General features: G+C 32.6%; 4 protein-coding genes across 13 annotated transcripts in view; 3 read left to right on the forward strand and 1 right to left on the reverse strand.

The window, feature by feature from the left end:
• Positions 1-9,028, forward strand: part of bisc (TM2 domain-containing protein 1 biscotti) — a 21,968-nt gene extending 12,940 nt beyond the window's left edge. For 5 of the 6 annotated variants that reach the window (XM_076466058.1, XM_076466069.1, XM_076466063.1 and 2 more), the window contains exons 5-6: positions 7,047-7,120; positions 8,117-9,028. In XM_076466058.1, coding sequence (XP_076322173.1) covers positions 7,047-7,120; positions 8,117-8,236 — 194 coding nt within the window. In that variant the 3' untranslated portion in view covers positions 8,237-9,028. Of the gene's footprint in view, positions 1-7,046; positions 7,121-7,460; positions 7,502-8,116 lie in introns of all 6 variants that reach the window. The other variant, XM_076466044.1, reaches the window with a different exon arrangement.
• A 10,384-nt stretch (positions 9,029-19,412) lies between these two features.
• okr (DNA repair and recombination protein RAD54-like okr) lies at positions 19,413-22,215 on the forward strand. The gene has a single exon (XM_076465830.1). It carries the CDS (start codon positions 19,621-19,623, stop codon positions 21,868-21,870), a length of 2,250 nt encoding a protein of 749 aa, XP_076321945.1. The 5' UTR covers positions 19,413-19,620; the 3' UTR covers positions 21,871-22,215.
• A 5,659-nt stretch (positions 22,216-27,874) lies between these two features.
• On the forward strand, positions 27,875-80,880 carry LOC143231200 (zinc finger CCCH-type with G patch domain-containing protein-like). Its single transcript, XM_076465831.1, has 14 exons — positions 27,875-28,072; positions 33,743-33,845; positions 40,059-40,177; positions 46,045-46,284; positions 52,952-53,046; positions 58,099-58,161; positions 60,481-60,638; positions 63,099-63,259; positions 70,923-70,966; positions 74,317-74,381; positions 75,798-75,974; positions 78,695-78,765; positions 80,225-80,307; positions 80,680-80,880. The coding sequence occupies exons 1-14, from the start codon at positions 28,022-28,024 to the stop codon at positions 80,816-80,818; spliced, it is 1,569 nt and encodes a 522-aa protein (XP_076321946.1). The 5' UTR covers positions 27,875-28,021; the 3' UTR covers positions 80,819-80,880.
• On the reverse strand, positions 75,781-119,845 carry LOC143231216 (cyclic GMP-AMP synthase-like receptor). 5 transcript variants are annotated; one of them, XR_013016871.1, is made up of 8 exons: positions 119,688-119,844; positions 118,445-118,756; positions 114,403-114,621; positions 104,999-105,154; positions 97,286-97,457; positions 83,414-83,545; positions 81,399-81,557; positions 75,781-75,917 (listed from the first exon to the last, which is right to left on the reverse strand). XR_013016871.1 is itself a non-coding variant. In XM_076465834.1 (5 exons), exons 2-5 carry the CDS (start codon positions 118,691-118,693, stop codon positions 97,440-97,442), a joined length of 657 nt encoding a protein of 218 aa, XP_076321949.1. In that variant the 5' UTR covers positions 118,694-118,756; positions 119,688-119,845; the 3' UTR covers positions 97,327-97,439. The 5 variants fall into 5 exon arrangements, 3 of the variants coding, with proteins under 3 accessions (XP_076321949.1, XP_076321948.1, XP_076321947.1); XR_013016872.1 differs by lacking the exon at positions 81,399-81,557 and having other exon boundaries at positions 75,789-75,917; XM_076465834.1 differs by lacking the exons at positions 75,781-75,917; positions 81,399-81,557; positions 83,414-83,545 and having other exon boundaries at positions 97,327-97,457; positions 104,984-105,154; positions 119,688-119,845.
• Between the last annotated feature and the right edge of the window lie 2,051 nt (positions 119,846-121,896).

The raw sequence follows: 121,896 nt of genomic DNA on the forward strand, positions 1-121,896 counted from the left end.
AATAGTCTACCTGCAAAATGATTTTTATATGAAAATGTTATTTATCATCTTTCAGTTTTCACATTTCACTTGCTTAATTTCTTGAACCTCATAAATTAATATGAAGATTTTTAAGGTAAATGTTTATAGTTTGCTTGCTATATCACTAGTGCTGCCTATTTTAATCACTATACAGGACAATGAAGTGTTTAAAAATAACAAATGGAAGTATGGGCTAATCTTTTAGCTCTTGGTAGAAGTCTTTTGAAACTTATTTTTTAATGTGTAGTTTTACATCATATATCTCACATACTGTTTACTTTGTCTTGTGAAACTTGTTTTTTAATGTGTTATTTCACATCCAATATCTCACTTACACTTTACTTTGTAGAAGGCTTGTGAAACTTATTTTTTAATATATGCAATTTCACATCCTATATCTCACTAACAGTTTACTTTGTAGAAGGCTTCTGAAACTTATTTTTAATGTGTAGTTTCACATCCTATATCGCACTTGCAGTTTACTTTGCAGAAGTCTTGTGAAACTTATTTTTTAGTGTGTAATTTCACATCCTATATCTCACTTACAGTTTACTTTGTAGAAGGCTTCTGAAACTTATTTTTAATATGTGTAGTTTCACATCCTATATTGCACTTGCAGTTTACTTTGCAGAAGTCTTGTGAAACTTTTTTTTTGATGTGTAATTTCACATCCTATATCTTACAATTTACTTTGTAGAAGGCTCATGAAACTTATTTTTTAATGTGTAATTTCACATTCTATATCTCCCTTACAGTTTACTTTGTAGAAGTCTTGTGAAACTTATTTTTTAATGTGTAATTTCACATCCTATATCTTACAATTTACTTTGTAGAAGGCTCATGAAACTTATTTTTTAATGTGTAGTTTCACATCCTATATCGCACTTGCAGTTTACTTTGCAGAAGTCTTGTGAAACTTTTTTTGATGTGTAATTTCACATCCTATATCTTACAATTTACTTTGTAGAAGGCTCATGAAACTTATTTTTTAATGTGTAATTTCACATCCTATATCTCACTTACAGTTTACTTTGTAGAAGGCTTGTGAAACTTATTTTTTAATGTGTAATTTCACATCCTATATCTCACTTGTAGATTATTTTTAACTTTTCCAATTCTTTGTCTTATATTAATTATGCTGATACATCAACAGATGTTTCCCTAGGGCTTTATTATTATTTTATACAGTGGCTCCTGTACAGAGATTTGTTTGAATAACATTTTTCACATGTGAGATATGCTAGCTTGTTTATATTCACAATCTAGGCAGCAACAAGTTAAACTTATTAAAATCATTAAATGTTTCAAGTATGATTTTAGGAACACGAACAATTTATAATTAAATAAAATATAAAAGTAAGGACTAAATACAATTCAAGTGCTACAGTCTATCAAGCAGAAAACAAAACTATAGACAGTTACATCTGTTTCAGTACAAAATCTGTGTACCAGTCTCAACCAGTCATGCAGCATATTGTAAGTTGATCTCTTTCTAAAGAATACGTTTAACCAACTAACTATGTGACTTGTACTTCTCAAGGGAAAGTTTTGAATGTGGTTGTGTCTCCTGTCAAGGGCCAGAAAATGTATTTCTCTTTTCCAGTGAATACATGTCAGTAGGCAACATAAACCATTGACAAGCCACTCACTTAGTAGTGGCTAAGAGTGAACTCTTAGTGAAGTCCAGGTTTTTCATAGCATGTAATTAATAGATAATATAAAAATTCAAATTGTAATATATGTTGTAATGTTAATTTCATTGGCATATATTAATAGTAAATTGGTGTAATTAAATTATGAATGTAACACAATACATACATAGAAAGGAATTTAAAAGTGGCAGCAACAGCTATAGGGTGAATATATTATGAGGTTTATAATACTAGCTGCCTAGTCCTTACAGTACTTCATGTAACACAATACATACATAGAAAGGAATTTAAAAGTGGCAGCAACAGCTATAGGGTGAATATATTATGAGGTTTATAATACTAGCTGCCTAGTCCTTACAGTACTTCGTGTAACACAATACATACATAGAAAGGAATTTAAAAGTGGCAGCAACAGCTATAGGGTGAATATATTATGAGGTTTATAATACTAGCTGCCTAGTCCTTACAGTACTTCGTGTAACACAATACATACATAGAAATGAATTTAAAAGTGGCAGCAACAGCTATAGGGTGAATATATTATGAGGATTATAATACTAGCTGCCTAGTCCTTACAGTACTTCATGTAACACAATACATATATAGAAATGAATTTAAAAGTGGCAGCAACAGCTATAGGGTGAATATATTATGAGGTTTATAATACTAGCTGCCTAGTCCTTACAGTACTTCATGGTGTTATCTAGGAATGTTTTTTTAAAGTTTAATGATGTCTTAAGTAAGTACCATACACCTCAAATTTTTATAACACATTACTGGACTACTTTCAACCCACGTTAAGTGGTAGTGTTAACATTAGATAATCAGTGAGAATTTAGATTACAGTTAAAGATATCACTGGAAGAGGGAAGTTATGTGTAGCAAAGCAGAAGAAAGGTATTTCTGGAGATGGTGTTACTGAAACCTATAAGCTTTATTTCATTCTTTATCCCTAAAGCTACAGCTGTCATCAGTTAATGATACAAGCTAAAAACATTAGTTGGCAACTTCCTCACACCGTAGTGACCTTATGCACTCAAAGCATTGCATCTGAATCATTTTTTCAATGAAAACCATGGAGGAGAAAAGAAAGGGTGCATCAGCCAAAGAAATGAAGCAAAAACAATTTTCATCAAAAGACAAAATTGAAGTATTAACACTTGGTAATTACTCCAATAAAGAAGAAATCTTTCAGATTGTGAATCAATATCTATAAGTGAATTAGAATCCATCAGTTCCCAGTGGGTAAGGTGACACAATTTTGATCCATTTATTCATTCTTTTGACAGTATAAACTCTAGACTCGCAAATAAATTTAGGCTCACAGATAAAGATTATGGATATGTTACTGCTATATTTGATAAAAGTATGACAGGTCATATTGTGTGAGAAATGAATATTATGAGTTTTATAAATCTTTGAATTCCAAATAAAGTGAAAGTAACATTCCCTCTACTTCATAAAGTAAGAAATGGGAAGATAGAACTATTGAAGAAATGTACACTTTTGTTGTTCTGATGACACTTATACCACATGTAAAAAAAAAAAAAAAAAGTAGGCTGATTATGGGATGAATTAATCCACTTAGAAGTCCAGTTTTTCCAAAATACATTACTAGAGATTGATTCAGGGAGATTCTTAGACATTTGCACTTTGCAAATAATGAAGAACCAAATGCAAACAATCAATTATGTAAAGTTTGAAAAGTGTTTACAGTGGTAAATCTCCATTTCAAAAAGTAGTTATTGACAAATCATTTATTCTTTTCCAGGGTCATGTTGTTTTCAAGCAATACATTCCAAACAAGTGCAATAGATTTAGAATAAATATCTTTGTATTATGTGATAATGAGACAGGAAGAGATAAGATTATCTATTCTGCAAGTGATATAGATGTCTTCAAATATCCCCAATTAGGATTTTCACAATAAGTTGTCAAGCAGTTGATGAAAGACTACCTTGGAAAAGGCCATGTATACTGATAATTATTATACAGGTTTGGAATTATGCAGCTTTCTCTTTGAAAATAAGACTGGTTTTTGTGGAACAGTTAGAACTAATTGGAAGAACATTTCTACATTTGCACCTCTTGAGAAAGGAGATGTTAAGACCAAGAAGCAAGGGAATATTTTGGCACTTCAGTAGATAGACAAACATCCTGTTACTTCACTTAGTACAGTACATATAGACAAACATCATGTTACTTTACTTAGTACAGTACATAAAGACAAACATCCTGTTACTTTACTTAATACAGTACATATAGACAAACATCCTGTTACACTTTACTTAGTACAGTACGTGAAACAAACATCCTGTTACTTTACTTAATACAGTACATAAAGACAAACATCATGTTACACTTTACTTAGTACAGTACATAAAGACAAACATCATGTTACTTCACTTAGTACAGTACATAAAGACAAACATCATGTTACTTTATTTAGTACAGTACATATAGACAAACATCCTGTTACTTTACTTAGTACAGTACATAAAGACAAACATCCTGTTACTTTACTTAGTACAGTACATAAAGACAAACATCCTGTTACTTTACTTAGTACAGTACATAAAGACAAACATACTGTTACTTTACTTAGTACAGTACATAAAGACAAACATACTGTTACTTTACTTAGTACAGTACATAAAGACAAACATACTGTTACTTTACTTAGTACAGTACATAAAAACAAATATACTGTTACTTTACTTAGTACAGTACATAAAGACAAACATACTGTTACTTTACTTAGTACAGTACACGTGAAACAAACATCCTGTTACTTTACTTAGTACAGTACGTGAAACAAACATACTGTTACTTTACTTAGTACAGTACATAAAGACAAACATACTGTTACTTTACTTAGTACAGTACATAAAGACAAACATACTGTTACTTTACTTAGTACAGTACATAAAGACAAACATACTGTTACTTTACTTAGTACAGTACGTGAAACAAACATCCTGTTACTTTACTTAGTACAGTACGTGAAACAAACATACTGTTACTTTACTTAGTACAGTACATAAAGACAAACATACTGTTACTTTACTTAGTACAGTACATAAAGACAAACATACTGTTACTTTACTTAGTACAGTACATAAAGACAAACATACTGTTACTTTACTTAGTACAGTACATAAAGACAAACATCCTGTTACATTTTACTTAGTACAGTACATAAAGACAAACATCCTGTTACATTTTACTTAGTACAGTACGTGAAACAAACATCATGTTACACTTTACTTTGTACAGTACGTGAAACAAACATCATGTTACACTTTACTTTGTACAGTACGTGAAACAAACATCCTGTTACTTTACTTAGTACAGTACATAAAGACAAACATCCTGTTACACTTTACTTAGTATAGTACATAAAGACAAACATCCTGTTACACTTTACTTAGTACAGTACATGAGACAAACATTCTGTTACTCAATACAGTACATGAAACAAATGTCCTGTTACTTTACTTAGTACAGTACATAAAGACAAACATCCTGTTACTTTACTTAGTACAGTAAATAAAGACAAACATCCTGTTACTTTACTTAGTACAATACATAAAGCTGAAATAAAGTACAGTGGAATGAATGATAGCAAAACTAAATAACCAAAAGCCAAACTTGATATGGTTTCAGATTATACTTTTAACACGAGGCTAGTTGATAAGAGTGACATGGAATTTGACAAATTATTATGTGTTAAGGGCTACCAGAAGCTCTTTACTCACCTAATTGATATTTCAGTTTTGAATTCTTATAACAATATCTAGTAAAAACTGGTAAGAAGCCATCATTAAGGCAGTTTAGTTACAATGTAATTTACCAATTATTGGAAAGGTATGGAAAAGTGGAAGATGTAGAATTACTGTTCCTGATAGATTTTTTGGAAAAGAAGTATTTTCTCAGCACTTTTTATAAAGCATTCCATCTTCAGAAGCTAGTAAAAAGTGTACTAAGACAATGCCACAAATGTATGTATACAACAAGAACAGAAATGAAACTTAGTAACTACCTGGTGTAGAGTGCAGAGTAACACTGGAGCATGTTTTCATCACCTAAAAAATTATTTAAACTTCTAACAAACAACTTTTTATTATGCTTTTCTTTACATTTACTTTCATATTTTATTCAAAATTCATGATGAAAACGCCAAAGATTACATTTTAAGAAATTTTTTTCCAAATTTTTTTACGTCTCTGGTAAGCTGCTATCTACAACATTCCTGCTGTTTAAAAGTTAACAAACATTTGGTTTTATAGAACATTCTGGTGTATTGTAGAAATGTATTAAAGGTGGATTAACTTTTGGAATAATACAACATTCTGGTGTTGTATGGTAGGAATGTGTTAAAGGTGGATTAACTTTTGGTATAATACAACATTCTGGTGTTGTATTGTAGGAATGTGTTAAAGGTGGATTAACCTTTGGTATAATACAACATTCTGGTGTTGTATGGTAGGAATGTGTTAAAGGTGGATTAACTTTTGGAATAATACAACATTCTGGTGTTGTATGGTAGGAATGTGTTAAAGGTGGATTAACTTTTGGTATAATACAACATTCTGGTGTTGTATGGTAGGAATGTATTAAAGGTGGATTAACCTTTGATATAATACAACATTCTGGTGTTGTATGGTAGGAATGTATTAAAGGTGGATTAACCTTTGGTATAATACAACATTCTGGTGTTGTATGGTAGGAATGTGTTAAAGGTGGATTAACTTTTGAAATAATACAACATTCTGGTGTTGTATTGTAGGAATGTGTTAAAGGTGGATTAACCTTTGGTATAATACAACATTCTGGTGTTGTATGGTAGGAATGTGTTAAAGGTGGATTAACTTTTGGAATAATACAACATTCTGGTGTTGTATGGTAGGAATGTGTTAAAGGTGGATTAACTTTTGGTATAATACAACATTCTGGTGTTGTATGGTAGGAATGTATTAAAGGTGGATTAACCTTTGGTATAATACAACATTCTGGTGTTGTATGGTAGGAATGTGTTAAAGGTGGATTAACTTTTGGTATAATACAACATTCTAGTGTTGTATTGTAGGAATGTGTTAAAGGTGGATTAACTTTTGGAATAATACAACATTCTGGTGTTGTATTGTAGGAATGTGTTAAAGCTGGATTAACCTTTGGTATAGATAACTTTCTGGTGTTCTAAGAATATTCAACTTAGATAACCATTTTATGTTTGATTTAGTAGAATATTGTAGAAATGTTATAGAAATATTTGTTTTTTAACTTACATTTTGTTAGTATGTCTTATCACAGTAGCATGTCGTTAAGTGTTTCATAACATTGATATATCGTACTAAACTGTGTTTTTTTCAGGTTTATTAAAGCTGTGTACATTGGGCTTTATGTTCTTGGGTCAACTAGTTGACATAATACTCATTGCATTACAGGTGAGTTGTAAGCATTCACAGAATCTTTTATAACTTAACATGTATATTACATTTATTAGTGTCATAATGACGTAGATTACATTCATTCTTTAACAACCTACTGTCTTACTAGTGTCATAATGATGTAGATTACATTCATTCTTTAACAACCTACTGTCTTACTAGTGTCATAATGATGTAGATTACATTCATTCTTTAACAACCTACTGTCTTACTAGTGTCATAATGATGTAGATTACATTCATTCTTTAACAACCTACTGTCATTTTCAGAAGATAGTACAAACTTTTTTGTTTGGGACTATATAATATATGGTGACAAATCTAAATGTTTTTTACAGCTAGTCCAGAAATGTTACATTTCAATGTCTTTGTTTCTCAGGTATTGTTTTTTATTTTCATTTACATTCACTATCTTTAAACACTTTTTTTAAATACAGTAATGAAGAAATGTTTTGTGATTTTTTATCTTTATTTACATGTTTGTTTAGAAATATGAATCAAACATTGTTTGATATCAAGTACTACAAGTTGTTTTTCATGAAACCTTTAAGTTCTAACTATGAATCACTGTGGGTGGTACTAGATTTTTGAGTGTTTATTTGCTAGTCACAATGGGAAAACACCAAGTGCTGAGATTAGCTCATTTTTACATATACTGTTTCTTTGTCTGCCTTAATTGCAAACATACCAAGCTCTGCTGCAAATGTGTAATTAGAGATTTTACAACACTCTAACATTCTTGTTTTCCAAATGTTTCTTTGATCACAATATTGCAAATATTTAGGTGCATGATAGTTATGTCATATAATGGGATGCTACCTTCAATACCACAAACCTCTGTAGCCCACTGAATTCAGTGTAATTTACTCTCAGATTGGATGTTAACTAGATATAGTTTTAGGAGTTTTGACGTTATCAGTCTTACCTCTGTTACAGGTTTTCTCTGAATCTGTGTTTCCAGTTGAACTAAAATTATTATGATTTTTTATTATAGGTAGTTGGGCCTGCAGATGGTTCTTACTATGTGATAAACTATTTTGGTCCACGTTTAACTTTTCTTCAGATGGATAATGAAACATATGTTGTACCTCAAGAACCTGAAGCCGAACTTTAAGAATAGTGTGGTTATTATAAACTCTAGTTAATTTGTCTTCTGATAATTAAAGAAACATGTACATTACTTTCACAAGTTCTAGATGGATGGTTACTACTGTCAAATACTCTCTCCAGTTTTTTATTCAATAACAGAGGGTTACACAAGTAATAATCTAATAATAATTACTGAACAAACTTTAATTATTACAATGTAATAATTATATCATTTAATTGTATTGTTACTTTCATGTTAATTTGTCTTTGTATGATTTCATGTCACTACTTTCTTTGAACATGTTTACTCGTCTACCTAAAATTTTAACTTTATCTTTAACAATATGTAGCTCCTTGAAATTGTTTGTTTATATGTGAAGATGTGTTCCTTTGAAGAAATTTCCTAAATAAAAACAACATAAGAATACAGGTTATTACTATTAAAATCTTGTGCTACTGATGTTTTGTAAAAATCAAATATATAGTTTTGTTTTTTGATAAAACATTTGAGGTGATATGTTCTAAAAGAAAGCAAATTAAGTAATTTTTATTAAAAAGAGAAATGAAAGAAACACAGTTTAAAATAATCTGAAGTTAACTTTTCATCCAATGCTGCACTAATGAAATTGTGAGTTTTAATTCCAATAACTCTTTTGTTAGTGTGTGTTAAATAATATAACATGTATATTCAGTTTCAACTTTTATAGAATCATAACCTTTTATATCAGTAGAGAAAAGTTTAAAAGTGGAACAAAGAACTGTTCTTTTGAACTATAACTTGAAATGTATTTTATTAAAAACTGATTTTGAAATACAACTAATTTGTACTTGTTGATAATGGTGTTTGTGAAATGGTAAAAGTTTAACTTTTGCAAGAAACAGGACAAAACTAATATGGTTAAAAGTTCAAGACTGTCCACAAGTTACTAGCTAATTGACAGTTTCTAAAATTTTTAAACCCTTGTTTGACATATATGACAGTTACAGTTCTGAAAGACTATATTACTAGCTAATTGACAGTTTCTAAAATTTTTAAACCCTTGTTTGACATATATGACAGTTACAGTTCTGAAAGACTATATTACTAGCTAATTGACAGTTTCTAAAATGTTTAAACCCTTGTTTGACATATATGACAGTTACAGTTCTGAAAGACTATATTACTAGCTAATTGACAGTTTCTAAAATGTTTAAACCCTTGTTTGACATATATGACAGTTACAGTTCTGAAAGACTATATTACTAGCTAATTGACAGTTTCTAAAATTTTTAAACCCTTGTTTGACATATCTGACAGTTACAGTTCTGAAAGACTATATTACTAGCTAATTGACAGTTTCTAAAATTTTTAAACCCTTGTTTGACATATCTGACAGTTACAGTTCTGAAAGACTATATTACTAGCTAATTGACAGTTTCTAAAATTTTTAAACCCTTGTTTGACATATCTGACAGTTACAGTTCTGAAAGACTATATTACTAGCTAATTGACAGTTTCTAAAATTTTTAAACCCTTGTTTGACATATATGACAGTTACAGTTCTGAAAGACTATATTACTAGCTAATTGACAGTTTCTAAAATTTTTAAACCCTTGTTTGACATATCTGACAGTTACAGTTCTGAAAGACTAAACTTAGAGAGACTACTGTTCCTGGTTTGTGTCCATTTCAGTATTGAAAACATATTGAATCAAGTCATTGAAGAGCTGTAATAAGATTACTGTTAGTGATTCATGTCCTTTTCACTGTTCAAAACATGCTGAACAACAGTTGTGTACTGGCCAAACATAAAGATTTGACAGGAATAAGATACATTACTGATTCTACTGCATGTCCATTCTTGTGCTCGTTATTTGCTAAATATTGTTTCCCAAAAATTTATATCCAGGCCAAAGAAGATAATGAACCAGAGAGGTTACCATTCCTGATGCATGTTGAACATACCACATAAGATTAACACTTTAATAACACTGCTTAGGAGATAAATCAGAGATGTATTTCAAGGTTTACCTGTTTCTGTATAAGTGGTTTTAGTGCTTATACTGTCATTTGCTTAGCAAGATTGAGATTGTAGAGATAACAAAAGCACAGCTCTGATATTAGCAGGATCCCATTTCTTTGTTATAAAATATTATAAGTAATGGATACATTGAGCATAACAAAAGCACAGCTCTGATATTAGCAGGATCTCATTTCTTTGTTATAAAATATTATAAGTAATGGATACATTGAGCATAACAAAAGCACAGCTCTGATATTAGCAGGATCCCATTTCTTTGTTATAAAATATTATAAGTAATGGATACATTGAGCATAACAAAAGCACAGCTCTGATATTAGCAGGATCTCATTTCTTTGTTATAAAATATTATAAGTAATGGATACATTGAGCATAACAAAAGCACAGCTCTGATATTAGCAGGATCCCATTTCTTTGTTATAAAATATAAGTAATGGATGCATTGACCATACCAAAAGCACAGCTCTGATATTAGCAGGATCCCATTTTTTTGTTATAAAATATTATAAGTAATGGATACATTGAGCATATCAAAAGCACAGCTCTGATATTAGCAGGATCTCATTTCTTTGTTATAAAATATAAGTAATGGATACATTGAGCATACCAAAAGCACAGCTCTGATATTAGCAGGATGTCATTTCTTTGTTATAAATATTATAAGTAATGGATGCATTGAGCATACCAAAAGCACAGCTCTGATATTAGCAGGATCCCATTTTTTTGTTATAAAATATTATAAGTAATGGATACATTGAGCATAACAAAAGCACAGCTCTGATATTAGCAGGATCCCATATTTTTGTTATAAAATATTATAAGTAATGGATACATTGAGCATATCAAAAGCACAGCTCTGATATTAGCAGGATCTCATTTCTTTGTTATAAAATATAAGTAATGGATACATTGAGCCATGTTATGAGGAAAAACATTTACCTTAAGCAAACTAAAGTTGAAACTGTAAGGAATTTTCATGTGAATGAGTTATTCCTTAAATTACTGAATAATACAAAATACATAAACCAAATTATGCACTACTGACTTATTACCAAAACAAACTTTCCACTGGTGTTTAAAACTAATAAATTAGTTGGGTATTCTCGTATGACTTATAAACCCAAATATGTACCACAGACTGACTTCTTGCAGAACACAACCTTCCATTGGGGAGAGTAAACCTAATGAATTAGTAGCTGAAGATTTGTTTGTTGTTGCCCTGTTTTACAATGTAAAGAACAAATCTTCAGTTTGACACCATCCAGTATTTGTGTTATGCAAAGTCTCGGGAACCTTGTGCCTTGACTACTGGGACCATTAGCTGTAACAGTCACACAACCATAGCTTTATGGTTGTAAATATTGCATGGCACAATTTTCTGTAGTTGCACAAGTGTCATAGAGTATGTGTATCCATCCATGCTACATTCCTCGCTGTGGGTTGGACTTGTTTTTACATACTCTCTGGCAAGGAGTGCCCACTTTAGATATTGGTTCTTCAGTTGCACTTGTTGAAATCTTCTGGTCATGAATTTGAGAAATACAGTGGTATTGCATGGAACCAATAAAATGTTTCCTCTGTATACTGAAAAACAGTCAATCTTGACAGTATCCAAAATATTCTAATGTAAATATAAAGTAAATGAAACGAAATAAATAATAATGGGAATATAAAAAAAATTGTGAAAATTAGGAATTTCAGTAGCTTGGGATGCAGTCTCAGGGGAATGGAGGAAGGTGGCCCCAGCAGTAAATGTTTTCCTCTTAGTGGTCTAGGAGGATCATCTTCATAGTATAGTTTTATTGATATATTAATGTTAGTGGATAATAAAAAATGCTTTACTGTAGTGAAGAGTTCAATATATAAAAAATAGTTTGATGTATTTCGAGATTTTTCTTCTCTACCACTAATGAATGTTCACATTTGCACCAGGATTCCATTGAGTAGGATCCATTGGATAACTAGAGGCTCGCCAAGAAATGTACTGCAAAGCAAAAATCTGACATCGAATTTTATATAAAGGAATGTACTGGAGTAAGGTTGCACACAATAAAACAACCTTTAATGAAACAACTAACATTAATGACAAGTGTAAAGTTATTTGTTGTTAAGCTGAGTCAGAGTCATGCCAAATTATCGACTTCTTGATAATAAGTAGGGAAACAACTATAAATAAACGCAAACTCAAAGAAACCCTACTTATACAGCAACAAAAACCAAAATTAAACCAACATAAAGGAACACCTTTATACCTACACTAATTAATAACCTAACATCCAACTGCAACGCCCCCTACAATCCTGTACCCATTTATAATCTCGTCCTTAAATTGTGCCCTGCGACAGGCAGTTGCAAATTCTCTTTTCATTAACTTGAAAATAACCTGAGAAGGTCGAAACGTCTCTGCTTTATTAATAACAGTGTTGATGCCCGTATCAGCTTTCTGAGATACAAACTGTAGACTTGTTTAAGTTTGAGAAAAATACATAGCGTATTAATATCAGTGTCATTCTTATCGGGATGTAGTTAGTACTCCTGTGACTTATGGTCTTTCTCACTTCAAAATAAATTTTGTATTCCTGGAACATTGCGTATGTGGGACGAGAGAAACAGTAATATATGTGTATAGCAGTCTTGCTTAAGTGGATTACGACTGAAATACCTTCTGCTAACCAAATTTGCTTTGAAATATACCACCGAACAACGTTGTGAGTGAATGAAGTTTGGGAGGATAAAGAAAACAATCTTGTGTGTTTAATTTAGGCATGTTTTCTTTAGTTATACACACTGTTTGTCATAATAAAGGTTTGTTAATTTATTTACGTTTGTTTAGTATCATTATCATAGAGTCGACAGATATACTCAATATGGGCTTACTATATGTCCCTGTTTGTACGGGACAGTCCTGATTTGAGGAGTCTGTCATGCTGCCACGGTTGGCACTGAATTGTCTCGGAATGTCCCGGTTTATAATGGAAAGGCATAAACTCCAAAAAGGATAAAGGGGAAATGTTAAAATCTGCATAGAGTCCTGACTTAGTATTGACAAAAAATAATTTTTAAAGTTTCATTTTATTAGTTGATGAGTAGAGGGAGCCATAATACTGTAATATGCAAATTTTCAAAGGTATTGCATCAGATGAAATTCACAGACAGCTGATACGATACTTATACAAGTATAATGATTCATCAGTGGGCTGCTATTGAGGATACGCTCGTAACGGAAGCTGCACAAGCGGCGCATGTGCAAAGCTTTATTTGAGAAAGTATTTATTCTTTGTGGTTGCTTTATTTCTTTCAGTATTTATTATTAGTCATACGGTACATGCTGAATTGTTTCATTTTAGAAATTAATCCAATTCATAATGTCGAAAGCTGGTAAAAGAAAGTGCACATTCAACAGTGAATTGTAAAAACGTGTGTCAAGGAAGACAGAGTCAAACGTTAGCAGTGTTCATCTGAGTTCTATGTTTCATTCACATAGTGGCCGCTCAGACAAAAAGGATCATTTAAAAATTGCTAAACATGCAGCTAGTCTTGCAATAGCTACTCAAAATTCAAGACTTGATAAGTTCTTCAAAAGAACTTTGCCTGAAGAGAGTGACTTGTTAATAGCTGCCAAAGAAGCAGCCACTGCTTATCACAATGCTGTTCATAATATAAGCTTTAAAACAGCTGATTGCTCTTCCAAACTGATAGCAAAGTTATTTGAACCAAAGTTCAATTCTGCCAGAACGAAGAATGAGGCTATTATTTTAAATGCAAATGTTCCTTTACAGCAGAGGAATTGAACAGAGACTTAATAGAGGTCCAATTCGTTTCATTTACAGCAGATGCTTCAAACAGAAAGTATGCCAACATTATGCTGTCATGGCGCGATATTTTTTGCCCGTGGAAGAATTAACATTGAAATTTTCAGATTTCCAGTCGATTCTTGGAATTACATCAGAAATTTTGATGAATTCCTTCGTGTTTACTTTAAAAAACTGACAAACACATGATTTATTTTTAAAATATTGTTGTTTATTGTGTTTGTTACCAGCTGTTGAGAGAATTATCCAGACTTATAAAGGACAGAAGTCATATTTTTGTTCATAAGAATAGTGCCCAGAATAAAAAGAAAAAAGATTTTTTGAGAGTAAATGTGGAGAAAGGTATCTAGAGTTTGTTCAATAAAGTGATTTTAGCCATGGATATAACAAAAGCAACTGCAAGTGTTATAGTTGTAGAACCTAATATGTTGAAAACCAACCTGAAAGAAAGATGAGATAATAACTTTATTCCCCTTGGTGCAAAAAAAAAAGAAAAACTCAGTGTGCTTGAGAAAGATGGAGGATACCAGGTAGACTTCATTAGGAAGGAATTTACCAGTCTTTATGATTGCTGCCTGTCTGTTATTGAGCTGTGGGAAAACAGTTTTGGTGGTGGGGAATACTTTGTTTAAATAAAAAACAGTGTTTTTGTGTGGCCTGACATAGAAGCAGCTGCTGAAGAAAGTAATGAAATGCTTGGAAATGCTATAATTAATGTTGATTATCTGTTTGATGAAGTTGTTCTTGTTAAATCATTCTTGTTATCAAAATGTGACAAGTAGAAATAGGTTGTAAAGAAAAATGTATAGAACTTTTCAACCACTTCAAATATCAAAGTATTTCTGTCCCTAATCTCAGGCAAGTTATGGAGTACATTTGTTGTTTACCAGGCACTACTGCCCCGTTAAAAGAGTATTTTCAATTATGAATAACATTTGGTCTCAAGAGAGAAGTCTAATGAACGAATCAACAATAAAAGAACTGTTGCATTGTAAACTCAATATCGACTTGAATTACAGTGAGTTATTTGAAAAAATAAAAGCTAATAAAGATTTTTGAAGAATGTTCACTCAAGTGAAAAATATGAATGGTCACAGAAAGTGTTCAGTGAAAAATTAATGAAATTTTGATGTTCCATGTCATATTAAAGATATAAACTATCAGTATTCATTTTTTGTGGCAGCATTAAAGCTTAAGGGGAGTAAGAATATAAAAGCACTTCTTTATTATACCAGTGTCGCTACCTATAATAAAAACTGAAAACTGTCCCAGTTTGAGGCTTGGAAATTATGGTAAGCCTAACTCAATAGGCATGAAACAAATACGCAAGCAGAAAAATCAACAATGACAGAGTTTTATCAGCCTGTCGCATATGAAATGTTAGATTTTCATATGAAAATTTGAAACTCGATTTTTAGTAGCTGAAAAAGAAGCATTATCGTAAATTTGTCAGAATCATAAAGTATATTGTCTAGTTCAGAATCATATAGTATATTGTCTGGTTCATTATCATACATTTGTCAGAATCATATACCATATTGTCTGGTTCATTACTGTAAATTTATCAGAATAGTATATTGTCTTGTACATTTCAAGCTCACTGTATTTTTCTTATTTCAGAAACTAAATCATATTTATACAGATTTTTGTCACCACATATAAAATTGATGTTCATGTAATTTTCCTGTATGAGTTCAAGCTTGGTCACAACCAAAATATCAATTGTGCATTTGGCGATGGCACAGCTAATGAGCGCACAGTACAGCATTCGTTTAGAAGACTTTGCTCTGGTGACACAAGCCTTGAAAATAGCCTCCGAGCTATCCTAAGATAACCATTAATGAGAAAGAATTGAAGGTCTTAGTTAAATCACAAACCCACCAAACCATGAGAGAACTTGTCGACAAGCTTAATGTTCATTATCCAACAGTTTCCGGGAGAAATTAGTAAGGTGGAAAAGCTCGATAAATTGGTGCTTCACAAATTGACTGACAACCATAAAAAAGACGAATTAAAATTCGATCCTCACTCCTTAATTGCAAAAAAAAAAAAAAAAAAAAAATTGTCACTTGTCATGAAAAACTGATTCTTTATGGCAATCTACGACGATCCGCAGAGTGGTTTTAGTAAGAAGAAGCACCAAAACCAGCTCTTCACCCTAAGAAGCTTATAAACAGTGTTTGGTGGTTGTCACCAGGTGTGATCCACTATTTATTCTTAAATCCAGGAGAAACGATCACAAAAGAAAAATATTTTTGTGAACTTGAAGTTATGCATCAAAAGCTGTTACGAAAACATCCAACATTAGTCAATTACAAAGGACTCATACTGCTTCACGACAATGCTCAACCTCATGTCTCCTACGTTACTGTTCAAAAACTATACGAACTTCAATATGAAACTTTACCATATTCACAATTTTTCCTTTGTAGATTATCGCTTTTTTAAACATTTTAAAATTTTTAAAGGAAAAAACGTTTGCATACTAAAGGAAAGAGCATTTGAAGACTTCATTGCATTAGAGGACGTCTAGTTTTTTAAAGATGACATTTATAAACTTGTTGGCAGAAGTGTATCGAGTTTCAAGGAACTTATTTTGATTAAATAAATTAAACAACAAAAAGATGTACTTGTTTCACATTTTTTCTTTAAAAATCCGACATTTCATATGAAACAGCCTGACACTTTAAAAAATGATTGCCATTCACTTTCGTTTGTTTCTCTACCAAGTGAGGCAAGAAACCATCGCTAAGATGTCAAACCAGAAAGTGGTCAACCTACCAAGCTATTCATCTCTTTTCTTGTTTCTGTCGAGATAAATGCATCTTCTAGAACTTAAAAACCCTTCAGTGGCTCAAAGGTATGGCTGCGGACTTACAACGCTAAAAATCGGACTTCGATACCCGTGGTGGGCAGAGCACAGATGGCCCATTGTGTAGCTTTGTTCAAAAACAAACAGAACTTAAATCGAAAATATGTATTTCTTGTCATCGCTTAACCATAGTAACTAGAAGTAATTAAAGCTATCATAATACTAGTGTAAAGGATCTTATAATTACCCTTGAAGTTTGTTTTTTACAAAATATTAGCGTTTCTTTAAAAACCTGATACACAGGATGGAACAGGAATCACCACCAAATAACAGATACCTGTAGTATGTAAAATATAGCTGTATAGTCTCTATACTGTTGTATCTGTCTATAGCTGTATAGTTTCTGTACTGTTGCTTGCATTCTTCTTGGTATTGCCATCCATAAAAAAATTACATTTACAGGATGTTTTTATTACTTATTTCAGACTTGAAGAACCTCAGTTAAATTATTAGTTGTATAACGTTACTCTTATTTCTTAATCGAATATCGTGTAATTAGTGAGTTTATTTATCTGATTCTTGCTGAAAAACCAATTTTTACATGAAAATGTGCACAGAAATCTCAGTCGAAGAGATGCCATCCATAAAAAAAATTACATTTACAGGATGTTTTTATTACTTATTTCAGACTTGAAGAACCTCAGTTAAATTATTAGTTGTATAACGTTACTCTTATTTCTTAATCGAATATCGTGTAATTAGTGAGTTTATTTATCTGATTCTTGTTGAAAAACCAATTTTTACATGAAAATGTGCACAGAAATCTCAGTCTAATAGATGCCGAGCCTTTATATTTAATTGTAGATTTTCCTTGTTAATCAATCAAGAGCAAACACACTGACTAATTACTGGCAAATATTCTAACTCATTATAACTGACACCGAATTCAATAGTTCAATGATTCACCGATTCGGGTACTTTTATATAATCTAGTTTTCCATGCAACACAAGATACTTCCAGATTCTACTGAGGTTTTAACTTTTATGAAATTTGTAGATATAGTGACATCATGACTAACTCAGTTTACTAAATAAATATCAATACAAGATACTTCCAGATTCTACTGAGGTTTTAACTTTTATGAAATTCATAAAAATAGCGACATCATCACTAACTCAGTTTTCTAAATAAATATCTAATTTTCGACATTAATAATATACTTTACAAAAGAGTTTTTTTGTTTTTTTTCCAGTTTGCCGCTAACAGAATTATTCATGACAACGTTTGGCCTGGCATGAACAGGTGAGTAGAGCTCTTGACTAGTAATTTGAGGGTTGTGGACACGAATCTCCGTCACACCAAAAATTCTCGCCCTTTAAGCCTTGCGGGGTTGTAATGTTACTCTCAATCCCAACTGGAAAATAAATAGCCCAAGCGTTGGCGGTGGGTAGTAATGGCGAACTGCCTTCCCTCTAGTTTTAAACTGTTAAATTAAGAATGGGTAGCGCAGATAGCCCTCTTTTAGCTTTGCGTAAAATTTAAAAACAAAACAAACAAACTTATAGCAACGTCATTTTAAGAAAATGAACCTTATTAATGTAATCATTTCTACTAGAATAGTTTCTTAAATTTTACTGTAATAATTACATTTGATAATAAATTGTCTTAATTGTGAGTAACAAGCAAACTACAGAAATTATTCTTGATCTCTCTGCTCTAAGTCACTATTTGGGTACCTCTGGTGGCAGCATTTTTGGGTTTTAACCCAAGAAAACCTGAAGAGATTACGCTTACTTAACGATATTCTATATGTAAAAATTTTTTAAATCTCATTTAATTTTTATGTGCCCGGCATGGCCGAGCGCGTTAGACGTGCGACTCGTAATCCGAGGGTCGCGGGTTCGCATCCCAGTCGCGCTAAACATGCTTGCCCTTTCAGCCGTGGGTGCGTTATAATGTGACGGTCAATCCCACTATTCGTTGGTAAAAGAGTAGCCCAAGAGTTGGCGGTGGGTGATGATGACTAGTTGCCTTCCCTCTAGTCTTACACTGCAAAATTAGGGACGGCTAAGGTTTCTCCTCCTGGTTGGGGGTTGTGCGGTAGGCTAACAATCTGTTCACTTAAAAACCCAGCCTGTTAATGAATCCGCAAGTGATTGCGGCCCTATGTTCCTTCATGGAATCGAGAGACATTTAATTTTTATGGAGCATAAGAGGGAGAATGTACAATATCCACACTAAAACATTATCAAATGCTTCAAATCTGTTAGTACTAAGTTTTATAAGTATAATGAAAAGAAACACCACACATACAAATATGAAATTATTTTATGATATGGTATTTTGACGCATGAGAATTGAGAGACTTGAGCCATAAATAATCTTACATGCAAAAAAATTAAAATTACTGCAACTTGTACATTTAATAATGTAATATGGCATATTTATAAGCGAAAAATACACAAAAACCAATTGGTTATTATGTAAGCACGATATTCGATGATTTCTCAGAAATAGTTTATTTACAGTTACTCCCTCTAGGAAAAGTACCGAAAGTCACTCATCAGTCTGCCTTGCTTTGATACTTCGAGAGTATAGCGGCATATTCGAAGTGTTGTGTATAGGCTTAGGTAGTGATTTATACTAATGATTGGCTTACTGAACTAGAGAAACAACCGAAGGTCTAACACGATGTTTATTATTAGTATTGAAGTTGAATATGTTGGTATTATGCTAAATTTGACAGATAGCTAGTTGTTTAACATGCTTCGCAGATTAGCACCGAGTCAGCTTGCCAAGAGAAACTTGGAGGGTGACGAAGATGACGGAGAGTTAAGTTTTCAAGCAGTAAAGTATAAAAGGAATAGAGTTTCTTCATATGATTCACATACTGAACGTATTGATTTCTCCAAGCAAAATAAAGAAATTGATAGAAAACCGTTACAAAGTGTAACAAATACATTAGTGTGTAGTGATCATGTTGCTCATGAGGAACTTATAAGAAAAATATTATCGAAACCTTTTAAAATTCCAATACCAAATTATAAAGGAGGAAGCTTGATTGGTCGATCTTTGGGTGTTAAGCGTGGTGGATCTAGAAAAGCACTTCATGATCCAGATGAAGAAGGAGCACTTATTTTATACATTCCTCCTCCTCTTAGTGTTCATGATCAGATGAAAGTTAATCTTGAACAGCTGCCTGTACATGTTGTTGTTGACCCATTACTCAGCAATGTCCTTAGACCCCATCAGAGGGAGGGGGTTAAATTCATGTGGGATTGTGTTACAGGAAAACAAATTCCTAACAGTTATGGTTGCATCATGGCTGACGAAATGGGACTTGGAAAAACTTTGCAGTGTATTACTCTTTTGTGGACACTTTTGAGACAGAGTCCAGATACCAAACCTACTATTGAAAAAGCCATTATTGTTGCTCCAAGTAGCCTTGTTAAAAACTGGTACAATGAAATAAAGAAATGGCTTGGAATGCGTGTAGATGCACTTACTATTGACTCTGGGACAAAATCTGAAATTGATCAAAATCTGAAGAGATTCATGAACACGTATGGACGTCGTCCAGTGAATCCCATCCTTATTATATCATATGAAACATTTCGGCTTCATGCAGAAGTACTCCATGGGAGTGAAGTGGGCTTGATAATATGTGATGAAGGTCATAGACTCAAGAATTCTGATAATCAAACATATCATGCTTTAAACAAATTAAATGCTAAACGACGTGTATTGTTGTCAGGCACTCCTATCCAGAATGACTTGTTGGAATATTTTAGTTTGTTACACTTTGTTAATCAAGGTATTTTAGGTACTGCTCGTGATTTCAAAAGAAAATACGAGACTCCAATTTTATGTGGACGTGATGCAGCTGCCACAGATAAAGATCATGAAAAAGGAAAAGAGAAACTAGAAGAACTTATTTCCATTGTAAATCGTTGCATGATTAGACGTACTGCGACAATCTTGTCAAAATATCTTCCAGTTAAAGTGGAGCAGGTTATTTGTTGCTCGCTTACACCTCTGCAAAAGTCCATTTATTCTCACATTGTCTGCTCTAAAACTGTTTCTGAAGTAGCAAATGAAAACACAAAAGTAAGTGCTTCATTATCATTAATTGCAGTTCTGAAGAAACTCTGTAACCATCCAAGTCTGATATATGAACAGTGTCAACAAAGGGAAAAAGATCTTGAAGGCTGTCTGGAGTTTTTTCCAGTTGGTTATGATTTTAAAAAGTTACTTCCTGAACTTTCTGGTAAAATGTCACTTTTAGATTGTATTCTTGCTGTAATAAAATCCACAACAACTGACAAAGTAGTGTTAGTATCAAATTACACTCAGACCCTTGACTTGTTTGAAAAACTTTGTAGACACAGAAACTACCTATATGTCCGACTTGATGGGAACATGTCTATTAAGAAAAGAGCCAAAGTGGTTGAACAGTTTAATAATCCTCAAAGCCCTGAGTTTATTTTTATGTTAAGTAGTAAGGCAGGTGGATGTGGTCTGAATCTTATTGGTGCAAACAGATTAGTTATGTTTGATCCTGACTGGAATCCAGCCAATGATGGTCAAGCAATGGCTCGAGTCTGGCGAGATGGACAGAAAAAAGAGTGCTTTATTTATCGCCTTTTGACCACTGGAACTATTGAAGAAAAGATTTTTCAAAGACAAACCCACAAAAAGGCACTAAGTAGTTGTGTTGTTGACAATGAAGAAAACGTCCAGCGTCACTTCAGTCTCGCTGAGTTGAGAGAACTCTTCAGACTAGAAGAAAATACTGTAAGTGACACTCATGAGAAACTCAAGTGTAAAAGATGTGTAAATAACATCCAAGTTAAGCCACCCCCAGATGATGCTGATTGCACAAGTGACCTTTCTTTGTGGCATCACTGTCCAGATAAAAAGGGATTAGTTGATATTGTATTGAAGCAATGTTGGGAAGCTGGAATAACTTTTACCTTCCATCAAAAGTCTCATGAACAAAGACTTACTCCATAACTAACTAGAGGCCTGTCAGTTTTTGAAAAGTTCTGAATGCTGAAATTTGTAACTTTGGTTATGCATAAATCTCATAATTGTGAAATTTTTATTCTTGCAGTGTTTAAGGAGGAGGTTACCGGTAAAAATTTACCATGTAAAGTTGAAGTGATGTCAGATAGCTGGATCATTACCACATCATTATTAATTTGTTTCATATAATTCAAGCAAATATTAAGAAGTTAGCTTCAATATAAGTAGAATATCTTGTCATTTACTAAAATATCAAATTTATCAGAAGATGAGAAATGTGAAATAGCATTGAACTATATCTAATGGCATAAATAAACAGTTTAAAATATAAGATATCTAAAGCTTGTGTTTCTTGTTATATTTTGGTATGCGTGTAGATTAGCAGAAAATTTAATGTACAGAATCATATATAACAGATACTGTATATACAGAAATGTAAATCCAACCACATTGAACTTTTATATTCTTATAGTTATGTGATCATTACACAGTACATAGTTTGAAACTTGTTAAAACAATTCCTGATTGTTTTTCAAATTTCTGTGTGTGTAAGTAAATTAGTTTTCTTTCATATTGAGCTAGAATGTCATGAAAACTTGGCCAGAACAGCTCTGATATTTTATTGACATGTAAGATGAGAGACCACATTGTATCAGTTCATATAAAATTGGTAATTACAAGGCCTAATCTCAGATACCTCACTGTGGTATGATTTCTTTACAATGAACTTGTAGAAACATTTCATGAGACACTGGTTTATACTGGAAAATAAGTTTGTTTTTACTGTATAGGGTGTTCACAGTTATTGTTTCTCCACTTGTACATTACCTTTTAGAACTCATGCAAAGCTATATGAATACAAGCTAACTGTAGTTCCTATGCCTTATAAAACTCAGTCAAAGCTGTGAGTACAAGCCAACTGTAATTACTATATCTTATAAATGTTAGCTAAAGCTACAAGCACAAGCCAACTTTGGTTCCTATACCTTATAAGACCTAATCAAATCTGCAAGTAGAAGTTAACTGTAGTTACTATACCTTATAAATCTTAGCCAAAGCTACAAGTACAAGCCATCTGTTGTTTCTAAGCCTTATAAATCTTAGCCAAAGCTACAAGTACAAGCCATCTGTTGTTTCTAAGCCTTATAAATCTTAGCCAAAGCTGTGAGTACAAGCCAACTTTAGTTCCTATACCTTATAAATCTTAGCCAAAGCTATGAGTACAAGCCAACTTTAGAACCTATACATTGTGAATCTTAATCAAAGCTACAAGTACAAGCCATCTGTTGTTTCTAAGCCTTATAAATCTTAGCCAAAGCTGTGAGTACAAGCCAACTTTAGTTCCTATACCTTATAAATCTTAGCCAAAGCTACAAGTACAAGCCATCTGTTGTTTCTAAGCCTTATAAATCTTAGCCAAAGCTGCGAGTACACGCCAACTTTAGTTCCTATACCTTATAAATCTTAGCCAAAGCTATGAGTACAAGCCAACTTTAGAGCCTATACAATGTAAATCTTAGTCAAAGCTACAAGTACAAGCCACCTGTTGTTTCTAAGCCTTATAACTCTTAGCCAAAGCTATGAGTACAAGCCAACTTTAGAGCCTATACCTTATAAATCTTAGCCAAAGCTGTGAGTACAAGCCAACTTTAGTTCCTATACCTTATAAATCTTAGCCAAAGCTGTGAGTACAAGCCAACTTTAGTTCCTATACCTTATAAATCTTAGCCAAAGCTACAAGTACAAGCCATCTGTAGTTCCTATTCCTCATAAATCTTAGCCAAAGCTGTGAGTACAAGCCAACTTTAGAGCCTATACCTTATAAATCTTAGCCAAAGCAATGAGTACAAGCCAACTTTAGTTCCTATACCTTATAAATCTTAGCCAAAGCTATGAGTACAAGCCAACTTTAGAGCATATACCTTATAAATCTTAGCCACAGCTATGAGTACAAGCCAACTTTAGAGCCTATACCTTATAAATCTTAGCCAAAGCTGTGAGTACAAGCCATCTGTAGTTTCTATGCCTTATAAATCTTAGCCAAAGCTGTGAGTACAAGCCATCTGTAGTTTCTATGCCTTATAAATCTTAGCCAAAGCTATGAGTACAAGCCAACTTTAGAGCCTATACATTATAAATCTTAGCCAAAGCTATGAGTACAAGCCAACTTTAGAGCCTATACATTATAAATCTTAGCCAAAGCTGTGAGTACAAGCCAACTTTAGTTCCTACACCTTATAATTCTTAGCCAAAGCTGTGAGTACAAGCCATCTGTAGTTCCTATGCCTTATAAATCTTAGCCAAAGCTATGAGTACAAGCCAACTTTAGTTCCTATACCTTATAAATCTTAGCCAAAGCTGTGAGTACAAGCCATCTGTAGTTTCTATGCACTATAAATCTTAGCCAAAGCTACAAGCCAACTGTAGTTCCTTTATCTTATAAATCTGAGCCACAGCTAGAATTACAAGCCAACTTTAGTTTCTATACCTCATAAATTTTAATCAAAGCTACAAGTACAAGCCATCTGTAGTTCCTATTCCTCATAAATTTTAGTCAAAGTTACAAGTACAAGCCATCTGTAGTTCCTACACCTTATAAATCTTAGCCACAGCTAGAAGTACAAGCCAACTTTAGTTTCTATACCTCATAAATTTAAGTCAAATCTACAAGCCAACTGTAGTTCCTATATCTTATAAATCTTAGCCACAGCTATGAGTACAAGCCAACTTTAGGGCCTATACATTGTAAATCTTTGCCAAAGCTACAAGTACAAGCCAACTGTAGTTTCTATATCTTATAAATCTTAGTCAAAGCTACAAGTACAAGCCATCTGTAGTTCCTACAACTTATAAATCTTAGCCACAGCTAGAAGTACAAGCCAACTTTAGTTTCTATACCTCATAAATTTAAGTCAAAGCTACAAGTACAAGCCATCTGTAGTTTCTATGCCTTATAAATCTTAGCCAAAGCTATGCGTACAAGCCAACTTTAGAGCCTATTCATTATAAATCTTTGCCAAAGCTACAAGTACAAGCTAACTGTAGTTCCTATATCTTATAAATCTTAGTCAAAGCTACAAGTACAAGCCATCTGTAGTTCCTACACCTTGTAAATCTTAGCCACAGCTAGAAGTACAAGCCAACTTTAGTTTCTATACCTCATACATTTTAGTCAAAGCTACAAGTACAAGCCATCTGTAGTTCCTATTCCTCATAAATCTTAGTCAAAGCTACAAGTACAAGCCATCTGTAGTTCCTACACCTTATAAATCTTAGCCACAGCTAGAAGTACAAGCCAACTTTAGTTTCTATACCTCATAAATTTAAGTCAAAGCTACAAGTACAAGCCATCTGTAGTTTCTATGCCTTATAAATCTTAGCCAAAGCTATGCGTACAAGCCAACTTTAGAGCCTATTCATTATAAATCTTAGCCAAAGCTGTGAGTACAAGCCATCTGTAGTTCCTATGCCTTATAAATCTTAGTCAAAGCTATGCGTACAAGCCAACTTTAGAGCCTATTCATTATAAATCTTTGCCAAAGCTACAAGTACAAGCCATCTGTAGTTTCTATGCCTTATAAATCTTAGCCAAAGCTATGCGTACAAGCCAACTTTAGAGCCTATTCATTATAAATCTTTGCCAAAGCTACAAGTACAAGCTAACTGTAGTTCCTATATCTTATAAATCTTAGTCAAAGCTACAAGTACAAGCCATCTAGGTTCCTACACCTTGTAAATCTTAGCCACAGCTAGAAGTACAAGCCAACTTTAGTTTCTATACCTCATACATTTTAGTCAAAGCTACAAGTACAAGCCATCTGTAGTTCCTATTCCTCATAAATCTTAGTCAAAGCTACAAGTACAAGCCATCTGTAGTTCCTACACCTTATAAATCTTAGCCACAGCTAGAAGTACAAGCCAACTTTAGTTTCTATACCTCATAAATTTAAGTCAAAGCTACAAGTACAAGCCATCTGTAGTTTCTATGCCTTATAAATCTTAGCCAAAGCTATGCGTACAAGCCAACTTTAGAGCCTATTCATTATAAATCTTAGCCAAAGCTGTGAGTACAAGCCATCTGTAGTTCCTATGCCTTATAAATCTTAGTCAAAGCTACAAGTACAAGCCATCTGTAGTTCCTACACCTTGTAAATCTTAGCCACAGCTAGAAGTACAAGCCAGTTTTAGTTTTATACCTCATAAATCTCAGCCAAAGCTACAAGTACAAGCCATCTGTGGTTCCTATTCCTCATAAATCTTAGCCACAGCTAGAAGTACAAGCCAACTTTAGTTTCTATACCTTATAAAACCTGACCAGAGTTGGCGTACAAGTTAATTGTTATTACTATACCTTATAAATCGTAGTCAAAGTTATTGTACCTTATAATACCAGGTCAAAGTTACAAGTACAAACAACTGTAACTACTTTATACGTAAAAACGGTCGTTTTTATATGTATATTTTTCTCTACAAGTGGGCTTTCTCGTCATCACGGATAACTATAGTTATTGTACCTTATAAAATCAAGTACAAGTCAACTGTTGTTACATTATAGAACCATATTTAAAGTTATAAGTTTTAGCTATCTGTGGTTGCTGTAAAGTATAAAATTTATAGTTAGAACTACAAGCCACCGAAAGTTACGTTATAAAACCATTTTAAAGTTTCGTTTTTAATTGTTGTATGTGTTCTCTTCATTTGTCACTTTGCTTTTACAATGAAGATGACAAATAATTTAAGAAAACAGTATATTTTTTATTGTTGTTGTTTTATTTTTATTTTACTCGACGTTTCAGCTTACGCCTTTTTCAAAGTTGTATTGACTTCGCAGGCTACAAAATTGACTTTAAATTATTGTAATAACCGAGAATGATATGAAGCTACAACAATATGATAGAACAGTTCATTATAAAGCGTGCTAAAATATTGTTAAACATACTATAGTCGCTGATCCTATTTTAAATGAAATAATAACAGTTTTATAAAACTTGTTTTCACTAGTAGTCTCATCGAGGGGAGGCAGAGGGCGACGAAAAAAGGAGCCCGCTGTTTGCTGGTTCATAGATTCATCTGCGTGTCTTGAATTTGTTTGTTTTAGAATTTCGCACAAAGCTACTCGAGGGCTATCTGTGCTAGCCGTCCCTAATTTAGCAGTGTAAGACTAGAGGGAAGGCAGCTAGTCATCACCACCCACCGCCAAGTCTGGTGCTACTCTTTTACCAACGAATAGTGGGATTGACCGTCATATTATACACCCCCACGGCTGGGAGGGCGAGCATGTTTAGCGGGCGCGAACCCGCGACCCTCGGATTACGAGTCGCATGCCAGGCCTCAAAAACAAATAAACAAACTTGATAATAATATAACCATTTTTGGATACAATTTAACGCTTGTAAAAATATTACATTTACATGAAACTTCTTAAGTAATCTGGCATGGAGAATCTTGTCGAAAGCTTTATTAAAGTCATGAAAAATTATATCAACCGCGTAACCTTCATCAACGTATTTAGTCACTTCTAAAATAAGTATGTAAATTGATTAAACATTATTTCCCGCTGATAAAACCATGTTGTGTGTGTCTGACATGCAATGTTTTCTCCATTGCTAAGAAATAAAAATATTTGTGTAATTTAGATTTATTGTTAAAAAGATAGCTAAAACACGATTCAAATTATTTCGAATTTTTTTATATAAACCTAAATCAGTTATCAACTGTCTTGTTTGCTCAAATGAATCCATAATGGCAAAAAATGGCTTAAATAAAGCCAGTTATATTTTTTGGAATAATAAGGTCATATTTTATCTATTTTTTAATAATTAATATTTTTCTCCAGTTTGCATTACAAACTTTAAATTATCATATATCAAGTTTACTTAATGCACAAAATAAATGATTAACATTGTTCACAGTTTTAACTATTTGTCAGACACAAAATGAAACTGTAATACATTTTTTATCGTGAATATTTTTACGATTTTCTGTTTATACGAGGAAATAACGAGAAAAGCAGAAAAACTAAAAATTTGTTGTGAGATTCACTGGCAATGGTTGGAACTAAGTTTTTGCTAAGTGAAATAAAACAACAAACTAAACTAAACTAAAAAGTGTTGTTTAAAATTGTTCCATTATTATAACAATGGAAGAAGTAGAAACACTACGTCATTCATTAATGGAATACGAAGCGCAGGTAAAATAAAAGTATTCTTACTTTTCGTATTAAATAGTAATAGTATCATTACTAACCTACATAAACGTGTGTATTATAAAGTCACGTTATGATAAACAAATCGAAGAAGTCTGAGAAATGTTAGCAGTCTAAGCACGATACATTTTCTAAGTTATAACTGAAAATACACTGGTGTTACAAAGTCGTTATTATTAGTATGATATTAGTATCAATGTCATGCCGAGTATCTTTTTGTTTTTTGTTACAAGTTGATATATGTACTTTTCTGAAATCATTGTATTTTGAAGAAATCTTACGAAAAAATTAAAATGACAGTAAAAAAATTGGTGTTTTCTTTTAGAATGTGATGCTTTAAATTCAAAGGTTTTACATGTATAATGTTAACATTTATAATATAAATAATCACAGACTAATTTGTCTCAAGTTTCAAGGCTATCTCTTCACAGGCCTCACTAAGAAAAGTAAAAATTTAACTCATCTATATTTTTCAGAAAATTACTGATTCCAGCTATTTCAGATGCCTAATTTTTAGCCATATTTTTTGTCCTGATCAAAGACGATAATGGTATCAAATTTTCCCAGTTTTTCTGCATCTTATGAGTTTGATATTCACGGTTTACCATTATACATCATTACATGGCTTCTTTAAATTTAACGTAGAGAGTTATCTGATTAAGACAGTTCACAAAGTACAATATTACCTCCACCATTGTTATGTTTTCTTACCCTCACCTGTTATTGGGCAGCTGCAGGAATTGGGGTTTGAAGATCTGCCTTGCCACAAAACAGGAGAAGAATAAGCAATATTTATTTATTGCTTATTGAGTAGATTCAAAACAATTGACATGCTTTGATTTTATTATAATTTTTAATGAAATAAGCTTTTAACAAATTATGTTTTAAAACATGTAGTTTAGTACTGTAATTTTAAAATTTTTCAGAACTGTCTTAACTTGTCCTCATAAGATAATTCACAATTCTGAAAAGTGGTCTCAGTTGCCATTCTCTGAACTGATTTCAATAAGTTAGTATCTTTTCTTGGAATATAAATATGGATGAAGATTAAAACTATACACAGTATTCTAAGTTAGTATCTTTTCTTAGAATATAAATATGGATGAAGATTAAAACTATACACAGTATTCTAAGTTAGTATCTTTTCTTAGAATATAAATATGGATGAAGATCAAAACTATACACAGTATTCTAAGTTAGTATCTTTTCTTAGAATATAAATATGGATGAAGATCAAAACTATACACAGTATTCTAAGTTAGTATCTTTTCTTAGAATATAAATATGGATGAAGATTAAAACTATACACAGTATTCTAAGTTAGTATCTGTTTTTAGAATATAAATATGGATGAAGATTAAAACTATACACAGTATTCTAAGTTAGTATCTTTTCTTAGAATATAAATATGGATGAAGATTAAAACTGTACACAGTATTCTAAGGTAGGCCTGACTAGTGATTTGTGAAGAGATTATTATTTTTTGCTTTGTTATCAATATGTCTGTAATTTTAATACATGCATTCTATTACCTTTGCTACTAGCGTCTTAGTGGTTTAAGTGCTTTAGTAATTAGAATACCGAGGCCTTTATCTTCAACAATACAAGTGAGTGTGATCCACATAATGATAGCCATTATGTATTACCTTTTATTCACTTTAATTAAAAATAACTTGCCATATATTTTTCTAACTTATCAGTTAATTTAAAACATTCTCTAGTACTTAGACAACTTCAATATTATTAGAAATATCAAATATTTTAATGAAATAAGGAAACATTTCTTGTTTTACTAATTATTCCCTGTCAATATTATTAATAAAATGAAATGTAGTGGCTGCAGCTGTGACTCTTGAAACACTAAACTACAAATAAAAGTCAAATTTAATTTTAGTAAAAACTTTGCTTTCTCTTTTACTAGTCTTTTGAAATGATGGGTTTTCTTTTCTCAGGAAAGCCCAGCATGGCCAGGTGGGTTAAGGCATTCGACTTGTAATTTGAAGGTTGCAGGTTCAAATTCCAGTCGCACCAAACATGCTCACCCTTTTAGCTGTGGGGGCATTGTAATGTGATGGTCAATCCCACTATTTGTTGGTAAAAGAGTAGTCCAAGAGTTGGTGGTGGGTGGTGTTGACTAGCTGCCTTCCCTCTAGTCTTACACTGCTAAATTAGGGACGGCTAGTGCAGATAGCCCTCGAGTACCTTTGTGCGAAATTAAAAAAGAAACAAACAATTTCTCAGAAAAGCCAGTTTGAAATCATTGGTAAATTCTGTTTGCACTGGTTTGATCACCCAGAGTTAATGTAGATGATTCTTACAAGAGACACTGAGTAAGATATTTATGTGATTTTTTTTTCAAATTTTGTGCTTGAACTTGCAGATACAGGAACAAAGTAGAAGAGCTATATAATGTTAAAGACATTGGAAAATATTTACATGATTTCCTCTGGTTTTATGATTTGGCCTGCGTGTATTGTGAATATTGATGAACATTAGTAAAGCAGTCTTGTTATCACTAACTACTATAGAAGAACTTATTTAACAATAGAAAGTGCCACACTGCTGACCAAGTATAAGATTATTTGATAAAAATAAACACACAACTTAGGATTACCACATGTGCTTGAAGCTTGATCAAAAATTTAATCAATGATGAAACAATGGACAGGTAAATGAGGAGAAAGTGGCAGAAAGTTGAAAGGAAATAAAGAAGGAAGAAAAATATTTATAGGAGAAATTATAAGAACAAGAGAAGAATTTTAATAAACAATAAATCTATTAGAAGATATGATCAAAGAAGCCGTTGAAAATGTGCAGATGGAAATAAAGAAAGCATAGGATAATCTACATAAAGTCATTTAACTACAAAAGAACATTAGTGAAGTACAGAACAACATTATTTAGTCAGGATGCAACGATTATGATAGAGAATTCATCAGATGGTGTTTCAAAGCACTTTTAAAGTGAATGCTTGGAACATAAAGCTTTTCACAATTCACGTCCCATTAAACTGTTATTCAGTGCAAGTTGCTTTGTTCCATTTAGAATTTAATTAAATACCTTTATTATCTATGTTTGTGAATGATTCACCACTAAAGGTTTCATCTATTCTTCTAAAGATTACCTCTTGATGTTACTAAAAGTTTGATCTAGCGTTCTTCAGATTATCTCTAGATATTACTGACAGTTTGATCTAGTATTATTCAGATTATATCTGAATGTTACTAAAGGATTGATCTACTCTTGTTTAGATTATCTCCAGATGTTGCTGAAAGTTTGATCTAGTCTTGTTTAGATTATCTCCAGATGTTGCTGAAAGTTTGATTAAGTCTTGTTTAGATTATCTCCAGATGTTGCTGAAAGTTTGATCTAGTCTTGTTTAGATTATCTCGATGTTGCTGAAAGTTTGATTTAGTCTTGTTTAGATTATCTCTAGATGTTACTGAAAGTTTGATCTAGTGTTCTTCAGATTATCTCTAGATATTACTGAAAGTTTGATCTACTCTTTAGATTATCACTAGGTGTTACTAAAAGCTTGATCTATTCTTGTTTAGATTATCTCTAGATGTTACTAAAGGATTGATGTAATCTCTTTCAGATTGTCTCACGATGTTACTAAAGGATTTATCTGTTTTGTTCAGATTACCTGTAGATGTTACTAAAAGTTTGATCAGTTTTTGTTCGGATTATCTCTATGTTACTAAAGGTTTGATTTCATCTTGTTCAGATTATCTCTAGATGTTACTAAAGGTTTCATCTATTCTTGTTTAGATTATCTCTAGATGTTTCTAAAAGTTTGATCTAGCCTTGTTTAGATTATCTCTGGATGTTACTAAAGGATTGATGTAGTCTTGTTTAGATTATCTCCAGATGTTGCTGAAAGTTTGATCTAGTCTTGTTTAGATTATCTCGATGTTGCTGAAAGTTTGATTTAGTCTTGTTTAGATTATCTCTGGATGTTACTAAAGGATTGATGTAGTCTTGTTTAGATTATCTCTAGATGTTCCTGAAAGTTTGATCTAGTCTTGTTTAGATTATCTCTAGATGTTCCTATAGTATTTATCTAGTCTTATTAAGATTATCTCTAGATGTTACTAAAAGTTTGATCTAGTCTTGTTTAGATTATCTCTAGATGTTCCTATAGTATTTATCTAGTCTTATTCAGATTATCTCTAGATGTTACTAAAAGTTTGATCTTGTCTTGTTCATATTATCTCTAGATGTTCCTATAGTATTTATCTAGTCTCATTCAGATTATCTCTAGATGTTACTAAAAGTTTGATCTTGTCTTGTTCATATTATCTCTAGATGTTCCTATAGTATTTATCTAGTCTTATTCAGATTATCTCTAGATGTTACTAAAAGTTTGATCTTGTCTTGTTCATATTATCTCTAGATGTTCCTATAGTATTTATCTAGTCTTATTCAGATTATCTCTAGATGTTACTAAAAGTTTGATCTAGTTTTGTTTAGATTATCTCTAGATGTTACTGAAAGTTTGATCTAGTTTTGTACAGATTTCTTCCAGATATTATTAAGAGTTTGATCTTGTCTTGTTCAGATTATCTCTAGATGTTACTAAAGGTTTCATCTATTCTTGTTTAGATTATCTATAGATGTTACTGAAAGTTTGATCTTGTCTTGCTCAGATTATCTATAGATGTTACTGAAAGTTTGATCTTGTCTTGCTCAGATTATCTATAGATGTTACTGAAAGTTTGATCTTGTCTTGCTCAGATTATATATAGATGTTACTGAAAGTTTGATCTGTTCTTGTTCAGATTATCTATAGATGTTACTGAAAGTTTGATCTTGCTTTGCTCAGATTATCTATAGATGTTACTGAAAGTTTGATCTAGTTTTGTTCAGATTATCTCAAGATGTTACTAAAAGTTTGAACTAGTTTTGTTGGGATTATATATAGATGTTACTAAAGGTTTGATCTAGTTTTGTTGGGATTATATATAGATGTCACTAAAGGTTTGATCTAGTTTTGTTGGGATTATATATAGATGTCACTAAAGGTTTGATCTAGTTTTGTTGGGATTATATATAGATGTCACTAAAGGTTTGATCTAGTTTTGTTGGGATTATATATAGATGTTACTAAAGGTTTGATCTAGTTTTGTTGGGATTATATATAGATGTCACTAAAGGTTTGATCTAGTTTTTTTATGATTATCTTTAGATGTTAATAAAAGTTTGATCCAGTCTTCTATAGATTATCTCTAGATGTTACTAAAGGTTTGGTCTGTTCTTGGTCATTTTATTCCTAGATGTTAATAAAAATTTGATCTAGTCTTGTTCAGACTATCTCTAATTGTTACTAAATTTTAATATGAGAAAATCTAGCTTTGTTTCCATGTTTTTAAACATTTTTCTCTCTGTGTTAAAAATCTACTTTAATTAAGATTAATTTGTTTTAATGAGCATTTTATATTATTTAGTTAATTACATTAATTCAGTTTTGTTTGTAAAGTGTGAAGAGTATATTATTATTTTTAGATATTCCATATATGTTTAAAACTTAGTGTTTGTAAATGCTAATTAGTAATTTTTTGTGATTTTATATCAAGTGATCTTATCTTGAAGTAAATTCAACACATTTAATCACTAATGCTGAAAGCTGACACAAGACTGCTTTAATTGTTCTAGTTTCAGACTGTTACGTTAGCCTTAGCGGCTGCTAGCAGTGATCAAATATCTGACTTAGAAGAGTTGAAAGCCAGTTTGGAAGAAGTTATACATTTGACGAAAGGTAAAATTGTTTAAATAAAGGACAATTAAAACACGTCATACAGTTTTCTGTTTGAAAGTAATTGTTTATTAACTATTTTAGAACTTCAAATTATCATTTGTAAGTTACTCAACATTGTCAGGTTTGTTGTGAATTATAATAAAAACAAGCAAAGTGAGGGGATGTACTTTAACCCATTAAGGTCTTTTCTTTTTCCATACAACTATAAGTATCACCAAAACAAAGCAAGCTCTGATGCTTCCTTTATATATATATGACAACAGTTGAATAACTTGATAGGAGCATGTGTATCAAATCATCACTTTAACTATAGCATGACATTTCAGAATATTTAGTAAAATGGTAACTGTAACATTTTATTTTAAAGAATTCAAGTATTCTTGTTTAAGAAATGAAATTAGTTTTTCTCAACATGCTTCTAAGAACAAATGTTTGATTTGTAATACGAAAGGATATTAAGACTGGTTCTGACTTCAGACTTTATTGAATATATATATGTATACATATATATTACTCTATTCTATGTGTATCTGTTGATTGTTTTGTGATCTTCATTGTTGTATTAAAAACATAAGATATTACATTATCCATGACATTCTCAGTGATGGTTTCACAGATGATATATTTTATCTTTGAACACCTGCAGTCTTTAATTACACTTGAGTTGTGTTTCTTGTTCTTCTAATATTTGTATTCTCACTTAATTTGGTTTCTTTGTTATTGTATATATATATATATAATCTTACCTAACTTGGTTTTACTATTATTTTATATATCTATAATCTCACTTAGCTTGGTTTTACTATTATTTTGTATATCTATAATCTTACCTAACTTGGTTTTACTATTATTTTGTATATCTTTAATCTAACCTAACTTGGTTTTACTATTATTTTATATATCTATAATCTCACCTAACTTGGTTTTACTATTATTTTGTATATCTATAATCTCACCTGACTTGGTTTTACTATTATTTTGTATATCTATAATCTCACCTGACTTGGTTTTACTATTATTTTATATATTTATAATCTTACCTAACTTGGTTTTACTATTATTTTGTATATCTATAATCTCACCTGACTTGGTTTTACTATTATTTTGTATATCTATAATCTCACCTGACTTGGTTTTACTATTATTTTGTATATTTATAATCTTACCTAACTTGGTTTTACTATTATTTTATATATTTATAATCTTACCTAACTTGGTTTTACTATTATTTTATATATCTATAATTTTACCTAACTTGGTTTTACTATTATTTTATATATTTATAATCTTACCTAACTTGGTTTTACTATTATTTTATATATCTGTAATCTCACCTAACTTGGTTTTACTATTATTTTATATATCTATAATCTTACCTAACTTGGTTTTACTATTATTTTATATATTTATAATCTTACCTAACTTGGTTTTACTATTATTTTATATATCTGTAATCTCACCTAACTTGGTTTTACTATTATTTTATATATCTATAATTTTACCTAACTTGGTTTTACTATTATTTTATATATTTATAATCTTACCTAACTTGGTTTTACTATTATTTTATATATCTGTAATCTCACCTAACTTGGTTTTACTATTATTTTATATATCTATAATCTTACCTAACTTGGTTTTACTATTATTTTATATATTTATAATCTTACCTAACTTGGTTTTACTATTATTTTATATATCTGTAATCTCACCTAACTTGGTTTTACTATTATTTTATATATCTATAATCTTACCTAACTTGGTTTTACTATTATTTTATATATCTATAATCTCTCCTGACTTGGTTTTACTATTATTTTATAATCTTACCTAACTTGGTTTTACTATTATTTTATAATCTTACCTAACTTGGTTTTACTATTATTTTATATATCTGTAATCTCACCTAACTTGGTTTTACTATTATTTTATATATCTATAATCTTACCTAACTTGGTTTTACTATTATTTTATATATCTATAATCTTACCTAACTTGGTTTTACTATTATTTTATATATCTGTAATCTCACCTAACTTGATTTTACTATTATTTTATATATCTATAATCTTACCTAACTTGGTTTTACTATTATTTTATATATCTATAATCTTACCTAACTTGGTTTTACTATTATTTTATATATCTATAATCTTACCTAACTTGGTTTTACTATTATTTTATATATCTGTAATCTCATCTTGCTTGGTTTTTCCAACATGTTATGTTACCTCTTTTCACAAAAAGCTTTCTTTCTTGTACTGCCCTCTATTGGTGCAATTACTTACTTTCTACTAGCCTTATTATTCCCACTTATTACTGCTCTCTAACATCAAATAATCATGCTGCAACCCTCCACCCAGAAGAGTGTGAGACATTCCCTGTTGTAACTAGTGCCCTCCTTAATCATGCACTTTTTAATCACTTCTTGATTCCCTGTCCTACTGATTAGATGTACTGATTAGATAGAAACTTCCCTTGTTGTAACTAGTGTCCTCTTTAATCATACACTTGTTAATCACTTCTTGATTCCCTGTCCCACTGATTAGATAGAAACTTTCCCTGTTGTAACTAGTGCCCTCTTTAATCATACACTTGTTAATCACTTCTTGATTCCCTGTCCCACTGATTAGATAGAAACTTCCCTTGTTGTAACTAGTGCCCTCTTTAATCATACACTTGTTAATCACTTTTTGATTCCCTGTCCCACTGATTAGATAGAAACTTCCCTTGTCATAACTAGTGTCCTCTTTAATCATACACTTGTTAATCACTTCTTGATTTCCTGTCCCACTGATTAGATAGAAACTTCCCTTGTTGTAACTAGTGTCCTCTTTAATCATACACTTGTTAATCACTTCTTGATTTCCTGTCCTACTGATTAGATAGAAACTTCCCTTCTTGTAACTAGTGCCCTCTTTAATTGTACACTTGTTAATCACTTCTTGTAAATAGTGCCCTTTTTAATCATACACCTATCATCCCCACTTCCAGGTTTGGCTAGTCGTGACCAATCCTAAAGTGGCTAATGTGCATTGTTAGAGATGGCACTAGTTGCAATAGGTGTAACATTGCACTTTTGTTGGTGGAGAGTTACAACATAATCACTTAATTATTAGTATGCAGTAATAATTAGTAGTAGTAAGAGTGATAAAGAACAGTAGAAGTCAAGAAAGGTTTATGTGGGAAAAAGTAAGTATCTATTTGAAATGTTAACTTTGAATATCTGTAATTTCACTTGGCATGGTTTCCTTGTTCTCTTAAATATCTGTAATTTCACTTGGCATGGTTATTTTGTTTTTGTAAATATCTGTAATTTCACTTGGCCTGGTTATTTTGTTTTTGTAAATATCTGTAATTTCACTTGGCATGGTTATTTTGTTTTTGTAAATATCTGAAATTTCACTTGGCATGGTGATTTTGTTTTTGTAAATATCTGTAATTTCACTTGGCATGGTTATTTTGTTTTTGTAAATATCTATAATTTCACTTGGTATGGTTTAAGATGTTTATAAAAACACGAAGAAGATGTATGTCTCTTTAAGTTTGGAAAGTTAATGATGTTATAAAAACATCAAAAAGACATATGTCCATTCAAAAGTTTTAGAGTTAATGATGTTTATATACCATCTAGATGTATGTGTATTTAAAAGTTTAAAAAGTTTTAAAGAGTTAATGAGGTTATAAAAACATCAACAAGATGTATGTATTTAAAAGCTTAAAAAGTTAATGTTATAGAAACATCATCAAGATGTATGTCTATTTAAAAATTTAAAATGTTTTAAAGAGTTAATGATGTTACATCCAACAGCCAAACTTCCCAGGTAAAATTAAAAATTTATATTTTCCAGAAACACCTAAAAACAACATTTTAAATGATTTTATCAAAGAAATTTCTCACAAAACCATCAACATAATTTCACAAAACAGAAAGCTAAAAAACAATCTTACAAAAAGAGACATTAATTCCATTAAAAACCTAAAACAAGACAAAAACATAAAAATTCTAAAAGCAGATAAAGGTAACGCTATAGTCATAATGAACACGAAAGAATACATCCAAAAAGTGAAGAACATCTTATCAGACACGAACAAATTTAAACCAATACACACAAATCCAAAAAAGACACACAAGATGCAACAAAACAAATTACTACTACAAATGAAAAAAGCCAACACAATTTCACAAACACTTTATTCCTACCTACGTAAAACCAACTCACGCACACCACAAATATACGGCATCCCCAAACCTCATAAACCAGATTGTCCATTACGACCAATAATGTCCACATATGAATTGTTTAATTACAATCTTGGTAAATACATAGCACGGGCATTCTCCAAATATGTAACATCAGCCAGCTCATTCATCAAAGACTCTTTTAATTTCAAGTCTGATCTAAATCAACTTAATCATAAAGTCTTAATGGCTAGTTTTGATGTAATATCCCTCTTTACAGAAGTTCCAACTGCTGAAGCCTGCAAGATAGCCTTAGAACTTTATTTCCGAGACCCTAGCCCATCTATAGACATTCCCAGTAACTAATTAGCAACCCTCATAGAATTCACCACGGTAAAGACAAACTTCATGTTCAACAACCAAAACTATATACAAACAAATGGCCTAAGCATGAGCAATCCAGTATCACCAGTTCTATCCAATATTTTTATGACACAAGTTGAAACACAAGCAATTAACACAGCATTATATCCACCACTATACTGGTACAAATATGTAGATGACACGGTTGCGGGATTCAGATCTACAGAACACATACTTAATTTTTTCAATCACATTAACTCTATACATCCCAACATTAACTTCACATGTGAATAGAAAGAAAGCAATCAAATATTATTTCTTTACCTCAAAATTACAAGAACTGACACACAATTCAAAACAGAAATCCACCGAAAACATCACCCATACTGGACTATACATTCCTTGGGACTCAGCACATGAAACAAAACAAAAATTCAACATACTAAGAAACCAAATAAACATGGCCATAACACTATGCTCACCAGATAAAATTAACAATGAAGTAGACAAAATAAAACAGTACTTCATCAATATCAATAAGCTTCCTGCACAAACCGTAGAAAACATTATAAGCACACACCTAGACAGAAAGCAAAATCAACCAACAAAAGTAAATATATCTCACGAATCAAAAAATCAAGAAACCATATACTGCTGCATACCATATATTCCCAGCATCGGCAGAAAAATAGCCAACATTTGGCAAAAACTAGTGACAAAATATGACATTCCAGTTAATACCAAATTTGTTCAAAAACCAAAATAACTGAGGTCTATACTTTGTAAAAACTACACTGACATACACCACACCAACATTATTTATAAAATACAATGTGATAACTGCCACAACTTCTGTATTGGAGAAACAAGTAGAAAAATGAAACCAGATTCAAAGAACATAAAAAGTTACCTTCACATGTTTTCGAACGCTGCAAGTCAAATAAACACAACATAACCATAGAAAACACTCAAATACTAAATAAAGAAACAAACATAAACAAACACAAAATTAAAGAAGCCTTACTTATACAACAACTTAAACCCAAAATAAACCAATATAAAGGAACGCCTTTATACCTATATTAAATATAATAAAATAAAATTATATATTCAAACATCTAACACCACCCTCTACATTCCGACACTCAGTTACACAACCTCTTCCACACATGTGGTCAGCTTCCGATCAGTTACCTCTTTCTTTGTTTGTAAACCTGACGATGACCGAAGAAGGTCGAAACGTTGTTCGCTCTTCTACGTAAAATATTTTCTCAACCCAAACGAGCCATTTTTGCATAGATGTTTTGAAACATCTCAAGATGTAAGTCTATTTAAAGGTTTAAAAAGTTAATGTTATAAAACATCGACAAGATATATGTCTATTAAAAAGTTTTAAAGAATTAATGATGTTATAAAAACATCAAGATGCATGTATATTTAAAAATTTAAAACATTTTAAAGAGTTAATTATGATATAAAAACCTCAATGAGATGTAATACTATTTAAAAGTTTAAAAAATTTGTAAGAGTTAATGATGTTTATAAAAACATCAAAAAGATGTATGTCTATTTAAAAGTTTAAAAAGTTTGAAAGAGTTAATGATGTTATAAAGTCTTCAACAAGATTTATGTAATTTAAAAGTTTAAAAAGTGTTATTGTTTTCTAGAAAGTCTGTGTTCAGCTGAAAATAAATTAATTCAAGAAGCCACTGATGGAAAAAGGGAATGCTGTAATCAAAGTGCAGATGGTTTAACTGAAATGGATGCTGAATTTGCCCGTTTTCAGGTAAAAGTATCACATACTATACAAAAAGATAAAGAAAACAAACTTTTTTTTGAAATAACTTGGTTAGTGTGACAAGAATAGCAACCTATTTGATGTTAAATTACCTGATGAAAGCATGATTTGACAAGGACACATCTATGTACAATTGGTTCACTTTTTGAGAATTTTGGCCTTGAATTTCATTTAATGTGATTTAAGTTTTATTAATTGGTTATTTCTACTGAAGAACATTAGAGATACAATTTGTTGATCACTGTAATGCTGTAGTTATATATATATTTAGATCACTTGTGAATTTCATAACGTTGAATTTAGTGAAATGCGATTCATATTGTACTGTTTTCTTATTTCTAATATTCTCTTCTGTGAACATAATGTACATTGCATGTAACACAAAATGATATATTGTGTTATGTACGGAGGTACCATTTTCGACATTTTTCTAAGAGTTTATTCCTGACATTGGATGATATCATAGGCAATGGTGATACTGCCCAATTTGATTGATTTTGTACCTGATTTTCATTTTTTGTTCAATTTTAACTTGATATTATTTTACTTTTTATAGTTTTTTACTTGTGACATTTCTACCAGTTGTTTGGCATAACTTGTCTTGTTCCCCTGAATGTTGGCATCACTATTTCCAATGGAGAAGTAATTTTGTAGAGAAATATCATATAATGTAGGCCTTAGACTATACTGTTCTTGTAATATATTTGTGTTTGAAGGTTACTATGGTAATAAATAGATTACCTTATTTAGTTTGTTTAAATTGTCTGTGAGACATTGTTTAATCATTTGTGTAATTCTTTTTGTCTTTGTGGCTGTGGTTTGTTTTCCAAGGATAATGAAAATGGTTAACATCTTTCTGGTTGAGCAATCTCTTTACCACTTAGACATCTTTTCCTAGTTTTTGGTCCTTCTTAAGTAAATGTGCTACTTTTCAGGTTTAATGTTCACAGTTCATTAATTTGCAGAAGAGACTGGAACAGTTCTTGATGCCTCAGATTTACTATAAAGAGAGATTGAATCTCCGAAAGACTGTGTAGATTATCAGATATAAAAGGTTTAATTCTAGTGTGTGTTTAAGTTTTCCATGTCTGAGGCTGAAAGAGTCCTTGGTAAGCTTTGTATCATTTCAGTTTTTCTTATTATTCAGTGAACAAGAGATTAAGACATAACCAAATTTCATGCTATTAGGTTAACCATTTCACTACTTGCTCGATATAATATTAATGAATTTATTTACATGTTTGCATGCATTAAGTATTTCCTCTATAACTTTTGATATGGCATGTGTATCTTCACAAATTGTGGTAGACAATTTTTGTAAAGATTACAAGTGTTTTGTACACAAAAAATCAGGTTTTTTATTGAAAATTTTACTAAAACTTTGTTTGTGAAAATAGTCTTTTTAATATCAGGTTTTTTATTGAAATATTTTTACTAAAACTTTGTTTGTGAAAATAGTCTTTTTAATTACTAGTCCGAGTGCAAAGTGATTTCATGTTTGACTTAAAAACTATTCTTGTTCCAAAAATCTCAAATATTGTTTGCATAATCTCTTTAACCTCCTAAATACATTTCAAACATTTGTATTCAGTAAGACTATACTTTATGTTATTTATTATACTCTAACTGTGTGAGGTCTATCACTTGACCAACCTTATAAACATCATAAAAAATTAGGAAATGTATATAAATTGTGTTTTTTATGCTAGAATGACAATGTATTATAACACGAATATACAAATTTTTAGCTTAAGTAGCTTAAGTCTCATAATGTTATATATATATAAACACATATATTTATTATTTTCTATTATATTGACCTTCCAGTCATGCCTAGCTATCATTAATTAACTTGTATTGACACAGTTCACATGTACTCGTGTCAGTATCCAGTAATATAAAACTGACCTTTAGTCTTCCCCATCTGAGTAGCTTAAGTCTCATAAAGTGATATATATAAATACATATATTTATTATTTTCTATTATATTGACCTTCTAGTCATGCCTAGCTACTATTAAATAACTTGCATTGACACAATTCACATGTCAGTAGCCAGTGATATAAAACTGACTTTTAGTCTTCCCAGTCTTGTCTGTGTTTTAGTGAACTAGTATGTTGTAATATAGTCACATTTCAATTGTTGTACATTATATATATGTATATAGATTATTAACACTTTGAAATAAGTTATTAAATTTATTTTTCTTAAAACATAGAATATTAAATCAAGAAGTAAAGGAAACAGTTGTTTCTTCTTGCTACGACCCCTGTACTCAGTTTCTGTTGTTGGACATAGGTTGCTAAGCCTTTTAAAATCTTGCACATGCAGGATATCAAACAAAATTTGTTATAGGTTTTATATATATGTACAGTAAAGCGTCTAAGCATGGGACCAAGTAAAATTTCCAGCTTAAGCAGATTTTCCAGCTTAGACAGTGAACCTGTATTTCCTTAATTATGTATAATTTTTCAGCAGAACGTTACACTTTCTTGAGTCAGGAAGTAAGATGTTTGTGAATAAAGTTATTATAGTCTTGTTTATGCTATATTTATTAGAATAAGAACAAAAATAGACATTCACAATATACATAAGTACACAAAATCTTAAATTTATTTGAAGAAAGTGTCCAATTTCAACTGTTTCATTTTTTTAATGGGCTTTTTCATGTGGTTAAAAGAGAATTTCAATTCTATGGCCTTTTTGTTAAGTTTATTTTCCCCTTCATTTTTGTATACAATTTGATATCGTTAATATAACTTAACACTTGTGATGAAGTAGGAATTTCTATTTCCTCACTGTTTTTTCCATTTTGTTCATGAAGATGAATCTCTCACACTGTTACCATCTTGTGATACTATTAGATTTTAAATCAGTTTCATCAGTTTCTGTTAAAACATTCTTGTCAACGTTCACAAAACTTTCTGCATTCATGGAATCATTTGTATCAATCTTCTCAATCAGTGTTTGAATTTCACTAGAATCATCATAACAAACAACTTCTCCACAATCTCTGCCATTATCAAGAATAAATCCACAGTTTCAAAAGCACTTTATTATGCATTTGATTGAATAACTTAAAAATGCAATTGCATCTAACACGTCAATTTTCATGGTCATTTCAGATGCTCTCTTACAGTCGTTCATGTTTGCAATAATATGCTGAAGCATTAGTTTTTTGTATTTCAATCTTATACGCTGTATAATTCCATTATCTAGTGGCTGTAGAACTGATATTGTACATGGAGGTAGAAAGATTAAATGAACATTTGAAAGTTGAACTTTTGGGTAACAAGTTGCATTATCTAGAAAAAGTAGAATATTCCTCTTTTCTTGTTCCATTCTTTTGTTTAATTTGTTCAAAAAATTCTTCAAATATAGCACTTGTCATCCATGCTTTATTAATATTTAATAAAAAACATTTTTTCCATCTTACTCAGGTTCTAATCCTACTTGTTGGTAGATGAGGTAGGTGAAAGATAGTTTTCCATCCATGTTGTGCAGGTTCTGCTATATAGAGAGCCTTTTATAAGAGAAATCTTAAGATAATGCTGCAAAAGTTTGATATATCCGGCTTGTATAGGGTTCCAGCTTTTACAGGTGTGTTCAGTCATAGTTGAATGTAAAAGAAAATTGTAACAAACTACACTGATGTCATAGAACTCCACTATAATTTATTAATATTTGTAACTAAGATGTATTTAGATTTTAAATTTTGAGTACAAGATTTGTTAGTTTTTTCTACCACACTTAATTTCACATACTTGAGTGATTAAAACTAATTTGGCTGTAGCTGTACTACTGTAACTCAGACATTTTGTTTTTGTCCCTAAAATTACTTATTAGAGTTACAGTACTCCATATGGGAAAAAGTAATGTCTAATATTTGGCACAAATTAAATATAGAATTTTCCACATGAATTATGTTTAATGTATGATTACTATTTAAACATGGTTAAATGATTTCTCTTTAAGAGAACAAAAAATGTGGCTGCTTGTAGGTACTTGGTGAATCTTCAAATGTCTATAACAGTTTGGAAACCATTGGTTTTAACTGTCTTCAAATTCTGGCTAGTGAACAAACTTCCAAAGAGAGCTCTAAAAGCATTAAACTTACATGTTTTACATTCCTTTACTGATGTGAAACTGTAATAACTTCTGTAGCTATTAAAGTGAAAAACACTTTTTCAAGAATCAACAGATTTACTTATTTTTGTGACACAAGCTACATTATTTTATTTCTAGTTTTTTGTGGTGTAATTATTACTTTGAAATGGGATGGGTTTTAGAAGTTTGTATTTAAGACCTGTGATTGCCTTGCTCCAACTTCTGTGGTTGCAACTTATTCATTATCATGAAAGATATGTGTTTGGTCACAATATGCATAATTATGAATTTAACTTTATAAATGTGTTAGATCACAACACACATAATTATGGATTTAACTTTATAAATGTGTTAGATCACAACACACATAATTATGAATTTAACTTTATAAATGTGTTAGATCACAACACACATAATTATGGATTTAACTTTATAAATGTGTTAGATCACAACACACATAATTATGGATTTGACTTTATAAATGTGTTAGATCACAAAATGCATAATTATGAATTTAACTTTATAAATGTGTTAGATCACAACACACATAATTATGAATTTAACTTTATAAATGTGTTTGGTCACAACACACATAATTATGAATTTAACTTTATAAATGTGTTTGGTCACAATATGCATAATTATGAATTTAACTTTATAAATGTGTTAGATCACAAAATGCATAATTATGAATTTAACTTTATAAATGTGTTAGATCACAACACACATAATTATGGATTTAACTTTATAAATGTGTTAGATCACAACACACATAATTATGAATTTAACTTTATAAATGTGTTAGATCACAACACACATAATTATGGATTTAACTTTATAAATGTGTTAGATCACAACACACATAATTATGGATTTGACTTTATAAATGTGTTAGATCACAAAATGCATAATTATGAATTTAACTTTATAAATGTGTTAGATCACAACACACATAATTATGAATTTAACTTTATAAATGTGTTTGGTCACAACACACATAATTATGAATTTAACTTTATAAATGTGTTTGGTCACAATATGCATAATTATGAATTTAACTTTATAAATGTGTTAGATCACAAAATGCATAATTATGAATTTAACTTTATAAATGTGTTAGATCACAACACACATAATTATGAATTTAACTTTATAAATGTGTTAGATCACAAAATGCATAATTATGGATTTAACTTTATAAATGTGTTAGATCACAACACACATAATTATGGATTTAACTTTATAAATGTGTTAGATCACAACACACATAATTATGGATTTGACTTTATAAATGTGTTAGATCACAAAATGCATAATTATGGATTTAACTTTATAAATGTGTTAGATCACAACACACATAATTATGAATTTAACTTTATAAATGTGTTAGATCACAACACACATAATCATGAATTTAACTTTATAAATGTGTTTGGTCACAACACACATAATTATGAATTTAACTTTATAAATGTGTTTGGTCACAATATGCATAATTATGAATTTAACTTTATAAATGTGTTAGATCACAAAATGCATAATTATGAATTTAACTTTATAAATGTGTTAGATCACAAAATGCATAATTATGAATTTAACTTTATAAATGTGTTAGATCACAAAATGCATAATTATGGATTTAACACTATAGACGTGTTTATTCATAATATGTGCATAGTTAAGAACTTATTTTTAACCTATTTTTCAATTTTTGACCTAAATGATTTTATTCTGAATGTATTTTTCAGGAAGAAATGGCTTCTTTAGATGAAGGGTTTTCATCTTCGGATCTACAGAAACCTAAAAGTGAAACTAGTTCAGGCCAACATAATGATGAAGATATAATGGTTATGTTGTCATCTCTTCCAGGCACCAAATGTAGAGCTCCATTTAGTCGAGAATGGGGTGAACTCTCATATCATAATGCAGTAGTTCTTTCGTACCATGTGGAACAGGAAACCTCTCCAAAATCTCCTGAGGATATAAAGGTTATTTTAACAAACTACATAATTTTTAAGCTCTTGTTAAACTTTATTATTAAATTAGATGAATGTAACATTGTCCTACATGTAACAAAGATAATAATTCTGAGACGTTAAAAAGTCTCAGATGAATGTAACATTGTCCTACATGTAACAAAGATAATAATTCTGAGACGTTACATTATTTTTCTTACATAAATAGCTATTCTTGTTCAGTGCTGACCTTTATAGTAAACAAAAACAAAAAAAATTTAACTCATGCCTTAAGCCTTCCATCTTTCCCTCCATTAGAACTGACTGATTTCAATGCATCTTTCATGCAAATCATCATGTGACAACCCTTCACCGATAAGAGTTTGACTCTTATGATGCATGTGGCTCTATTCAGTTCTACCAAACTATCATTTCTTGTTTGGCAGTACTCATATTCAGACATTTTTTCTTTTGGTGCTGTTTATATAAAGTGTGATTTTCAAGTTTAATTGCTGATGTCTTCATCATTATTTTTTCTTTGAAAAATCTGAATTTTTATTTTCCTCACTCTTGCATATTTTACATCAAATAATTTTGTTTGATTAATGTATTTCTACAATGAATTCTGAGATTCATGTTCTCACCTCAGGTGTTAAACTTCAAGCACTGCTTTCACAGGCTGTAGGTGGGAAAGATCCAAAGTTGGATTTCTCTGTTATTATCCAACATGATATTAATCATTACATGGGTGAACCACTGCTCCTTCCAAACATGCTGAATCTGCTCAGGTCAATGAAAAATTTGATAGTTTTTTTACACTGTAGAATCAGCTATGTCTAATACAGCATCCTTCAACATGATTTCTCAAATATATTATGTTTTATCCAATTCCCCATTTTATTACTTTGTGATGGCTCATTTGTCATCTTATGCTCTGGTCTTATACAGTTGGTTTCACTGTAGTTGGGATTTTCTGGGTCACAGTGAAAACTTGTTCTGGGTAATCTTTCCAATTCTTTCTTTTCAGAATTTCTGTATTTTGATTTGGTGATAAGTCTTTGATCATGCATTTATGACATTGTAATCTTGTGTGCAGTTTGTGCATCAACTCTTGACAGTTTCATCTTTAGTTGGACCAATGGCATGCTCCAAATCTTTTCCTGTCCTGATCCTTATATACTTGTCTTTTTCCCTGTTCAAGAGGTTTCTTATCTTGTTTTATTGAACACTGATGGGTATGTTGCCAACAGTGCCAAAGACTAACCATAGGGTTCTGATCCAGTGGGAGCTTGATTATACTATATTGTTATCCTTTGACAACCTTTCACTACAGTTCCTCAAGTTCTGTGAGTTTTATTACATGGATGTATCATTCAATCCCTTTCCCAATCTCCTTTATCCCTGTTACCTTTTTCCTTCCCCATGACTTGAAATCCTACCAGTAGCCTGCATCTGTTCAAGGCAATACGAGATGGACTGTTTGTTATTCTTACACCAAACTGGAGACTTACAACCTGTATAAGGTTTTTTACACCTCATTATAATTCTCAATCTGCCCCATTTTACCATGGAGTCATTTCTCATCCTTGGTGGTTCTTTCCTCCAGGTTTATTGATGAAAAAGAGGAATGTCATAAATGGTTCTTTGCATATCCTGATATTTCATCATTCCTGACTCTCTTCAGTTTGTTCTCCATGAAGTGGTTTCTCTGTTTTATGCACTGCACTTCAGACTTGCTTCAACCCTATATGTCAAGCATTCAGAGCATTTGTTCATCACTTACATTATCTTAGGTTGTGCTTTCCTTTTTCTTTAGTTAGTAGCAGGTTTGATCATTCCAAACAGAAGCCCAACTGTTATCTTTATCAGCTGTTCCTGGAGGTGGCTATAATGGGCTGTTATAATGGGCAATTTTCTTTTTTCTACATATATCTCAGCTGGGGCCACCCTTTTTCTCTTTCACTTTGTTCAGTATGTTTTCATTTCAGTTAAGCTCATAGAGTTCTATTGCTTCTGAGGATATGATCTTCCAGTATAGCCTTCCAGTATTATATGTGGGCTCTTTTGTGGGTCTTGTAGGACCATTGGAATTTGCAAGGATCCTTTGTCAGCTCTTGTTATCATCACTCCACTCCGTGTCATTGATTAATGTTGGTGGTTAATTATGACTCACATGTCAGCAGATATCTTGCTTCCTTCTCCTCACATTTATCACATTTCACGGATGCATCTCTTTGGGGATGGGGAGCATGGGTTTGTCAACTGTGAGATTCAGGATTTTGGTCTGCAGCTAAGAGGTGTTATTCTATTAACATCTTGCCGTTGGTAGTGCTTTCCTCCCTCTGTATTCATACTTTTGGGCCCACACACTCAATTTTCCTATTATTGTATGTCATGTTTCAGATGCTTTCACATTTGCCATGAACTGGATTCCTTTCCAGACAATATTTATCAGATGGATTGGTCTCTCAATTCTTTTGTTTTCCAGTGGTTTTAACTTCACTGGGGTACTCCTCACATTGAGGCTTTTGCTACATCCCTTAACAACAAATAGCTTTGGTTTTGGCTCCTCATCTTCTTACTCAGACTGTTAATGTTTTCAGCCAGGATTAAACTTACACATTTGTCCATTCTTTCATTCTTCTTCTCCTGGTGATTTTGTTTATTGACACTCCATATTCAGTCATTTTGATAACATTTTCCTGGCTATTTCAGCTACAGTTTCATGGCTTATGCAGCTCCAACTTCCTCTTCCATTACCTTTTCCTTTGTCTCTGTCCCTTCTTTGCCATCCTCAGTCACCTATATTTCATCCGGATCTTTCTGTTCTCTGTCTTCAAACCTGGTTTTCCTCTGGTAATTGGCAAGGTGATCTGGCTTCTCCCAACATTTAGCCTTTTTTCTGGCATGTTTCAATTGCATTTCCTACATGGAAATTTCTCAAAGCAAATGGAATTTTTCTATTGCTGAGACTTAGAGCAACCAAAACCTATTCCAGAAAGTACCTGAGAGACAGGATCATTGGATTAGTTGAGACTAGAAATTGTACACTAGGTATCGAAAGATTATTTTCTGATGAAGAGGAAATTGAGCATATCAAATACCTGGCAAGTATTGGATACAGTTATTCAAAACCAAAGATCATAACTATGGCTACAGACTTCTCCACATTGCAGGAAAGAGAAAAAAGAAAATATTCCTTTATTATCCATTTGGTTTTATAGCTGTTTGAAGAACACAGTAATTTTCAGTTGCTGAAAACTAGGATATTGACCTTTTCAAGACCATGTATTGTATCAGCTGAAATAATCAGAAAATATTATAGAGAATTAAAACAGTTCTGACAATAAAGGGTTTCTGTGGGAAGTCGTAATACTAGGGGACAAAATATCCAGGTTTGTATCACAAGTTGTGAATCAAAGCAATCCGGGTTTGTTTCGTGAGTTGTGAATCAAAACAATCACAGTTGCAAATCATTTTCCTTATGCTTAGCATAACATGTCAATTGTTCCTTTCTCTTTCAAATTATCTTCAAGACACCCACCAACACAGTGAAAGTGTCACAATGTTTTAGTTTGATATACCAAAACCAACGTGATGTTCATCTCTTGGAAAATCCTGTCAAATGGCACATATTGTCTTTTCATATTTGGTCATGTGCATATTGTGTATACACACTTTGTTGTAGTCTGTTCATGATGTTTACATTTAACTGCTTACAAACTCTCAGTATGAGCTCATTCTTGAGGACAGACAACATAGTTTTTATAATCTATCTTTTAATACAGAATATGTGTCTTCTCACAGTTTAGCTGACATTTAGTAAACATTACAAATCATTTGTTCTCAAAACCACTTTTTAATGAAATGTTTACTAGAGATTGGTCTGTGAATGTATTGAGTCTCTTTTATGACCACTCCAAGATGATTTTCATATTAAGATTAAAAATACTTTTCTGTATATCAAAATTCCCAAGTGACATTTGCATAATCTCTAAGACCTTCTAAGTATATTTCAAACATTATTATTTTCTCTATGCGAACTTTAAACAAGGTTAATGATTTTGATTGACTTCATAACCTTCAGTAAAAAATCAAATTAAATATAAATTTTCCTTTCATTCTCTCTAGAAGATCTTCAAGTTGTAACACGAAACTACATTTTTTTTATTCTAAATAGTTTTAAAGTCATAACACTAAATAACTATTTATAGTTAAATTTTATTTTTTTCATTGCCCTTTGAACCATGTCTAACTACTAGTGTTTATTATAGCATTATAATGTAAATTGTAAATCACTTGAGAATGTGCTGCTCATGTTACACTATTACATTATTTTACCCATGACATACCCAAGCTGTTCGTGTGCATGCATTGTGAAAAATTATTATATGTTTTACCTCATGTAACCTTAAATACCCTAAAGAGTTTCTTATTTTTACATTTTAGTTGCTTGTATAATACTAAATAAAGAATGCACATAGAAAACAAGAAATAAAGTAATTACCTGGGTCTTCTTGAGTTTTTATTTGTTGTCAATTGTCAGTGACATTTAATCCTACTGTTTTCATATTAATGGTAACAGCACACTAAATATCAGTGACACTTAACCCTACTGTTTTCATATTAATGGTAACAGCACACTAAATATCAGTGACACTTAACCCTACTGTTTTCATATTAATGGTAACAGCACACTAAATATCAGTGACACTTAACCCTACTGTTTTCATATTAATGGTAATAGCACACTAAATATCAGTGACACTTAACCCTACTGTTTTCATATTAATGGTAATAGCACACTAAATATCAGTGACACTTAACCCTACTGTTTTCATATTAATGGTAATAGCACACTAAATATCAGTGACACTTAACCCTACTGTTTTCATATTAATGGTAATAGCACACTAAATATCAGTGACACTTAACCCTACTGTTTTCATATTAATGGTAATAGCACACTAAATATCAGTGACACTTAACTTTACTGTTTTCATATTAATGGTAATAGCACACTAAATATCAGAGACACTAAACCCTACTGTTTTCATATTAATGGTAATAGCACACTAAATATCGGTGACACTTAACTTTACTGTTTTCATATTAATGGTAATAGCACACTAAATATCGGTGACACTTAACCCTACTGTTTTCAAATTAATGGTAATAGCACACTAAATATCGGTGACATTTAAACCTACTGTTTTCATATTAATGGTAATAGCACACTATATATTGGTGACACTTAATCCTACTGTTTTCATATTAATGGTAATAGCACACTAAATATCGGTGACACTTAACCCTACTGTTTTCATATTAATGGTAATAGCACACTAAATATCAGTGACACTTAACCCTACTGTCTTCATATTAATGGTAATAGCACACTAAATAATTTCTATTTAATTGAGACCCCTTATTCACGTAAAATTGACTCTTTTAGGCATTGCACCAAATTTTGAAATATTATGTCCCAGGTGGTGCTGATTGGTAGAAATAAACTACTTGGCTCCACTATTTAGAATTTTTCTTCAAATCTTTTTAAAATCCATAAAGTATGAAAAAAAGCCAGAGCTGTATGTAAATCCAAAGGTAAGCAGCATCTACAAACATCATAGTTGAAACAGATTCCTTTCATTTTATGTTTATGTTCATATCAAGACATTTTCATATTTCACTTATGAATATATTTTTCAATCGGAAGAAAAAGCTTTTTGGATCGTATTATTGGATTACAGTTATGTAGTCTGGCACATCCAATCTGTTTTTAAGCTCTCCTAAATTTGAGTCACTTTTTTTGCAACCAGAGATCTTAAATAATACACCAAAGAACATAGAATAATAACATGCAAAAAGCAGACAATGTCCGATAACTACAAATTTGTACAATCTCTTCATTGTGGAAATGAAGCTTATACTAAAAGAGAAATTAACTTTTTACTGTATAAAATACTGTGTGAAATAATATGTCATTTGGCTTTCTGTTGGCTAAAAATAATGTAGTATTAAACATAAGAGAGAACTGTTGACAAAGCCTGAAAGAGAGAATGTGACAAGAAGGATTTGATTTTCTATTTGATGGCTCTGTAACCAAACAAAATTGAAGGCTATGAAAATTGTATGTTATCTGAGTAATGGAAATATTATAATAAGAAACTTACATTACGTTTCATATTTCTTGAAGGGGTGATAAATACATTATAGAATAAGGTGTATATAGAGAAGTCTTAGTTCACACACTAGAGGAAATTCATAGTTTTTTTAATATTGCTTTATAAAATTAAGAATTTCAAGTTTGTATATCATTAAAACATCGATTATTAGCTACATATCTATGCTATACTAAATGATGTAACATGAAAAAATAAAAACTAGTTTAATTACATATTGACTGTGATTCAATAAGATCCTTATGATATGCACAGTAAAGGATTTCTGTTGTGAGTGAGGTAATTATTGCTGAAAAGTCTCTAAACCAAAGTTAAAATCTAATTCACTAGCAACAGAAGTCCTGCTAAAAATGCTATATTTTCATTTTTTTTGTTATTAATTTCTCCTATTAGTGTGAATTGTGTCACAGTTAATGGGAGTTTATCATAGCAGTTTAAAATCAAGACATAATTCTTCAGTAAGCAGATGGGTGTTGTTTATAATCCCTTGTTTTATTTATTGTACATGTTTTATACAGGTCAGTGTAATGTTTTGTAACCCAATCTGCAATGCCATGAAGCCCTGTTCATTTTATCTTGAAGGAAAGTGTAAGTTTTCCGATGAAAATTGCAGGTATGTTTTCATTATTACACCCTATTACTTCATTATATTAAAGCTATTGAGAAGAGGATTTATTCTAATGACTTCATTTCTGAGATGATAACTTGCCTTGACACACAGAAATATTATCTTTCTTTCACACTCATGCCTCTGATATTTGCTTGCCACTAGCCTTGATATAACTCCCACTTATATTCTTTATTTAGATTTCATATCAGAAGAAACAAGCCATTGTTAATGATCATTATGTTCTACTGTGTTGAAATGATAATATAAAACACACTCATATTGTCTACATTGACGTATATATCTTACCTAAAGTACAGAGAAAAAATTAAAATCAGCTGATATCTCTGTGTTTGGGTGGTATGGGTGCCTCTCATATTCTTGTGTCTGAGGCCTGGCTGAAAAATTGTTTAAACTTGTGTCTCCTTCTGATTCTGCCAGATGTAAATACACCTGGTGTCTGGCAGGTGATTCAAGCTCATGGAAGGTTGTAACTTTTTGCTTTAGAGAGAAAGTATTTTTACTAACTGTGGAGAAAAGCCGATGTCAGTGATGTTTCATCCTCTGTCACTTTCCATGATTGGTACATGATCATGTAATCACAGCTCTCCATGAATAGGAGGACAATACTGCCTACATGCTCAGTAACTCCTATCATTGGTGATAGTTTCATTCATTTTCTTGGCATCACATTTAACAGATGTGTTCAGATTTCTTATCAAAGTTCAGTATGTTGGGATTAGTGATTGTTCAGATTTCTTATCAAAGTACAGTATGTTAAGATTAATGATTGTTCAGGTTTTTTATCTAAGTTCAGTGGTTTGAGATTAGTGATTGTTCATGTTTCTTATCTAAATTCAGTATGTTCAGATTAGTGATTGTTCAGATATCTAAGTTCCGTATGTTCAGATTAGTGATTGTTCAGGTTTCTTGTCTAAGTTCAGTATGTTAAGATTAGTGATTGTTCAGATTTCTTATCAAAGTTCAGTATGTTGAGATTAGTGATTGTTCAGATTTCTTATCAAGTACAGTATGTTAAGATTAGTGATTGTTTAGATTTCTTATAAAAGTTCAGTATGTTCAGATTAGTGATTATTCAGGTTTCTTATCTAAGTTCAGTATGTTCAGATTAGTGATTGTTCATGTTTCTTATCTAAATTCAGTATGTTCAGATTAGTGATTGTTCATGTTTCTTATCTTAGTTCAGTATGTTCAGATTAGTGATTATTCAGATATCTTATCTAAGTTCTGTATGTTCAGATTAGTAATTGTTCAGGTTTCTTGTATAAGTTCAGTATGTTGAGATTAGGGATTGTTCATGTTTCTTATCTAAATTCAGTATGTTCAGATTAGTGATTGTTCATGTTTCTTATCTAAGTTACATATGTTGGGATTAGTGATTGTTCAGGTTTCTTGTCTGATTTCAGTATATTGAGATTAGTGATTATTCAGATTTCTTATCTAAGTTCAGTATGTTCAGATTAGTGATTATTCAGATTTCTTATCTAAGTTCAGTATGTTCAGATTAGTGATTATTCAGATATCTTATCTAAGTTCCGTATGTTCAGATTAGTGATTGTTCAGGTTTCTTATCTAAGTTCCATATGTTCAGATTAGTGATTGTTCAGGTTTCTTATCTAAATTCAGTATGTTGAGATTAGTGATTGATCAGATTTCTTATCTAAGTTCAGTATGTTGAGGTTAGTGATTGTTCAGGTTTCTTATCTAAGTTCAGTGTGTTAAGATTAGTGATTGTTCGTTTTTATTTGTTTTTCATATCATTTTAGCTTTTGTTTTAAAAGCTTTAATTACTATCACAAATTCTCAACCAGTCGTAAATTTAACTTTGTGCTGTTCGAGTTGTGATTGATAATAATATGCGTAAAGGATTTTAATCACTGTGGCTTGCACCACTCTTCTTTTTGCACTATTCATACTTATTTGGTTTTTCCGTTGTTGAAACTTGTTAGGTAGGGATACTTTCTGTACTCTGCCTACTCCTTATCTGTGTGATCTTTGTCGGGTTCCTTTTTTTGACCCAGATGACTTTGGTTATGTTCCTGATTCACTGGAAACTCATCAAAATGATCCAACATCAGTTCTCTGTATCATTGATGCTTTTCACCTCCCAATACCAGTGCCTCAGCTCTATCAGTTTATGCTTTAACTTCTTGTTCCACATTTTCATACTGTTATATTTTACCTGTACCCATGTTTACCTGAAGTGGGTACTCCAAATACCCACTGTTGGGTCTGTTATATGTCTTGTCAGTGAATACCTGTCAGCTTGGGACCTGTGGGTACTCATCTGTGTCAGTTTGCCAACTTTTTGTCATAGTTTTCTACCAACAGATGGGTTCTTTAAGTTTTCACCTGTGGTCTTTCTTTACTCCCATCTTTCTATTCCATGATTCTGAATAAAGAATTTCTTGTCTCTAGTAGTCCTTTTCATCTGGGTTGTGAATTACCAATGTCAGTGTTTTGGACACCTTCATCCACATTTTGATTACTCCATTTTCTAGATTTATCTGCAATTTTTCCTTCAGTATCACATGCTCAAGTTTCATGCTCTTCCATTTGGTATTGTTTGGCCTCTTATGTATTCAATTATGTCATGAAGACTTTGTTTACCACCTTTGCAACCTGGATCTGAGATTCTACTTTTATATGGATGACTGTCTGGTGTTAGCCAAACCTTTCACACCTTTCTTCTTCCACATGAAGCTTTTTTTCATTGGGTGGCTTGTCCAAATATCCAAGTCCTTTTTTACAATATTTGATATATTGGGCATTTTCTTCTACTTTATCTTGGCTGAATTTAACCTTTTCTTCTTTTGCTGCCAGAAATGGAGTGTCCGAGTGTCCAGTCACCACAAGTCATGCTTCTTCTTCTCACTCTTTGTGAGAGGTTCTTTCAGTTTTGGAGGACTCTGGTTTCTCTGAAACCTTTCATTCAAATATACAACCATGGTTTGTTCAATGGAGTCGATGTGAATACACACTATAACATTTGATTGAGCCCCAACCACACTACACACTTGTGTGCAAGCAGTTGGTTGGTAACTATCACTGTCTGCCAATCCTAACAATACTTCAGACTCTTTTACTTCTCCCATGGGTGTGCCTCTGTAGAGCACCTGCCATCAGGTATCACACTCCATGGGCTTTATCATAGGGATCCTTTTGCATGGAGCTTATCTAGGTTTAAGATTTTATGATCACTTCTGTGTGTAATCTTAACATTTCTGTGTCCAGAGGTGTGTTACTGTCTCAGGTGTTAACATTTGTTTATTCTGAAAATGTATTTTTGATTAATACTAATACCCTCCTGCCCTCTGTACTTCCAGTGTACATTTGTGTCTTGCTTTGTCTAAGAATTAACTTATCTTTTTATTGCAAATACTTTAGGAGAATTACTATTCATGAGGACTATAATGGCATGATGGCGTTATCATGTGCTAGCACAACTCATGTTAAACACATGAATCAGATCAAGGCTAGTGGCTTGGAAACCTCACAGGTGCACATGCAAGGAATATGTTATTTCTGTGTACAGAGGCATCTATCAGAAATACATTTTCAGAATAGAAAAATGTTAACTTCTGTAGGTTTTAATTTTAAAATAACTATGAAAGGATGCACTCAAATATTCATTTTTTTAGTTTTTGATGATTATTAGAGAGTATTATTATTATTAGTTATTTCTTGATGTTTAACCTTAAAAACATTATTAGAACATTTATTCTCTGCATTGATGAACTAAAATATGTGGCTCAGTTTTATGCAGAACACATGTTTTACTTATAAACAACATAATATCAATGCTGCTGTATGTGCAGTTTAATGTATACATTGGTTTGGAGGAGAAGCAGCCACACAGTCTCTTCTATACAATATAAAGTTATGTACCAGTCATAGAGTATTTGTTTATTTATGCAGAACACATGTTTTACTTATAAACAACATAATATCAATGCTGCTGTGTTGTGCAGTTTAATGTATACATTAGTTTGGAGGAGAAGCAGCCACACAGTCTTTTCTATACAATATAAAGTTATGTACCAGTCATAGAGTATTTGTTTATTTATGCAGAACACATGTTTTACTTATAAACAACATAATATCAATGCTGCTGTGTTGTGCAGTTTAATGTATACATTAGTTTGGAGGAGAAGCAGCCACACAGTCTCTTCTATACAATATAAAGTTATGTACCAGTCATAGAGTATTTGTTTCTTCTGTGCAGGTTATGTAATTCTCATAGATGTTTCTTTAAACTATCTCAGCTCAACCAAGAGTCTAACAGTCTTTGTAGAGTGTCAGTTTGGACTTCCTTTATATTGTTTTGATATTCATTTGAACTTCAGTTTTTGTACCAGTCTTTTATATTTAATTTGATTTAATTACACACATTATTGTGTATAGCCTTTTTTAATGAAAAATTTTCTATTATCACTTCATTTTTTACTTAACCCTGTACTTGTGAATGCCTCTGTTACACATACATTTCAGGTGAAAAGAAATAGATTCCAATATTTTGCTTTCTTCAGTGAGAAACTCTATCACTTGTTTTCTGAAGTGATAAATTACTAGTGTTCATATATTCATTTTACAAAATAAAAAACTGTATCCATAGTATGTATTACTACATAGTCATATTGGAATCTAGTGTTACTACATAGTTGTATTGGAATCTAGTGTTACTACATAGTTGTATTCGAATCTAGTGTTACTACATATTTGTATTGGAATCTAGTGTTACTACATAGTGGTATTGGAATCTAGTGTTACTACATAGTGGTATTGGAATCTAGTGTTACTACATAGTCATATTGGAATCTAGTGTTACTACATAGTCGTATTGGAATCTAGTGTTACTACATAGTCGTATTGGAATCTAGTGTTACTACATAGTCGTATTGGAATCTAGTGTTACTACATGGTCATATTCGGAAGTGATAAACTGTATTGCTATTTATAAACTTGTTTGTTGTACTTTAAAACTAAATTTTATAATGTCTATTATTTATATCTGAGTTCTTGTTCTGAATAATTAAGGTTCTCACATGGAGAGCACATAAACCTGCCTCAACTGCAAGAGTTTCTGGACCCTGACTACAGGTATGTTGTCATATTTGTGAATTTGATGACAATTTCACAGGAAGGTTAAATTTAAAAAAAATACTTCTTAGAAATTAACTTTTGACTGGTTTTGTTTATATTAATTTTCTGGATAAACAACTTTCTCATAATTGTACAAAAAACTATATGCTAGTAATCAAATAATTTTTCAATAAACGTAACTTTAATGGCAAAGCATAAAATGAATTCAATAATATGAAGCATTTATTAAATGTTTTGAAATCATCAAAATTCCATCATCTGTAATCTAGATACACAGAACAAACAAACAATATTTGTAATTACAACAGAAATATGATATACATAAGTTAACAGTTTGAATATATCAATTATAACACAAAAAAATAAAAAATGTGGCTCAAAAATTGAAACAGTTAAAATAGGGCTAAATGAAGTGAAAGTTGTGTATTATTTATGTATAAATAATGTTTGTTTTATAAGAAGTTCAGTATCATGCTTGACTGTTGAAATAACTTTAAAGTTCAAGAGAGATCAAATGGTTCTTCTTTCTGTATTGTACTGATGGATAGAGGAGATGAAAGGATTTGTAACTTGTTTTCCAGTTCTATAAATATGCTACTACTTTAAGGTGACATCACAGTGATTGTTCAGGATCGTACTGTATTCCAGTTTGAAACTGGCTACTGCTGTTTGACTGAGGTGTTACAGTGATTGTTCAAGATCGTATTGTATTCCAGTTTGAAACTGGTTACTGCTGTTTGACTGAGGTGTTACAGTGATTGTTCAAGAACGTACTGTATTCCAGTTTGAAACTGGTTACTGCTGTTTGACTGAGGTGTTACAGTGATTGTTCAGGATTGTACTGTATTCCAGTTTGAAACTGGTTACTGCTGTTTGACTGAGGTGTTACAGTGATTGTTCAAGATCGTACTGTATTCCAGTTAGAAACTGGTTACTGCTGTTTGACTGAGGTGTTACAGTGATTGTTCAGGATTGTACTGTATTCCAGTTTGAAACTGGCTACTGCTGTTTGACTGAGGTGTTACAGTGATTGTTCAAGAACGTACTGTATTCCAGTTTGAAACTGGCTACTGCTGTTTGACTGACGTGTTACAGTGATTGTTCAAGATCGTACTGTATTCCAGTTTGAAACTGGTTACTGCTGTTTGACTGAGGTGTTACAGTGATTGTTCAAGATCGTACTGTATTCCAGTTTGAAACTGGTTACTGCTGTTTGACTGAGGTGTTACAGTGATTGTTCAGGATTGTACTGTATTCCAGTTTGAAACTGGTTACTGCTGTTTGACTGAGGTGTTACAGTGATTGTTCAAGATCGTACTGTATTCCAGTTAGAAACTGGTTACTGCTGTTTGACTGAGGTGTTACAGTGATTGTTCAGGATTGTACTGTATTCCAGTTTGAAACTGGCTACTGCTGTTTGACTGAGGTGTTACAGTGATTGTTCAAGAACGTACTGTATTCCAGTTTGAAACTGGCTACTGCTGTTTGACTGACGTGTTACAGTGATTGTTCAAGATCGTACTGTATTCCAGTTTGAAACTGGTTACTGCTGTTTGACTGAGGTGTTACAGTGATTGTTCAGGATTGTGCTGTATTCCAGTTTAAAACTGGTTACTGCTGTTTGACTGAGGTGTTACAGTGATTGTTCAAGATCGTCCTGTATTCCAGTTTGAAACTGGTTACTGCTGTTTGACTGAGGTGTTACAGTGATTGTTCAAGATCGTACTGTATTCCAGTTTGAAACTGGTTACTGCTGTTTGACTGAGGTGTTACAGTGATTGTTCAAGATCGTACTGTATTCCAGTTTGGAACTGGTTACTGCTGTTTGACTGAGGTGTTACAGTGATTGTTCAAGATCGTACTGTATTCCAGTTTGGAACTGGTTACTGCTGTTTGACTGAGGTGTTACAGTGATTGTTCAGGATTGTACTGTATTCCAGTTTGGAACTGGTTACTGCTGTTTGACTGAGGTGTTACAGTGATTGTTCAAGATCGTACTGTATTCCAGTTTGAAACTGGTTACTGCTGTTCAACTGCAATCTTACACTGATTGCTCCTTGGTCTTCCATTTGTGTGATTCTACATATTTTGTCTCATGCTCCCTAATTTTTCTGTGATTGAAAACTTGCAAAGATGTAAAGTACTTTATCAATTACAGTTTTGAATTTTGTAACAGAAAATGTTATTTGGTATTATTTTGTATACAGGTTTGTTTATATAAAATACATTACACATATTTCATCACAGTTTTTGAAATTTGTAGCTAAACAGATGTTTGTTTTAGATCATTTTAAAAATAAGACATTTTATTTTAAGCTTGTTACAAAGAGATGCCCCATGTTTGGCACGGTATTCCGATGGTCTATGGTATAGAGCGAGGGTTGAGGATGTTTTGGATGACCACAAATATATGGTGAAGTACATTTATTATGATGAAACAGAAGTTGTAGATATGGAAGAGCTGATTCCAGAAGGTAAAATGTTTCATTTAATAATAACATTAATAATAAGCAGCAGTTATACTTTATTTTCAGAGTAATTGAAACATTACCATTTATAGTTTATGTTTTCTAGTTTCCAAACCTCAGTTTGATAATTAGACCTAAATGTTGTGTGCCTTCTAGTCTTCAATCTCTAGGTTTGTAATTAGGCTTATTGAATATTAACTTCTTATCAAAACAAGCTAGTTACGTAGATCAGAACCAAAAACATATACTTGGTAATGGCTATTGCTAGTTAGATATAAATATTCAAAGTATTACTTATGTATTATAGTAATGCTTGATTTTGTCTATCTTGAAAATGCATACACACCTTCCTGTTTAAATGTGCATGTACATGGACTTAATTTCAATTGATGTAAACAAAAGGCAGATGTAAATATACTTTAGTAGGCATTCTGTATGACAACATACCAAAAGCTTATCAAAGTTTTTAAAAAGGACCAGTGTTGGGTTGTAGAATAACATTATAAGTTTGGTTATTAATAGTATTTTAAGTATGGTAAAATGTAGCCCTACCTAAACCAAAGCTAAAAATGTACATAATATCCAGTGTTAATTTATCTCATTTAGGTGACCAGACTTCCAAACTGAAAAATTGGGGCAAGCCCTTTCCCCTAAATTAAAATGATTATTACAAATTTGAAATAATTTTTATTTAATATACTTAGTTTATTGAAATGTTCCACAATAGTTCCAAGTACATTAATATTGGCACTGTTTTTGAAATAATTTCAACAACGTTTTTGATGCTGGACAGTAAAAAATGAACATAAATGATTAAATTATAAATTTAATGTGGTTTTTATAAATTCACTTTATCCAATTTATATTAAAGTAGGCTAATTCATATCTGGAGTTATTTAAGAATCCACAACATTTTCAATGTACTACATTAGGTTTTAGCATTACACTGAAACTTTTTAGACATAATTTTATGAAGAAAAATAATAAGTAAAAGTTTTGGTTTTTATTAAATATTCATAAGATTTGGTAGCTGAGTGTGTAAAGTTTACTTGGATGATTCCACATCTGATTTGTGCAGATCTGAGTTTTTCATAGGCACAGACGACAGAGTAGAGAGTGTTTATTGGCAGAAGAGTACTTGATGCAACAAAAATAAACCCATTTCATCAATACCAACCTTTTTCAATAATTTCTATAAATTTATCAGAAAATTTTTCAGCAGCATCTTTGTCTGCACTTGAACTTTTTTGTACAATACAAACATTATGAATCCTCAAACATTTTTTAAAAGGAAAGAACCAATCACGGCTTGCCAAAAAATATTTCATTAGTTGCCCCTTCTCCATCATGTTTTTAAGGGCGTTGAAAAGACTCTTGGCTTTCATTTGAATTTCCATTTGACTTAAAGGAGTTTGCTTCTGATTGCAATCTTCTATCCATACTGATAGTCAATATTCACTATCTGAGAGCTCCTTTCTTTATGATTGATATTCCATATTCACTATCTGAGAGCTCCTTTCTTTATGATTGATATTCCATATTCACTATCTGAGAGCTCCTTTCTTTATGATTGATATTCCATATTCACTATCTGAGAGCTCCTTTCTTTATGATTGATATTCCATATTCACTATCTGAGAGCTCCTTTCTTTATGATTGTTTTTGAGGCAAAAGAGTTGGTAGCCATTCAATACTCTTTGTATCAATTCTTTTCTTTTACAGTTCTTCTTACAGATGATTCATTTATTCCTTTATCTCATACAAATTTGCTAATGAAGCGCCATCTTCATGGCATTTGATGATTTCAAGTTTCTGTTCTAATCTCAGCCATATACATTTCTTTGGCTCAGTATCATCACATTTTCTTTTTTTCACTCATAATAAAGGGATCTCTGTAAAAGATCGCTAAAAGGATACACCTGTGTTTAAAAAGAAAAAGCTGAACTCAGCCTGCTACTGGAAGTAAGTGATGCTCAGATTTATAGCGTAGAGTATATAAATGTGCATGTGCATTGTATAGGCTTACAGAAAGATCTAAAATAAGCAATGAACCAAATTTGTGGAGAGCATTCAAGAAAATTTTAGAAAAATCTCAGCCATAATAAAAAGGACCCAAGGACTTATATAAATATAGGTGCATAATAGTGAATCATTCAGTACTAATTGAACCATCAGTCGCAAATTATAAACCACACTGTAGTGAATTCTGTACTGATTGAAGCTGTACTGTGTGAGGTATTGCTGTACTAATTTATATACACAACACAAGAATGATAGTGACAGATAGAAAGTTCTTGAAGGTTTTGCATTTTAATTTAACAGTGATCTTTAAGTATCTGTTGTGAAGCAACAGTTGTCTGATTTTAGAGTTCTCTCAAAATTCTTTATTTCTTATTTGTAAAACTGTAAGTCAGTTGGCTTAAGTGTTATTTTAATAGCTGTTATTCATTATCTGATATTCCATAGCTCAAGGAGAAGACAGGGAACATGATGAGTTACAGCCCTCTAATAGCATCCACTCATCTAATTCATTGTCATCTGATGAGGAAGAAGTAGTACCAAAAGTCATGTGGATAACATCAGAAACAAACAGAACTGGATTAGGACTATGGGAGAAACATACCAGGGTAAGTATCTGGGGGGAAGGGGTTAATAGAAATGGATTAGAAATGTGGGAGACACACAAGAGTAGGTATCTGGGGTATTGTTTTATTATGGCATTTGTCCTCATTGTATCATGTTTCATTATCTATGTATAACTGCACTATTCAAATAAATGTCTGATGTTGAGTAACCATTAATTGCAATACCTCTGACATTTATCCTCAATGTATCACATTTCATTATCTATGTATAACTATACTATTCAAACTCATGTGACTAATGTTGAGTAACCATTAATCACAGTACCTGTAATATGACATTTATCCTCACTGTATCACATCTGTTTCATTACCTATGTATAACTATACTATTCAAACTCATGCGACTAATGTTGAGTAACCATTAATTATATTACCTGTAATATGACATTTATCCTCACTGTATCACATCTGTTTCATTATCTATGTATAGCTATACTATTCAAACTCATGCGACTAATGTTGAGTAACCATTAATTACAGTACCTGTAATATGACATTTGTCCTCATTGTGTCACGTTTCATTATCTATGTATAACTATACTATTCAAATACATGTGTCTAATGTTGAGTAACCATTAATTACAGTACCTGTAACATGACATTTATCCTCACTGTATCACATTTGTTTCATTACCTATGTATAACTATACTATTCAAACTCATGCGACTAATGTTGAGCAACCATTAATTACAGTACCTGTAATATGACATTTATCCTCACTGTATCACATCTGTTTCATTACCTATGTATAACTATGTTATTTAAATACATGTGTCTAATGTTGAGTAACCATTAATTACAGTACCTGTAACATGACATTTATCCTCACTGTATCACATCTGTTTCATTATCTATGTATAACTATACTATTCAAACTCATGCGACTAATGTTGAGTAACCATTAATTATATTACCTGTAATATGACATTTATCCTCACTGTATCACATCTGTTTCCTTATCTACGTATAACTATACAATTCAAACTCATGCGACTTATGTTGAGTAACCATTAATTATTGTACCTCTAATATAACATTTATACTCATTGTGTCATGTTTCATTATCCATATACAACTATACCGTACAAATACACATGTCTAATGCTCATTAACCATTAATTACAAAACCTCTACTATGACATTTATCCTCACTGTATCACATCTATTACATTTTCCTGGTCATTAACACTTTTGAAATCTAGCAATGTTTTTTCCTTTCTCACGTGCTCTTTTATAATTTTCAGTGAAATTGATATGATGGCTTATCACATATCCAGCTATATGTAGTCATGCTTTTTCTTTATGTTTTGAGAAGTTGATTTATAGACTAATGACAACCCATGTGTCACATCTATTGTACTTATCCAGCTATATGTGGTCTGCTTTATAGTGTCATTTTGAGAAGTTGATTTATAGACTAATGACAACTCATGCGTCACATCTATTGTACTTATCCAGCTATATGTAGTCTGCTTTATAGTGTCATTTTGAGAAGTTGATTTATAGACTAATGACAACCCATGTGTCACATCTATTGTACTTATCCAGCTATATGTGGTCTGCTTTCTAGTGTCATTTTGAGAAGTTGATTTATAGATAAATGACAACCCATGTGTCACATCTATTGTACTTATCCAGCTATATGTGGTCTGCTTTATAGTGTCATTTTGAGAAGTTGATTTATAGACTAATGACAACCCATGCATCACATCTATTGTACTTATCCAGCTATATGTGATCTGCTTTCTAGTGTTATTTTAAAAGTTGATTTATAGACTAATGGCAACCTATGTGTCATATCTGTTACACTTATCCAGTTATATATGGTTTGCCTTATTGTGTTATTTTAAAAGTTGATTTATAGACTAATGGCAACGTATGTGTCATATCTGTTACACTTATCCAGTTATATATGGTTTGCCTTCTTGTGTTATTTTAAAAGTTGATTTATAGACTAATGGCAACCCAGGTGTCACATCTATTGTACTTATACAGCTTTATGTGGTCATTCATTCTCTTGTATTAATGTGAAGATGACTGTACCATAATGCTTTGATAATATCTTTTGGGGTTTTTGTATTCTGATCTTCATTCTTGATATATGCATATTGGAAAAAGTGTTTTTTTATAAATATGTACAAGTGCACATTTTATCAAGTTATTTTGGTTATTAATAGACACATCATTTATGAATATGTATAAGTGTACATTTTTATCAAGTTATTTTGGTTATTAATAGACACATCATTTATGAATATGTACAAGTGCACATTTTTATCAAGTTGTTTTGGTTATTAATAGACACATCATTTATGAATATGAAGAACATTTTAAATTAAACTTAGATGTTCATTGATGAGTCATTATAGTTGTTTTTACTAGATTAATAAACCTTGGGAAGACAGTATGCAATGCAGACCTAACTTTAGTGTTCAACATAGAGTAAGTAATAAACCTGTGAAGGTAAATAACAAAGATCTAGAGAAATCAGTAAACAAAACAACTCAAACTGCAGTGTTGAGGTTACACCAAAGGTTGCCATTTCTCTAGTACTTATTGCTTTTACCTAGATAAATATTATTGACCAAAATGCATACAGGTACTTGTAGAAAAAACAAATACATTCAAGACATTTTCCATAAAGCTGTAAATAAACAATATAGTTCATTCACTTCTTCAAACAAAATGGGCTAAGTATGGTTAAAAGTTTATATAGATGTAACACGATAGTAACCGAGTAGTAACATAAGCTGTGTTGGTTTTTAATGTAATTTTTTTGCCAATTACAGGGAGCAGTGAGTTTCTGATGATATGTTAATTTGCTATTAGTTCTATAAATATCTAGAACAAAGGTAGATTATAAATATTGTAAGATCCATGAAGGATCATGTTAGGTGGAGTGAAGCAAAATGATTGTGCTGCTTTGTACAAGTATGTGTATTGATTATATTTACTGTTGTAAAAGGTATAAATGTTTAAAAGTAGATTAATTTTGTAGAAAGAGGTCACAAACTAGCTTTATTTCATTAAGTGGACTGGATATTTAACTACTTCTCTTCTAATAATTCAAAAGAACTTTAGAAAAAAGAATTTCTTTAAAATCTTTACTGTATTGAAAGTAAAATAAAATATAGAAATTACTTGAAATAAAATTTTGAGTGATGAAAATGAGATTCAAATATGAGATGATGAAATTATTAAGATTAGAAGGAATGAGATGGAAATTCAAGATTAAATGTCGACCAAAAACAGGAAGAAATGTGACATAAAATTAGAAGAAAGAGGATGTACTATTTACAGGATTGAAAATCAATCTGACTGAAAACAATGAAATCATTTGGAATTTACAGAGAGATTACAACAATAACACTGAAGAAGTGTGGATAGGCTATAATGAAAAGATTGAAGTAAAAAAGGACATCATTGATATAGACAGTGTTCATCACTGGTGACAGAATGAGACATCATCACTGATATAGACATGAACACTAGTGACAGAATGAGACATCATCTACAGAATAAACTAAATGCAAAGATATACTTTGCAGTATATAAAAAGTCAGACATACTTTTTTTCTGTACGGTAAACAATCGAAATGCGCACCGAACACCATTATACAAATATACAAGGCTTACATCCGTCCACTAATAGAGTACGGATGTCAAGTAACATACAACATGTCAAACAACACACTCCAAAAAATCCAAGTGCAACAAAACAAAATATTAAAATCCGCATTCAGTTTACCATCTTTTACACCAACAAATTATCTACACCAAATTAGTAATTTACCAACTATAAGAGATAGAATAACAGAACTTTCAATGAAATATTATCGAAAAGCAGAAAACAGAAACAAACTAACGCATCACTACACAAATTATCAAGTGCACCAACAAAATACATATCACCATACAACATATTTCAAGAATCACAATCCACTCAACAAAGAATCTAAATACATAAAACTATGTTATTAACATGAATTCCTTTTTTTTCAGGTACAGGGCACACGACAGGCAAAACTTTCGGCGCCTGTCGTGGTGAAAGTGGGTTTTCTCGGGTACTCCGTTTCCCCACATCAAAATCTTCAGGCATTGGATTTCTAGATCCCAGCCCAGGCAACCTTTTGCCAGACCCAGAATCGGGTCGTTTGATTTGATCTGAACTTGAATGAATTACATTCATGTTCACATCTACCCAACTTTTTTCTTTTCGAGACAGGTCCGACCTTTCCTTCTTTCCACTGCTACCTTTGCCTCCACCCAAAAGACCATTTAGTGAGACATTCCCCACCCAAAAGTCAAGAATAATAACGATAATTAATTTATTAAAATAATAATAAAAAAAAAAACCACCACTTAATCCTAATAACAATCCACCTAAAGGGGACTAAGAGGAACTACAAAGTTCCTGAACACCCCAGTTGGAGAGAGAACTCTTCGGTTTCTCTCTCTAAACTGAACCCCTGCCACGTTAGTTTAGTTTAGTTTAGTTTTTTCTGTACTGATTCAAGAGTTCCAACCAAAAGTATCATATACCACTAAATATGGAATAGGAGAATATATTTGGTCCACATCTTCCTCTATTGCTGTACCACCTGCTACTAAAGGATATTCCAGCCATGGCACTACCAAACACAGTTCTGTAATTTAGCTGGCCAGTAGAGAAAACACAGGACAATGATGGAAAGGTGCTATGGAAGTCATACTAGACTCAGTTTGAAAACATTTCAAGAAAGGACAGTTGGAATATAAAATAAGCCATTATCTTGTTGCCCCTTAAAAGGTCCATTTTGAAAACATTAAGCAACCTTCCATCTGAGAGCTGTAACAACTACTAAGTATTGGTAGCTGCCTTGTCTAACAAGTTCAGATAAACACACCAGAAAGAAGTATTGAAAGTTCTGGATTAAAGATGAGACCCAAGCTGAATTTGTAGAACATTTAGAAAGGCTCATACAGTTATGTAACTCATATGCCCTTTATGAAATTACTGATTTGTTGCCACAGAACAACTTTATAGATGATGTAAATTATGAGCATGCAAGAAGTAGGTTGAAGCAAAGTTGATGTATATCTTTGAAGGAAGCTCTGCAGTTGGTGATGAAACTTGAATTAGTTAAGTTTTTAGATGAAATACTAAAGGAACAATCTATAAGTCGTGAGGATATCAGATGCGGTAGTCTTTAAAACATCAACTGTTCTTAATAGTTTAGAAGAATTTAAAAACTTAATGAGATATCTACTTGCAGAGAAGGAAAACAATATACTGCAGAATAATAGGTGTTTGAAGTGTTACTGGGAATCCATGAGTCAAAGTACTGAATGTACCATGAATGAGAAAATTGATTATTTGAGTAAAATCATTTACAAGCTATTGGGTTTATTGATGGAAAAACCTTGCAGAATGTTGATTGACAATGCTCCCAGAGTTATATTTATTTGTCCCAATTTGTTAATTAAAAATGGGCAATTACTTTCAGAGGTGAAAAAATAAGAATTGATGCAGATAGCAGATGGACGTAAAGTTACCTTGACTATAGAAGGCTTATCTTTGTCTCATGATGTATGAGTGAAGGACATTAAGGAAGGAGGCATTGTGGAAATTGATTTCATGTGAAGACATGGATGCAAGGTCATGTTAGCTTTATAATGTATAATCAGGAAGTTCCTGTGCATTGCATGGTAATTACTTAACTGTAGTTTAAATGTTCAGTGGAATCCAGGACAGTGATCATTGTACCACTAAGAAGTAAGATACTTATATCAAAAATTAATAACAATAATTCATTTAATTCGGGACTATGACATACTGGGACTCCAGCATGTCATGAGGAATTGCTGTTTGGAAGAGCTTTTCTTAATCTAAAGAATAAAGATATTGTACACAACCCAGAAAAACTTAAATCATAGCTATTCTGTAAAACTGAATTCCATCAGGTTATATGATATTGCTGAATTTTTATTGCAAGAGAGGACATATTTCAAAAGTAGGTGTTCAAAGGAGAAGGAACCTTGACCATGGTCAGTGACCTTCATAATCTTGGAAGTGCATTGCTGAGAAATTGGTCAATGGAACTTCAATATTGGAAAGGAGCTCAAGTGTTCCAGAAAAGACTGCTTCCAAAAAATCATCACGCATTGAGTTGCCAGTGGATTAATCCAACCACCTACAACTACCAACAACAACATGGAAGAAATTATCTATCTAAATGTTGTAGTCTTTAGAAAAAAAAAAAAAGCTTTCAAAATGGTTGGTGAATGGACAAGTTAGTGCTCTGTTTGATTTATTTTATAAAGAGTGTTCAGGGGACTTCATAATGCAGGAAGGGTTCTGCATTATAAGCTGTATTTAGGAATGGTTCTGTGTTATAAGCTGTATTTTTCTGATGTTTTATTTGTTAACTAGAGGGAGATGCAAGTTTTGATGATGTAAAGCATTACTTCTGTAAACAATTCCTGATTTCTTCAGCAGTATTACTTCTGTAAACAGTTCCTGACTTCTTCAGCAGTCTTACTTCTGTAAACAGTTCCTGACTTCTTCAGCAGTGTGTAAACAGTTCCTGACTTCTTCAGCAGTGTTACTTCTGTAAACAATTCCTTACTTCTTCAGCAGTGTTACTTCTGTAAACAATTCCTTACTTCTTCAGCAGTGTTACTTCTGTAAACAGTTCCTGACTTCTTCAGCAGTGTTACTTCTGTAAACAATTTCTTACTTCTTCAGCAGCGTTACTTCTGTAAACAGTTCCTTACTTCTTCAGGAGTGTTACTTCTGCAAACAATTCCTTACTTTATCAGCAGCGTTACTTCTGTAAACAGTTCCTGACTTCTACAGCAATTATTTCTGTAAACAATTCCTGACTTTTTCAGCAGCGTTACTTCTGTAAACAGTTCCTTACTTCTTCAGGAGTGTTACTTCTGCAAACAATTCCTTACTTTATCAGCAGCATTACTTCTGTAAACAGTTCCTGACTTCTACAGCAATTATTTCTGTAAACAGTTCCTGACTTTTTCAGCAACATTACTTCTGTAAACAGTTCCTGACTTTTCCAGGAGTGTTACTTCTGTAAACAGTTCCTGACTTTTCAAGAGTGTTACTTCTGTAAACAATTCCTTACTTTATCAGCAGTGTTACTTCTGTAAACAGTTCCTGACTTCTACAGCAGTTATTTCTGTAAATAATTCTTGACTTTTTCAGCAGCGTTACTTCTGTAAACAGTTCCTTACTTCTTCAGGAGTGTTAGTTCTGTAAACAATTCCTGACTTTTTCAGCAACATTACTTCTGTAAACAGTTCCTTTTTTCTTCAGCAGCACTACTTCTGTAAACAGTTTCTGACTTCTTCAAGAGTGTTACTTCTGCAAACAATTCCTGACTTTTTCAGCAGTTTTCTTTTAATATTTAACTGCAATTTCTTGTAGTAAAACCATATATTAATTAGCATGACTTTCACTGTTTGATTTTATTATTTCTAAATGATTCAGAATAATATAAATCAATCACTTTGGTGTTTTTTTACAAAAATAGTCATTTTAAGTGTTGTTCACTCCTATGAATAGTAAAATAACTATGAATCAGTATTATAGTAATTTTGTGTGTCATGGCATTCCATATATGAATCTTTTATTGTTTCTTTTTTTAGGGAATTGGTTCTCAGTTAATGGAGAAAATGGGCTATGTATGGGGGTAAGAAGAAATTATAATTTATCCTAAATATATTCACTATTCATCACTTTAGATAGTTTTAATTATGTAAATATGATGGCATAAGCATTATTCTTTTTTGTAAAAATAAATATAGCTTGCTTTGATCAGATTATTAAACAAAATCATAATAGATATATAGTCATTTTATCATGATAAGAAATGCACCATAAGTCTTTAACTTGCATTTCATTTGAGTCTTAGGGTTTCACATGAATTGTTACTGCAGTTTGCAGACAAATTTGTACATTATGTGCAATGCAAATCATTATTTAAGGCTTTCAAAAGCTTTCATTTTAAGTGTTACATGAATCCTTACTTCAGGATTTTCATGACTTTCTTGGTTTCATACAAATCATTACTTTTAGGTAGTTTGATCAACATGTGCCCCTCAGTTTGGATTCCTGTACATGGTGAAGGGACCTCCCAGGGAAGGTTCTGTTCTTTCAGTTTACCTCCTCTGGGATATAAACATCCACACACGTGTTTGCTGTGTGTGGCAACCCTTGAAGGGGAGGAGAGGATCCTGGTGGTTGAGGGGTCCAACCCTAACACACCACTTTGGCCTTGAATTCCTGTAGACGGGCAACCTTGGGGTGGCCCTTCTTTGGTCAATCAGCTGCTCCACTTGGGCTAGGGTCAACCAAGTACCAGTGTTGGAAGTTCTCAACAGGTGTTGTGGACATTGTGCCTGATGCTGGTGTTTGGGTATTGTGCTCATGAAACTCTGGCGTTGCTGCAGTGTCCTTGCTTGACATTGTAGTGTGTCCCTTCATAGGGCTCCATTGTGGGTGTGGTCAATGGGCACAGAAATTTCCTTTTTTCCTATAGATCCTTCAAATAAAAATTTAAATAAAATAGTGACAAAAGAGTTAATAGGTAAACAACCACGTCTTGAAGTTTCTGAGCAGCAATCTTCAACATCTGTAACACCTGTTGTAGCTCATTTTCTTATATTACATTCTCTTTCAGACAAACCTTTAGGGCAAATGTCCCCCTTTTTTATTCAGAAGGGAGTGGAGGGACTTGCTGGCTCTCCAAAGTCAGTAAAGCTTCGATCTGGAGACATATTGGTGGAAACATCCATATCTCAACATTCAAAGGCAATTGGAGATATACCTATTGAGGTTACACTTCATGCTACATTGAATTCATCATGAGGAGTTATTGTTGAAAGGGATTTGAAGAACATCCCCGAGTCAGAGATTCTTGCTGGTTTCTCCATTCAAGGAGTTTCTGCAGTGAGGCGTATTTCCACTCTCAAAGATGGCATTACGATGCCAACCAATATCTTCGTTTTGACAGTTACATTACCACGTCCACCTGCCACCAACAAGGCAGGTTTTCATAATTGCAGGATATGGCCATAAATTCCAAACCATCTTAGATGTTTCCAGTGTCAACAGTTCAGTCACTTAAAGATGTCATGTCGTGGTTCCCTGACATGTGCTCATTGTGGTGGCAAGGACCATGATGCCGATGAGTGTGAAACAGACCCACATTGTGTCAGTTGCAATGGCTCTAACCTGTCCTACGCTCATTCTTGCCTTAAATGGTTTGAGGAAAAAGATTTGCAGCATTTGAAAATGATTCATAACATTACTTATCCTGAGGCTCAAAAATTGCTGTCCACCACTTCATCTCGGACGTATGCTGCTGCACTTCATTCCACAACTACAGTGGGAGTGCAGACAGATCTCTGTGTGTCTCCAAGAGAATCGTTCTCAAAAGAAATGGTTTGTTGTGGTTATGTGCAGAATCCCATCTTCAGCTTCTGTGTACACTGCTGCACTGTATGCCATTTCTCTTGCTCTGGATCACATAGAAGCTTTACAATACTCCAATTGCACTATTTATACTGACTCGCTTAGTTCTCTACTGGCCCTGGATTCGCTTCACATTAGTTCACACCCAGTTCTTGCCGATATTCAAAACTGATTGGCCCATTTCTCTTTAACATCTACTTCTATTCAGTTTTTCTGGATACCAGACCACATTGGTATTTGAGGGAACGAGCTCGCAGACATGGCAGCTAAACCTATCTGTTCTGGCACTACTACTGTGCCTATTCCATACATGGACTATGATCCTATATTCAAGGCTTGGCTTTGTGCCAGCTGGTAGTCGACTTGGAGTGAGCAATGCAAAAACAAGCTTTTCCAAATAAAACCCTATATTGGACTTTCCATAAAGATCGGATGAAGTTGTTCTAACTAGACTACACATTGGCCACTGTTTTTTAACTAATCGTTTTCTTTCATCTGTAACTGATTCACCAGTGTGTAGTCTGTGTAACACTCAGATCAAAATAAGCCACATTTTACTTTCTTGCTGTCGTTGAGAGTTGTAACAACAACATTATAAAACATGTTCTGTCCCAAGGTTTGTCCATAACGTCAGACAGTGTTATTGGTGATGGTGACACTGCCCACCTTGGTATAGTATTTAGTTTTTAAAGGCCATTAATCTTTTTAATATCATTTAAGTTTTTAATTTACACATTACACCTTTTTAATGTGGTTCACTTTTAAGAATCATAGTCTCTCTTGTTCGATTTGAAATTAGAAAATGGCCATAACATTAAATAACTTGACACCAGGACTGGAAAGACCAACTTCAAGTGACTGAAGCTGCTGTTTGAACTACTGGTTAGTCATCCTGGCAAGTTATTATTAAAATTTTTCTACACATCTTTTAAAACTTTTATTACTTTACTTATTGAAAATGGCCATATGACACATAACCCAGAACCAAGACTAGAAAGGCCAACTTCAGGTGACTGATGGTGAAGATGTTAGTCTTCCTGGTGGGTTATGATAATTACCTTTATGCTACAGAAAGCCCTTTATGACTTCTCTTACTGTAGTTTCTCTCTTAACATTGTAGACAAGATGGCAACATTGGTTTTATATTCTGTTTTGTTTTACCTTCATTTACTTTTATGAATTTTACTACATTTACTTTACTTTTACCTTTTTATCGGATGTTTGGCACCGACAGCCTAGCTGCTTTGTGCCATAAAACACTAAATCAACCAACCAACCAACTGATCAACATGTGTACAAAAATTTACAAAATTAAGATGAGCTATTCATATCATCTGAATTTATATGTATGTTTACTGCATGTTTCACATAAATCATTACCCTTTAGTTCATTTAATTAACATACAAGAAACAATAGATTGAGAAACATAATGGACATACTAACTGAAAGTTTTTACATTAGATTAACTTTTATAAGCCTACAATAACAATAATAGATTGAATAACATAATGGACATGTTAATTTATACTAAGTAATCATAGTTTCTCACTGTTGATTGTTTTTAGTCAAGGTCTTGGTAAAGCAGGAGAGGGTAGAATTGAACCAGTAGAGGCAGTTGTTTTACCTCAAGGTAAATATTTTGTCCTTTCAGACCTTTAAACTCCATTGAACATTGTTTTACATGTGATGTATAGAAAACTGAACATTGGTTTACATGTGATAACCATAGTTATCACATTTAACATTGTTTTACATGTGATAACTGTATTTATCACGTTGAACAGTTTTACATGATAACTTTGTTTATCATATTGATCATTGTTTTACTTGTGATAACTGTGTTTGAACACTGTTTTACATCTGATAACTGTGTTTAAACAGTTTTACATCTGATAACTGTAGTTATCATTGAACATTGTTTAACATCTAATAACTGTATTTTTCATATTGAAGAGTTTTACATCTGATAACTGTGTTTATCATTGAACATTGTGTAACATCTAATAACTGTATTTTTCATATTGAAGAGTTTTACATCTGATAACTGTATTTATCATTGAACATTGTTTAACATCTAATAACTGTATTTTTCATATTGAAGAGTTTTACATCTGATAACTGTGTTTATCATTGAACATTGTTTAACATCTAATAACTGTATTTTTCATATTGAACAGTTTTATATGTGATAACTGTATTTATCATTGAACGTTGTTTAACATCTAATAACTGTATTTTTCATATTGAACAGTGTTACACGTGATAACAGTATTTATCATTGAACATTGTTTAACATCCAATAACTGTATTTTTCATACTGAACAGTTTTACATCTGATAACTATTTATCATTGAACATTGTTTAACATCTAATAACTGTATTTTTCATATTGAACAGTTTTACACGTGATAACAGTATTTATCATTGAACATTGTTTAAAGTCTAATAACTGTATTTTTCATATTGAACAGTTTTACGTGTGATAACTGTATTTATCATTGAACATTGTTTAACATCTAATAACTGTATTTTTCATATTGAACAGTTTTACGTGTGATAAGTATTTATCATATTGAACAGTTTTACATGTAATAACTGTATTTTTCATATTGAACAGTTTTACATGTGATAACAGTGTTGATCATATTGCAGTGAATACTAATTCCAGTTTTGTTCTTTCCTGCTTGCTCACATTAGTAGCTTTGCTAAAAATCTTTAATTCCAACAAGACAAATTTAAGAGCTGGTCAGTGACTGATTATCTGTAATGAAACTTTCTAACAAAAAACACACTCTGAGTCTAAAAAACTTTGGTTTTAATTAAGATTTATAAGAAAGAAAACTTTATTGCAAATATACCAGATATGTAACAATTAGTATGAGATATACTGTTAAACACATAAATAGAAAAGTGTCTATGTATGGTATGACATGAGAGATATGTAACAGTTATTAGTATGAGCTATACTGGTAAGCTACCAAATAAACAAGTCTATGTATATAAAACATACTTAGAAGTTTTTTAATACACTTTTGTTTATTAATAGGAAAGTCCCTTGATAAATGTATGGAGCTTCGAGAGACAGCTTCAATTGAGAAGATGGAGAAGAGACTTCAGAAGAAGAAGGCGGCAATGGAATATCAGATTTGTCAGGGTTACAACCATCCTAGGAAAAATAAATCAGTTTTTGATTTCATAAACAACAAAATTGGAAATCCCAGAGGTTTGTAGCTAATAGTGAATAGCCTGTTGAGATCTTGTGTTGTCATATGTTAAAATATCTTATTTTACATTAGAACTATTGACTTTGAATTTAAATACAGATTTATCTGTTTTGGAGTTCACACTTTCTTTTGTGTGTTTGTTGCTCAGTCCTGGATGATTACCATAAGGAATAGGTTTGTTTTAAAATGGTAGAAGAAATTATTTTAAATAAATTTTGTGTCAGGTTGTAGGCAAAGCTATTACGACTCTTCTGAAATGTTCAGTTCACAAAAAAAGACCTAATTTACAGATAGTTCTAAATGATTTGAATAACATATAGTTTCAGTTAACAGTTAAAAAATAATTATTATAGTGAACAGTTGGATTGTGAATGGAATATCCACTGGCAAAAATGTTATCTGTGAAAGATCTTGTAATATTGAAGAATAAAATAATAAAATTTGGTTAGTTTATTTTGTTAAGTTCATATTTCTTACAAAATATACTTTAGATCCATTAAAACAAAAACAACAATTCAGAAGTGTAGTACGTTGGTATAAATTAACTTTGTAGCCATGTTATGTTACCACATCCAATCGTGCACTGTGCTTCTTGACAATAGCCCTGTAACAGTTTCCACTACAAAGGAACACTATTATGCTCATAATCCATTTAAGATACAATTATGATAGTTTTACAGTGCCACTGTGAACAGTTCCATTGCACTGGAATCCATATTGTTTGCACTTGGCAACTCTGTAAATATATCTTCATGAAGTACCATTTTATTATCCAACTGCTTTAGGTATATAATGGTTGAATAAATATGTTGGGGAAGCATCTTACAGGTATGGGACACATGAATTTCTTTGACCACCATACTCTGTATTTTTAGTTTCTCATCTGTTACAAGATTTGCACTTTGCATACCATGACTAGTGTATCACATCTTTCTTGTGTCTTTGTAAATGATATATATTATTTTGTTTTCCAATGCCAATAAATATATGAGAAATCCCAATCTTGAAAGTTGTAAGTCCCCGATCTAAACATGCTTTATGATCTGAGTGCATAATTATTTTGTATTAGATAGGGCCGTTATATGTTTGTAAGTCCCCAATCTAAACATGCTTTATGGTCTGAGTGCATAATTATTTTGTATTAGATAGGGCCATTATATGTTTGTAAGTCCCCAATCTAAACATGCTTTATGGTCTGAGTGCATAATTATTTTGTATTAGATAGGGCCATTATATGTTTGTAAGTCCCCAATCTAAACATGCTTTATGGTCTGAGTGCATAATTATTTTGTATTAGATAGGGCCATTATATGTAATCTCAAGATGGCTGGTATGGGAATTAACAATGTTTTGACCTTCTAAGGTTGAAAATGACCTAAGGAGGTCAAAATGTTGTTCTGTACTTTATTGTAATTAAAGTGTTAATACCCATACTAGCCATTTTAAAAATACATTTTTACTTCAAGCGAGTTTCTTGTCATCATGAGGGGCTGTTATATATCCTTAATAAAAGCAAATCAGTTTTGATGTCATTAAACTAAGTATGAAATACCAAACACTGATATTTTATGTTCCACTGTGAATTCTGGTTCTCATTGGTCTTATTCTAAATAAATGTAGTTTAACAAACATCTGTGTACATTCCTGAGAACGTATATTATCAACTACCTTCACATAATTATGAAAATCTTTCATTTTTAGTATCAAGAGCTATTTTCTCACGTTCCTTTAACTCCTGAATTATTAATATGAACTGAAACTCCTTCAGTTCAGACATTCATTAAACTTCCTTCTGGTACACTAACTAGTTGAAGATACTGATTCAATTTAAGTTTATATGACACTATATAAAACACATTTGTGTTCCCACTAGTTAAATCCCAAGTAAAGTGTTTGCCTATTAATATCTGGATATTTAGTTTTATTACTTCCTTGGCTCACGTTCAAACCCAAGACCTCTCATACACCAGGTAAGTTCTCTACAACTGAATGAGAGGATTAACTCCAGTTGTACAACATATCTGCAGTACTTCATGTGTCACTACTTTATAAATATTTTGTTTTCCAGAAGTTACAACACATTTTTTCCTAATACTATGAATTCTGATTAAAGTTTGTTTAATAATTCAGTACCCGTTGTCTCACTGGTTTAACTGTTTCACACACTGATGAATACATACTATTTCAAAAGCAACATTACAACATTAGCTTAAGAAAATAAACTTTTAGTGGTAGCTTTATTAAAACAAAATCTAAGAGATGAAAAAATTCCATGTATTTAAAAATTGTATTTTAGTTTGATTTTAACATGTTCCAAATGAAAAAATTGGTGTTTATGAATTAATTTAACTGTTTTTTGAGCATAATTAAGCACTTGTAGGTCCCTGTCTATAAAACCAAAATAACTGGATCTTTTAACTTTAAAATCAATTGTCATATTTGTATTAACCAATTCGTTTCTTGACCTTGTTTGTCATCAGACGACGTACTTGTTTGAGAAGTTACAGAATACTAGTATAAATATTTAATGAAAAATATTTTTCTATTTTTTCAACTATTTTATTTTTTCACAGGAATTTGCATAGTTTTAAATTTTTAATCATTATATGTATTTTGATGAGTGAATTATATTTTGGTGAAATAAGAATGCTAGAAACCATTTGAAAAGTAACAATTTCTTCTCGTGTATAAAACAGTTTATCATCTTCTTCTTAAATAGGAAACTTCAAAGAATTTCATAAAGAATCTACAAACTTGAAGTCATCATCTTCAAAAACACTAAATGTTGAGGTGAGTGTAGCGTGGGTGTTACAAAGTGATTTAACAAAATTACTTTTGAAATATGTAACATTCTGGTGATTTTTTTAATATTCTTCTTTAACATGTGTATGTATTATATTTACAGAACTACCAAAAATTGAATAAACTACTTTATTATTAATGCATGCCATAAAAATTGCCATTAAAACTTTATTGTGATGGTTACAGGTCAAAGGTCATCGTGTTTTTTGACTCACATTCAAGATTTTATTAAATTACTATTTAATGAATTTATATCAATAAGTTTGGCATGAAATTGTAGATAATTGTAAAAAATTCATATTTTAGTATCATACATTAGTTTATTAATTTCAGAGCAAATATTAAAAGAATACATTTAAATATAGATTTTTGTGTGTCATGATATGTTGAATGCAGCACTGGTTCAGATTTGATGTTTATAATGTCAAAATACTAAGTACGAATTAGGAACTCAAAATTACCAATATGGCAAATCAGAATATAAATAAGAAACTCGTATCTTTTTATTTTGCTGAGATATAACTTATGCACTGAATCAAACACAGTGGCCCCATTCACCTCTTTCCATTTTTGGAAATGGGCCCTTATATATACTTTCTGCAGTATATGACATGTGAATAACCAATCAGCAGCTTAGAATGTCCCCAGACTGGTTTTCTCAACTATTTCAATCTGTTAGAAAATGTTCTTTTGAATCAAGATTACAAGGTAGGTAGGTTGTGTCTTTAATCTGCTGGAAATTTCAAAAATTTTTTATCTAAATACAGCTTAGCTACTAAATTATGGTGGAGTTCTGTGCAACTGATGTAATAATTCTGATTTTTTTATTCAACTGAATATATAAAACATTAAATTTGAAAAGGCTCAGAACAGATAATTGTTAGCTTTACTTAAAGAAAAATAAGTTTAATAACTTATTTATCTATATACATATATAATAATTGCAATGTGACTTGTATTACAAAATACAAGTCTACTAGAATTCAGCTAGGATAGGGTCACTTTGTAAAGAGTAAAGGTCAGTTTTATATTATTGGATATGGTAGCACAAGTGTACATGCACTGCATCAATGCAAGTTATATAATGTTAGTCAGGCATGACTGGAAGGCCAATATAATTTAGTTATATTGTTGTTACAGTGTTTATTATCTCTGATTTAATTATATTAATAAAAAATGTAATTCTTATACTTTTATTAATGTTACAAGCCTTGCTTCTGTTCTTCATATATATTTATTAATAATGAAAGATAATTTTGGTTCCTAAGTTATTTGGTGGTGTGGTCCTTTAACATATGTTTCAGCTAAACTCCTCTGAGTTGTAATAAAGCAAAGAACAATTTGTTTTTTCTTTGTGATTATAATAAGTTCCTGTAATTTCACAGATATATGGTCCTTGTTTTTGTTCTGAAGTAAGAGATCTCTTTTTTTCTAAATTATAATTTAGGCTGTGAAAGTCAGTGAAGAAATTCGAAAAGCTGAAAAAGAAATTAAACGTCTTCAGGGATCAATGTCACGAAACATGAACAGGTATGTGTAATTTTTATGTCATATTTTACAGTTCTCTATAGATGTCTTTGTCATGCTTCAACAAGTATGCACCATCTTACTTATTAGCCTTTACTGATTTATGAAAACTTTTCATTATGCTTTGACAGATATTTTTATATTCACCTTTGTTATTCTGTGAGTGGTTTTACAGATCTTTAAATTCATAAACTTAGCCTTTACAGTATCCTACAAAGCTATGCTTTGACAGGTATATGCTAATCATGTGTAAACCATTATAATTTTCTAGAAAGTTTTCTTATGTTTTAAATGAAATTATTTTAATCAAATACATACTTTTCAACAATTGTTAAACATTTAAAGTAATTCTCGTTAATGTTTTTTTTACTACAGAGACAAAGTTGTACATTCTCAGCTTCAACAAAAACTTGACTATCAATATCATCATATCAAGTACCTATTAACTCAGGAAAAGGCAATACAGCAAGAGCAGCAGACAAGAAAAGATCACCATAAATTATCATGCTTTTGAAAGTAACTGTACAATAAGAGCTTGCGACCTTTCTTTATAGAATAAAGACTATCCAATATCAAGTGGCTGTCCAGAATAATATGTTTAACTATGATCATAAGTAAAGCTTAGATGTTTTAGATTGTCAGTACAAACTAGATTACAATCACTAATGATAGACTGTATGATTATCTGGATAAGTTCAACATTTGTGGTGATAAACTGTAAATAAAGTAAGGACTCAAAACATGTCAACAGTACCTACTAGTAGAGGTTCAGTAAAGTAATGATAAAGTTCTAACTTTCCAGATTCAATAATCCAATTTCATGGAGTGACAGTTCTGGGTGTCAAATAAGCATAAAAAATGTATTACCTCACATTTAAGGTTTTTGTTCTATTATATAAAGGACATACTTTACAATCATCACCTTCAATACATACTACATATCACAACATACAAATATTACATTTTGTTATTCAGGTCCTATAATATTAGTCACTGACATTTTAGTTACTAGTATCAATAAACATATTTTTTTAATTATACAATCTGAATTAAATACCACATATAGAGTCAAAGTATTAAAAGAATTCACAGACCTCACAAGGATTTGTTTTTATGCGTTTAATAATTTTTTGTAGTCGATTGTGAATCTTCTCTGCCTCAGCAGGATTCATTTCTCTTATCAGGTTAAACTTTGGATAAAATAGATAAGGTATGTTCTGGTTTTGTACAAACGTATCAAGTTTTTCCAACATCTGTAAAAACAACAGAGAATCAATCAAAACATTGTTGCATCTGTGTTTAATTCAACCAGTTAAGGATCTTGAAGTAGTCTGATCTGTGTAGACTGATGTATATTAATAAACATATTCAACTATATATCTCAACAAAATTAAAATGTATTATTTTCCAGTGACAAAAAAACTAACTTTATTATAATACAACCTCTAATAAAATGAGCTACTAATTTCAAATGTTGATCAAGATGTACTCCTATCATATTTAAACCCACAACATTTTGTTAAATGTATAAATTACATAAAAAGTGTTTGGATATATGATGCCAAAGTGAACAAAATCATCTCATATACTCTTAATGCTAAGCTTTTAAAAGTTTGAGCATATACTTTGCATTGAAAGAAATTATGACAAACGTTTGTGGGCTAAAATCATTGTGACATTTTTTTTTAATCTGCCAGTAATTCTTTTACAGCACTTGTTCAATGTTGGTCTTCATATAAAAATTCATACATGTCCATGTATAATTATAAATAGTAAACATTATGAATGTATTTAAATACCTACTAAATGTGAAGTATATAAGTGTAGCATAAAAAGTAGACAAAGAAAAGTATTAAAAAGTTATGAATTTTAAAATGAAGTAGAGATCTGACTACAAAATGTACCAACACAAAATTCACAAAATTATAAAATGTAATCCCCACTTTGGCAGCTTTATAAAATATCTGTATAAAATTATCTTTATGAATTATCTGTAGTAAAAGTAAGGATTAAACTTTATAAATATGTGATTGTTATTTTACTTTTTTTTGTACCAAGACCTCTACTTCATTTTAAAATTCATAATTATTAATACTCTTGTATTTAATATATTGTAATGCAAATAAAGGCTATTTTCGTTGTTTTTTTTTCTCTCCAAGAAGTCTCAAAATATACTTCTAACATGTCCATATTATTAAGTGAAATAATTTAAAAATCTATTTGTTTAGAAAACTGTGACCAAAGTTTGAATAGCATAACTTGTATCAGTAATGTATATTTTCTGACATAATTTAAACAAAAACACAAGAAAAAATGTGTTAGAATACCTCTTATAATTAACACAGTTTTATGTTGATATCAAAACACAAACAAGTTAAATGTATCATTATTATACTAATTACAGGCTACATGTAGTATGTCCACTATGGGGAATGAACAGAAGTTTTAGAAGTATAGGACCTCAATTTTATCCATGAACTACTGATGACCATTAATATAGCTAGTTGCAAATCATACCTTGTTATATTAAAACATGATAAAAAGGTACTTATTATAGTAAAACTGATGTAAAAATGACCATTACATAATAGAACTCATAAAAGAAATATTCCCATTACACCAAGAAACAGGTTAAAAATTCATTTCATAATAAGCTATATAAACTTTTATGTTGAAACACAAACAAAAATATATGAACTTAAAAATTATACATACTGTACATTTATTATATTCTAGGGGGGATTAAAATAGTGCATCATCATCATATAGAAACAAAGTGTAACATTATTATATTCTGAACAAGAAAGAAATACACTTCTATTACATTCCAGTGTGTATTAAAATTTACCCTAATATATTGGAATCTGGATATGAAACCATAACAATAAAGTCCAATAAACAAAATTTACTGAAATCTAAAAATAATCAAATTGTATGTTTGCTATTTTAGATGCAAAACAAGATGTAAATATATGAGTATGTCTGGGAACTTACAATACTAGTAATTGGCCAAACTACACCAGCTATATATATTCCATCTTGTTAGGGGAAAACTACCTGCTTTGCCATATTTTAATTTTATAAAAACATGCTCAGATTTTACACTAACCTCAATCAAAATTACTCCCATTCTGTCCTGTTTCCAATATTCTGGTTTGTTCTTTGACTTAGCTTCCCACAGAACAACAGTTTTCAAGTAATAAGAAGCCAAACCTCTCCAGTTTTCCTTGTCACGTAAAAGCTTTCAATAATACAATATATATTAACAGTTCAGTTGTATAAAACATTTTAACCATAAACATTCATTCTTAAAACTTTACGAGAGCACATGTGTACATAGAGTTTATTAAATTAGAACAAGGGTTAAAGTTAAATTAGAAATATGGTGAACATTTCAACTGGATAAGTAAATTTTCAGAGTAGATCAGTAAGTCATAAATACATTTATTCGTAGAGTATGTTTTCATTAGTTTTGTTTTCACTCAGTTGCAAAATTGTACAATTAAGTGTAATCTTTTACATCTGTTAAAATATTTCCATGAGCCTTGTGAAGTTAGCATTGTTTCTGAAGTAGTCCCAGTGCTTGAAGTGTGTGAGGGAGAGAAAGCACAATGGTGTGTGAAAATTTGAAGCTGGTCAGTTTGTTCCTCATGTGTATATTTTATTTATTGTTATAAAAGTGACTAACATGTAAAAATTAGAAACAGTTAGATCAGGTGAGAAATAAAGTTATAGTAATAAATATTCACAAATTATGTCCACGAGCAACTCGCAAGTAGTTTGTGCATCCATAATTTGAAAGGGTAAAGTGGGATGCATGTTCACAGGATAATTTACAACTTGCATGGCAGGATTTTTATTTGATACAGTTCAAAACAGAATACAACAACAAAACTAAGTATAAACAGTTGTATACTGTTGGTTACAAAATGGGTCACATTGAACCAAGCCCCTAGCTCGAGGGTTCATTCCCTCCATTTGTGTAGTACTTTATCTCATTTGTGTCTCTGACATTTAACAAATTCTCTCCCTGGTCCCTTTCTGCTACATATATTTACTGTATTGTATATTGAACCTTTCCCTTCTGAGAAGCTCACAGTCTAACAATAGGAAGTGGTGTTTTTTTACCCACCTGAAAACAAGTGAGATAACACTTTTTTTATGTATAAATTATGTAAAGAGTGTTTAGAGATATGATGCCAAAGTGAACACAATAATATTATATACTCTTAATGCTAAGCTTTTAAAAGAATCACTGCTAAGCCTAAAACAAGTTATAACAGTGTAGGGACTGTTTAAGCTGATATAAACTTCAAATTGATTTGTTGTTGTTTCTCTAGACCAGACTTGAAATTTTTTTCATGAGATAATTCAAAGTAATCCACTAATAACAATAACAAAAATAAAACATTGAAGTTAACACATTTGGCAACAAAAAAGGGTTTTATTTTATTTTGGTGAAACAGAAGTTTGACTCATCTTTAACTGTTGTAGACAATGACTATGAGGTTAAACAGTGGTAGCAAGCATTAACTGGCATGGTAAAAATATCTTCCTTATTTTGTTTTAATATACAGAAAACTGAAAGATGAATCAAGAAAGGTGACAGAAAATCAGAAGAATGGTACAAAAATTAAAAGACGAAGAAGAAAAACGGGAATTTAAGAAACAAATTAAAAAATAGATATATTTTAATACTTCTTTAAATATTAAATCTGAGTAAAGACAAGAATAACAAAACTATTGTAAATGTATAGAGAGATTAAATCAGTAAAACAAAATTATGGTAAGGGTGTAATAAACATTAATGAAATGGGAAAACATTGAAAGAATAAAGCATGAAAAGTGTATTAATAAATGAAGAGACTAAACCAATCATACCTATTTCTACATTGGCTCAATAATTCCAACCAAAAACACCATCTAATATCAAATAGGATAACTTATTTTGTCTACATTTATTACCACCACTACTGTTCTAGTTGTTACTGAAAGACCTTTTTAGACTCCTCCAGCCATGATATCACCAAATTCAGTTTAATACTTCAGATGGCCATTCCAACATTTGAAATTGAAAAAAAACCAATAAACTGATGGGAGGAACATGGGAATCACATCAAGCTAGGTTCAGTATCATTTCCACAGTAAACAGGTTGAACCATGAACAAAAAACCATTGAAGTTGCTGCCCATCTAAATGGACAAACTTGTATAATGTTAAGAATTCTGGCAGCTGAGAAATGTTAGATATTGATAACCAATTTATACAACGTTTGAAGTGACATACCAGAAAGAAGTATCCAAAAACAAAATTCCAGGAAAGTGTACATAGAAAAGAGACCTCAGACGAACTTGCAAAAGATTTCAAAATGCTTGGTTAATTATCTTCCCTTGATGCTCCTCGTGAAGTTATGGCTTTGTTGGCATGTAACCAATTTATAAATGTCATAATACATGAAGATATGAGAGTTTTAACTGTAGTTGAACATCTTTAAATTGAGGGAAAGGAAAGATAATCTGTTAAAATGCAGATAAACACTGAAAATACCATCTCTTAATTTATGGGGTGTTAAGGTTGAGAGTAGCTAACATTACATGCTGACAATAAGAACTGAAAGACAGTAAATTACATATGATGAAGGAAATAAACCACTAAATAAGATGTTAAAAGATACATCCTGGAATTGCAGACAAAAGTCAGTGCAAAACAATGACTTCTCTGAAAGGATACCAGAAAGAAGGAAGTTTTATAGATGATGGCAAACCTGGTAATTACAACCAAGGCTGTGAGAAATGAACAGCTATTAAGCCAAAGAGAATACCAAAGTTGATTCTAAGCCCAACCAGAAAGAAGAAATGGTTAATCAGACATCAGGAAACAGCTGGACTTATGGGGTGAAGTTCAACTGAGAATATTCCATGTACCTCTAATGAAATAAGAAAAGTCACTGTTTAAAGAAATAAGGCCACAGGTTTATTGATAGGAAGCCATGCAGTATGTTGATTAACACTGATTTTACAACTACAATAATCCAACCTCATTTTGTACTAAAAGGTAGCAAACGTCCTCCAGATATGAAAAAAAGAAGAGAGAGAGAGATGCAAACACTAATGGTTTTAACAAGAGAAAAATTAAAAGTTAAAGTTATCTTACAATGAGAACTTCTCTATACCTCATAATGTGTGTGGGTAATGGGCATTGATGGAGAATGGAGACTAGGAACTGACTTCATACTGCATGACAATTACTATACCAAAGATTGAATTTCCCATAACAACAACTACAAAAGCAGTCACTGTACCAGTAAAAACAAATATTTATATCAGGAATAAATTAACCTGTTGTTACTGCAACATAATAGAACCAAACTTTTCAGCTTCTACTGACTAATTAATATTTGGTAAACTCTTAATGTTCAAGAATACAGATATCTTCATTAAGACCATGAACACAATATACCATAAATTGTCAAATGATGGATTGTTTAGGCAGAGAATTCAAGATGAGTACAGTGAAATGGGCAGCAACTGCCTGTTGTAAAGGAAGACATCTTGAATGTTTTTTCTTCTTCAGATCAGTGTATGTAAACTGTTGCAGGTTTATTCTGTATCCTGATAAACTGTGACAGGTGTGTTGTGATTAATTCTGATTAGTGTAATGGCTGCAAGTGGCTTAAACAATGATAGAACGGATTGCTAACCTCTAATTCAGAATCTCTGTCTTGTGAAGGCTTATTGCATTGATGTAGAAATATTCTTTAATTATATCTGTTTTCCAAAATTTGTCTTTGTTGATGATTGTAGTTTTATCCCAGTTTATTTTGTGTCCAGTTGTTGTGGTGTGTTCTACAATGGCTTAATTTTGTTTTTTCATGAGTCTTGTGCTGTCTTTGCACTCTTTTGTTCTCGTCCCATTTCTCCAATGTATGTTACATTGCAGGAATATGGAATTTCACAGATTACGTTTTGTGTTTTTCATAAATAAGTTTCTGTTTGGTTTTTCCGAGAATAGATCTTATTCTCTTGTAAGATTTCCACCAAATGTTTATGTTGAACTTCTTGGCATTTGAGTTTTTCATTGAAATTTTGGAGACAGAGGATGTGAATGACTTCCTTATATTTTCTTTCTATTGTGGTATTTTTCAGGAAGTTTTTGATGAAGGAGAAAATGTAACCATTTTGTATAAAACACTACGATATTTTGGCATTTTGTTTTGATGGATATCTCGGTACAAATGTTTTCCATTCTCTTATTCAGGCAGTGAATTATTATTAATTTTACATAATAAGGATTAAAGTGTAGTTATCAGTAACTTTCAATGTGAGTGTGGTTTTTTAATATGGTTCTGATCATTTTTCATCTCCCACGTTATCTGTTGACAATTATGTTTTTATTCCACTCTTTCCATGATAGATTCCTTTGTCTACAGAATTGAGATTTTCTAGGAAGGGTGATAAAGTTTCATGGTCATGGGGTCAGATAACAATATAGTGTCTATATAAACTTGGTATTATGTGTAAGAATGATAAGGCTGATTCTTCAATGCCTTCCACAATCCAGCAAGATACTATAAGTGACCTACAACAGTTTACACACAGTGACCTGAAAATGATAGATTTTCCACACATTGCCCTCCACACTTGTGTTTTTACAACAGGCAAATGCCATCCATTCCAATGTATACATCATAATATTCAAATCAAATATGGATGGGATGTGGTACATCAGAAACAGAAGCTTTTCAGGAAAGATGAAGGAAGTCCAGTACAAGATACTTACTTAAGGGCAACCACCACCTCACAAAGGTCATATAACCAGGGTTATGGAGGTTTCACAAAATACTCGCAGAATAATAAGAGAACTTTTTACAGAGGGTCTACGAGATTCTGTGGTGAATAAGTTACTATTAGCACAGGGAGGTTACCAGAAAATGGAATGTAGCAATTTGTTGTATTAGCATTTGGATCAGTTGACAAAAGAGTACTTAAGCTGGTTCCCAAAAAGTGTGAATTATTTCATCAAAACGTGGGTTTCCTGAGGCACACAATGGGCAGATGGAATGTAACAGATCTAGAGATTTATCTTGTCCAGAACTGGCTAATGCCAAACAACATGCATGAAGTAAGAGGATTTATTTGTAGTGGTCTTACTGTTTACATTTTGTAAAATATTTTAATGTTTTAACTGTTTGTTGTGAAGAAGCATTCAATAAACTGAACAGGGAATTTCAATAGTTCAGAAGACACCTAAAATGACAGAAAAAACATATAAGACACCATTTTTCCATAACAAAACACACCCAATGATGATGAACATTACCTTTGCATAAATATGTAACAAATGTTAATCTTACAACAAAAACTGTACATCAATTAATTGAAGAATATTAAAATTAGGTTGAGGGAATAGGTTGTTTGGTTTGGCGTTTTATGGCGAAAAGCAACCAGCTTATCTGCACCAAACATCCGGAAAAGTTAAAACTAAAGTAAAATTATTGAAATTTGTAAAACGAAATTAAAGTAAAACAAAAAAAGTTTATTGTTTGAATTAAAAACAAATAGCATTAAATCCAATATTTATATCTAGTTTACAGCAGTGAGAGAGAAACTACAGTAATACAAGTTGTAAAAGACTTCCTGCAGCATAATTTTACTTATCATCTCTCCAGGATGACTAAGAGGTAGTTCAAACAGCAGCAGTAGACACCTGAAGTTGGCCTTTCCAGCCCTGGTTTTGAGTTATTTAATGTCACAGCCATTTTCATAAAGTAAAGTAATACCTGTTTTAAAAGACTTGTAGCAAAATTTAATTATTATAACTCACCAGGTTCAAACAGCAGCGTTAGTCACCTGAAGATTCCTTTCCTGTCGAGGTTTCTAGTTATCTGACATTACAACCATTTTCTAATTTTAAAATGAACTAGTTGTACTTTAATTGTTAAAAGAGAAACACATTAAAAAAGGCATAATTTATAAATTAAAAACTTAATTAGTATTAAAAAGGTTAATGGCCTTTAAAAAACTAAAAACATTTCTTAGGTGGACAGTGTCACCATCACCAAAAACACTAACATTATGGATAAACCTTAGGACAGAACATGTTTAAATTGCTGCCATTGTTGAGAGTCAAAACAACATTAAAATGTGGCTTATTATGACCTGAGTGTCACACAGACAACACATTGGTGCATCAGTCCCAGATGAAAGAAAACAATTAGTTAAAAAACTATGACCAGTACGTGGTCCAGTTAGAACAACTTCCTCTTTCTGATCCTTATGGAAGCAAAGCAACCAATGTTCAGTAGAGGGTTTAATTTGGAAAAAAACTTGTTTTCACGTTGCTCAATCCAAGTTCACTGCCAACTGGCACAGAGACATGCCTTGACTATAGTCCATGGATGGAACAGAAACAGCACTGATAGTACAAGTTGTAAAGGACTTTCTGTAGCACAACTGTAATCATCATAACTTGCCAGGAATGGAAGGATGGTTCAAAAGATGTTCACCAAATAACAGACAGTATTTCCAATCAGAAATATATGCTTTTCTCAGATGACTTAAAGACAGGTTGCATTTGGGGACTGTAATAAGCTATGGTGGGATGGGCTGATCAGTGGATAGAGCAATGTTATCCAAAACCAGACCTAATTCATCCAACTGCACCTACATACGAAGGCCAAAAGGAGCAATAGCAGATAATCTGTACAAAAAAGTGTGGCCAATCGAGAAAGGAAACCACAACTACAGGTGGGATACTTTTGTAAGGAATGAAGTTTCGTAGCATACAGTAAAGACAGCTGCAAACGGCAGAGGTTCACAAGACTCTGTGTATAAGCTCTGAACTGGGGAAGTGCAGAAAGCCCAGATGCAGAACCAAAGTCCCTGATGATGAAGTCCAGCATCTTCAAGGCTGATGTCCGACAGAGCCATAGTCTATTTTGAATCGAATAAGAGCATGATATATCTTTAGCACAGAATATTGATCTGCTCCCTAACTGGTGGAAGAGAGAATACGAAGAATGTTCAGTGCTCTTGTACATTTGACTGTAGCTGCTTGATGTGTGGTGTGAAGGTCAACTTATGATCAAAGATAAACCCCAAGAACAGGTAGCACAACTTCACCAATACAGAGTTCAGGATCAGGGTGAATACCCCATTGGCAGAAAAAGTGCATCTAACTGTTTTAGAGAGAGAGAAGTTAAAGCCATTTGCTGGGGTCCACTTCAGTAAACGGTTGATGGCAGTCTGTAGCTGCCACTCAAAATACCTCATGTTTGACGACTGGCATGAAGGTGAAAGTCATCAACATAGAGCCCATATGGAATAGTAAGAGGGAGTTGTTCAGTGATGGTATTAATCTTTATACTGAAAAGTGAGACACTCAAAACACAGCCCTGAGGGACTCCAAGTTCCTGTAGAAAAGGGAAAGTGTTGAATCCTGTTCATTAAAAGTTTTTTTAATAAAAATGGAAAAATGGCCACACAACCCATATAAATGGAGGTCTTGCAAAATACTGTACCTCCATGTAGTATCATAAGCCTTCTCAAAGTCAAAGAATATTAAAACAAAATGTCATTTGAGAAAGACTTCTCTGACTGATGTTTCAAGTCAAATGAGGTGATCTATGGTGGAGCATTGTCATTGGAGCCCACACTGGATGGGCGGGTGAGAAGAGGTTATTTGATTTGAGGAACCAAACAAGATGATCATTAACTATCCTCTCTACGGTCTAACAGAGACAGCTCATCAAAGCAATTGGATGGTAGTTTGAAGGAATCTTGGGATCCTTCCCAGATTTAGAGAAAGGTAGGACAATAGCCTGGCACCAGGCATCAAGAAATCATTCTCCTGCCAGATCCAGTTAAAAACAATCAGAAGAATATCAAGAGAAGCAGGAGACAGATGGCACAGCATCTCATAGTGTGCATCATCAGGTCCAAACAATATAGTCCCAGACCAATGGAGGACCACTTTCAGTTCCACCAGTGTAAAGGGACGATTACAGTCATACAGACAATCAGCTTGAAAGGAAAGAGGTAATTGCACTGCCTGAGTCTTGATGGTTAAGAAGGTGGAGATTGAAGTAGAAGTGCTAAATATTTGGCAAAAGAGTATTGGTGATGCTCCAGGTATCCTGGCCATCAGAGAGCAAGATCGGGAGGGGGACAAAAATATATTGCCCACTGACCTTTCCAATCTTGTCCCATATGACTTTGGAAGTGGTGGTAGAAAAGTTGCTGGTTGTGAACTTATTCCAAGAGTCCTTCTGGCTTTGACATCTTGCCCACTGAGCACGTGCATGGACCTGCTGGAAAGCGATGCGGTATGAGAGTGTGGGATATCTACAGAAAATATCCCAGGCCTATTTATGATCCTTCCATGTCATGTGGCAGGCAAAATATCTCCACAAACAAGGATATCATGGAAAATGTGTCAAGGTTTTAGGAATACATTGTACAGCTGCCTGTATAGTTTAGTCAGTTACTGCTACCACATAGTCATCTTTTGATGGCTCACAGATGATGACAGGAACAAATTCTGTGAAAGTTGTGAAAGAGGGCCAGTTTACTTGATCCAGCTTCCACCCAGCGGGTTGGGTGGCATCAACCATGGCCAATCTCTCTCAGCCAATCTCAAAAGAACAGTGCTTTGTGGGTTATTGTCAACCCTGTGTGAAAAGTTGGAGAATAATGAAGGGGAGCAAACTGAGAGATTAATAGCAGTAAAGGACTGACTAGGTGCATGGAAATAAGTAGAAGAACCAGTATTGATCATAGGTCTCTTCAGGAGACAGGTAGAAAGAACAAACAGTGATGGTACAACTAAAGGAAACACAGATGGCTACAGCCACCAAGGGTGTGTCAAGGACAGGGTGGGCACATGCTGATCAATCAATGGTGCCACCCTTCCATGCACCACACAGCCTGTTATTTCTGCAAAAAGAAAACTGCCTAAAGATGACAGTATTGGCAGGTATCAGAAATGTTTCCTGTAAGAAAAGACATGCAGGATGGTAGGATATAATCAGTGCTTTGATGTTATCCAGATTAAAATGTAAACCTCGACAGTCCATTATATCAAGGTGGCCATTTTTATTTATATGAAGGCAAATTAGGTGGAGAGCCCCTCTGTTTTTGACCATGTCTTTTTTCTTTATTCGAGGGAAGTCTTATATAATAATACAAACAAAAATAGAATGTTGCGGCACCCACTGACCCCACCCACCAGAAAGCCCTATGAGGAGATGCAACAAAGACACTGCTGCAATGCCAAGGTGTTGTGAGCACTATACCCAAACACCATCATAAGATATGTCCACAACCCCTGTTGAGAACATCCAACACTGGTACTTGGTTGATCCTAGCCCAAGTGGACCAGCCAATTAACTCTAGGGGGTAATCCCAAGGCTGCCCATCTACAGGAATTCAAGACCAAAGTGGAGTGTTAGGGTGAACCCCTCAACCACCAGGATCCTCTCCTTCCCTTCACAGGTTACCATACACAGCATACATGTGGGTGGATGTTTAGATCCCAGAGGAGGTAAACTGAAAGAACAGAACCTTCCCTGGGAAGTCCCTCACCACATACATGATTCCACACTGAGGGGGATAGAATAAGTCCATTAACACCCGTTCTAGCTAACATCTTTATGAATGTGTTTAATTATATAATTTAAAAGTATAATCAATCAAGGATTATATATTTTTTTTAATATATTGAAGGTACAATTGTTTGTTTTATTTCTGGACAAATGGTCAAACAGTGTTAGTATATTTATAATTGTTACACCCTAATACTACATTTACTCATGAGAATTAGTTATATTTTCTTGATGTAATGGTTAGTAGTGTAATAATACTTTTAAAATGAAGATGTTTATGAAGGAAACATATACTGATATTTCTTTAAATTTGTCATTAACTTAGCAAATATCAACAAAAACAGAAATCACAAAAACTATTGGCTAGAGCATAAATTAATTATAGTTCAAAATAAGAGCTGTATAAAGAAGTACACTGTCTAGAAACAGTATTGATCAAAAGAAATAATTATCCCATTAATGTTATTAGAAGATACACAAGAACTAATAAGTTGACAGAAAAAACATTCAATCAGATTATTTTTGTTGTGTTATTCCACAGAATTACAATCTTACAAACCGTGTTTCAATACTAGTGACAGGAAGAGCACAGATAGCCCATTGTGTAGCTTTGAGCTCAACTCTAAATGACTGATTATGACTATGTGTACTTGGCTTATCAAATATGACAAAAAGACCTATGAAAATAACAAGAAATATTGTATAAGCATACAATTGAAGATATATTTATTTTTTACCACAGTCTTAAAAATTATAAGTAAACAAGCTGCATTTGATGAATCACTAATTTACAGTGTAGAATGTACAGACTATAAATAATACCTATACTGTACAAAACCAGTAGGAATTTAAGTACTAGGTTAGAGAAATGTCAGCAAACTCCATCACATATTTATCAACATTTCTAAAATACAGAGTATTTTACTTCCACTGTCCCTAAGTTGTGAAGTACTCTGATCTCCACAATCTTTCAACAGCTGTAAATAGGAGAAAGAGAGAGAATGATTGCACTTAGCTGAGTGCTGGGGTTCTATACAGAACTGGTGTAAAACATATGAGATTTGCTGTGAGAAAAATGTCAGTAAGTAGCAGCTATAGCTGTCTTGTATATTGGTGCACCAATGGAGAGAGTTGCTGGTGATGTGTTTGGTCCTCTGCTACAGAGTAACACAGGAAATAGTTGCATTATTTTTGTGATGTACTATTTTACCAAATAGTTTAAAGCATGTCATTCCTTCCCAAAATACAGAATCTGTTTCAAACAAAAGTTCATTAACAAATTTGTTTCAAGACTTGGTACACCAATGGTACTTCACTTGGATCAGAGGCAGAATTTTGTTTGTAGAAATGTGTCTAATCCTTGAGATTAAGAAGACAAGTTAGCAGTGTATGCAGGTTAGCTTCAGAAAATATGGTATGAAAAGTTTCTACCATTACTGATGAGATAATGTAGAATATTATACGAAGTTACCAGCAACACACGATCATTTCTGATGTTTATGGAAGAACTTAGAATATCATTTTCATTTAATAACACCTGGAGGGCAACCATGAGCAAATGTTAAACTAAGTATGTAGAAAGATTAAGGAACATTACTGACATCATATGTGATTTCAGAAGAAAAATACTTAAACAATAATAAAAGGCTGCTATAATGTTAATTCTGATAAAATTGGATTCCATCAAAGTGAGATTATATGACTGCAAAATGTCTAAAACAAGGGTTAATTTCTAAAGTATGGGTAAACATACAGAGTGGATCTCTGAAGCATAGAGTTAATCAGACAGTGTTTTGGTTTCAGTTATTATAGGTAAACCACTCAACATACAGAGTGGATCTCTGAAGCATAGAGTTAATCAGACAGTGTTTTGGTTTCAGTTATTATAGGTAAACCACTCAACATACAGAGTAGATCTGTGAAGCATAGAGTTAATCAGACAGTGTTTTGGTTTCAGCTATTATAGGTAAACCACTCAACATACAGAGTGGATCTGTGAAGCATAGAGGTAATCAGACAGTATTTTGGTTTCAGCTACCTGCTTGTTTTGTTTCTTTTTTTAAAGTTTCACACAAAGCTACTCGAGGGCTATCTGCACTAGCCGTCTCTAAGTAGTGTAAGACTAGCAGGAAGGCAGCTAGTCATAAATACCCACCACCAACTCTTGGGCTACTCTTTCACCAACCAAAAGTGGGATTATTGACCATCACATTATAATGCCCCCAAGGCTGAAAGGGTGAGCACATTTGGTGCAATGGGGATTTGAACCTGCAACTTTCAGATTACAAGTCAAATGCCTTAACCCACCTGGCCATGCCGGGCCGTTTCAGCTATTGAATGGTCAATAATTAAGTTGTATAATTTTATCTTTTACATTAATCACAGTAATTTTACTAATGAGAGCAGTTAGCATGATTTTCTACAATTTGATACAAAGAAACATATTGAGTAGTAGTGCTGATACTATGCATCTGACTCAAACTGAAGTAAGCAGCCAAGTCTTTAAACTAATGATGTTGGTTCGTCAACCCCTGGTGCTATAATTTCCTCATCAACTTCAATTAAATACCAGAATAATTGGGAAGAGAACTAGCAATGACTGTTTTTGATACAACTCTTTTATATACACTGCAAATAATTTTTTCAAAATGATTCAGATGCAATGAATAGTACAGGTGGTGTTTCCACAACATCAACCTTTACCAACTTTCGAAAATTAACTAATCTAGCAAACACTAATTCCAAAATAGTTATAAGTTTACTTTACACACAGCTGATGAAAAAGGAAACTGGATTACAGATTTCCTGTTATTTTGATGGTGTTGCCAATGTTTCAGGTGGTGTGTGTGAACAACTTTCAGAAAAAGAATGAAATAAAATTCATTATGTACACTGTAGAGTCCATCTTTTATCTTTAGCTTTAACTAGTGAAGTCAAAAAAGTTCTTCATGTCATCAAAGTTTGAATGTATGTTCCACTAAAGCTCAGAGGTTGCTGGAAGATTCTGGACTAAAAAATGCAGAATCAGTCAAAGTGCAAAGACTTAGTAATTACAAATCTGCTCATGCCATCTTAACTCATTACTGTTCAATAATGATGGCCTACTGAAACCTAAAAATGGTGCAGATTTAACACCATTAGCAAAAGGTATCTTCACAGAAGTGCAGAAATCACATTTTTTTAGTTACCCTCATAGTTTTAGATGAGGCTTTATTTGCTGTATCTAATCTCAGCAAAAGTGTATAAAAAGAAAACTTAAACCTGTCATTAGTTGGTCAGCTTGTTGCATCAACAATAGCATATTTTAGAGATACAGTATATTAAAGAAAACTCTATTGCTATAGCTGTCACAGATTCCAAAACAAAAACTTCTGGTGTGTGGCTGATTCTTGAAAATGAGCCAGAAATGCAAAATCTTCAAAATTCAAAAACTTAAAAAAAAAGGTTGACGCTTCAACAGACAAATGGAGCACCAAATCAGTAATCAATAGACCTCCCTGCTTCCAAACAGTCCATTCAATGTGCAGTTTGACATACAATGATGCAAAGAGAATAAGAGACTTATTTGATAGACTGGATGCTGGTGTCATGGAAGCTGACTTGAGCTTCTTCCAGTATGAAATAAGATCAAAATAAAAAATGTCGATTACAGCAATCTTGAAAAATTAACCGGATGGGTGATGGGGTGCCAGGTTTGACTGCTGGAGTTGAGCGTGCTTTCAGTGGCATGAACCATATTTTAAATTAGCTTAGAAATCGAATGGGGCAAGACATGCATAAAGGTTTTATGAAGATTGGCATGGATGTTTTTTTTTTTTTTGAAATTTCGCACAAAGCTACTCGAGGGCTATCTGTGCTAGCCGTCCCTAATTTAGCAGTGTAAGACTAGAGGAAAGGCAGCTAGTCATCACCACCCACCGCCAACTCTTGGGCTACTCTTTACCAACGAATACCTATACGCCCCCACGGCTGGGAGGGCGAGCATGTTTAGCGCGACTCGGGCGCGAACCCGCGACCCTCGGATTACGAGTCGCACGCCTTACGCGCTTGGCCATGCCAGGCCGAAGGCATGGATGGACCTAAAGTACTTTCAGACACCTTGTTGGTAAGGGTTGTCAACTTATATACATGGAAAACAACAGCAACGAAAATCAAGACGCATTCATTTGCTCTGAGAGTAACTACAGTAAACCGTGCGATTTTTTTTTTCTTCTGGTAAATGGAAAAAATTACTTCGAATACCATAAACAATAATAATATTTCATTGTAAGTTTGAGGGGTCACGTGCGTAAATTACAGTATTTCCCATTTTGTAAAGAAAATCTGCACATAAAGGTAGACTTAAAAATGTTAGCTAAGTCCATACGGTTTCCGCCTTACCTTGAGAAACTTAATAATAGTTTTACTATTGTACTGGCAGCCTTTTCGTACATTATTTTATTTTCAATTTCTGGAAAATGTAGTCGCCAAAGTCGACTAACATCAACATCTTTTGGTTCTTGATGGCTGGATATCTTTCTATATGGTTTTGGTATTAAAACCAAGACTGCTCCTGCAATCAAACAATATATAACATTAATTTTATGTAAAATACAAGAAATTTATTTGTAAGTATAATGAATAATAAATATCGAACTGAACTAATTTTCTTATATATTTCACTAATAGTCATTAAGTTCGAGGAAAGTATGACATATGTCTACCATGTTTCTTCCATTTCCACATTTTTAAAACAACTTGTGAAAAATATGAAAATAGGCAACTTTTTAACGCTTGATATTAAAAAATAAAATCAAATAAATATTATTGTATTATTAATTTTTAAAATATGATTTTAAAGTTAGAAACTGATTATAATAATTCACACTCTAACAACTGTTCATAAAATTCATGTATATATGCAGTTATATTTATTGCCTTTAATCTTTAATCCGGGCCGTTTGATTTGATCTGAATTTGAATGAATTACATTCATGTTCACATCTGCCCAACTTTTTCATTTCGGGACAGGTCCCGGCCTTTCTTTCCTCTGCTGCCTTTGCCTCCACCCAAAAGAACATTTAGTGAGACATTCTCCACCCAAAAAGTCAAGAATAATAACGATAATTAATTTATTAAAATAATAATTAAAAAAAACAACAACAACACTTAATCTTAATAACAATACACGAAAGGGGACGAAGAGGAACTACAAAGTTCCTGAACACCCCAGTTGGAGAGAGAACTCTTCTGATTTCTCTCTCTCTAAACTGAACCCCTGCCACGTTAGTTAGTAGTAGTAGTAGCCTTTAATCTGGTATTCACGCATAGCGGGGTGCTCAGTGTTGGTTCGTCGGTTTTCGTCTTTCTTGCCTGCCTGCTCATGATCTCGTACGTAATATCAGGATAATCTAGTCCGACGTCATGTTTTTTACTCGGGTCGCTTCATCAATATTCTCAAACCAAGAGTGGGGCGAAGAGAAAGTTCATCTCTCTGAGCACCCCCGGTTATCTCTATCTCCTCCGGCGATAGAGAATTTCAAACCGAAATTACTGTCAGTTTTTTGACCTTAATCCCTGGTGCTTAGAGAGTTCAAAATTTAAACATGTTCAGTCTTTCAGCCGTGGGGGTGTTATAAGTTTTGGCCAATCCCACTATTTATATGTGAAAGAGTAGTCCAAGATTTGGCGATGGGTGCTGATGACTAACTGCCTTACCTCTTGTCTTACACTGCTAAATTATGGACGGCACTGATATAAACAAGCCAAACTGCACAGTATATCCACAACGACAGCAGTCACTGCAAGTTTTGAGGCATTCAATTCAAGTCACGTTCACTGCATTTCAATCACTCAACAACCACGTTTTAACACCTTTCCATCCTGCTAGTAAAGACTAAAACTCACTTGAATAAACATCGGTTTCTGAGCGTCGCTGAATGTCTTTTAAGCTATGAAAAGATCTGAAACTTAAAAATAACTGCCAAGTATTGTATTTTATTGTATGCCAGCAGAGACTCATGCACACGTACATGTCGCAATAATCTGTAAAATAATCAATACGATGTGAAACACAAATAATCAGCACGTGTTTTATTTTTCAATTTATATTCGTATTTATGGTACCATTCTAGAAGAACGTGTGGTACTCGAGCTCAGTGAGTGTTTCACAGCGTTCTCTCGTTTTCTTCTATGTCCAAATTCAGGGTATTGAAATTATATATCCCTCAATAAAAATATGGGGGGTTGTACGTTACAATGCTTGCCAGATCGACGGAACGCTTTAGACAGGGCGTCATTAGTTACTCTTTGGAGGCTTTTTCTTCTCTTGCTTGACGTTAGAAGCTTTTACCTGCAGGATCATTCAAGCAAAGATATATATATATATATAAACCTTTTCTTCTTTTTTGTGGTGAATACATTTCCGTTACTCTTCAACCCATATGTAGAACGAGAGAAAATATACATTAATAAACATTCCTTGACATTTAAATCTAATATACCTGCCAAATAAAACTAAATGTACCACTAATTCTATCATGCCCTGAACTATGATATTGGGCAAAAAGCCTCGGGGGCACTGGATATAGCATATATCGTATATTGTGGGTGGCACATCAAAGTATGATACATTTTACTATGATTTCACTCATGGATTTGTAACAACTAAAACAAAATGCCGCTACAATGATAATGAACCAAGAGTAATTTATTAAACAACAGAGATACAACATAAAAATTTCAAACATTTAGAATACAAGTCTTATCACATACAAAAACAACAGTTGATAAATATCCTTACTTGTTAATAAGCAACAAAACATATTTATCGAGTTTATTTATTTCAACAAATAAAGAAATTATAAAAGAACAAGAAGAAGAAAAGCTTAATTAAATATAGCATAAACATAATTAAACATAACATTAATTAAACCACTTCTGAATGTGTATGTGTCTGTTTTTCATATAGCAATGCCACACCAGGCTATCTGCTGTGTCCACTGAAGGGAATCGAGCCCCTGATTTTAGCGATGTAAACCCAAAGACTTACCGCTGTCCTGGGGAAGGGGGACAAACCAGTCCTAAAGATCAATAACAATATCGACTAACAATCAGCAGTAATTTGATTTAACTACATATCGTGAAGTAATACGTTTAAACTAAAGGCAAAGTATTCATTTAATGGTTAGACTATGAGAACACATGTCATGTAAATAGCTAATTTACACAATCTTTCATAATATTAACATTTGTACATCCCTGCCAGGAGACGTTTGTGTCAGTTTCGTAATACAAACATGCTCTAGCAAAAAGGTATGTAGCACTTTAATATCATTAAATATTACCCTCAGATTACGAGTGGAGTACCTGGCCATGTCGAGTCGAATCCATTGTGTTCACAGTGATTAATTACGTGTTAGGTGATGGGATCCTGAAAGAATGCAGGTTTTTAGGCACAGTAAAAACACCTGATAACGATTTTGAGGTTTTTGTAGTTTTTTTAACTCACAATGAAATAACCTAACATTGGTATGTTAATAATTTTACGACATTGTGCTCAATTTATTACACTATGTAATACAAATTTTGTTCCTGGATAATTGCATATGTTGTAAAATTACAGAAAATGGCCATTATTCCCTTCAAACTTTGCTTTTGTGACCTAGATAATGAAATTTAGAAATTAACCTATTTTCTATGTAAAAACTGTCAAATTTGCACATTTTCATTTACATAAGGTCTGAAAAAACAACATATGAATCAAGATTTGCATCTATTCATACTGAAGTTACGCAAAAACGTTTAGAAGTGAGTAGTTTTTCGAGATTTGCGACTGTAATGTAAACCACTTTCACGTATCAGCTCCCACATAGTCTCCCATCATGTTTTCATTATACGCTCCCAGGTCACAAAAGCAAAGTTTGAATAGAAAAATAGGTCTTTACCATTTACTTTAGGTCTAAGCAATTGAGAAATAACACTTTCTACCCAGGAACAATAAAAAGTAAAATTTTGTTACATAGTGTTATTCGACTCTGTCTAGCATATCATCTGTTCGCATGTTGCGGGTTTCTTTCCTTTTTCATAAAATATAAAATTAAAAACATCATTCATAACGTAGGCAGTGCAATCTTTGATTGGTCGTACCATCTGCTGTAGTCCTCAGTTTTGCCTATTCAAAGCTTGCCAACAATAGCTTGGACCAGAAAACCATAAATAATATATATATATATATTATGTAGAGGAGCGAACAACGTTTCGACATTCTTCGGTCATCGTCAGGTTCACAAAGAAAGAAAGAGGTAACTGACCTATAGCTGATCACATATATATGCAAAAACGGCTCGTTTGGGCTGAGAAAACACTTTACATAGAAGAGCGAACAACGTTTCGACCTTCAATGTAAAGTCTTTTCTCAGCCCAAACGAGCCGTTTTTGCATATATATTTCTCAACAAGTGGGTTTCTCGTCATCACTGATTATAGCTGATCACATGTTTGAAAGGGGTTGTGTAACTGAGTGTCGGAATCTAGAGGGCGTGCTTAGATGTTTAAATATATAATTTTATTTATTTTATTGTTGTTATTTATTATATTATTTTTAATATAGGTATAAAGTTGTTCCTTTGTATTGGTTTATTTTGAGTTGTTGTATAAGTAAGGCTTCTTTAATTTTGCGTTTGTTTATGTTTGTTTCTTTATTTAGTATTTCAGTGTTTGCTATGGTTATATTGTGTTTATTTGACTTGCAGTTTCGAAAACGTGTGAAGGTAGCTTTTTATGTTCTTTGAATCTGGTTTCCATTTTTTTACTTGTTTCTCCAATAAAGAAGTCGTAGCAGTTATCACATAGTATTTTATAAATAATGTTGGTGTGGTGTTTGTCAATGTAGTTTCTACATAGTATAGACCTCAGTTTTGTGCCTGGTTTTGAATAAATTTGGTATTAACTGAAATGTCATATTTTGTTACTAGTTTTTGCCAAATGTTGGCTATTTTTCTGCTGATGCCGGGAATATATGGTATGCAGCAGTATATGATATCGTGATTTTTTGATTCGTGAGATATATTTACTTTGTTGGTTGATTTTGCTTTCTGTCTAGGTGTGTGCGTATAATGTTTTCTACGGTTTGTGGAGGAAACTTATTGATGTTGAAGGAGTATTGTTTTATTTTGTCTAATTCATCTTTAATTTTATCTGATGAGCATAGTTTCATGACTGTGTTTATTTGGTTTCTTAGTGTGTTGAGTTTTTGTTTTGTTTCATGTGCTGAGTCCCAAGAAATGTATAGTCCAGTATGGGTGATATTTTCGGTGGATTTATGTTTTGAATTGTGTGTCGGTTCTTGTAATTTTGAGGTTAAGAAATGATATTTGATTGATTTCTTCCTATTCACATGTGAAGTTAATGTTGGGATGTATAGAGTTAATGTGATTTAAAAAATTAAGTATGTGTTCTGTAGATCTGAATCCCGCAACCGTGTCATCTACATATCTGTACCAGTATAGTGATGGATATAATGCTGTGTTAATTGCTTGTGTTTCAACTTGTGTCATAAAAATATTGGCTAGAGCTGGTGATACTGGATTGCTCATGCTTAGGCCATTTGCTTGTACATAGTTTTGGTTGTTGAACATGAAGTTTGTCTTTATCGTGGTGAATTCTATGAGGGTTGCTAATTGGTTACTGGGAATGTCTATAGATGGGCTAGGGTCTCGGAAATAAAGTTCTAAGGCTGTCTTGCAGGCTTCAGCGGTTGGAACTTCTGTAAAGAGGGATATGATATCGAAACTGGCCATTAAGGCTAAATGATTAAGTTGATTTAGATTAGACTTGAAATTAAAAGAGTCTTTGATGAACGAGCTTGCTGATGTTACATATTTGGAGAATGCCCATGCTATGTATTCACCAAGATTGTAATTAAACGATTCATATGTGGACATTATTGGTCGTAATGGACAATCTGATTTATGAGGTTTGGGAATGCCGTGTATTTGTGGTGTGCTTGAGTCGGTTTTGTGAAATTGTATTGGCTTTTTTCATTTTTAGTACTATTTTGTTTAGTTGCGTTTCGTGTGTCTTTGTTAGATTTGTGTGTATTGGTTTAAATTTGTTAGTATCTGATAGGATGTTCTTCATTTTTTGGGTGTATTCATTCGTGTTCATTATGACTATAGCGTTTCCTTTATCTGCTTTTAGAATTTTTATGTTTTTGTCTTGTTTTAGGTTTTTAATGGAATTAATGTCTCTTTTTGTAAGATTGTTTTTCAGCTTTCTGTTTTGTGAAATTATGTTGATGGTTTTGTGAGAAAATTCTTTAAAAAATCGTTTAAGATGTTGTTTTTAGGTTTTTCTGGAAAATATAAATTTTTAATTTTTCCAGGGAAGTTTGGCTGTTGGATGTCAATAAAATTGTCTAAGTTGTCTTCTTTCAGTTAGTTGTTTTATTGTTTTTGTTATAATATAATAAATAATAATAATAAAATAAATTGCATAGATTAAAAGAACATAAAGTCACCTTTACACGTTCTCGAACACTGCAAGTCAAATAAACACAACATAACCATAGCAAACACACCAAATACTAAATAAAGAAACAAACATAAACAAACGCAAAATTAAAGAAGCCTTACTTATACAACAACTCAAGCCCAAAATAAACCAATAAAAGGAACACCTTTATACCTATATTAAGAATAATATAATAAATAATAATAATAAAATAAATAATATAAAATTATATATTCAAACATCTAAGCACCCTCTACATTCCAGCACTCAGTTACATAACCCCTTTCAAACATGTGGTCAGTTATCGGTCAGTTACAACTTTCTTTTTTGTGAACCTGACGATGACCGAAGGATGTCGAAACGTTGTTCGCTCCTCTACGTAAAAAATAAAAAATCTCAACCCAAACGAGCCTTTTTTACATATATATTTTTCTCTACATGTGGGTTTTCTCGACATCACAAATATAAATAGGCCTCTTATAATGGCGATGCCTGGATACCATATATAGGGTTTCTGAATCCTTTTTTAAGTAAGCATATGGTATCAAAATTGATTTAGATATGTGAATAATAATATGACAGTGTTTATAACACACCACTAAATAATGTTCAGCAAAAAACTGTTTAATAATTATATGTATTTACATAAAATGTGTACCACAGACTCTATTTATATTGTCATAAATAGAGTAAAATGACAAAATGTAATTGTGTTAAATTATGAATCTTCAATTCTCTATTTAAATATTTCATTCACTTGTTAATGACATACATATTAACTTTCTGGTTCCTTTCAACACAAGATTTCTTACTTTCTCTTGACTTTCATTCAGTTGTAATTAATACATTTTGTTAATTGCTTGTTCGTTGACCTTTATATACTGTGTTATAGATTATTTGGCCATCACAGGAATATCACAGCAAGGTTTGTTTGTTTGTTTTGGAATTTCGCACAAAGCTACTCGAGGGCTATCTGTGCTAGCCGTCCCTAATTTAGCAGTGTAAGACTAGAGGGAAGGCAGCTAGTCATCACCACCCACCGCCAACTCTTGGGCTACTCTTTTACCAACGAATAGTGGGATTGACCGTCATATTATACACCCCCACGGCTGGGAGGGCGAGCATGTTTAGCGCGACGCGGGCGCGAACCCGCGACCCTCGGATTACGAGTCGCACGCCTTACGCGCTCGGCCATGCCAGGCCCATCACAGCAAGGCTCTGAAACATTATGCAATATTATCCACAGTATTTATAGAGACATATTCATAAAGAAATCCATCACGTTTCTACGAATTTTTGTATTTTCTGGAAATTAAACAATTTAAACTAAGAGAAATATGTTGTGTTTAGAAAATGTAAATATCATATAGAATTTATGGTAATACTTTATTTTCTAAAGAAATCATTTTAGTTACCACATATTATTTGTAGTAATTTATCCAAAAAAAGGAAGCATTGATTAGTGATATACATCATTGTTGAAGTGAAAATGATTTCTTTATGATATAACACATTTTAAAGTAATGTGTGAAACACTATCTGCTATTCATGGGTATTTCTGATTTCTAATGAGTTTATTATAACCTACTGGCATAAAACATACTTGTTGACAATTTCCTTCTGGAAATAATTTTTCCATCCCACTGGGCCACTCGGGAGTTTTGAATTCCAGTGATGGAACCAAGTCTATCTCGATTTGTTCATCCTTTCCGATACAAACATACATAGTTTCAGCTGGACCATGTCGACTTACGGTAACCTAAATATATAGATGTAAGGAATAGTATTAGTCTGTGTATTTGTATAACTCATACAAATATATAGATATAAGGAATAGTATTAGTCTGTGTATTTATATAACTCATATAAATATATAGATGTAAGGAATAGTATTAATCTGTGTATTTATATAACTCATATAAATATATAGATGTAAGGAATAGTATTAGTCTGTGTATTTGTATAACTCATATAAATATATAGATGTAAGGAATAGTATTAGTCTGTGTATTTATATAACTCATATAAATGTATGCTGCAGTTAAAAGTTTGTAAACGTCAGATATTGTATAAAAGATGTGTACAATGAGATTCATTCTTAATCCCTGGATTATTAACATTGTCTCTATCTCCCTGACTAGAAAGCTGTTCCCACTTTAAAAACAGCCATTATTGAGATAGTTGGCTGTCACGTTTGTTTCTCTGTACAGCTATAGAGGATCCGTGCATTGCCTGATAAATCAACTTCAATATCGAATATACATTTTTTTCTTAACAAACAGTTACTATCTTTTTATTATTATCTTAAACCTTTTAATTACTGTATTTCCCAAAATTTAAACAAAAGCTCAAATATCACAATTTTATACCACTGCAACATGGTGGCGCAGATCGCTTACTCACCATTTCATCCAAAAGTTCTTGTTTGTTTGTTTTTGAATTTCGCACAAAGCTACTCGAGGGCTATCTGTGCTAGCCGTCCCTAATTTAGCAGTGTAAGACTAGAGGAAAGGCAGCTAGTCATCACCACCCACCGCCAACTCTTGGGCTACTCTTTTACCAACGAATAGTGGGATTGACCGTCACATTATACGCCCCCACAGCTGGGAGGGCGAGCAGGTTTAGCGCGACCCTCGGATTACGAGTCGCACGCCTTACGCGCTTGGCCATGCCAGGCCCTCCAAAATTGACTTTTCCTGCAAAATATACGCTGCCTTAAGCATTAGAATTCTACTAAATGTTTACGTCTATTGTGGAGCTTACAATATAAGCTGTTATTTTCAACATTAAAACTAGTAAGCAAAAACAAATGAGTATAATCACACTCTTACAAGTTATTACCTTTACTTAATTGCATTTCAAATAGGCAGTCATGATAGATAGCTCCCAACAATTAACTCTAACATTTGTGATTTAGAAGCCATACAAACATCTGTTTGAAAATGGTCATGTTTAAGAAGACAAAATATTTTTATTGTACATTTTATGTTGATGGTGCACTGTTTGTTTGTTTTTGAATTTCGCACAAAGCTACTCGAGGGCTATCTGTGCTAGCCGTCCATAATTTAGTAGTGTAAGACTAGAGGGACTCTCAGATTACGAGCCGCACGCCTTAACACGCTTGGCCATACCGGGCCAGGATAGGGCACTGGTAACATTCCTATACTCTACTAGGCTGATACATATAATTTTGAATCACCAGTCTCCAAAAGAAATAACACACTGGATTATGGTTTACTAAATAATGTTATTTGTCTGCTGGATAAAACTTAAATATCCCGGTCGTAAAATATCATGTAATTATAGGACTGATGATTAAATTTTACATAATATAACACACACCAATGATGAACTTGCCTTTTTTTTTTTTCATTTCACTATAATGGTCGTAGGGTGTATACATGTATCTATCTATGTACGTGACAGAAATAATAAATGCAGTGTTGCCCCATCTGTTGAATGACACCATAAACAAAAAAATCCATAAAAATTTCACACCTTGGGTATTCAAGATTTGCACAGAAAAATGACTACGGTATGTACAACAACCACTTATTTATCACAAAACAAAATTTCAAATAAATGTACTCGCCTCGCAACAATAATACAACTTTCACTAGGACTGTACGCTAGGGTTTAATTATATTTGTATTAAGAATACAACTTTCACTAGGACTTACGTTAGGGTTTAATTATATCTTTATTAAGAATATAACTTTCACTAGGACTGTACGTTAGGGTTTAATTATATCTTTATTAAGAACACAACTTTAACTAGGACTGTACGTTAGGGTTTAATTATATCTTTACTGATGTAATTTATAAATATAGCACTAAGAAGTTTTTTAAAAAGTTATTTTTTTATAAAAGTTACCACTTTTAACGTATAAAAATATTACAGTTAATATCATCATAATATGAACACTTTTCCTGTACAGTATTTCCCAGGAAATTCCTTTTTTTTTAGAAAATGTTACCTTTTTCTAATTTTTTCATATTAAGGTATGAATAGTAGATTAGTAATGAGAAGTACAAACAGCCAACTGTACTGCGACGTTTTTACTAATATATTCAATATTCACTTTATCAGAGCCAAGCAGGGATCCTTAGATCCGAATGCCATGGCTGCAATATATAGATTAAATGCCCAAGAATTTTGATATAGGGGTAACTGGAGTACCCAAAGAAAACCCATTTTACTGGTCGGAACAGAATAAAGCCCGACTAGTGCTTCAATGAGTAACCAGTGAAGGTGTAAGAATGTGAAAAGAGTAGATTGAAGCTATACACAGAATACAATACATTAAATTTAGGGATAGAGGTGGTGTGTCAGTGTTGTCATGTATAATGATAAAATGGGATAGGTGTTTACGCCAAGATTTGGGGGGGAACAACAATTTTATGAAAGTTTTATGAGTGATTTTTTTTTTTTTTTTAGTATTTAGTAGCAAGTTTAGTTAAGAGTTCTTGCATGGTTGTGTGTTTTTCCCCGTAACATGTATGTGTCTAGTGTGGGAGGCGGTGGGTTAGGCGTATCTCTTGGTTTTGTAGTGTTGATTCATGTTGCATGTCACAATCAAGCTATAATATGTTAACGGTGTAATGAATGTTTTGTATAGATTTTTTTTTCAAGTCTGCATCGGTGAGTGTGATGGCTAATTTTATGGAAGTAGACTATGAAATATGTATGCCAAGTTATTTTATGGTTTCAGAAACAGCCACGAGGCTAGAGTAAAAAACTGTAAATAACAAATTAGGATGTAGAAATGTGAGTACCACAGAACAGGAAACAAGAGAGGGTTAACATTATATCACTTCAAATTAGGATGTAGAAATGTGAGTACCACAGAACAGGAAACAAGAGGGGGTTAACATTAGATCACTTCAAATTAGGATGTAGAAATGTGAGTACCACAGAACAGGAAACAAGAGGGGGTTAACATTAGATCACTTCAAATTAGGATGTAGAAATGTGAGTACCACAGAACAGGAAACAAGAGGGGGTTAACATTAGATCACTTCAAATTAGGATGTAGAAATGTGAGTACCACAGAACAGGAAACAAGAGAGGGTTAACATTAGATCACTTCAAATTAGGATGTAAAAATGTGAGTACCACAGAACAGGAAACAAGAGAGGGTTAACATTAGATCACTTCAAATTAGGATGTAGAAATGTGAGTACCACAGAATAAAAAACAAGAGAGGGTTAACATTATATCACTTGATGGTTTGTGTGTGTGACCGTTGTTGTGCTCATTCCTATTTTATGTTTCATTTTGAACTTTAATCCAATTGTAGACCTGAATTAAGTTATTTTAAAGGAAGTCCTTCAAATATTCAACAAATTTAAAAATTTAAAAAATCAGCTGTTTTAATCCAATTCTTTTGCCCCACCCTCTACCAGTCAGATATTTATAATGTCTCCCATTAGGAAAGTATGATTGTCGGAGTTTTCTGTCTCACTTCTGATATCAAAAATCTCTCCTTGACCGGCATGATAAGGTGGTTAGGACGCTCGGCTCGTAATATGAGGGTGGCATTTTCGAATCCACGTCACATCAAACACACATGCCCGTTCAGACGTGAAGGCATTATAATGTGACGGTCAATCCCATTATTCGTTGGTAAAAAGTAGCCCAAGAGTTGGCGGTAGGTGATGATGACTAGCTGCCTTCTCTCTAGTCTTACTCTGCTAAATTAGCACCGCTAGCGCAAATAACCCTCTTATAGCTTTGCGCAAAAATTCGAAACAAACAAACAAACATCCCCTTATGATGTCATATATTTCGCAAGGATTACGTCATTCCATTAAATTACCTGTACTTGGTTGCTGAAATAAAGTTCACAACATAAAAAAATAACTATATACACCTTTCATTTAGTTTGAACAATTATCAAGTTATAAAAATCACATGTAAACTACTCCTGTAACGTAGTTCATTCATTGATGGATTATTTCAAACTATCTGGTGAAAAATACTTAGCGTTCGTTCACAGAACAACAGCGAATTAGCTTTTTTTCCTTAACGTACTTAGAAAGCTTGTACGCATTGTAAGCTGTATGATCTGAAACGTCACGCTACTTAAAAATAACCTATTCTTTTTTATTTACTTTATAGGCTACAGATCGGCAACCAAAATAATAATAACAAAATACCTTTTTTTATTCAAATCTGGTAAAAACGTAAGATACTGAGAACTGGAATGCATGTAATTTTACTAATTGAACAGCGAGAGAGTTAAGGAACCACAGGTTTCTGATCCCTGTTGTAGACATTCACTTACAATCACGCTCACTGCACTAACCGAAACACCTTAACCAACACGCACACAAAAATTGTCACTCTACAATGTTACTTAGCTTATAAACAGACTTGTCATATCTATATCCAACCCCAGGGGTGTAGATCCTGGGGGGAAATGGGGGATACATCTCCCCTTTATTTTAGGTGGGGAGTATGGTGTATACAATCATACCCCCCCTACAGTTTGGTCTGTTGAATTGTTTTATTGCATCAAAGGCCTACAAATTGTGTGTTTGTTCTTGTGATTCTCGTGTTCTTACCAATCGAATTACATAATTATGCCTAGATGTAGGCTTTTTCAGTAGCCGAAATGTACATCTTTAATATAGGCGTGCTTCTAAGCTTTTCGATCTAAGCGATAGTTCGTAAGTATCAGTCAGTAGGCCTAAGTAAACATGCAAGGCTTGCAAGCACAATCACAGAATCTACCTACGTCTTGTACGTAGTGCAAGATTAAGTAAAATTTTCATCACAACAGATTGAACAGAGTATGAAATTCGAAAATATTACTCCCAAGCGTAAACTCCTGTGATCTAGATTTGGCAGGCCATTTGTAGCTTGCAGCTACATCAATCTCATGTGTATATTGTGCGGTTTTCCTACGCCATTTGTTCTTATGCATGTCTAGTCGGTTTAATTGTCGAACGCCTTACTCTCCTTAGCTGCCGAAGTCGCTGACCATAGTGTACCTTTAGTGTACAGTTAACGACAGGTTCTGGCCGCTCGGATCCAGACGCGCCCTACACCCCCCATCCCTCAGCTCCCTTTAGTCTGAGCCTCGATTTTACAACAGGGCTCATTAAACCTGTGTTTGTGGCCCTCATTAATCCATGAAATTTCAGATTATCAACGTCATCTAATAAAGTGCTGGTGCTTTATGGTAAAAGAACAATATATTCTCTTATCATAGATAGTAAAAATATTGTATTTTCTTGTATAATAAGAACACAAAAGGAGCGATTTCAACGGCCTGAAGCCTCTACTCGAATTGTATTGCTAGTTTTTGTTTAGGTGTTTTTATTTAATAGACGTCCTCATAGACATTATATCACAACGTGTTTGATGAGCTTTAACAGGAATATGATGTTTGTGATTGTTTAAGTATTTTTCGAGAAACATGCAATTACTTATGTTGTAGCTAGCACACATTATTGTCCCACGATGCCCAGGCGGTCAGTCGGCTCGGTAGTCACTGTGAGGTTTGCGCGTTCGACTTAAATACATTGTACAGTTCAGTCCTACTTCCATTCTGTTCTTTCTTCGTTCGTTGTACGTTAGAGTTTTTCAATAAAGACTGTATTTTAACCTGATGAGCCATCTGGGAAACACATTCCAATTATGACAAGCAAGCGTCTGAAACTTTCCGATATTAGACAGTTCTGCAAGTCAGTTACTAGTACTACAAGTGACAATGTAGATGTAGATAATCCAACAACCTCAAGCAAAGGAATAGAAACTTGCCATACAGAGGAAATACCATGTTCATCAGAGGACGAGTCTGAAAATGCTTGTGCAACTATTGCACATCATGGACCACCAGATAGTTGTGAAACAAGTTTGTGCAGTAATGAAAAATCTGACACTCCACATATACAGTGTGGAAAGCCATATCATCCAGACGCACAACTAATACCACAACAGAAAGCAAAATATCAAAATATCAACTTCCAGGGCAAGTGGTTTGATGAATTTCCATGGCTGCCCTTCGACAATCAGACTCAAAAAGTCATATGCTTTCATTGTGCCAAGGCGGAAAAAATTGTAAAATGCCTTTTTACAAGGAAACGTGAAAGGCCAGTGGAGTATACCTTCATATCCACCGGTTTTTACAACTGGAAAAGGCAAAACAGAAAGAAATTCAACGAACACCAATTCTCCTCTCAGCACAGATTTGCTATATCTCCAGAAGGTTCACTTGATGTAACTCCAGTGACTTACAGCTACATGATGGAAAAAAGAAGCAGCTGGAAAAATGCAAAAGAAATCTAGCCAAAATATTCAGAAGTTTATGTTTCTTACTGCGTCAAGATTTAGCATTACGTGGACATACTGATACAGAGGTGAACTTCCTGCAGTTAATGAAGCTCCTGGAAGAGGAAGATCCTGAGTTGACGGCCTACTTTTCAAAGAAAACCACATTCACATCACTCCAGGCTCAGAATGAAATAATGGAGATGTTCAGCCATCAGATACTGAGGAACATAACACACGAAGTGCAGCAAAGTAAAATCTTTGCATTAATGGTTGATGGTACTAAAGATATTACAGTTGCCGAACAAGAAGCAATATGTGTACGATACTAGATGAGAACCTTGACGTCCATGAGACATTTTTTGGTTTGTACAGTGTTTCCAATACAACTAGTGAAACAATATCCTCGACTATACTTGATGTACTGACTAGACTCAATCTGTTAGGATTAAGAACACAAACTTATGATGGAGCCGCTAACATGAATGGTACGTACAGTGGATGTCAGGTAAAAATAAAAGAGAAGCAACCGTCAGCTTTGTTTTTTTCACTGCAGAGCACACAAGGCTAATTTAAAGTGCAACATGCAGTTGAAGCTTGTGAATGTGTTCGAGATTCTATCCAGTGAGTACGTGAATTTGGTGTCTTGCTTCAGAGGTCATACAAATAAAAGACAATCTTTGAAAATATTGTATCGTCAGATAACCACAATGGTCCAGTTAAATACATCCGTCCACTGTGTCCAACACGCTGTTTGTGCCGCCTATCTGCAATTACATGTGCTAATGATCACTACAGTGACATTGTTGATTCTTTGTCTGAATTAGCAAATGAAAAATCAGATGTAGCAGGGAAAGCACGAGGTCTGCTGGACAGATTTGACAAAGGAAAGATAGTTTTAGGTTTGTTGATGGCTCAACATCCATTAGCTGCATTAAAGGAACTAAACCGTGCATTCCAAGCAAAATCAGCGACGGTATCTGGCATGATTGAAGTATCTGCAATGACAGTTGAGCAATTGCGGGTATTGCGAACAGAGGAAAATTACAACAAGATATTTGATGAAGCTGAGAAAAAGGTTACTTCCCTTGATCCCTATTGAACATCACAGGTGATGGCTCAGCACACCATTCTGCAACAGCTAGAGATTACTACAGAAGCCAATATTTTGAATTTGTGGACACAGTCATAGAACATCTGACCACTAGATCCAATGCAGACAACAATGACTTGAGGCAATATCTGGTACTTGAGAACATGATCACATCTGGCAAGATTGATAACACGGTTATAAACTTCTATCGAGAAATCTCTGCACAACGGCTCGAGTTTCAGTTGCCTATGTTCAAAGGAACAACAAAAGCAGTATCTCTGAAAGGTGGGGAGGATGCTTACTGTAAAATGCATGAAATAAGCCAGCAGATGTTTAGTGAAGTGTTTCTTCTCATGAAAATTTTGCTTGTATGTCCAGTATCCAGCTGCGAATGTGAACGCAGCTTTTCTGCATTAAGACGGTTGAAGACGTGGTTAAGGTCAACTATGTCTCAGTGCCTCAACCGTGTGGCAGTTTATCACACTCACAAAGATGAGGTCGACAAGATAAATATAGAAGAGCTTATGAAAGAATTCATAAACAGATCATCACAAAGGAGGTCTACGTTTGGGAACATGTAGACTAGAGGACTAAATGAATCTTACTTCAATGAAAAGTATGAATAATTATGTGCTACATTGTATTGATGTGTAATTTTCAAGAGTTCACAAAGACATTTTAATTATTTTTATCAACAAAAAATATAGCCTTTGGTCAGGCTGTTCACTATTACTATACTATAAATATAACCTTTAGTCGTACTGGTTACTATTACTACTCTCTACTAAAAATATAACCTTAAGTCAGGCTGTTCACTATTACTATGCTATAAATATAACCTTTAGTCAGGCTGTTCACTATTACTATACTATAAATATAACCTTTAGTCAGGCTGGCCACTGTCACTACCCTTTGGTTTGGTTTGTTGTTAAATTTCGCGCAAAGCTACACGAGGGCTATCTGCGCTACCCGTCCCTAATTTAGCAATGGAAGACTAGAGGAAAGGTAGCTAGTCATCATCACCCACCGCCAACTCTTGGGCTACTCTTTTCACCAACAAATAGTGGCTGAAAAGGCAAGCATGTTTTGTGTGATGGAGATTCGAGCTCGTGACTCTCAGATTACGAGTCCAGTGCTTTAACCAGCTGGCCATGCCGGGCTCACTACCCTCTAGCAAAAGTACTCTTTAGTTCGGCTGGTCACTGTTACTGCTCTGGTGGTAAGTTAATACAGTTTCTTAGGTTGAGAAATAGAAACTAGTTTTCCCAGAGAACAGTTGTTAACATGGTATACACCTTTTAGGAAAAATAATACATATTTCTAAATCTACACACTTGATATGACTAGAAAAACAAATATTATTGCAGTACTAAAGATATCCCGTAACAACAGCCTCCAGGAGATCCAGAAATATGAAAGGTCTTTCACAAATTCCGGATAGCACAAGAATAAAGTCAGTGTAGTTCAAAGTTACTTATATCTGCACGCTGTGCATCAGTTCAAAGTTATTTATATCTGCACACTGGGCATCAGTTCAAAGTTACTTATATCTGCACACTATGCATCAGTTCAAAGTTACTTATATCTGCACGCTGTGCATCAGTATACGTGTTGCTAGTTTTAATGAATAACTTACTTTTGAGAAACTCCAAAAACCTGATTTATTTGCTCTGTCCACAACACTCTGAATCCAACTCCTAACTTTCATAGGACAGAGATAGTTTTTGCCATCAAAAAACTTCTCCATCCCTTGATATTTTTCTGGATGCGGGTGTTTTGACATCACTTTTTCATACGGAATCTTCAGACGAAATCTTGCAAACGATGGGGGATTAACATTGTTCCCTGTTTCTATCTACACAAAAAAGTACATTTTATGAACATGCTACAAATAATCACTTTAACTAATTTGTTTTGCAGTAATAGGTTGTATTCTACTCTATATGTTACGGATTTTTTGTACATGTGTTTTGCACAATTTTTCTAAACATTGACCAAATACTATAAATTGCATCAGTTGTTTATACATGATAAAAGCGGTACTTATAACAATTGCAAAGATTTGTACATGAATCAAAACATCATAGTAGATTGATTTGAATTTTGTGCAAAGACACACGAGGGCTATCGTAGTAGAAGTTAATTTGTTTTTATTTCTTACCCTTGTTAGATGACCAACCTCCTTCCTTTATAAAATCATTGAAATATAAACTGAATAAACTAGTCAAGCCTAGTTACTTGAAAATGGCTCTTCTGGTACACTGCGTAAGTAACTAACCTTCCAAACAGTAAAATGGGCTTCAATACTAGTATTTGCATGATTTAGATGTGCTGGTAATAATGGCGTCTTCTCGAAGATTCCAAAATAAAATTATAAGTAATAATTTCATTTATAAAAGATATATGTTTGAAGAAGTTAAAGTATTTATTCAAAAATCAAACAATTTTCAAAATGTTTATAGCAATTATTTTTTTAAATTTATCTGCTGACAACTAAACATTATCCATAAACAACTTCTTTATTACAAATATTTAAATATCTTTCTTAATTGGGAAATGACTACTCTACGTAATAAGATACACATAACTATACTATAGCGGACTCACACCACTAGAAACTATGTTGGGATAGCTTATTCTTTTTGTTTTTCTGTACAGCATATGGTCCATCCTAGAACCTGCTAACTTCGAAGTTTGTCCTTTCTTAGAGCGGGAATTATACAGATACACCGCGTTAGTAGTATGTATATGATCATATATTGGCAGAAATAATTAAACCTGACTTTCACCCAATATGGACAGTCCCTATAGTATGGTATGTACCCATTGACCTTAAAAGAACAAGATTTATATGACGTGTATCACTAAAATGATTTCCACCAGTATATACCGGTACCATATGCTAGCTCCTTGGTATATAGTTAAGACAGTACATGGGGTGCTAGCTCCTTGGTATATAGTTAAGACAGTACATGGGGTGCTAGCTTCTTGGTATATAGTTAAGACAGTACATGGGGTGCTAGCTCCTTGGTATATAGTTAAGACAGTACATGGGGTGCTAGCTCCTTGGTATATAGTTAAAACAGTACATGGGGTGCTAGCTTCTTGGTATATAGTTAAGACAGTACATGGGGTGCTAGCTCCTTGGTATATAGTTAAAACAGTACATGGGGTGCTAGCTTCTTGGTATATAGTTAAGACAGTACATGGGGTGCTAGCTCCTTGGTATATAGTTAAGACAGTACATGGGGCACCATGACAATTATTTCAGACCCCAAATTTATGTTTATTCAAGTAGAACTTTAATGACATGTCGTTGGTACAGGAATATGAGAATTCTAAAGAATGATAAGTGTTCTCACCCTGGCTCACTCAGTTGTCAACAGGGATTAGTAAAGTATTGCCATAGTATTAAAATTTACATTTTGTAATCAGATGGAGAAATTAGTCTCATAAAGTATCTCTTGTCTTGACACTTTTGCACACTACTGTATATCTAATGGTATTATGCCACACACTGTAAAATATTTTGCGTACATCAACAAAACCTCATGTAGTGGTTTAATAATCGTTAACCTACTTCAAAAACCTCTTTCGTGTTAAATGATCTATGGTTTGTATGCGACAAGAGTTTATATGTTTATAAAAATGTTGTTTTCTTCACAGAAGTACGAGTCTCTTACCATAACTCTTTCAACTAGTTTACCTAAACAACGAAGAAAACTAACTTGGCTACCAGTTTTCGAGAATAACTGTGATAACGTTTTTTTTTTTTAAGATACGTGGAAAGTGTCTTGTTAGTAGTGATAGATTTATGAAACTGATTAACTGATATTTCTTTTAAGAACACATTTTCTGATAATCAGTGATGACGAGAAACCCACTTGTTGAGAAATTTATATGCAAAAACGGCTCGTTTGGGCTGAGAAAACACTTTACATAGAAGAGCGAACAACGTTTCGACCTTCTTCGGTCATCGTCAGCTTCCGGTCAGTTACCTCTTTCTTTGTGAACCTGACGATGACCGAAGAAGGTCGAAACGTTGTTCGCTCTTCTATGTAAGTGTTTTCAACGAGCCTTTTTGATATACATTTTCTGATACTATCACGTCCTGAGGCTTATTTTATTACTGTTTCAAACTGGTCTTTATGTCAGTTTTAGAGACCTTTCTATTTAATATGTTGTCGTTGTCGACAAGTGTATATTTAAATAATTGACTGAAAAACTTCGTTTATATATATTTGGATGTTACAGTACATGTTTGTATAGTGTTTGCGGTTATTACAATTAAAACTTGGAAAAATACAATATCTCATTTAATGCTTTCTTTGCCATCACTTACAGGATATTCAGACCTTGACAGCTACATTAAAGAAAGATTACTCATACCTAAAAATCTCCCTACTCGTAACGACTTGCAAAACCATTTTGATCTAAAGTTATTCTAAATTTATAACTTAAAACTCAATTCCTTTGAAATACATATTTATAATATTTAGTTTTCTGTTTCTTTTATCCTTCAGTTTACTACTTCTCTTAATAATTAAATAAAGTAGCGGTGAATGATATTACAGTTTAGTTATTAAATAATCTTTGTAAGACGATTTTCACATTTTGCTGAAGATGGAATTAATATATTCCAAACCCCTCGAACCTTGTGATTCAAATGTTTCGTCAACCGTCTTCATCTTTATTAGTAACATAAAGCTAATTTATATGCTTTACTGGAATAAAAGTTAGTAAGCTTGAATGTTAACATGTATCAAACCTAAAAAAATCAGTCTGTATTGTGATCTTTCTGAAATAGCTGTTGTATTAAGATACATTGACACTCGGACGGAAAGCCTAAATTTAAGATATATTGACACTCGGGCGAAAAGCCTAAAGTTCCCGTAAAACATAGATTCAGAAAAGAAAAGAATAAAATAAACAGTTAGTAAAAAACAACAACAACAAGAACAAATTTAGTTTGAAATAAAATGAATTATTTATTTACAAACACAGTGTTTTGTTACCAAAACTTATTGTGTGTCATCAGAAACGTAACTATGGAAAAACTTGATGTAGACACCCTAGCCGAAACAGAGAAAGGCTATACACAATCGAAAGCCAAGCCAGATGTATTGGTTTTTGTAGTGCCTGTTTGAAAACGCTACTTTACACTAGTTTCAGACGTAAGAGCAAATTTACAATCAGCATGTACGTTATTAAGCACATGCTAAAGCTTTGTGAACATTCAGAAAAATATTATATAAATATACCCTACTCAATATGTTTTCTATGTTTTCTACGCTTATTACTGATGTGTCAAATTCATAAATATTTTAGTTATTATTCTAAGCAGTCTTTAGAAAATTCAGTAGTTCCACCTTTTACTTTTCGCCGATTTAAAGTAGAAGCAATCAACAAAGCCCATGTCACTCTTGGGGCACTTTCATTTAACGTTGAATTAGGTTTTAATCATTCTCACAGTCCACCTACTCCCCCATAGTAAAGAGCGCGTTTTTGTAGCAACTGGACACAAATTACGAATAGGGGCCACAAAATATAAAAATACAGAATTAGAATAAATTCTAACAAAAGGTGGCACCACCACTCAATATTTCATTCCATAATTATAATAAACGATTTGAGTAACCAGACTATTAATATATATAAAACCAAAAATTTTAATTTACCTCTCTATCTTCTGATTTGATAGGAAACTTAAGAACCAGGTTCATATCAAATTCTGAAGGATTAGAAACCCTTAACCCTTCATAATAGCTTCCCGTGAAGAAGATTTTCTGATAAAGCTCGTTAAACAGGGGATCCTGTTCCTTCATCTTTGTTATTAAAGCTTCCAGAAAAATCTTTAATATCTCGTTATTTTCCTTCTCCTGTTTTCTGTCAATGTTCAACTTTGATTTTTGTATTTTATCCAGCATAGGGACAAGTTTTTTTGTTGATGTCTTCTAGTGATTGGTTAGTCTGTGCCATGATCAATTATCCTGATTTCACAAATAAAATAAAACCTGATTATGAAAGCATGCACATAAATATGCAAAGAATAATTACACGAATGATGTTTGAGAACCTATATTCATATCGAATTTTAATAAGACTTAGAGCTATTCTACTTTTCTGAAAATTACCATAAAGCTTCTATCTATAGATTAATAACTTGTCACTAAGTTGTAGTAAGCTTCTTATAGCATGATAGACCGGCCTGGCATGGCCAAGCGCGTAAGGCGTGCGACTCGTAATTCGAGGGTCGCGGGTTCGCGCCCCCGTTGTGCTAAACATGCTCGCCCTCCCAGCCGTGGGGGCGTATAATGTGACGGTTAATCCCACTATTCGTTGGTAAAAGAGTAGCCCAAGAGTTGGCGTGTGGGTGGTGATGACTAGCTGCCTTCCCTCTAGTCTTACACTGCTAAATTAGGGACGGCTAGCACAGATAGCCCTCGAGTAGCTTTGTGCGAAATTCCAAAACAAACAAAAAGCATGATAGACTGGGTTTTATTTTTAGCTTAAACAGAGAATAGCTGATTACTCTAAGAACATGCGTAATCTTGAACTTTCTCTATATTTGCAATTAACTTTATTTTGAAGCGTCTATCGTACAAATCATTTCATTGTGATAAATCTAAGTAACAATAATACATGATGAATCATGTATTACACAATCAGTGTGTATTGTGTAAGTATGTATATAAATACGCATATTTAAACATACTTCCAAACATTTGGCTTTGCAGTTTGAAAAATATAGGCATATAAAAACTTTAATATCCAAATGACTTAAAAATTAAAAATACTCTCCTCACCTAATTAAACGCTGTATTTTATATACTCGAAGTATACTTAAGTCTGTTGAGAACGGGACTACGCTAAGTCTACAGATTAACAACGCTAAAAATTAAAAGCAGCGGTTCGAATCACCTAGGTAGTCACAGCAGGTATTCAAAGTGGATTTTCTCTAACACAAAGAACCTCTGCAGGTAGATGCAAATAACTTTTTGTAACACACTTTAAAGTATTGATAACGCTGTTATCAAAACGGTTACAGCCAGATAACCCGTGAATTGAACGTTGTTGCAATACATTAAAGGTATAATGTGTATAATGTTATAGTACGCTGATAACATTTTGAGATATAGTCGTTAGAAGTCTAGATACTTATATTACTGTTACCCTTAATTAAAGTTTTTCAATCGTTGAAAAATTGTCAGAATTCTCAAAATAAAGAAACTCCAGTACTAGATGTGGAAATTTTTCAGAATATCCCTCTGTCCTCAAACCAACTAGCAACGTATAAATCAGCAGAAAATTGTAGATAGTTTGACAATAACCAAACATACCTTTTGAATGACGAAGTAACGCACTTCATACCTGAAGACAGCAAATATAATTAAATCTGTAAATGTTTTTTTTTCCATCCAGGTTAATTTGGGCAAAAGTGAATTTATGAAATTTCTGAGTTTTTATTTAACATGTTGAGCTTCTTACTAAGTTAGGCTTAATTTCCTAAAGATAAAAGCTGGTAAATAATGTCTTTGTCTGAAACTTCAAATTTTTAGTTTGTCAGATAGAACAAGGCCAAATAATTCTACTCGCAGCTCTAAAAAAAGTAAAGCGACTTTTGAAAAACACAGACCCAAATCCCTTTATAAACGAAGTTGGCAACCCTGCTATTTATCCTTACAAACACTTAATAATAAATTACACGTAAGTATGTATAATATCATATCCTTTGATGCTAAAGCGTTGAAATGGCAAATCTGTTCAAATTATACTGCAGTGAACAGACTTACGTTTCAAACAAACCAGTTTAACGTTTTTATCAAAATATGTTTGTTACGAAGTGGCATCTATTAATCTGTTAAAACGAAACAGAAACCCAAACAACCCCTTCCAAGTACACTCTTTGTTTGAATTTTGTAAAAAAACAAGGAGAGTTTAACCTGTATGAAACCGCGTGTTATTCTGCTAATGAAATCAGTGTACCTTCAAATACATTGTCACCGTTAGAGTTTACATTAGAGTAAACATTTTGCAAAGTACATAGTATTATATGAAATTATTTAAACAGTATCAATCTCATGTGGCAAAGCAATATCCTACTGTGAATATAAGAGATGAAATTGGACTATTTAAAAAGAGTTTTCATATTTAGTTTACAGTTGCAGTTTGTATTCTATTTAACACGTCACTGTCCTTGTTTTTAGTAATATATGCAATGTTCCAAGTTTGGTTTACGGTCACCGTTTGTATTCTATTTAACACGTCACTATCCTTGTTTATATTGGTATATTTATAGTGGTATATAAAATGTTCCAAGTTTGGTTTACGGTCACAGTTTGTATTCCATTAAATTGTATGAATTTGTGTAATTTGGTAAAATATTAAATAATCAGTTTTAATAAAGAGTTAGATATCAATAGTCCAAGATCATATAATCATCTTGATTTTGCTAACTAACAAATTTCTCTTTCTTAAAGCTTGTAATATATAACGATTGAGATTAGAACTCTTCAGCCAGTACAGAGTGAAGGATTTGTGACTCGTGTAAAAGTTGTATTTATCAATCAGTTTTCCACACGTTATATTCCGTCACTGGATTATTTTCTACCACAGTGATGCTCTTTTCTATCTCATTAATATCTTAATATCCACTTAATTCATGTCTTTTTGTACTAATTATTCACCTTCTCCTGAAACAGCTAGAGACTTCAAATACTTCTTTAAAACAATGACAAACAGTGTGTACTGATTTCAATAACTTGTTTATTATCCACCAGTACAAAATATTTCATTTTCTCAAATAGTTATTAGTTGAGGCCTAATTATGCAATTTTTAAACTGCACAATCAAGACGGTTTAAGATATCGGCCTATTGACATCTAACTCTTTATTAAAACTGATTACTTAATATTTGCCCCCCCCCTCTCAGTGGCTCAGCGGCATGTCTGCGGACTTACAACCCTAAAAATGGGTTTCGATACCCGTGGTGGGCAGAGTACAAATAACCCATTATGTAGCTTTATCTTAATTCAAAACAACATAATATTTTACCGAACGACACTGATACGTAAAGTTCTCATCCGATTTTTCCTTACAAAACCACAGTGAACACAAATGCTGCCCTCTC

Source organism: Tachypleus tridentatus, chromosome 1 (assembly GCF_004210375.1).
Source record: "Tachypleus tridentatus isolate NWPU-2018 chromosome 1, ASM421037v1, whole genome shotgun sequence".
Taxonomy (NCBI): domain Eukaryota; kingdom Metazoa; phylum Arthropoda; class Merostomata; order Xiphosura; family Limulidae; genus Tachypleus; species Tachypleus tridentatus.

Excerpts from the sequence above, each read along its gene's own strand:
- okr (XM_076465830.1), top strand. The coding sequence starts at position 19,621 with ATGCTTCGCAGATTAGCACCGAGTCAGCTTGCCAAGAGAAACTTGGAG.
- LOC143231200 (XM_076465831.1), top strand. The coding sequence starts at position 28,022 with ATGGAAGAAGTAGAAACACTACGTCATTCATTAATGGAATACGAAGCG. Across the intron at positions 46,285-52,951 it reads AATCTCCTGAGGATATAAAG|GTCAGTGTAATGTTTTGTAA; the intron begins GTTATTTTAACA and ends TGTTTTATACAG. Across the intron at positions 63,260-70,922 it reads TATGGGAGAAACATACCAGG|GGAATTGGTTCTCAGTTAAT; the intron begins GTAAGTATCTGG and ends TTCTTTTTTTAG.
- LOC143231216 (XM_076465833.1), bottom strand. The coding sequence starts at position 118,693 with ATGCTGGATAAAATACAAAAATCAAAGTTGAACATTGACAGAAAACAG. Across the intron at positions 105,155-114,402 it reads GTTTTTGGAGTTTCTCAAAA|GTTACCGTAAGTCGACATGG; the intron begins GTAAGTTATTCA and ends CTATATATTTAG. Across the intron at positions 99,967-104,998 it reads CAGAAGGAAATTGTCAACAA|GACTGGTTTGTCCCCCTTCC; the intron begins GTATGTTTTATG and ends ATTGATCTTTAG.